Genomic DNA, 135,244 nt, shown 5'->3' on the forward strand with positions numbered 1-135,244 from the left:
TATTCAACAATAGTTCGGGTAGCAAATATCCATCCTCTAAACCATTTTTTTTATGTTTGGGGTTGCGGCCGCCATTCCTTGCTACTACGTGGATCCACCTTGTTCCAAGGTCCCACCAATTTACGATGGCAAGTATGGGTTTTTTTTTTTTTTTTTTTAATAAAGCGGTTCTAAATTAAAATTTCTTTCAGTCATTTAAAATTTTCGATGAACAAATATATTATCTAAGCATTAAATTCTACGACAAAGCCAAATACTACATACGCAGTTTTATTCAAAAACAAAATTTGGTAAGGCCAAATACTCCAATCTCCTTTGATATAAACATGGCAGCAACGAAATGAGAGACGATCGATCATTCAAAGGCCCACTGGTTCTCCTTTCGAATCTCTGCTTCTTCTTCGGGTGTGAAGTCGTTTTTAATGTTGAATGTCTCTCTGATTTCCTCTGGTGTCTTTCCTTTTATCATATCGGCAACTGTTTGACAGGTCAAGTCCAACAAATCCTTGATGTTCAGATAATTAGCGGCCTGATATAACACAATTAACAGCTTGTTAGGATAAACTGTATTTTATTGGTTAAAAAGACGTCACATACTATAAATTATAAAACGGTCTCACACAAAAATTAAGTCAGCAAATCACGTGGGCAATCCACAAAAGGAAAAGAGATGAAAAGGTGAGCTACCAAGATGAGATAAAAAAGGGTAGTTTGGTCAACTTTGACAAAATCCTCATCCCACATCTTAAGCTCATCATCACCAACAGAAGCAGCAGCAGTTGTAGTAATTGTTGCATCTGCGGTTTTCGCAGCGGCGGCATTGACATGTTTCCTACAATACTCGATAACTTTAGACAAGATTTTAGCATTAACATTAGGAAGAGGAATTGCGTTGTCGGCACAATCATCTTCAATCATATGTTTTATTGTTTGAGATTCCAACGCCACAATCTCGTCCACCTCGAAATCCTCGCCGTCTGATGATTTCAACAAGATCTTCTTTGATGTTGTTGTTTCCGCCATTGTTGTTGTTCTTCTTGCTTTTTTATTTCTCTTTGTTTTTTGAGAGTTTTTTTTAAAACGGAAAATTCACGTGGTACTCTCGAACTTTGTCATTCTGCACGTGGTGCCCAACTTTTTAAGTTTGTGTACATAATACCCTCCATGTTTAATTTTCATGTACAACATGCTCTTTTTGTCGCTATAAAAAAACTTAATTGCGCATAACTCCTAGACCGGAATTCAGAATCGGACAATTTTTTTTTCCTAAAATGATTATCTCTTCATAATCTACGATTTGAGAAAAAAAAATGCCGCCTGACTTTTTATAGGGTTTTTTTTCTAAACGAAAATCTCAAATCAACCATATTTTCGATCTTAAATTTCCGAATGACGATTTTCGTTTTATCAATCTATAGATCGTGAAGAGATAATCAATTTGAAAAAAAAAATTAGTCAATTCCGATTTCTGGTTTATGATTTATGCTCAATTGAAAATTTTAATAACGATAAAAAGGGTACGTTGTGCTTCAAAATCAAATCTGAAGGATAGCATGTGCACAAACTTAAAAAGTTGGGTACTACGTGCAAAATGTTAAAGTTTGAGGGTACCACGTGAATTTTCCGTTTTTTTTTTGTGATGGAAGATAAGTGTGGGGTGAGGTGGGTTTATATAGTATGAAGGAATTCTAAAAGGTTTAGGATTATGGAAATTTTAACTTTAATTGGTTTTTATTTTTTAATTAACTAGTATTGGTGCCCGGCTTCGCCCGGGCTACCTTTAATTACCATTAATTTTTTTTTCATTAAATAAAATTACTCAAAGTTGGATAATTTATAAATTTATCATTAATATATTTTTTTATGACATATTATAGAATTACAATTAAATAAATTTTGAGACAAATTCACTACTCACGCTTTAAATATTTTGCTCTTATTAGTGAAACAATAGTAATAAAATTTCACTACTTGCCCATAATCATTGCTACTTTTACTACTCCCGCCGTAATTATTGTTACTGTCACTACTGCCGCATTAATGTTGATAATTTCGCTTTTCCCGCCGTAATTATTGTTACTTTAACTATTACCGCATTAATATTGATTATTTCACTACTCCCGTCGTTGTTTCTACCACTTTACTAATCTCGCTAATAATATTGTTACTTTTACTATTTAAATGAGTGATTACTATCATATAACTATGTCAATGATACTACAATTATTTTCTTTACTCACGAAATACTTTTACTACTTATGCATGCAATTTTAAGAGAATTATATATTTATATAAATATATTACATATATGCATTAAATCAAATCGAAAGAATTAGCAATATTATATACTATGGAATCTAACTTGAATTCTTTATAACCTACTTATATTATATTTTAGTATGTTAAATAATTAACATCTCTATACATCTAATAAACTATAAAGTTTAATAAAATTGCATAGATTTTAAATTTAATATATAATTTTATGATGATAATAACTAATACCATAAGTGTGCATGTTTATACCACTTAATTATTTTATTTTAAGGAAATTGACCATATTCTAGTCTTCTATAAATATTTAGGAAAATTACCAATCATCTTCTTTCTTTTATTCTCTTTGAAATTGACCATCTTAATTAATTATTTTATTTTAAGAAAATTGACCATCTTAATTAATTAATTAATTAATTAATTATTTTATTTTAAGGATATTAACCATGTTTTAGTCTCTTACAAATATTTAGGGAAATTATCAAGCTTCTATATAATTTAATTTTAACCCAAACTATATAATATTTGCGTTGATATCTCTTAATCGGGTCCATCACACGGTGCTAGTGATTTAAAACTATATAGTATAATTAATTTGTATAACTTTATTTAATTACATTGAAGTCCCTTGGTTTCTGAAATTAATATATAGTATTGATTGATTAATAATTAATAATTAACAAAGATCTAATGGAAGAAGGAGACTTGGAAAGTTTACCAAAAGAGTTAAATCTTATTTATTTTTATTATATAAGGCATCATTAAAACCTAAAATGACCCTAAATTTAAAGTCAAAATTTGTCACAGCCAAAAATTCAACTATGAACGTTATCGAATGTCCCGTAACTTCATTCAATAGAAAGGCAGAAGACAAAATTTTGTTTAGCAAAGATTATGTAGAAGGGAAGAAGTCGTCTATGAGAATGGATTTTGACGTTGAACACCATGTTCAAACAGATTATCGTCTAGGAGCAATTTCATCTATCAACCATGTCCTCGATTCAGAAGATATTATGAGAAGTCATATATTTGAAAGTTGGACTGTAATGATAAGAAGAACGTGGCAGAGGTATGCAAAGCTTGGGCTAAGTGGTTTCTTATCGGAATAGATGAACCTAAATTCAAAAGAGATTACAAAAGTTCGTTGCAAAAAGAAGTAGACAATGGAGTCGTGAAAATCAAAAGAGGGCCTAATGAGGTTAAGACACATTGCCAATGTCGGTGGATAATCAATCAAACATCAAAAAATGTTTTTCATCTTAATCAGAAGCTTGTTATGACAGTTTTACATTTTTTAAGCAAAAGTTCGTCTTAATAGATGATAAGTTCAAACACCTTATATCTTTAGCGATTAGTCGTCATAACTTACGAATTAGATAAACCATGTCTTATTTGTTAAAAGCGCGGTTGAGGGGGTCATTTACTACTTTAGTGTTATCCACTTTCAATTAAATTGATTGTTTTAAGTATTGGGCTCAAATAAATTTCGTTATTATTCTTTCTTGATGATTTTTTTTTTTTTTTTTGGGTAACGAGGGAATCCGCAGCCGCTACCTCCGGTGCGCATTGGGTAAACCCGCGGGTGTACGTGATAGCCTGCAAACCACGTATACCAGATTACCAGGTAAACCACCCAAGGGTGACAGGCTCGAAGTCTATTAGGCATGGGCTCAGGCCAGAATGTTCCACAAGATTTTGCTCTTGGGGATTTCACCTAAGTTTCACCTAAGTTTTAATCACTAAACTTCATGTTTGTAATCTAGAAACTATAATTGCAAACTTATTATAGTGAGTAAGAAAAGTGGCCTTATTTATATTTTATGTACCACTTTTGATGATATATGTATATTTATGATACATTGTAATTAGTAACGATGTCTATAATGTTGGTACCTATTTTTTTCCTATCTTGTGGTTTCACGCTAATTTGAAGGTGCTTGGTTGAAACGTTCCGAATGTGGAATGGATTCTCTATTCTAGTGCTTGGTCAATCCATTCTAGTGTACATTTTGGTTGGAGGTTTTGAAAAACAGTTACCCATTTGATTGATTCTATTTGCCTTGCAATTCCGTGAATCTCATACTTATTAAAATCCTTAAATTTTCAACTTCATTCCACCTCGTTATTAATATATCCATTCTAAGGTCCAACCAATTTACGATGAGAAGTATGAGGTTCTTTTGTTTTTGTTTTCTTTTTTTTTTTTTGATAAAGTGATATTAAATTAAAATTATATTCGAGCCAGTATGTTACAAGCTAGGGGGAACGAGGCAGGGATTAGGAGTAGATCTTCAATTGAAGTATAGAAGTATGTGTGAAATTCTATGTTTTGTGAATGTGATGAATTTTTTTTTTTTTTTAAAAAAATCAACCTTGGAAAAAAGCCTCCCTATCCTCCTTCTCGCTAAAAAAAACCCTATATCCTCCCCCTTTGCTGCCGCCGTTCTCCTCCTTCCTCCCACCGCCACCCATCAACCCCCTACCATGTCGCCGGGGATGGGGTCTCTCAAGACCTTTCTCCGGCGACCCGTCTCCTCTCTTCCGATTAACCCTCCTCCTCTTTCTTACCCACACCCGGTTCTGGATCGTACGAGTCTGCCCGTTCCTCTCGGTCTGCGTGGTGTATGTGGGTTGTTCGGGTCTTATCGGACGAGTTTGTTGAGGTGGTGTGGCAGGGTGGTTCTTGGATCTGGCGGTGTTGTGGGTTGGTAGGGAGGCGGTGGTTCCCGTTTTTTTCCTGTGTTCCGTTTTGTTTCCTTTATGTTTTTGTTTAATTTCCGCTTTCGTTTTTGTTTCGTCTCTCTTTCTGAGGGCTTTGTCCCCGTCTATCGGTGGTGTCCTTCTCTCAGTTTGAGAGCTTTCGTTTTCTGGTTCGTTTGCAGTTTTCTAATAAGTCAGCAGAAGATCAGCGTTGTTATAGATCGTTATATGGTTTTACATATTTTGTCCGATTCATGTCTACAATCAATCACGTCAGAAGAAATGGATACTCGTCAAGGAAGATTTGGAGATCCTCTTATGGATAAAAGCCTTTTGCGGCGAATCAATGATAGAGACTCTGCTGCAGTGTTTCATTCTTTGAACAAGAATTTATTTCCTATGGTTGTAATCGATTTGTATCCGATTGAGCTTGACATATGTTGTAGATGTCGTATGACTTTTTATTAATGATAATGATCTTTTCTAAAAATGATTAAGATTCTGAGAATCTCTTCACTATATCCGTTAATTTACCCTTACTAATCACCTTCCGTCTTCAACTTCCCCATGCTATATGTCTAAAACCTTGGTCATGGCATATTATAGGCTCATGGGTTCATCGACTACGTGAACATAACCTCCAACACTTTGAGTTTACAACACATTATAGTTGTTCACCATATGATGGTTATCGAGTGGACATACCAATTGTTTTTCGATTTAATTCGTTGTTATCGCTTGACTTGAACTTGTGTATGGACGGTTTTTGTTGGAGTATTCCTAATTCAATTGATCTTCCTAATTTGAAGAAACTTAGTCTAATTTTGGTCGATTATACAAATTTAGGAATGCTAATACGTTCTTGCCCGTCATTTAGAGATTTGAAATTAGGCATCCATAAGCATCGGGAGGTTAACAAGGATTCGATATCAATCTCGAGTAAGAAATTAAAGCGATTAAATGTATATCTACATGGTGTAGAGAATAGAAGAAGATATGAAAAGCTTGATATATTAACAGAGCAATGAAAACGGTATTTATACAACCCTAAGTCTAGTATATGGAAATACAAAGATATGAAATAACAGCGACAAAGGAAACCGAATAATACGAGATAATTACAACCTTGGAGCACAAGACAATATATACAATAATATCTAAAATATCTAACTATCCTTAATACGCCCCCGCAAGTTGGAGGAGCCGGAGGAGAGGCCAAGCTTGTGAATTAGAAACTCAAAACGTGGTCGATGAAGAGGTTTAGTGAGGACATCCGCAAGTTGATCTTGACCACTAATGTGTTGAACCCGAAGCTGCTGATCACGAACTTGTTCACGGACAAAATGGAATGCCAATGCCAAATGCTTCATCCGGGAATGAAACACAGGATTTGCCGAGTAATGTGTTGCCCCAAGATTATCACAAAAAACAACAGGAGGATTTGAAAAGGTAAAACCGAGCTCGAAAATAAGAGAACGAAGCCACATGAGCTCGGACGTAACATCAGCCACTGCTCGAAATTTTGCCTCAGTGGAGGACTTAGCCAATGCGTGTTGCTTACGGGAAGCCCAGGAAATAGGATTACGACCAAGATATACAATATAGCCAGTAGTAGAAATAAAGTCGTCCTTATCGCTAGCTAAATCTGCATCACAAAATGCATGGAGACTCGAAGGTGTATTAGCATAAAGTTGAAGACCAAGAGAAGGATTCCCTTTAAGATAACGTAAGAGACGTTTCAGTGCAGTCCAGCGACACTCTTGAGGATCCTGCAGAAATTGGGCTAGACGGTTAACGGTAAAGGCAATGTCGGGACGGGTCATGGAGAGGTATTGAAGAGAGCCCAGTATGGCACGATAATCCGACGGGTTAGGGATATAATGGCCTATAGTTTTAGTAAGGGGAGGATAAGTAGCAAGAGGAGTGGGGGCAGGTTTGCAGTCGAGAAGGTTGTGACGAGTAAGCAGGTCGGTGATATATTTGGTTTGAGATAGGTGAAGGCCTAGATGATTTGGTGTAACCTCAATGCCTAGGAAATACGACGGAGTACCAAGATCTTTCAAGGAAAAACGGTTGCTAAGTTGTGCTACAAATTGCGTAATGGAGATGAGGGAGGAACCGGTGACAATAATGTCATCCACGTAAACTAGTAGAAATATTGTAACGGAGGAGACGGAATAGATGAATATAGAAGGATCGGCAATGGAGTTTTTGAACCCGTAAGATAGGAGAAAGGTGCGGAGTTCATTATACCATGCTCGAGTGCCTTGTTTAAGACCATAAATGGCCTTAGACAATTTGCACACATGATTGGGAAGAGAGGGGTCAACAAAGCCCAGGGGTTGAGCCATGTAAACCGTGTCAGAGAGGGTGCCTTGGAGGAAAGCGTTGTTGACATCAAGATGACGGAGAGGCCAACATCGACTAATAGCAATAGAGAGGATAAGACGGACTGTTGAGGGTTTGACAACGGGGATGAAGGTCTCGGAAAAATCAAGGCCAGGTCGTTGGTGAAATCCTTTAGCAACTAACCTAACTTTATACTTATCAATGGAATTATCCGGATTATATTTGATTCGGAAAACCCACTTGCAACCAATAATATTGTAAGAAGGGAGAGGAGGAACAAGAGTCCAGGTGGTATTTTTGGTTAAGGCAGAGTACTCGGCTTCCATCGCAGCTCGCCAATTTGTGTCAACAAGGGCTTGCTTTATGGTCGAAGGAAGACATGAGGGAGAGGAGACAGTGAGGGAGTGAGCATATTTGGGATTTGGCTTGACTATATTCTTAGACAAACGAGTGCCATGCGGGTGGACATGAGGGGGAGAAGGTAGATGGGGTGGAGGAGTAGGAGTGGTAGCAACGGTGCTTGGTTCAGTTGTTGGTGTGGAGGGAGTATGTGGTGAACTGGGAGTAGGGGAGACAGTGATAGGGGAGGTTTGTGGTGACCCTGGAGGGGAGGGAGGGGGAGGTGGTTTGAGCTGCGGAATAGTGAGAGTACACCATTGAGAAATGCCAGGGGGACTGTCAGGGGAGAATGAAGGGCAAAGTTTCGGAAACGGAAACTCGGTTTCGACAAATTTTACATGACGGGAGGTGTATATTTTCTTTGTAGTGGGATCATAACAGTGGTAAGCGCTTTGCAACGATGAATATCCAAGAAAGACACAAGCTATAGAGCGAGGTGCTAATTTGTGTGGTGTATACGGTCTGAGCCAGGGGTAGCAGTGTAACACCCCCATATCCAGAGGAGCCTTAACTAGGCCTTCCTTAGCATATAAGGGCATTACCATCTCGGTTGCCCGAGGACAATAATAATCAAATGTCGATAAAAGAACTATTATGTTATATTACAACTGATTTAAAACCAACTGATGATACAAACGATACAACTCAAACACTACTCGCTATAACTATCAAATCTCGTGAAGACTCATCCCTGCCCAGACTCCAGCTATCAACGACATCAACATCTGCCAAGACAGACTGCTCACCATAAGGGACCACGGCAGAAACACAAAACAAGAAGACAACCACACAAGGTCAGTACTGAGATGAAACACAACAAAGCCAACAACAACTAACAACTCAATGTAACACAATCAGCCACACACAAGCACACCCACACCGATCAATCTCCGTCACCGACTGTCCACTGGACCAGCCCTGCCAGTGGGGGACCGCAGCCGTACCCACCAAATCCCCGCTCATCATACCGAGCGATAACCCTGTCCCATTAATGTGCACATCCCCTTCCGTGGCGGGTTCCACGAAGGGCGAAACTAGGGCGTGAAGCCACTCCCACAAGTGACTCCACTCAGCCGAGAACGCATCTCGAGAACCATAGACAAACAATCACAATATCAACAATGTGTAATTACAACTGCAATACAACCACAACAACCGACTCACTAGACCATCTACAGAAACTGAGTAGGCGAACCTACCTTTAAGCAACTGCAACCAATCCCTACCAACATATGACATATTCAGCAACCAAGAAAAGCCTATAAGCACAACACAATCACCTATTACTATCAAGCAAACCCTAACTGTAAAGACAAAGGTACAGATGATGATGATAACATACCTATAAAGAGAAACTCGGTAAAAGATCGCTACCCGACTCAAGCTATGCTCTCCTAAGGCACAAGGACCTTCAAAGGGCTTCCATGGAGGTTTTATGGTGAAGGGAAGGGAAATGGGCGACTAGAGGATAGAAGGAATGAGGCGGAAATGATTTGCGGATTTAACAAAACGCGATTAAAAATCCTCGCTGAAAACTCGATACTCGATCGAGTACCACACACACTCGATCGAGTAACCCCCTACTCGATCGAGTAACCACGCTACTCGATCGAGTAGCCTCTACTCTATCGAGTACCGCTCATAACTCGTAACCCAAGACGGCTTTGGCATGCACTTCTAAGAACTATTCCCGCTCCCAAGGTCAGTCAACGCTGGTCAAAGGGTCCCCATCCAACTCACGCCCCATACCCTCCAAGCTAGGCTACCGTCAGCCAAAGTTCTCAACCACTTCAGGTCGAGATAGTAGTCACGGTCCATAGTAGGCACTGGGGTAGCCAGAGGCACATACTCCGGAGAAGCCTCAAAGGAGGTTAGCTTTTCAGCTAACCGAGTGGCGATAGCGCCACAACTCAAGTATTGGGAAGAGGCGGTGGCCATCAAGTCAAGGGCAGCACAGACGATGGAAGGAGCATTAAAGACCACTTTCCTGGCCCGCTCCGGGTTCAAGTTAGACATCAGAAGTAACACCTCATGGTTGTTCAGCTTACTAATATCCAGTCGATCATAAAGGAGGTTCGACAGGGAACGAAGAAAGATCCTCAACGTGACATGCTGAACATCATTAATCAGCATGTTACTTGAGGTGGGAGCTGGTTTTGCGGTCAGACAAGGCATTAGGCGGCAGACACCGCACTCAGCAGGGATATCAGTGATGGAGTCCTTGGGAGGCTTGCCCAACCCAAGGTGAGAAGCAAATTGGTCCATAGAAAGCAAGAAACTAGTGTTCATCAACCGAAACTCAACGGTTTGGGCAGCTGGGTCATAGATAAAGGAGCTCATAAACTCCAAGGTGAGAAAAGGGTAGGAGTGTTTCCTCAGCCTATACAACCCCGTAAAACCCAAAGTCTCGAATATGTGACGGACATCCGTCTCTATCCCCAACTCCTCCAAAAGTGTAGTATCTATACACCTCGTCGGCCTCATTTTGCGTTTTTGCAAAACTACAAAACGCTCTCTCTGTTTGAAGTCTACAAACACAAAGAAGGGTACTCGGAATCGGGTACCACGGGTCCACTCCCTTCCCCCATCTCAGGTTGTGTAACCCTCCCCCGTCTACTCTGACGGGTCCCTACATTCGGTCTCGGCATCTGTTTCAGCATATAATTTTAAACAAACTTGTATAAACATATAAAGCATATACTTCACGTAACTTGGATTTTATATACTCAGCTAAGTACTCCAACTCATTAACCAGTTCGACATGTGAAGCACATAATTCATGTCATTAACTTTGAATACTCAGCTAGGTACACACATTCACCAACAGTTTCCCCAATTTGATGTATAAACTCGGTTTTTGACTAGCTACTCATAAACCATAGTTGTAAAGAAGAAATTATCATGGTGAATACACATACTCAACATCTTCTAACATCCTAGCATGATTCTAAGGTTACTCCATACACACTCCTAATAACATGTGAGGCATTCGTACTAACTCATGGAAAAGCATCTTAGGATATATTATCAACATCTTCAATATTAGAAACAAATAACTCAGTTAAACTTGTCAGACGGTCTCTACAGCTGAAATTATTTTGACATATTCTTCATGAATTAACACCACTAATATCATATTAAAGCTCAACCTTTACTTAAACAGTCATATACAACACCAAATTCCAAATATAAATCACGAATTTCCATTTGAGGCACTTTTAAGACGGAGTTTAAAGGTAACTTTCTAGGTGAAAATCATCAAAATCCATCCTTCAACATGATATAAACAATGTATAATACTCAATTCCATCATCTAATCAATGTAAAACAATCAAAAATCAATTTCAATTTTTGTAACCCTAGAAATTTCGACTTCAGTATTGGCAATTTCTAGCCTATTTTACAGCAATTAATCACCAACATTCATACAAGGGAAGCATGTGAATCATATTACAACAATTGAAAGCAATAATCTATCCATATGAATCGAAAATTTCAGATTGTATCACTATTCTAACCCATTCAAATCAATAAATCATGTAAATTAGGAAGAAAAGCATACTTTGATTATGTAGCAAAGTAAAGAAACGAAATCAAACAAAGAAATCAACCCCAAGAATCACAACCAACACAAAATGAGGAAATCTTTTGAGAGGAATTAGGCTTAGGTTTCGAAATATGGAAGAAGAATGAGAGGAAATAGGAAGAATAGGGGTTTTAAGAAACCCGTAAGATTCACTGTACAGTAACCTACTCGATCGAGTGTCTAGGGTACTCGATCGAGTACCACCCTACTCGGTCGAGTAGGAGCCATTTCATCGAGTGTCTGCAGAAATTTTCCCACAACCCGACGTCATAGCTTCCTAACTAGATCGAGTAAGATCTACTCGGTCTAGTAAGCACTCGCACTCGGTCAAGTATGGTTAAGTACTCGGTCATAAGTACGAAGTAAATCGAAGATTTCTGCAAAAACAACATCGCGTGTCGATTCCAAACTAAGTTCGGAATTCGGCACTAATTATCAAGCTCATTCCCGCATTACTCTTATTACTAAAGCATACCATATCGTCAAACAAATAAGGTTTATTCCACCTTACGCTACACAAATTACCCAACTCGGTTTACCTTCTACCGAATCATTCATAAACATAATCACGTCATCATATTACACTCAAACTTACTTTACACATTACTACCGAACTCGTGTTCACTTCAACTTGCAGCATATAATTAACATTAATTCATTCTTTCATATATTATATAAATGCATACTCTTCATAACCAATGAATCTATCATGTTTCAAATTCAATCATAAGCAAATCATCTTACACAAATCGATTGTCACGCAGCGGAAAAATTTCAACCAATAAACAAGGCATATACGCATTACTATATGCTATGTTTCGTATTATAACTCAACAATTCCGTCACTACCATCATTGTAATTACGGTGGAGTTTACAAACTCGTGTATGACTACCGTTATCATAAACTGATAGCAAACACCAACATGTTCATTCTCTTATTATAGCATTCACTTTCACATTTCCACGCACTAACACCACCTTTACTCACTAATTCCACCAACGATTATCATGCACGACCCAAATACAGCCATCACATCCTCATTAACTCTAACAAAGACTCAACTACAAGTAGCTCCGACAAAATTAGCATACACATTACACATACACACACGGACTCCACATTCCCGTACCATGTGACTGGCTTAAGTATCATGGGGCCAAGATTTTGAAATGAGGGCGCCTACTCACCCAAAACCTAGCATCAGTGGGGCTCCCATTACACATATACCAGGTTCATTTTATTAGACTCACTACGTTCATTAAGTTCATTTGTTACAGGTTCCAAAATCGTCGCTCTGATACCACTTTGTAACACCCCCATATCCAGAGGAGCCTTAACTAGGCCTTCCTTAGCATATAAGGGCATTACCATCTCGATTGCCCGAGGACAGTAATAATCAAATGTCGATAAAAGAACTATTATGTTATATTACAACTGATTTAAAACCAGCTGATGATACAAACGATACAACTCAAAGACTACTCGCTATAACTATCAAATCTCGTGAAGACTCATCCCTGCCCGGACTCCAGCTATCAACGACATCAACACCTGCTAAGACAGACTGCTCACCATAAGAGATCACGGCAGACACACAAAACAAGAAGACAACCACACAAGGTCAGTACTGAGATGAAACACAACAAAGCCAACAACAACTAACAACTCAATGTAACACAATCAGCCACACACAAGCACACCCACACCGATCAATCTCCGTCACCGACTGTCCACTGGACCAGCCCTGCCAGTGGGGGACCGCAACCGTACCCACCAAATCTCCGCTCATCATACCGAGCGATAACCCTGTCCCATTAATGTGCACATCCCCTTCCGTGGCGGGTTCCACGAAGGGCGAAACTAGGGCGTGAAGCCACTCCCGCAAGTGACTCCACTCAGCCGAGAACGCATCTCGAGAACCATAGACAAACAATCACAATATCAACAATGTGTAATTACAGCCGCAATACAACCACAACAACCGACTCACTAGACCATCTACAGAAACTGAGTAGGCGAACCTACCTTTAAGCAACTGCAACCAATCCCTGCCAACATATGACATATCCAGCAACCAAGCAATGCCTATAAGCACAACGTAATCACCTATTAGTATCAAACAAACCCTAACTGTAAAGACAAAGGTACGGATGATGATGATGACATACCTATAAAGAGAAACTCGGCAAAAGATCGCTACCCGATTCAAGCTACGCTTTCCTAAGGCACAAGGACCTTCAAAGGGCTTCCATGGAGGTTTTATGGTGAAGGGAAGGGAAAGGGGCGACTAGAGGATAGAAGGAATAAGGCGGAAATGATTTGCGGATTTAAGAAAACGCGATTAAAAACCCTCGCTGAAAACTCGATACTCGATCGAGTACCACACACTCGATCGAGTAACCCCCTACTCGATCGAGTAACCACGCTACTCGATTGAGTAGCCTCTACTCTATCGAGTACCGCTCATAACTCGTAACCCAAGACGGCTTTGGCACGCACTTCTAAGAACTATTCCCGCTCCCAAGGTCAGTCAACGCTGGTCAAAGGGTCCCTAAAAGGGCGGGTATTACAAGCAGAGACACCCAAAACTTCGGAGTTTCATGTAATTTGGCTGAGTGCGAAATAGCTGAAAAAATGGAGAAGTATTGTTGAGTGTAGGTGTAGGCATTCTATTGATGAGATACACAGCAGTAGAAAAGGCGGATGGCCAAAAATGTGTAGGTAATTGGCCGTGTGTGAGGAGAGCTAAACCCGTCTCAACTATGTGACAATGACGCCTTTCGGCGTAACCGTTGTGTTCAGGGGTATGAGGCGGAGAGGTAAGATGAGAAATACCTTCATTTGTGATGGACGGAGTAAGTTTGATATACTCCCCACCATTGTCAGAGAAGAGCTGCAAACTAGGTTTATTGAAAAAAAATTCAACTAATGCGCGAAACCGATTAAAAACAGAGGAGGTGTCGGATTTGCATTTCAGTGGATATAGCCAAGTATATTTGGTATAATGGTCCACAAAAATGACATAATATTTGTATCCATCGTAAGACAAAATAGGCGATGTCCAGACATCGGAAAACACGAGTTCAAGTGGTGAATTTGTATTGAAACTAGAAATAGAAAAGGGGGCACTACTACAAATACAGGCTATAACAACGGCTACAAACCGTTGTTATATAAAATAGCGGACGTTATTAAAGCGTCCGTTGTAAAAGGTTTTAACAACGGTTGGTTTTCTTAAGCAATCTGTTGTTAAAACTATTAACAACGGTTTTAAGTATCAAAACCCGTTGTGGAAAGTGTGACTCAATTTTGGTGGGAAAGTTATAACAACGGTTAATTTACAAAGAACCGTCGTTATAACTAAAGACAACGGGTTGTTTCTACATAACCGTTGTTGTTTGTTTTTACAAAATAAAAAAAAATTAAATTAAATATTACTAGATGCATGCATAATTACGGGGCCCATTATAATTCTGATGCATGCATTATTCTTGTCATCCCCTGTCTTTGTGCATATGAATGGACAATATATGGAATGAGAAGGGTTTACATAAGATTTGAAGCAGGGAGATATGATAATTATGGCACAACTTCCTAAACATGCATATATTATATTAATTTAAACAACTCAAAGGACACATTGCTTAGTATAAATACATACATTATCTCAACCACCATTCCATTATCTCACTATCTTCAAACCCTAACTGCTAAAACAATCTCCAACCCCTAATTAATCTTTCAAACAACTCCAAAGTTCATCAACAAAATGAACGATTACATCCTTAAAACTCTAACTATGACCGAGAACAACAACAGCTTCATCCGCCGGTTGCTCCACATCGAGGACAGTTTTAGGAGCTATCTTGTGGATGCTCAAGCCGCACTCAAGGACGCCAAAAGAAATGGCTTGACAGAGGAAGCGGCAGGTTGTTGCGGCTATATGACGATATAGCAAGCTGGCACGAACGAAACCTCCAAATAGCTAAGGAGGAGAGGAGGGATATCATAGAAAAGAATAAGACTCTCTATGAAAATATAAGAATTGCATTTTTAGAAATGTAATTCTTTTTATAATTTATGTATATATATATATATATATATATATATATATATATTAATGAATTATTAATTAAGTTTATCATGCATTCCTCTCTATCATCTTGCTTCTTCTTTGTTTTATTTTATTTAATTTGTTTTACGAGCTAATTAAGCGAATAATAACATAATAATGATCGATAAAAACCCATTATATATACATGCAAATGAAATAATTAAAAAAAGAAAACAATGACGATGAAAGACGATGAAACCAACAGTGTCAGCGAGATTTACCTGATAATTAGAGAAAGTAAGAGACGATGAAACCAACAGTGACGGCAAGATGATAAAGCGACGATGAGAAAGAGAGAAAGAGACGATGAGAAAGTGTGTTTGCTGTGTTTGTGTTTGTGTTTGTGTTTGTATGTGTTTGTGTTTGTGTTAGGTTATGTATGTGTTTTGTGGCTGTAGCTGATCTGTGTTTGTGTGGTTTATAGTATTGAAAGTATTGACAACGGTTGTTAAACAACAACCGTTGTTAAAAAAGTTTTAACAACGGTTGTAAATCAACAACCGTTGTCAAATAAGTTTTAACAACGGGTTTAAAAATACCCGTTGTGATTACTTTTCACTAACTTTGCGCCAATTTTGCGCCAAATTATTAACAACGGTTGTGCAAATTTGACCCGTTGTTAAAACTTATAACAACGGTTATATAACCATACCCGTTGTAATTAAGTTTAGTAAAAATCGCGCCATACATTCTACAACGTCTATTGTGATTTTCGTGCATAAACGTTGTTAAAGAGGCGTTGTAGTTGCCTGGATTTGTAGTAGTGGGAGCTTGTGGCTCTTATTAATATGGCACGCACTACAATGAGTTTCGGAAACAGAATTAACTAGGTTTGGTGCCCGGCTTCGCACGGGCTACCTCTATTTACCGTTAAATTTTATTTTCAATGAAATAAACTATATTGGAGTTGTCTAACTCACACGTTTACTATTAGTAATATATTTTTCTAAGGCGTTTTTTTGTAATTATGATGAAATGTAAAATTTATTTTCAAATTATGAGACACGTTCACTACCCCACTATTAATATTATCGGCTAGTCTTGCTATAGACGAATATATCCGTTTATAGCTAAAGACGGGTCAAATAGCTTGAAAGTGGTGATATTTTTGGCCCCAATCACCCCACTTTGTTGTTTGTCCTATTAGAAATGTGGTATTGTATTTGACCCGTTTTTAGTTATAGACGGATATGCCGTCTATAATGAGATTAAAACATTTTTTGTTAATATCATTACGTTCACTACTCCCGTGGTTACTATTGTTTCTTTTACTAATTCCTCTATTTTTTTTATTAATTTCATTATTCCCGTTAATTTTATCCAGCTTATATTTAAATAAATAAAATATTTTCTTGAGTCGATTGGTTATTTAATTGTTCATACTTTTTCTCATTGTTACCACCGTTACTTTCACTACATTCGTTGTTACATTCACTACTCCCGCTGTCATTATTATAACTGTCATTACTCCCACATTAATACCGTTTAATTTTATTAATCTCGTTACTGCTACTATTACTTTTACTACATTTAATTTAATTTATAGTTCTATGATGATACTAATTAATTCCATAAGTGGGACATGTTAATTTTAAAGAAAATCACTATATTATTGTGTTTTCTAAATTTAATTACTTTAGTTTTATGTAGTTTCCATAAATATTCTTCATCAACACATCTTTATATTATACTTTTAACTAAAACTTATAATATTTACATTGAGGTCCCTTTATCAGGTCCATCACACGGTGCTAGTGATTTAAAACTATATGGTATAATTAATTTGTATAACTTTCTTTAATTACATGGAAATCCCTTGGTTTCTGGAATTAATATATAGTATTGATGGATAAAGATGTTAAATTGCTGATGACGCTGAGAATGCGGGACGACGGATGACCAAGCCTATGATGCCATGTTGAGGAAGACACGATGCTAAGATGAGTGGAGGGATAGATAGGACGCCACACATAGACACCATTGCTACTGTGACCTTGAAGGAGAACGGAACCCGTCTTCACATCCTTAACAAGAAATGAAGTAGGTAAGAAAACAACATAAGCATTGTTATCAAGACAGAGTTTAGAGATAGAAATTATGTCACGAAAAATAGACGGAACATGAAGGACATCATTAAATTTAAGAATAGTAGAAGAAGAAGGAATAGAAAAAGAACCAATATTGGAAATCGGAAGACTAGAACCATCGCCTATGATAAGATCATCAACTACGTCGTATGGTGAGTGAAGTGCAAGGGTGTTAAAGTCACTGGTTATGTGGTGAGTTGCGCCACTGTCCAAGAGAAAAGAGCGCGGTGGTTGAGTGGTGGATGATGAAGCAGTGTGGGCTTGAGGGGTAGTATGTCGTTGGTTGTTACGATAAGCAGTGGATGGAAATTGGAAGTTTGGGAATTTGTTTTTGAAGTCTCGGCATGTGGTGAGATAATGGCCCGGCACCTGGCATTACTGACAGCGTCCTTTGAACGGAGCTGGAGTACGATCAGAGGACGGGGAAGAGGAGGCAACAGTGGTGTGGGAGGGTAGGGGTAACAGGCCAGCAGAGGTATTGTTTCTTTGGGTGTTGCGAGAGTAGTTATTGTTGTTTCGTGGTTGAGCATAGTGAACAGAGGCTGGGAGAGGGGAGGCAGGTGTGGAAGTTTTGTGGGTAATTTCAAAGTTGAGCAATTTTTCATGTAGAGCTTCGAACGAGATAAGAGTGTCACGGGCTTCAACTGCATCAATTACGGACTTATAGATATCCTTATCAAGACCACTCAGCACTTTAGCAATTATATCCTCATCGCCCATGGGTTTCCCCATGTGCGAAAGCTCATCAGTGGTGGATTTGATTGCTTGCATATACTCGCTGATTGATTGAGACGATTTTGTGATAGATTTCAGACGCTCCTTGATATGGAGAATATGACCTCGCGAGGGATTCGCAAAGGTGTTGGCTAGAATCGTCCAAACCTCACGAGATGTTTTGGCACGCAGAATTAAAGGGGACACAGATGTGTCAAGAGTACCAACAAGTGCACCGCGAATAAGTTTCTCTTGACTGACCCAAGTGGAGTATGCGGGATTGGTGGTTGATTTATTGTCAGAGGTGACAGTAGGTGCAGGAGCAGGGTGATCTCCATTGAGATATTTGAATAAATCGAACCCATCAAGGGTGTTTTCGATCTGATATTCCCAAGTTCGTTAAGTGAGAGGAGTAAGTTTGGTGCAATTGGAGAGGTTGAGGATGATGAAGGAAGATTTTGGGTCATTTGGGTTAGCTAAAGTTGAACTGCCGTTAGGCATGACGGGCAGAAAAGGAGAATTATTGTGAGAGGATCGAATTGCTCGATGATACCATGTAGAGAATAGAAGAAGATATGAAAAGCTTGATATATTAACAGAGTAATGAAAACGGTATTTATACAACCCTAAGTCTAGTATATGGAAATACAAAGATATGAAATAACAGCGACAAAGGAAACCGAATAATACGAGATAATTACAACCTTGGAGCACAAGACAATATATACAATAATATCTAAAATATCTAACTATCCTTAATACATGGGTCGTCTATCCTTGAACTTGTAATTGATGCTCCGAAATTGGAGGACTTGAACTTTTCTTCTGATTGCTTATTTTTTGATGAAATAATGTTCGATTCAATCAACCATGTCAAGTCGCTTGCTCTCGTTCGTCCTTCACCATTGCTCGACAATTATCCAACAGCAACTACTAAGACGACCATCTTCCCTAATATGACTCGTCTTAAATTGGCTTTGGGTCCTTTTAAGAGAATTGAAGATTTGAGTTCAATGCTACATTGTCCCAATCTCGAGGAACTCGTATTGGATGTTACTCAATTTCAATAGATGGTTATTACTCAAAAGCCTAAAGTTATTACCCATCTCGAACATTTGAAGCGATTGGAGTTGCAAATGAAGACGGTTCGACTTGACCAAGACTTGTTGGAGCTAGCAGCATATATACTGAGAAGTGTGCCTGCTTTGGAGAAGCTAATTCTGAATGCTAAGTGGTCTTATTATTCAACTAAATCTTTCGCGGAAGATCAGTTTTGTCGATCTTTATTCAAGTGTCCAAGGAGATCGCCACGCTGCCAAATCGAATTTTTGGGAGCATATGGGTCTCAAGTTTGAAAGTTAGGATTTAATAATTCAGGTAGCTAATTTTTCTCATGTTGTTTTATAATTATGTTAAGGTGTATTTAAGAAAATTTGAGTAGCAAAAGTCGAAAATCTTAACCATTTTTAGGAAGTTGAAGATAGCGAGTACTACTACCCTTTGCTACTAGTAGGTAGGTTCCCCCCGCTTCCAATAATATACTCCGTGTGTGATACTTCGCATCTAGTAGGTTCCCCGCTTACAGGTTTCCGACATTGGTGGTATGATTCTGATTGTAAACAAGCTGTGGATGATATAAACTTGGAAAATTTGGTTATTTGATTTGAAATAAATATTTGTTAGGGTTTGTGTGCACATTGTCATCGTTTAAGTTAAAGAGTCCTGGCATAGGAACATGCTACTATGTCAATACTCACTAACTTATGATTTTCCGATTAGCAAATATTGCGAAAACATTACTAGTACATGAAACTTATTATAAAAATATATTTCCCCTTTATTTCCATCATTAACTTATAATTTTCCGATTAACAAATATATTACCTAGGCATTAAGTTCTACAGCAAAGCCAAAAACTACATATGTCGCTAAACGAGAGACAATCATTCAAAGGCCCATTGGTTCTCCCTTCGAACCTCTTCTTCTTCTTCGGGGGTGAAGTCGTTGATAATGTTGAATGTCTTTCTGATTTCCTCTGGTGTCTTCACTTTGATCATGTCGGCCACTGTTTGACAGGTCAACTCCAGCAAACCCTTGATGTTCAGATAATTAGCAGCCTGAGATAACATCATTCACAACATATATTGGTTAAAAACCCGTCTCACCCTATAAAACGGTCTCACACAAAAAAATTCACAAAACGAAAAAGATGAAAACTTGAACATACCAAGATTAGATCAAAAAGGGTACTTTGATCAACTTTAACAAATTCTTCATCCCACTTCTTAAGCTCATCGTCACCAACAGCGGTAGTACTAATACTAGTAGTTGTTGTATCAGTGTTCTTTGCAGCGGCGGCATCGACATGTTTCTTACAATACTCGATAACCTTAGACAAGATTTTAGCAGTAACATTAGGAAGAGGAATTGCATTGTCAGCACATTCATCTTCAATCATATGTTTTATTGTTTGAGATTCCAATGCCACAATCTCGTCCACTTCGAAATCCTCACCGTCTGATGATTTCAACATGATCTTCTTTGATGTTGTTGTTTCCGCCATTGTTGTTCTTCTTGCTTCTTTTTTATTTCTCTTTGTTTTCTGAGAGAGTTTTTTTTGTGATGGAAGAAAAGTAAAGTGTGAGGTGAGGTGGGTTTATATAGTATATGAAGGAATTCTAAAAGGTTTAGGATTATGGAAATTTTAACTTTAATTGGTTTTTATTTTTTAATTAATTAATATTAACAAAGATCTAATGGAAGTAGAAGACTTGGAAAGTTTACCAAAAAAGTTAAACCTTATTTATACTTCTTTTTATATATATAGGGCATCATTAAAATCTAAAACGACCTTAAATTTGAAGTCAAATTTTGTCACAACCAAAAATTCAACTATGAGTGATATGGAATGTCCCGTAACTTCATTCAATAGAAAGGCAGAAGACAAAATTTTGTTTAGTAAAGGTTATGTAGAAGAGAAGAAGTCGTCCATGAGAATGGATTTTAAAGTTGAACACCATGTTCAAACAGATAATCGTCTAGGAGCAATTTCATCTATCAACCATGTCCTCGACTCAGAAGATATTATGAGAAGTCATATATTTGAAAGGTTGGATTGTAATGATAAGAAGAACGTGGCAGAGGTATGTAAAGCTTGGGCTAAGTGGTTTCTTATCGGAACAGATGGACCTAAATTCAAAAGAGATTACAAAAGTTCGTTGCAAAAAGAAGTAGACTATGGAGTGGTCAAGGTCAAAAGAGGTGCTAATGAGGTTAAGATATATTGCCGATGTCGGAAGATGATCGATCAAACATAAAAAAAATGTTTTTCATCTTACTCAAAAGCTCGCTATGACACTTTCAGATTTTATAAGCAAAAGTTCGTCTTAATAGATGATAAGCTCAAACGCCTTATATCTATTTTTTAACTTTATATTTTATGTACCACGCACTTTTGACCTTATTTATATCATGTCTTGATTGATTCTATTTCCCTTACAACCCCGTGAATCTCATACCTATCAAAATCCCTAAGTTTCCAACTTGATTCTACCTCGTTATTAATATATCCATTTTAAGGTCCAACTAATTTACGATGAGAAGTATGCGGTTCTTTTGTTTTTTTTTTTTTTTTTTTTTTTTTTTTGGGAGTTGCTAAATCCCGCACACAATTTTACTTAATCCCGCACATTTTTCCGTCTTATTCCAAGTTTACCCCTCCCATTTCTCATCCTCACCAAGAGAAAAATCAAAAACCAAAAAAATAAGAAAACACCCAATGTCTGCGTCCTCCCAAGTCCCAATCAACCAATTCACTTAATCTTGCTGCAATAAAAGAATAATAAAAGAATTGAACACATAATTGTATGAAATTGATAACTAGATTTAGTTAGTTAGTTGTACTAATATTGTGACAAAACCACCCTCTGAACAATCCAACTTTAATTGTAATTAACATCATCCAAACCCTAATTGCAAATATTCTCTTTTCAATTGAAAAAACATCAATTAAATCGATTTAAAAAGACGATATTAATATAATTGTTGAGAAAAAGGAGAAATTACATGGGATAATTGTAAATTTTAATGCATAATCATCAAATTGATTAGGTTTTAATAGAGAGAAAGGAGGGAGAACTCTTTTCAATTCTTTTTTTAGACGAAGGGTAGTTATGGCATATTAGGGAAAAAGTGTGTAGGATATAGTAAACTAGCGTGCGGGATTTAGCAAATACGTTTTTTTTTTGATAAAGTGATACTAAATTAAAATCATATTCAAGCTAGTACGTTTCAAGCTAGGGGGAACGGGGCAGGGATTAGGAGTATAGAAGTATGAGGTTCTAACTTCATAGCTTTGTAATAGCATACCCCATTCTAATCAATTTCACAACTTTGAACCAAACAACCCCTTAGGGCCCTCAGAGTAAGTGCAATGGAAGAACTTTATATAAAGTTCTTCCTTTGCCACATCATAGTTTGTTAATTAGTATCCCGTTTTAAAAATTTTATTTTTTAATTTACGATAACTTTGTTATTTAATCCCCTTATACTAAAAGAATAAGAGTTTCTTAAAATTTTCCCGCCTAAATGACTTGCTATAAATATGCTTCATCATAAATTACATCATATCTACAATTGAGGCAACTAGTCTGTGCAATAAATAATTTTATTCCGTTTAAAAAGGGTAATATTTTTTCAATTTGTATGAACATACTGAAACGATTTTTTGTTACATAAATAAAATTACACTAAATTTAGGTACGATGTGATAGAAATATTTCATTATTATTATCTTTTGAAACTAAACATGATGGCCACAAACATTTTTTTAGCAAATACGTTCTAATTAATTCTATTATTCTGTTATTTGAAACAAACGTATTACAAGTTGAGAGTATTCATAGATTATTTTTTTTTTTTTACTTCTAAAAGGAAAAACTTACGAATAATATACGTTTTCTTACCATTTAATTTAATATCTATCTCTGGTTCATACTATGTGAACATTTAAACTTTGTTTACTTTTTTAATTTAACATATACATAAATATATTTATTACAACACATATCCTTCCATTTATCAGCTTTTCATAAACACTCCTGCTCGAGCTACTCGTCTAACTATGGTTTTTTGAAGAAGTTCTTCATTTGAAAAGAAAAACCAACACCCGATCTATGATGTAAAATATATTTTTTTATTCTTTATCTAATTGTATTTTCAATGTCATTCTTTCACGTTTATATTACGCCTTTAGTGAACATAATGATACAATAACAATATTTTTTAAAATAAAGTTAATTTTATGCGGAGTATAAGTATTGAACCCTCCTTTTTTCTACCTCTTAATTATATATTTCTTAATTAAATTTCAAATGGAGTTGTTATAGTGGTAAATTTTTTAAATTCTCCTAATATCTCTATCTTAAAGTAAATTTCATAACTAAATTTCAAATGGAGTTATTACAGTGGTAAAATCGTTAAATTCTTAAATATATCTATCTAAAAAACCGCGCATTTATGCGGGATCTATACTAGTAGTCATACAATAAATTATTTTAAGACTGTCTTACAAGACAATATGTCGCAATAAAATTTGGTATTTTTTTGCTAATGAATACACAGTGATAATGTGTATCATGGTCATTATTCAAAGAAATTTGCCAAACTTGATATATATTAGAAATAAAATAAGCTTATCTCAAAAACTTTACCTATTCTACTATGAAATGTCTCGGTTTTGTGTTGTCAAACAGTGATAATGTATGTGTATCACTACAAGGTTTTATATACGCCCTACACGTCAGTCATTTGTTTAACTATTTTATTTTGAAATGTTTTAGTTAATTGTTTACCTTTCTATTTTAGGAGTGTTTTTATAGGCAATTTGATATCCACACGCAATTTTTCCACGTATCATCTAATAATTTATCTCCTCTTTCTTAGTCTTTGTGCCAAAACCAAAAATAACGATGCGATCAAGACGGAGAGAATAATAACTGTTTTACTCCATACAACGAACAACTGAAGTGACATAGTTATAATTATATTTCCAATGAACAATTATATTAAATTCTATGGCGAAGCCAAAAACTACATATGTCGCTCGCTTATTTGAAAAACAAAATTTGGTAAGCAACTGTCGTTGATATCAAGCACTAATTAATCTCCGATCATATAAACATGGCAGCAACGAAACAAGAGACGATCATTTATTCAAAGGCCCACTGGTTCTCCTTTCGAATCTCTTCTTCTTCTTCGGGTGTGAAGTCGTTTTTAATGTTGAATGTCTTTCTGATTTCCTCTGGTGTCTTCCCTTTTATCATGTCCGCTACTGTTTGGCAGGTCAAGTCTAGCAAGTCCTTGATGTTCAGATAATTAGCTGCCTGAAATAACACAATTAACAACTTGTTAGGATAAAAACCCGTCACATGCTATAAGACGGTCTCACACAACAATTAAGTCAGCAAAATCTACGAAACCAAAAGAGATGAAAAGGTGAACATACCAAGATTAGATCAAAAAGGGTACTTTGGTCAACTTTGACAAAATCTTCATCCCACTTCTTAAGCTCATCATCACCACCAGCAACACCAGCTGTAGTAGTAGTAGTAGTTGTTGTATCAGCAGTTTTTGAAGCGGGGGCATCGACATGTTTCTTACAATACTCAATTACCTTAGACAAGATTTTAGCAGTAACATTAGGAAGAGGAATTGCGTTGTCAGCACAATCATCTTCAATCATATGTTTTATTGTTTGCGATTCCAATGCGACAATCTCGTCTACTTCGAAATCCTCGCCGTCTGATGATTTCAACATGATCTTCTTTGATGTTGTTTCCGCCATTGTTGTTGACTTGTTGTTCTTGCTTTGTTTTTTTTTTTTTTTTTTTTCCTCTTTGTTTGTTGAGAGAGTAATTTGCGATGGAAGAAAAGTGTGAGGCGAGGTGGGTTTTTATAGCGGAAGGAATTCTAAAAAGTTTCGGATTTTTTGTTTGTTTTTCTTCGACGGAGTTTAGGAATTAGTTTGGGGGTTCTTCTAATTAACGAACTAGGAGAGACTTGGAAAGTGTACCAAAAGAGTTTAGGAATTAGTTTGGTATGTAAACCGGATTTTTAATTCGGGTTTTGAGAATAAGTGAATCTTATATTGGATAAAACTAGACCTGGTAAACAGGTCGGGTCGTGTCGTGTTCGTGTTCGTGTTCGTGTCAATATTAAACGGGTCATCACTAACCCAACCCTAACCCAACCCAATTACCTAAACGGGTCATTTGTCTCAACCCTAACCCGACCTATTTAATTTTTCTATAACCCAACCCGACCTGTTTAACCCATTTATATTTAAGCAGGTCATTTTAACCCACTTAACCAGTTTAACCCAATAAACTAATACAATAAACCACGTGGCTAGATGAAGCGTGAGGACAGAAGCTTGCTAAGGGCGTGTATTTCTGACATTAATTTCTTTGCTAGTTTAGTTTTTTCTCTAGTTGTGTTTGGTCTCATGTGAAACGAGGGGGTAATACGGTCGCCCATAACTTGGCTAGATTGTGCTCGTCGGTTGGCGATTGTATGTACACTGAAAACGTTCCGGATGCTATTTTGGCATTAGCGGAGATTGATCTAATATAAGTAGCCCTCGTTTTTCCCTCAAAAATAAACCACGTTTTATAACCCTATTATCCCAAAAAAGATAAATGAAAATGTTAATTTTAAGTTGTTTTGTTGAATTATTGACTCAAATCAAATATATTATGACAATTTTAAATAAATGGGTTATTCGTGTCGGGTTCGTGTCAAAAGACATCAACCTTAACCCGACCCATTTAAGTTTCGTGTCGTTTCAACCCAATTACTTAAATGGGTCACTACGTCTTGACCCTAACCCGCTAACTTCGTGTCCGGTTCGTGTCGTGTTTTCAGGTCTTGTCAGTGATTGCCGCCTCTAGGTAAAACTAACCTAAACTAACCTAATTTCAGTAAAGATAAGTAGTTTGATCAAAATTATTGAAGGAAAAACAAAGCTTAATACTCACTCATACGAATTTCCGACTTTGCCCCCTATAATTTCAAACTCGAAACCTACGGTAATTTAAGGAAAAAAAAACAAAGAAGATAACCAATTGGTAATATAATAAGCCTCGTCGTTCTAATGTATTTATCTGCTCGTAGACATAACAAACAAGTCAAATTAGTTAACATGAATTAAGTCACTACAAGTGCACTAATATTTATGATTTTATCGTTTTAAAAGTCACCTGAAGCCCTTCAATAAATATGTATCTATCATTGCAAGTCTAATTCGGGTCGTTTGGCACTAAAATATTCATAAACTTGATTATGCCAAAATCAATTAGGCATTTCAAGATCGAGTTAATATTGACTCTAATGAAACCCGATCAAATTGATCACATCAATTTTCAAACTCTATTAGAGTTTTTTTTTCTTCAATTCCCATGTTACAAGATTAAATTAAACATCTAAATTTTCCCATTTAATTAGAACATCTTAGAATTGGGCTTAATTTTTGTAGTTTATTCTATACAGTAAATATGTTGAGCTATAAATGGGCCTATTCTTTTAAATTTAAATTTTATAAAATATGAAAGTCCATAATCTAATCCAAATAGGTATGTATAGTGGTGCTCATCAGCCATCACTGGACCGAGACGGGCTGAAAGTCAACGGCTCAGGGACCGAAATGGGCCAAAGCATGCAGCTTCTTCCAGCCCGAGCTCATCCCACTGAGTAACGCGCCAGGGCGAGCCTGGTCCGATTGGGCCTCCTTCACTTTTTAAGTGTTGGGACCGCCCGAACCAAGGAAATTGAGGCACCCTAGCCCGACCTGAGGGGAGGAGCGGGCTGTCACCGGCTACATTGAAACTAGTTCTATTTGTAGATCCTACATTGAAACTAGTTATGTATACTTTACATGGTATAAGCTCCAATCACATTTAAAACACAAATTATTGTTATTTCAGTGTTTGAAATTAAAGCGTATTTTCAATCCGTCAATTTAAATAACAATAAAAATAAGAAGGGTTTTTTTTTTTTTTTTTTTTTTTTTTTTTTTTTTTTAAATGTGGCGCAAAGCCAGTACAATTTAAGGGAATAAAGATTCAATCCCATAACCTATTATCGATATACTCGGTCTTTACTCTTTCCCGGACTACCAACTTTTCGATAACAAGATTTATCGCTTTCAAAACTCCCGTTAAAAAATCCGATTTAAGAAATAAACAACCGTCCACTATTTTGGTAAACTTTCTAAGTTTCCTAATACCATTAGGTTTTTGTTAAAGAAAATCAAAAACCCAATCCGATTAAAATTAAATTAAATTTCCTAATTCCTAAACTTCCTCGAAGAAAAACAAACAAACAACTCCGGAACCTTCTAGAATCTCTTCCACTATATAAACCCTCCTCACCTCACGCTTTTCTCCCATCACAAAAAAATCTCTCCCAAAAAAAAGAGAAAAAAACAAAGAAAATCAAGAAGAACAACAATGGCGGAAACAACAACAACATCAAGGAAGATCACGTTGAAATCATCAGACGGCGAAGATTTCGTGGTGGACGAGATTGTGGCATTGGAATCTCAAACAATAAAACATATGATTGAAGATGAATGTGCTGACAACGCAATCCCTCTTCCTAATGTTACTGCTAAAACTCTGTCTAAGGTAATTGAGTATTGTAAGAAACATGTCGATGCCGCCGCTGCGAAAACCGCTGATACAGCAACAACTAGTACGGCTGGGGTTGCTGCTGGTGATGATGAACTTAAGAAGTGGGATGAAGAATTTATGAAAGTTGACCAAAATACCCTTTTTGATATCTGCTTGGTATGTTCACCTTCTTATTTTTGTGCGAGACGGTCTTATTCTATAATTTGAAGTTTATGATGTGTTGTTCTTCGCTTGATTATAGTAAAGTTTGGATTTTTTGGTGTTTAGGGATTGCCCATGTGATTTATTGGCTTAATTGTTGGGTGAGACGGTCTTATAGTGTGAGACGGGTTTTTAATCAATAAAAAGATCGTTTCATACAGTACGACACCGTCTTATTACGTCAATTGAAGTTTATGGTGTGTTGTTCTTTGCTTGATTATAGTAAAGTTTTGATCTTTTAATGATGTAACACGGTTTTATTTTGTAATTTGAAGATTATGGTGGGTTGTTGTTTGCTTGATTATAGTAAAGTTTGGATTTTCTTGTGTTGATCCTTGCTGGATATGCTGTAATTGTGTTTAATTGTTCATCAATTTTGGGGATTTGGAGTGTAATTATATTAATCGCACATGTTTAGGTTAATTATCTTTGTTGTTGAATATGAAATTCTTGGTGGATAAAAAATTGTCGAAAGAATTCCGTTTTAAGATGTCGATTTGTACGAGATTGTTGTCTCAACAGACCATTTCATTCAAGTCTGGACTGTGTAGAGGTTAAACTGTGAATCTGTGACATTGTTTTACTCAATGTTTCTGTATTCGGATTATTGACCATTTCATTCAAGTCTGGACTTGTGTTGATCCTTGCTGGATATGCGCTACTTGTTGAATTGACAACAGCTATAAGATGAGGAATACATTAGTATTCGGATTATTGATCACCCGTCTCATGTAATTTGATTTCTGTATTCGGATTATTGACCATCTCATTCCAGTCCAGAGTTTTCTGTGGAGACAGGAAAGGTTCAACTGTGCTGTTGTTTTCTGTATGTAATTTGTACGGTTTAATTGAGTATTCGGACTGCTGATAAACCGTCTCCTGTAAGATTGATAAGTGTTAATCCTAATGTTGTGAATGGTGATATCTCAGGCTGCAAATTATCTGAACATCAAGGATTTGCTGGACTTGACCTGCCAAACAGTGGCCGACATGATCAAAAACATGATGCCAGAGGAAGTCAGGAAGGTATTCAACATTACAAACGACTTCACCCCGGAAGAAGAAGCGGAGATTCGAAAGGAGCACCAGTGGGCCTTTGAAATTTGAATGATGGTCTCTTGTTTATGTCATCGGAGATTAGTTGTTGATATCGGAAAGTAGATGATCTCTTGGAACCCTACTAGTTTTTGCCTAATTAGATATTATGAATTATGAATGTCATTTCGCTTTTGGAACAATGTTATCAATTGTGATTGTGTTCATTTGGCCTTTGCCTCTTTAACAATTACTCTCATGTCTCAATCAATTGTTGTCCTTAGAGTTCTGCACGTTTGTCAGATTGTTCATCCTTGTAAAGTATACAATCGTCTAACAAAGGATGAGCCGAGATATACATAATTTCATAATAGAAAGAACATATAATAAGAGAGAAAATCTCAACTAATCAACTTCCAACATCAACAACAAAATTTAGAATGAAAATTCAAGAAATCATGTTTTCAGAATTTCACATCCTTAATCTACATGATTATTGATTACCATCCGGTTACTATTTGCCGAGTCTCTCCTTCACAACCTTTATAAATCCCGATTTCATCAACAACCCATACATATTCCTGATCTCACATAAACCCCATTGCATTCACTTGAAAAACCGTCAAACTTTTACCTCTCCTTGAAATAAAAATGACAAATATACAAAGCCGTCATCACAAAGTTCACTCTAAAAGTCCAATTGAACTCTTCACCTGATTGTAAGACGTGGGTACCTAGATCGTCTTCCTTGGATTGGCAACGTACTATGACCGGATCAGTTACCGTGTGACTAATGAGACAAACGGTATATTTCTTGAGGTTATATTGTGACATTGTCGGCTCAAACATGGCATTGAGTAACGTTGTAACCAATTGATTTTGTTTGGCATAAGTCAAATTTGAAACTTTTGTTTATTTGGTTATGAAATTACTTGATCTTGCTATATAAACCGTACCCTATATAAATTATAAATATACACACGATTTGGGGAAAACTAGAAAATGTATGATTACCGAAAGGGAATGAAAACGATATGTGTGCATTGAATATGATAATTGTGTACAAGTAAGTTGAATTGGCTTGAGATATTGATAACTATTGAAGCGTGAAACAGAGACGTAAAACAGAGGAGAAGAGATTGTAATTGTGTTGTTTTGCTCATTGATAATCTGCCAAATTTATAGAGCATATCGCTGAGAATCCGTAACAAATTGATTTGTTACCAAAACTAATCCTTATCCTTACTTCTTAAAAAGAGCCAATTTCAGTGAACTGTAGCAATGAATAGTGGCTAAGCAATATCCTCCTACACCGTTGGATTCCTCCTTAAGATCTCGTCCCTCAATGTCTCCTTTACTCACAACCACACTATGAACTTTCCTTTCAGTCATTCCACTCCATTCATTCTCATCCGTCTCTCTATCTTCACTCTTCACAAATCTCTCAACAAAGATCAGTATCTCACATTCTCTCAAAGGTATTTAATTTTGTTGTTTATTATTTCAATCTGATCTCTCATTTCATTGTTATTATTATTATTGTTACTCATTCTCATCCGTCTCTCGATTTTCACCCTTCACAAATCTCAGCATCTCACATCCTCCCAAAGGTATTTAATTTTGTTGTTTGTTATTTCGATCTGATCTCTGATTTCATTATTATTATTATTATTGTTACGTTCTGCTCAAAATACTTAACAATTTTTTTGTACGCCCATAGATTTAACCTCGACAATGGCTTTCGCGGATCGGGATTTTGTGTTTCGAACTGGCTTGGTTTTGCTCAGGTAATTTTCTAGGCGTACAATGCTGAGCTGATTTTTTGCAATTGATAGGATTATGGGATTGGAAATGTGTCTATTTGAGTTTGATTTTATGGGGGAATGTAAATTGGTGTCTTCAATGTCGTCCGGGTTAATTTTTTTTTTTTTGCATAGTGTTGCAAAATTGTAACTTGGATTGTGATACGGTATTGTGTTTTATTTGGTTGAAGGGGTATCATTCTGTGGTGTTACCTGACACTTGATTGATCTAACTTCGACACTGGCTTTCGCGGATCGGGATTTTGTGTTTCACTCTGGCTTGGTTTTGCTCAGGTAATTTTCTAGGCCTACAATGTTGAGCAGATTTTCGCAATTGATAGGGTTATTAGATTGTAAATGTGTCTATTTGAGTTTGACTTTATATGGGAATGTAAATTGGTGTCTGAAAGTCGTCTGGGTGAATTTTTTTTTGCACAGTGTTGCGAAATTGTAGCTTAGATTGTGATGGGGTATTGTGTTTTATTTGGTTGAAGGGGTATCATATTTTGGTGTTTAGAAATTGCTTTTCATCAACAAATTCCTTTTCTTATTGTTTATTATTTTTTTTGCAGAATTTTGAGATGGTTATTTTGTGGGGCTGGCGTTTTGGGCATGACCTTGGAACTCGAGATTCGTTAAGTTCTCCTCAAAGGTTAGCGATTTAGCGGCCAAGTATTGCTTTGGTTTATGTGGATGTTGTCATTTTGACAGTTCTGAATATCTCGTTGTTTTGATGTTCATTGTGGTTTAAATTAGTGTTATGGTTACATATTTGCAGATTCTCGTTTCGGGTTTGGCATTTCGGATGCTGACTTGCTTTAAAGATGTTCGGACATTTGTAAGCTTGTTACTTAGTTACGCCCTTTAGCTCCGCTGTTGTGTTCTGTGTTGGTATATTCAATTATAAATTGTTCCGTACATCTATCAATCCCTCCGGGGTGTTGGTAGAAGTGTTTGTATTAAAGATTTGTTTTGATTTGCATTTTAATTTAAGTGTGTTTTTATGATTTTAGATTTTGAAAGATGTGGCTGTTTTTTTAGTGGGGTTAAAGGTATCACCGAAAGGACATTGATTTGGAGTGGTGCGTTAGATTTAGTTGATTCTGGTTATGCTTAGATTCTTGTAGCAGCACAGTCACTGTCTTCATCTGTTGTTCGATGGTCTTCCTAATTTGTTATTGGTTTCTACAGGTACTCATGGTGTCCAAAGTTTAAGCGCCTGCTAACTTGTGGCAGCTTCAAACCCTTAGCTGTTTATGTTGGGATGTCACTGTATGTGATCCTTTAGTTTGTTTGGGATCCTTTTCTTTGCTCGCCTATTACTTTTGCCTTTACTTACTCTGTGTACGTTTACATCTGGTTACTATTACAGTACCACCGCGTTTTAAGCTGACCCGTTTTGTATTTGTCGCTCTGCTAGGCTTGCTGGCTTGCCAATCGTGTTGGCTGTTACAAAACCCAGCTACCGTTTATGTTCACTTCTTACTCTTCTCTTACGGTTTTATTGGATACTATATGTCTCTAAGCTTCCTCAAATTCCGTTTACAGCTAATTGCAGCTCCAACCCGCTTGCATGCCTGGTGGTCACATGCTGCTCAAGCCACGTCACTAGGACTAGCGTATGTCTTGGGTATACCGTGACTCAGTCACAGTGCTAAATACTCTTTATTGTGCGGTACCATAAACATTGTTACCTTAATTTTATTGCGTTATATTAAGACGGGTTAACCTTGTTGTGATTGCAGTTCTCGTGTAATACGGTGCTAGGAGTACAAGGTGATGCCAGCCCTCACTCAGGCTTCCTCTGGCAATTTCTGGTGTGTGTGGTGGGGCACAGCCATGGGGAGTGTTTCGGGATTTGTGTGTGATGTACTTTACGACTCGGTAGTTGTTCACTCAGGTACCGTCTGGTAGACATCTGTCTTCTTTACTCCTCTTTGTTATTCGGTAATTCATTTTAAATGTCTTGAATTTCACTCAGTTTTTTTTTTGTGCGAAGTGATGCAAAATTGCTGGTTGGATTGTGATGCTAGCCCTGTAATACTACGGATTTTATAGGCCGGTACTCGACCGAGTATGGCCTACTCGGTCGAGTAGTGTGTGTTGTGTAGTCTGTTTGGCTACTGCCGAGGAACACTCGGCCGAGTATACTGAATACTCGACCGAGTAGAGGATACTCGGCCGAGTATACTCTATACTCGACTGAGTATCCGGTCTGGCGAGTAATATTTCAGCGGTTTATTTCGGGGAGTAATTAGGGCATAATATATTTTCGTTTATCAGTTTCTAAACACCATTTACAAAACCTAAACATCGTACGACGCTCTAATCACTCTGAATCCCTCCTCTATGTGTGTGTGGACAATCGTAGCAATCGCATTCAATCCTTTATTCTTTCGTCGGTAAGTCTTTATCCCCATGTTTGTTGGTGATTATTTCTAGGGTTTGTCTTTAATCATGAATTGGGGGAAATGGGTTTTGCAATTTGTAATTGTGTTATGTGATTATTGTTTAGGCGAAGACTTCGTAGAGGAGCCGTTCTAATTGCTTGATTCTCTTCACTGCTGTTGTTGCTAAGGTAGGGTTTCCTACTCAGTTACTGTTAATTGAATTAAGATGTGATTGTATTGTGTTTTACTGTTCTCTGCTGATCATAGGAGTGTTGGTGTGATGGTGGTGGGTGTGATGGTGTTATGATGTTTGTGGTGGAGTCACTTGCGGGAGTGGCTTCACGCCCTAGTTCGCCCTCCGTGGAACCCGTCACGGGAGGGGATGTGCACATTAAGGGACAGGGTTATCCCTCGTTGATGAGCGGAATTTTGGTGGGGATTGGCTGCGGTCCCCCAATGGCGGCGTGGACTACCTATTGCGATGGGTAGTCTGGCAGGGCTACACACTTCGGTGTGTAGTCGGTTACTATGTGAGATCGGGAGACCGGGGATGGAGGTGATTAGCTGGTTACTTTATGCACTTGTCTTATTTTGATTGAGCAGTACTGACCTCGTTGTTGTTTTGTAAAATCTGTGGTGATCCATTCGGGGATGGTGAGCAGATTGTGACAGGTGATGCATTTGGTGAGCTTGGGGGCGTTCATGACAAAGTCGTCACACTGGATTAGTATCACCATCGCGAGTCTTAGTTTCTGTTTTGTTGTCATTAGCATTTGGATATTCAATTATTGGATTTTGGAAACATTGTAATCTTTTTATACTTACCGTACTTTAATATATGTGTTTGGGACAGTTGCTTTTGATATGTACTTACCTCGGGCAACCGAGATGGTAACAGTCTTTCATGCTAGGGTAGTCCTGGTAAGGTACCTTGGTATGAGGGGGTGTCACAAAGTGGTATCAGAGCCGACGATTCCGGTACCTAAAACAAATGAACCCAATGAACTTTGGGAGTCTAAATAAAATGAACCCGGGGAGAGTTGTTTGGAGCTACCACAAGGACTCGGTAGACGTCCCGGAGTCGCATTATGGCCCTCACGAACTCAAGCCGGTCACAGGGGGGATGTGTTGTGTGTTTGTTTAATATATGTGTGTGGTGTGTTGAAATCGAATGCTTGGAACATGTAGGAGGTGTAATGTGTGAAAGTTGAGAAGGACCATGAGAATTGGTAGAAAGGCGTGATGGAATTGTTATGTGAAATCATTGAAAACGGTTTTGGCATGAAAATGATTGGCATGTTACGTGTTTACTTTGTGGTTTTCAGATTCATGACGTAATGTGTTTTATTTTGGGTAGAAAGCATGATAGGATGTATTCTTTACTGTTTGTAGCTCGTTTTGGCATGACTCGGCCGAGCAGGGCGGGTACTCGACCGAGTAGGGGGTACTCGGCCGAGTAACCAGGCACTCGACCGAGTAACCAGGCACTCGACCGAGTGTTGTTTGACAGTGAGTAGCAATGGCTACTGGATGTGTTTACTCGACCGCGTACTTAGGTGTACTCGACCGAGTAGGGCATACTCGACCGAGTATGGATTATACTCGACCGAGTATGTTTCTTTTGAATTTGACGTTGGCTACTGGAGTCGACTACTCGACCGAGTGTCAGTGATACTCGACCGAGTAGTCCTTACTTGACCGAGTATTGCTATATACTCGGTCGAGTGCTTCTTTGGCGGAGGGTGAACTACATTTTGAGCCGTAGGCTTTTGTGCTTACGTTTCTTTACTTCTTATCAGCTCAAAATGCCGCCAAAAAGAACTGCCGCACAATCTCAAGCTTCTGATATGACTATAGATGAGATTGCTCGTATGATCGAACAACAGGAGGCTCTTCTTGAGGCTCTCAAGAACGTGGGAAAGGGGGCGGAGAAACCAATGGATGCTACCCAACTTAGCATCATCATCGCCCGCTTTAACCCACCTACCTATGAGGGCGTTGGGGAACCTAAGTTGCTCGAGAACTGGCATCGTGAGATGGAAAGTCTCATGGAAGTTGTTAAGTGTCCACAAGATATGATAGTTGAGCAGGTAGTGTACTACCTGAGGGGCGAAGCCGCTGTTTGGTGGCAGAATGTCAAAGAGGACGCCAGAGCTTACTACTAGGCTGAGGGCCTAGGGGCTATACCATGGTCGGGACTGAAGAGTGCTATGAGGGAGCAATTTGTGCCGGAGCATATCCGTCACAATTTGAGATCTGAGTTCGATTCCTTCACTATGACCGATGACATGACCGTCACTGAGTACTATCACCGGTTCCTTGAGTTGTCTCGTTATGTGGAGGACATGCAGCTTGGGCATAGGGGTTTGGCTCTTCGCTTTGAGAGGGGTTTATCAGCTAAGATCACGAACCGTTTACCAGCTGGAGTCATCACTGATCTTAAGGATGCATATCTTAGGGCTGGTCAAGCTGAGAGAATGGTAGATCTCGCAAGGGAAGCTACAGAAAGAACTGCCGCTGAAAAGAGAAAAGCTGATAGTGGGAACAACAACCAGTCGGGTAACAAGAAGGGCAACTTTAATCATGCCAAGGCTTTTTCTGGTGGGGCTGGTTTCTCTGGAGGATCCCGAGGATGGGGTAGAGGCGGTGGTCGGAGTGTGAGTGACAACTCCAACTTGTCATGCTATAATTATGGTGTCATAGGCCACAAGAGACGAGACTGCACGAGTGCCAAGACTGAAGTAGGCTCGGGAACTTTTCAGGGGAACTTCTCACAGGGTCCGAGTCAGAGCTTTGCTAGTAACCGACAGGGTGGATCATGGGGTAACCGTGGTGGACACAGCAACAATGGCAGTTTTAACCGCAACAGTGGAGGCTCATATCAGCGCCCGAACAACAGTGTCACCCAGGATTCGGCAGCCAAGCCGAGTACTTCTAATGCTTCGGTTCAAGGGGGAGGCCAGAAAAGCAGTGGGAAGCTCTCATGATGGATAAGCAAGAAGCGCATAATGATGCACATGTAGTTAGCGGTACCTTTCTTGTTCATAATATACCGTCTTTAGTTCTGTTTGACTCAGGGACAACACACTCTTTTGTGTCTAGGAGACATGCTATGTCTATGGGCTTGGGGGAGTTTGAGCTGGTAAAGGATGATGTGTTTATACCTTCTTGGGAGTCAGTGTCATGTGTTAAGTTGTACAAAGGAGTGTCTATGTTGGTTGGAGGGGTAGATTTTCCGGTAGACCTGCTAGAGTTTCCTATGGATGGGTTTGGGGTAATTGTCGGGATGGATTGATTGGGTAAGTATGATGCTAAGATAGATTGTCGGTAAAAGAAAGTGTCTTTAAAGGGTCCCAAGGGTATAAGGGTGTCTTATAAGGGGTTTGTTGTGAGACCTAAGTGTAAGTTCATAGCGGTTATGACCTTAAAGTCATGCTTGAGGAAGGAGTGTCCCTTGATTCTTTGTCAAGTGAGAGATCGCCGAGTAGAGCCGCAGACAGCTGCTGATATACCTGTGGTGGGAGAGTTTGATGATGTTTTTCCTGAAGAGATACCTGAGTTGCCACCAAAGAGAGATGTTGACTTCAACCGGGAACAGGTCCTATATCTAAAGCACCCTATCGTATGGCACCTAAGAAACTAGCTGAGTTGAAGAAACAGTTACATGAGCTATTAGACAAGGGGTATATCCGGCCAAGTGTGTCGTCGTGGGGAGCTCCAATTTTGTTTGTGAAGAAGAAAGATGGGAGCATGAGGCTATGTATCGACTACAGGGAGCTTAACCGTGTCACAGTGAAAAACAAGTATCCTTTGCCTAGGATTGATGACTTGTTTGATCAGTTGAGTGGAGCAGGAGTGTTCTCTAAGATCGATTTGATGTCAGGTTATCACCAATTGAGGATAGCTGATGAGGATATCCCAAAGACAACTTTCCGGCCCCGTTATGGCCACTATGAGTATGTGATAATGCCTTTTGGTTTGACCAATGCACCAGCAGCTTTTATGGATCTGATGAATCGGATCTTCAGTCCGTTTTTGGATAAGTTCGTGGTTGTCTTCATTGATGACATCTTAGTCTACTCTAAGACTAAGGAAGAACATGAGGAGCACCTAAGGATAGTTTTGCAGACTCTGAGAGAGAACCAGCTTTATGCCAAACTATCTAAGTGCGAGTTCTGGTTAGAGGAAGTGGCTTTTCTGGGTCATGTGATATCTAAGAAGGGAGTATCCGTAGATCCAAGCAAGATTGAGGCTGTGACCAAATAGGAATCACCAAAGAGTCTTGCTGAGGTTCGAAGTTTCTTGGGCCTTGCTGGCTACTACAGGAGGTTCGTGAAAGACTTTTCCACTATAGCACGACCTATGACTGCTTTGATAAGGAAAGAGACTAGATTTGTTTGGGATGAGAGTTGTGAGACGGCGTTCCAGACCTTAAAGGAGCGTTTGACCACAACTCCTATTCTAGCTTTGCCAGAGGGATGTGAGAACTTTGAAGTATATACCGATGCTTCAAAGAATGGTCTAGGTTGTGTTTTGATGCGGGAAGGGAAAGTTATAGCTTATGCTTCGAGGCAGCTGAAGCCATATAAGGAGAACTACCCTACTCATGATCTAGAACTGGGTGCAGTTGTTTTTGCTCTTAATATTTGGAGGCACTACCTTTACGGGGCAACCTTTAAGGTGTTTTCAGATCATAAGAGTCTGAAGTATATCTACACTCATAAGGAGCTTAATATGCGACAGAGACGATGGATGGAGCTGATTGGGGACTACGACATGGAGATCATTTATCACGAGGGTAAGGCTAATGTCGTTGCAGATGCTCTGAGTAGGAAGAGCGTTCATTCGCTATGTACAGCTATGTCTTTGCTGAAGATGAGGGATGAGATATCCAATATGGGGATCTTTATGATAAGGAAAGGGGATGCCATCGGGGATTTGACGATCGAGCCGGATTTGTATAAGAACATCAAGAGTAAGCAAGAGCTTGATCCTAAGATCCAAGAGTGGAAGTCTAGAGTGGAGAGTGGCACAGTTTCCAGGTTTTCTATCCATACAGACGAGAGTGTTCGTTTTGATGGGAGATGGTGTGTTCCTGATGATGCAGATTTGAGGAGAGTGATCCTGACAGAGGCTCATTGCACTCCTTATTCGGTTCACCCAGGTGGTGATAAGCTGTATAAAGACCTTAAGAAGACTTTCTAGTGGCTAAACATGAAGAGGGATGTAGCTGAGTTCGTGGCTAGGTGTTTGACCTGTCAAAGGGTCAAGGGTGAGCAACGGAGACCACAAGGTAAGATTCAATCCTTGGAGGTACCTGGGTGGAAGTGGGAGTCGATCTCTATGGACTTTGTTGTGCGGTTACCTAGGTCACAGCAAGGTAATAATATGATATGGGTGATTATTGATCGGTTAACAAAGTCAGCTCATTTTGTTCCTATGAAGGATACCTGGTCCAAGATGCAGTTGGCCTTGGGTTATAGGAGACATGTGGTTCGGTTACATGGTATACCTAAGGATATAGTGTCTGATCGTGATGCGAGGTTTATATCCAAGTTTTGGCAAGAACTGCAGGATTTGATGGGTACTACCTTGAAGATGAGCACCGCTTTTGATCCTGCAACAGATGGTCAGACTGAGAGGACTATCAAGACCCTGGAGGACATTTTGAGAGCATGTACCATGGAGTTTGAGGGAAGCTGGGAGGACAGGCTTGATCTGACCGAGTTTTCGTACAACAGCAGCTACCATACTAGTATCGGGATGGCACCTTTCGAAGCTTTGTATGGTCGGAAGTGCCGAAGTCCAGTTTGTTGGGACGACAGTTTAGAGGCAGTGGTTTTAGGACCACAACTGGTACAGAATATGGTTGAGCAGGTTCGGTTAATTCGTCAAAAGATGAAAACAGCTCAAGATCGTCAGAAGAGTTATGCCGACTTGTATCGCAGAGACATAGAGTTCGCAGTAGGTGACAAGGTCCTTTTGAAAGTGTCACCTGATACGTGCATTTTATATAGTTCTTTTTGGCCTTTTTATGCACGTATTTCTATGCTATTATCGTAGTTTATGCTACGAAATGCCCCGAATATGCTACTTTGGTGTGTTTTGCTCTATTTGCAGGAATAGACCAGAAAGTAGTGAAATCAAGCGTTTTATCGTCCGTTTTGCATGCATTTGGAGGAAGAGTGAATTTGGAGCGGAAATATAGCTGTCTCGGGATGCGTGAAGCTATTTCGGGAGCTAAAAGGACAAGTCAAAGCTGGAAACTAACGAACAAGTAGCTGCTGAAGTCATTTTCTACTCGATCGAACACTTTATAGGTCGATCGAGTGGTTTTGGATCAAGTTTTAGTTCGATCGAGTGCTTTATATGGTCGATCGAATAGTTGCTTATTATGGTTTACTCGATCGAGTGACACTTTTAGTCGATCGAGTAGTTTGAGCTAGGATTTGCTCGATCGAGTGGTTTTAAATCACTCGATCGAGTGGATTCTCTTACGGGCTTGGGCTTTTTGTTTTATTTCAGCATTAGGTTTAATAAACTCGTCTCCTCTATAAATAGGATGACGATAGAACAGTTTGAGATATCTTTTTATCACCAAATACTTGGGGCTTCTCCTCTTGGATTTTACCATACACTATCGGACGCTGTTTTTCCCTGTTTCTTTCTTCTCTTATTTCCGGATCATTATTTCTGTAATTTATTCTTTCCCTTTACTCTTATTTAATGGCTATTTCCTCTTTATCTCTCCCTTTTGTTCTTGCTCTTTTATTCATGTCTAGCTAATTTCTCTTGCTAGGATTAGGTGATTCGATGGACTGATGTTAATTGCTGATTAGGTTTATAGATTTGTCGTTGTTGTTTTAGCCTTTGTTGTTAATCGCTGCTATAACTGTATCCTGCTAGTTGATTCGAAGCAATTAGCCTTTTCATTTTGGTAAGCCTTGACCTGGACCGAAAGGTTGGAAGGGGTGAGACCTGCAATGAACAATAGGATGCTTTAGTGAGGGCAAAAGTTAAACTAATAGCATTTTAGGGCGAATTGAGACCGAAAGGAGATATTCGTTGCCCCTTAGACCGACACATCGACTGATATGTGACCTTAACTGCGATTGACTGACATTCATTGATGACCCGAAATCCTAGTCCTCTTTCTCTTATTAATTTCTCTTGTCTTTATCCCTCTTGCCTTAATCTTATTAGTTTAGTTAAAATATTTCAAAACCCCCAATTGTGACATTAGACAGACCGAAGTAGACAAGTGAATAGTGACCGCCTCCCTGTGGAGATCGACCCTACTTACCGCTGACTTCTGTTAGTAGTAATTAGGTATTTGTTTTTGGTATAGAAACGACCGTATCAAATTTTGGCGCCGTTGCCGGGGAGGCAACTATTTATTTATTTGTTTAATTCTGTCTGTTTTAGCCTCAGGGGATTTTTCCCTTGAGGCCGTTCTAATCTTTTTCCTTAGTGCTGTTTTGATAGGCCCTACAGGTCCTACCTAGACAGTTCTAGGTGAAAGATCGTCAAAGGGAAGGCTTGAGTACCTTTGACCCGTCACCTATGTCCCATTATATGGCGCAGCAGGTGACTTACTGCGGGAGATGTGGTGCTGCCGAGCACAATGCAGCCTTTTGCATGGCAGAAAATGACGCGGTTTGCGAGTTCAGGCTTTGGGGACGAGCTAGCCATTCCTCTGTAGTTGTGTCTGTAACACCCCCTCATACCAAGGTGCCTTACCAGGACCACCCTACCATGAAAGTGTGTTACCATCTCGGCTGCCCGAGGTTAGTACATACCAAAAGCGTCTGAACTGAGCACATTTATTAAAGTACTGTAAAGGATAAAGTTTACAACATCCCAAATCCAAATACTAGTTTACAAAATACAACTCCAAAGTTTAACTATAAAAGAAATCCAATCTAAGACTCAGACGGTGATGCTATGACTGATGATGACGGTACTCCCAAGACAGTCCCCAAGCTCACACTGCAATACCTGTCAATCCTACTCACCATCCCCGCATGGATCACCGCAGATTCCACAAACAACACGGGGTCATCATTATTCAAACATTAAGACAAACAAACAGAGAAATCCACTGATCATCGCCAATTCCCAATCCTCCATTCTCACACAGTAACCGACTACACACTGAAGTGTGTAGCCCTGTCAGATTACCTATCGCAACAGGTAATCCTCGCCGCCAGTGGGTGACCGCAACCGATCCCACCTAGTCCAGCTCCTCAACGAGCGACAACAATCCCTGTCCCTTAATGTGCACATCCCCTCCCGTGGCGGGTTCCACGGAGGGCGAACTAGGGTGCGAAGCCACTCCCGCAAGTGACTCCACCACAATCAATCACATGATATCACAGCCATCTCAACACTCTCACACCAACATCGTCACAATAATCTCCACACTCCGATGATCAACAGATAACAATAATCACAACAAACATGTCTTACAAGAACAGTAAACTGAGTAGGAAACCCTACCTTAGAAATCAACAGTGGAAAAGAACTTGCACACTCAGAAAGGCTCCTCTACGAAGTCTTCTCCTATAACATAATCACATTACACAATTACACATTGCACAACCCCCATAATCCCAAATTCCGTAATTATACAGTAACCCCAACGAATACAAATAACGTAGAATAAAACTTACCAACAGTAGAATGAGGATTTGTGCGCAAGGACTCCAAAGGTTTCACAAACAACAAGGCTATGGGATGATTAGGGAGAGATTAGGGAGAGATTAGGGTTAATGTAGAAATGATGAAGTTGAAATGATGTTTTGAAAACTGACGCGCGATATAAAATAATTTTAAACACTCTCTAATCAAACCGTCAAAATAATACTCGCCAGACCGAATACTCGGTCGAGTAAAGTTATACTCGGTCGAGTATCCTCTACTCGGTCGAGTATTCACTATACTCGGCCGAGTATTCATCGGCAGAACCAAAACAACTCACAACAGCAGCACTACTCGGCCGAGTAAGCTCTACTCGGTCGAGTAGTCACCAAAGAAAATCCGTAGTGTTACAATCTTCCCCCCTTAAAAAGAACTTCGTCCCGAAGTTCACACTCTACTATAAAACAAAGCACTACACTACGCCACAAGACTATACTAACCACATATATCAACACCAAGGAACTATACAAGTCACCACAAAATCATTACCCCGACTCAAAGCAAAACAACAAACAAAACAAAACACGACCGCGACCATCTCCTACCCCCCTAAAAAGACAACGGTTACGTCCCCGTAACCAAACATACCTGATAAAAAAGGTTAGGAAAACGTTCTCACATAGCTTCCTCGGGTTCCCATGTGGCTTCCTCCACATTATGATTAGACCAAAGGACCTTGAGTAAGACCGTCTCACCATTCCGGGTCTTAAGAACCTTGCGATCAAGAATCTCCTTAGGAATCTCGGCGTAGGACAAGGACTCATCAAGCTCGATGTTCTCCACTTCAAGGATATGCGATGGGTTGCTCACATACTTCCGAAGTTGGGATACATGAAAGACATTGTGCACTCTATCCAAAGCTGGTGGTAAAGCTAACCTGTAGGCCACCTCGCCAACACGGTCAAAAATCTCATAAGGACCTATAAACTTTTGGCTTAGCTTACCCTTTTTCCCAAACCTCATAACACCTCGCATAGGTGACACTTTTAAAAGAACCTTGTCACCTACCATAAACTCAATGTCCTTGCGGTGCAAGTCAGCGTAGCTCTTCTGACGATCTTGAGCTGCTCTCATCTTTTGCCGAATTGACTTGATCTGCTCAACCATATCTTGAACCAGCTGTGGCCCTAAAACCACCGTCTCAGAACTATCATCCCAACAAACTGGACTTCGGCATTTCCGGCCATACAAAGCTTCAAAAGGTGCCATCCCAATGCTTATATGATAACTGTTATTGTATGAAAACTCGATCAGATCAAGTCTGTCTTCCCAACTGCCCCCAAAGTCCATAACACATGCCCTCAGCATGTCTTCTAAGGTCTTGATGGTCCGCTCTGTCTGACCATCGGTTGCCGGATGAAAGGCTGTACTCATCTTTAAAGTCGTACCCATCAACTCTTGCAGCTCTTGCCAAAACTTGGATATGAACCTCGCATCACGATCAGAAACGATATCTTTAGGTATACCATGTAACCGAACCACATGCCTCCTGTAACCCAATGCCAGCTGCCTCTTAGACCAAGTATCTTTCATGGGAACGAAATGGGCTGACTTGGTTAACCGATCAACAATCACCCAAATCATGTTGTTACCTTGTTGTGACTTGGGTAACCCCACAATGAAGTCCATGGAGATCGACTCCCACTTCCACTCCGGTACATCCAAAGACTGGATCTTACCTTGTGGTCTCCTTTGTTCACCCTTGACCTTTTGACATGTCAAACATCTGGCTACAAACTCAGCTACATCTCTCTTCATGTTTGGCCACCAAAAAGTCTTCTTAAGGTCTTTATAAAGCTTGTCACCACCTGGGTGAACTGAATAGGGAGTGCAATGAGCCTCCGTCAAGATCACTCTCCGCAACTCTGCATCCTCAGGAACACACCATCTCCCATCAAAACGGACACTCCCATCTAGATGGATAGAAAACCTGGGAACCGTTCCACTCTCTACCCTTGACTTCCACTCCTGAATCTTAGGATCAAGCTCCTGCTTACTCTTGATGTTCGCATACAACTCTGGCTCGATCGTCAAATCCCCGATGGTATCCCCCTCTCGAATCATAAAGATCCCCAAACTAGACTTCTCATCCCTCAACTTCAGCAAGGACATAGCTGTACATAGCGAATGAACGCTCTTCCTACTCAGTGCATCTGCAACAACATTAGCCTTACCCTCGTGATAGATGATCTCCATATCATAATCCCCAATCAGCTCCATCCACCGTCTCTGTCGCATGTTAAGCTCCTTCTGAGTGTAGATGTACTTTAGACTCTTATGATTAGAGAACACCTTAAAAGTTGCTCCATAAAGTGAGTGTCTCCAAATCTTAAGAGCGAACACAACTGCACCCAGCTCCAGATCATGAGTAGGGTAGTTCTCCTCATATTGCTTCAGCTGCCTCGAACCATAGGCTATGACTTTCCCTCCCTGCATCAAAACACAACCAAGACCATTCTTTGAAGCGTCTGTATATACCTCAAAGTTCTCACAACCCTCTGGCAAGGCTAGGATAGGAGCTGTGGTCAAGCGTTCCTTTAAGGTCTGAAACGCCGTCTCACAACTCTCATCCCAAACAAATCTGACTTCCTTCCTCATCAAGGATGTCATAGGCCGCGCTATGGTAGAGAAATCTTTCACAAATCTCCTGTAGTAGCCAGCAAGGCCTAAGAAACTCCGAATCTCAGCAACATTCTTCGGCGATTCCCACTTGGTAACGGCCTCAATCTTACTAGGATCCACAGATACCCCCTTCTTAGATATAACATGGCCCAGAAAAGCCACTTCCTCTAACCAGAACTCACACTTGGATAGCTTGGCATAAAGCTGATTATCTCTCAAAGTCTGCAGAACTATCCTCAAGTGCTCCTCATGCTCTTCCTTAGTCTTAGAATAGACTAAGATATCGTCGATGAAAACAACCACAAACCTATCCAAAAACGGTGTAAAGATCCGATTCATCAAATCCATAAAAGCTGCTGGCGCATTGGTCAACCCAAAAGGCATCACCACGTACTCGTAATGACCATATCGAGATCGGAACATTGTCTTAGGAATATCCTCATCTCGCTATCCTCGGTGGTGGTATCCCGACCTCAGATCAATCTTGGAAAACACACCTGCTCCACTTAGCTGATCAAACAAGTCATCAATCCTCGGCAACGGGTACTTGTTCTTCACTGTGACACGATTGAGCTCTCTATAATCAATGCACAGTCGCATACTCCCATCTTTCTTCTTTACAAAAAGAACTGGAGCTCCCCATGGTGACACACTAGGCCTGATGTAACCCTTGCCTAGCAACTCATGTATCTGCTTTTTCAACTCTGCCAACTCTTTAGGTGCCATACGGTATGGTGCTTTAGATATAGGACCCGTTCCCGGCTTAAGCTCCACGCTGAAATCAACATCCCTCTTGAGAGGTAAACTCGGTATCTCTTCAGAAAAAACATCTTCGAACTCTCTCACCACAGATATCTCAGAAGCTGTCGGTGGCTCTACTCGGTGATCTCTCACATGACAAAGAATCAAGGGACACTTCTTCCTCAAACATGACTTTAAAGTCATCACAGCTATGAACCTACACTTAGGCTTTACCACAAACCCTCTATAGGACACCCTAACACCCTTGGGACCCTTTAAGGACACCCTCTTTTGCCGACAATCTATCCTGGCATCATACTTACCCAGCCAATCCATCCCGACAATCACCTCGAACCCATCCATAGGAAACTCTAACAGATCTACTGGTAAATCTACCCCTCCAACTACCATGGATACCCCCTTATACAGCTTGAGACACGACACAGACTCCCCTGAAGGTATGAATACATCATCTTTTACAACCTCAAACTTCCCCAAACCCATAGTCACAGCATGACTCTTAGACACAAAAGAATGTGTAGCCCCGGAATCAAACAAAACAAAGGACGGTACATTATGAACAAGAAAGGTACCGGTAACTACATGAGCATCATCCTGTGCTTCCTGCTTGTCCATCATGAAGAGCTTTCCACTGTTTTTCTGTCCTCCACCCTGAACTGAAGCATTGGAGGTACTTGGCTTGGCTGCCGAATCCTGAGTGATGCTATTGTTCTGGCGCTGATAAGATCCACCACCACCGCGGTTGTAACCACCCTGGTTACCTTGTCCACCTCTGTTGCCCCATGAACCTCCCGGTCGGTTACTAGCAAAACTCTGAGTCGGCCCCTGAGAAAAATTCCCTGACCGAGCTCCTGAACCATTGCCGGGCTTGTAGCTCGTGCATTCCCGTCTTTTGTGGCCTATCCTACCACAGTTGAAGCATGTAAGATTAGAGTTGTCACTCACACTCCGACCCCCATTCTTTCCCCAGCCACGAGATCCTCCCGAAAAACCAGCTCCCCCAGAAAAAGCTTTAGCATGACTAAAGTTCCCTTTCTTGTTGGCCGACTGGCTGTTGTTTCCACCATCAGCCTTCCTCTTTTCAAAAAGTTAGTCCTCTCATCGATCTCTCTTGAGAGATCTACCATTCTCTCAGCTTGACCCGCTCTCAGGTACACTTCTTTGAGGTCAGTAGCAACCCCAGTTGGCATACGACTCACTATCTTAGCAGATAAACCCCTCTCAAAACGGAGAGCCAAACCTCTCTGTCCTAGCTGCATGTCTTCAACATAATGAGATAGCTCCAAAAACCGATGATAGTAGTCAGTGACCGTCATCTCCTCGGTTATGGTGAAGGAATCAAAGTCGGATCTCATCTTGTGTCGGATATGCTCCGGCACAAACTGCTCTCTCATAGCACTCTTCAACCCAGACCAAGGAATAGCTCCTTCCGCCTGGTAATAAGCTCTAGCATCTTCCTTGACATTTTGCCACCAAACGGCAGCCTCACCTCTTAGGTAGTACACTACCTGCTCAACAATCATGTCCTCGGGGCAATTAACCATTTCCATAAGAGCTTTAATCTCACGGTGCCACTTCTCGAGTAGCTTTGGTTCACCTACCCCGTCATATGTGGGAGGGTTGAAGCGAGCAATAATGATGCTGAGCTGAGTTGCATCCATCGACTTCTCGTTCCCCTTTCCCACATTTTTGAGAGCTTCAAGGAGAGCCTCTTGTTGCTCAATCATACGAGCAACCTCATCAAGAGTCATCTGAACTGACAAGAAACACGGAAACGTAAACACAAACGCCTACAACTCAAAACGTAGTAACCTCCGCCAAAAGAACACTCGGCCGAGTATATAAACATACTCGGTCGAGTAACGACTACTCGGTCGAGTATCCTAGATACTCGGTCGAGTATTTCGACTCCAGAAGCAAACTTCAAAAACTCAAAAACAACACTCGGTCGAGTAAAACAACACTCGGCCGAGTAGCCACTACTCGGTCGAGTATACCTATTACTCGGTCGAGCTGTCACATACAGTAGCTACTGGTAATCACTGCCAAACAATACTCGGCCGAGTGCTCCCTACTCGGTCGAGTACCTGCCCTGCTCGGCCGAGTCACAGAATAGACGGGTATACAGTATAAAGTTCTCTATCATGCTCACTATTCCCGCAACGAACACATAACATCAAGGACTTTAATGCCACGTTAAAATCACATCAGCATACGATTCAAAAATCATGAACTTTAATGCCACGTTATAATCATATAAGCATACAAATCATGCATACGCTAACTCCAACAAGACAAACATTCACACACCCGTCACATCCTCCATTTTTCTATCACCACATTTACAACTCTCAACACACACCTTCAACTATCGCTATTACCAACATGCATCTTCACATACATATGCATACAAAACCTAACTCTCATCAAACTTCCCCATGTTACCGGCTCGAGTTAGTGAGGGCCAATTTGCGACTCCGGGACGTCTCCCGAGTCTTTGCGGTAGCTCCAAACAACTCTCCCCGGGTTCATTTTATTTAGACTCCATAGGTTCATTAAATCATTTGTTTAGGTGCCGGAATCTTCGGCTCTGATACCACTTTGTAACACCCCCTCATACCAAGGTGCCTTACCAGGACCAGTCTACCATGAAAGTGTGTTACCATCTCGGTTGCCCGAGGTTAGTACATACCAAAAGCGTCTGAACTGAGCACATTTATTAAAGTACTGTAAAGGATAAAGTTTACAACATCCCAAATCCAAATACTAGTTTACAAAATACAACTCCAAAGTTTAACTATAAAAGAAATCCAATCTAAGACTCAGACGGTGATGCTATGACTGATGATGACGGTACTCCCAAGACAGTCCCCAAGCTCACATTAGCAATACCTATCAAGCCTGCTCACCATCCCCGCATGGATCACCGCAGATTCCACAAACAACACGGGGTCAGTATTACTCAAACATTAAGACAAACAAACAGAGAAATCCACTGATCATCGCCAATTCCCAATCCTCCATTCTCACACAGTAACCGACTACACACTGAAGTGTGTAGCCCTGCCAGATTACCCATCGCAACAGGTAATCCTCACCGCCAGTGGGTGACCGCAGCCGATCCCACCTAGTCCAGCTCCTCAACGAGCGACAACAATCCCTGTCCCTTAATGTGCACATCCCCTCCCGTGGCGGGTTCCACAGAGGGCGAACTAGGGTGCGAAGCCACTCCCGCAAGTGACTCCACCACAATTAATCACATGATATCACAGCCATCTCAACACTCTCACACCAACATTGTCACAACAATCTCCACACTCCGATGATCAACAGATAACAATAATCACAACAAACATGTCTTACAAGAACAGTAAACTGAGTAGGAAACCCTACCTTAGAAATCAACAGTGGAAAAGAACTTGCACACTTAGAAAGGCTCCTTTACGAAGTCTTCTCCTATAACATAATCACATTACACAATTACACATTGCACAACCCCCATAATCCCAAATTCCGTAATTATACAGTAACCCCAATGAATACAAATAACGTAGAATAAAACTTACCAACAGTAGAATGAGGATTTGTGCGCAAGGACTCCAAAGGTTTCACAAACAACAAGGCTATGGGATGATTAGGGAGTGATTAGGGAGAGATTAGGGTTAATGTAGAAATGATGAAGTTGAAATGATGTTTTGAAAACTGACGCGCGATATAAAATAATTTTAAACACTCCCTAATCAAACAGTTAAAATAATACTTGCCAGACCGAATACTCGGTCGAGTAAAGTTATACTCGGTCGAGTATCCTCTACTCGGTCGAGTATTCACTATACTCGGCCGAGTATTCATCGGCAGAACCAAAACAACTCACAACAGCAGCACTACTCGGCCGAGTAGGCTCTACTCGGTCGAGTAGTCACCAAAGAAAATACGTAGTGTTACAGTGTCGCCGCATCTACCCTATCAGCGAGGCTATCAAGAGCCTCCGTTTGTCTGGCCACCGCAACAACAAGATCCTCCTGATATATGGAAAGAAGAGATTGCGGAGCTGAAATCTTTGTTGGAGACACTTGCATCCAAAAGGCAAGAGTGTGATAGATGTATGGAAGCTCAACTCATTGAGTCGGAGTCCAAATTGCTCGATTAGCGGTGAGTCGGATAGTAGGCAACCGAAGAGGTATACTTTGCCGAGAGCGGTTTTTCCCGTGAAGAAACCGTGTTGCCCAATGCTGAGGATGATTTTTATGACTCGGATTACGAAGTTCTATCATATTTCAATGCCTTACACGAGGATTTCAGCACTGTACAGGAAGAATCACTCGATCGAGTGACTTATATTAGTCGATCGAGTGAATTTCCAGAAAAACCGTTCGATCGAGTAGTTCAAAGCACTCGATCGAGTGAAAATCAGGAAGAAAGTTCTCGATCGAATGACAATTCTACTCGATCGAGTAGTCTGGCCAGCGAGAGCATTGATTCGTCATATGGGTTTGTTTTAGATGACGATTTAGATGATAATGGATACGGTGAATCTCCCCTATTCAAAGCCGAGTTGGATGCACTTGAGGCTGCGATTTACGGGGTGAAATCCACTGAGGAGGGTGACGAGGAAGCAGTTGAGTCAGTAATTGCTCCTAGCACGGAAGAGGTAATAAATTTCTTTATCTATGATTCCATCGTTGAGAGCAACCAACCCGAGGTAGTAAACGATAATTCTTTTATTGTTTGTTTGAACAGTACAATGCCTCATTTTACTCATGCTTCGTATTTCAATAATATACCCTCTCCCAGATGGTTAATTAATTTAACTGTCTTTCACCGTACTTGTCATCTTGAAATTGGTAATCTGAAACGGGGCCCTAATTTATCGTCAATTGCTCCGGCGCTCCTTTATTATGTGGATAAATTTAGGATCTCTCATAGGAAATTTGTTAGACTTAAATAGTTGAACATTTTTATTTCCTATATTTTTATTCCACTGTGGTGCTACTTACATTTTTGTGTAGCACATGCGCAGCTGTTTGATCGGTTGCTGCGCGCTTTGAGCTGTTTTATCCAAGCTAATTAAGAGAGGCTCGAAGAAAAAGAAGGTCGAGCTGGGACCTGTCTGAAACTAGAACTACCCGGGAGGCAACCCGGATATTTATCTTTAATTGTTTTGCATTTTATTTCAGTTTTAGTTGTAATAAATGGTCTTCGTACCATAGACTATTCAGTTATGCTTGTTTTGTTAGTTTTGCCGGCTGATTTTATTGCGTCTTTGCAGGAACTACTAAGGATCACTCGATCGAGTACTTTTTGTACTCGATCGAGAGCTTTTTCTGCTGTTTTACTCGATCGAGCACTCTTAATCTACTCGATCGAGTGCCTGCAAGGAGAGAACAACTCGATCGACCACTATTCTTCCCGATCGAGTGCTTTTGGACGCCCTTGACTTGGATTAGCTTCTTGTGATGATATTTGAGCTATTTAGCGACCTCCCACGTTGCTGGTTGGTTTGGGGAGGTCCCTTATTCACGTATCTTGTAAGCTTTCCGTATTTACTCTCTCTCCTCTTTTAGTTTGCATTTCCTTTCCATGTTTTGGTACAATGAGGGCATTGTACAGTTTGGTTTGGGGAGGTTATGCATCCATATCTGTGTCTGCATATTGTTTTTATTGCATTTCTGTTATCATGTTTAATTTATGTATGCATTGTCTGTTATTTTTATAAAATTTGAAAATCTCATAAAAATTAAAAAAATTGATAAAATTTCAAAAATTTCATGTTTATTTTAGCATATAGGTTGAGTCGGAACGGTCGATTTCAATGATGAAATTGCACTGCATTTGTCTTTTTGCTTAAGCCTTGCATTGAACTATATATTCTTTTAGTTTTGTCTTTTGCATGTCTACGAGTTAATGTTTAAATTTAGATGAACGAATAGACTTGACCTGAAATTTTGGCAACCTTCTTATAATTTCTAAGGAATTAGAGCCTTATAAACTGGTGTCATTTGTGACCAGTTTCATATAGGATTGTGAGTAGTTACTCCTTGCATATCATGTATCATTAATTTGCATGTATATGAAATTCAATTGCTTTTTGCCTGCATACATTCGGGTTAGTGGTTGGTGTCACATGCAGGGAGGTGCTTACAATTTCCCTTTCTTTCATTTTTACCCATTTAACTCCATATTAGCCAAATTTGCCTGCTGACCCTTAACTACATCCCAAATTTAGCCTGCCTTGTCAAGCTAGTTTAGTGTATGTTTTGCGGTATATATTTCATTGTGCCAATTTTGGCTCGCATTCTGTTGATTCGGAGTTGGTAATTTATGAAGAAAAGGAGGTTGATGAAAAAAAAAACGTGAAAAAGAAAAAAATGAAAAGAAAAGAAGAAACCGAAAAAAAAAGAAATAAAAAAAAACAAGATTTCGAAAAAAGAGTTTGTATTGTTGACGGTTTCGCTCCTATGCTTTATTTACATTCATTTGAGGAGTATTTTCAGTTCAGTTTGGTGAGTTTTGTGCCAAATGAAGGGCATATGTGCATTATTCTATAATTGAGTTGGAATCAGATGTTGTCACATGGTTCTGTTTAGGTACTAGCTTGATCACCTATACCTCCACATTCCCATAAATGTTTTGCCTTTTCTTACCCATTGCCTCACTTTACCATATTTTTGTAAGCCCTCCGTGCTGTGTGACAGGACCTTGTTTGGTTGGAATGTGTGTACGGTAGCTAGAATTGTCTATCATATTAGTTGCATGCATGTCTATGTGGGTCGTAGTCTAGGTGAGCGACTATTTTTCTTTCTCTCTTACATATATACGTTCACCCTTTGCTTCATGAGAGAAGAGTGACCCGTGAGAGTCCATTATTAAAGGTCTTGCAAGGTCGACGGTTCAGCTTTATTATAAACATCTTACAACTCATTTGCATTTGACTGTTTGCTATAAGTGTTAGTTTGCTTGCATTAAATTGGTTTAAGTGGGCATTTGAAGCTAGCTCTGAGTTATCTTTTCCGTTCCATTAGTTTGCATTTAGTTTACTCGAGGATGAGTAAAGGTTTGGTTTGGGGAGATTTGATACGTGCATTTTATATAGTCCTTTTTGGCCTTTTTATGCACGTATTTCTATGCTATTATCGTAGTTTATGCTACGAAATGCCCCGAATATGCTACTTTGGTGTGTTTTGCTCTATTTGCAGGAATGGACCAGAAAGTAGTGAAATCAAGCGTTTTATCGTCCGTTTTGCATGCATTTGGAGGAAGAGTGAATTTGGAGTGGAAATATAGCTGTCTCGGGATGCGTGAAGCTGTTTCGGGAGCTAAAAGGACAAGTCAAAGCTGGAAACTAACGAACAAGTAGCTGCTGAAGTCATTTTATACTCGATCGAACACTTTATAGGTCGATCGAGTGGTTTTGGATCAAGTTTTAGTTCGATCGAGTGCTTTATATGGTCAATCGAATAGTTGCTTATTATGGTTTACTCGATCGAGTGACACTTTTAGTCGATCGAGTAGTTTGAGCTAGGATTTGCTCGATCGAGTGGTTCTAAATCACTCGATCGAGTGGATTCTCTTACGGGCTTGGGCTTTTTGTTTTATTTCAGCATTAGGTTTAATAAACTCGTCTCCTCTATAAATAGGATGACGATAGAACAGTTTGAGATATCTTTTTATTAAGTAACGATTCTCGGTGATTTTGAGAACTCATTAGTTAGCGTGGTGAAAATCTTGTTTGCACCTTGGGCAATGAAGCGTCTTTGCAAATTGGTTTCCATTGCAAAAATGAGTACGTTCTTTATCGCACCCGCTTCCATGACGAAGTCACTATAAGCAAGTGACTCGTTAGCTCTTGCATTGGGCCCTGGGTTTAGCAGTATTGGCTCAGTCAAGTACTTGAGCTTACCGTCAGCAATGGCAGCATTCCATAATGATGCCTCCCAGTCCGCAAAGTTGGACCCGTCATTCTTCAGTCGTGTGGACTGATTCATGTGGTCCATGAAAGTTTTGAGCCAGGACTCGCGTGCAAGTGTGGCACTTGGCATAGGGATATCATTATTTCCAGCCATTTGTTGTAAGCAGTATTATCAATATAAAACGAATTCTACACTGCGAAAAGAAGAAGAAAAACATAATAAGCATACTCATCGTTGTTGAACCATATAGGATATATGTTTATGTTTTGATGATGTCAAGAGTACTTTATATTCTATATACTCGTTGCGCGTAATTGTTTGTTTAGTCTTTTAGATTGGACTTACTAATCGCAAGCATTAAGGAATTGTGATGGAAGTATGATGCGTTTATATTATGATCAAGCCCTCAATTAAGGATCAAGGTATTGCAAGATAGTGGAAGAACAATTCAAGATTCATTCAAGTATTATGTGAAGATGAAGATCGTCTAAAGATTAATCAAGCTTGGATGATGACGTAGCCTATACTCAAAGATCTCCTTGAAGATTAGAATAGTATAGGTGATTATCTCGTAATGGTAATCAAGAATGAGTTTCTTTAATTAGTAAAGTTATAGCTTTGCAGCTATAACATTACTAGTAAAAGATCTCAATGTTATAGCTCTTCTACTATAACATTGAAATGCTGAGTTTTATACACGACTTTTAAATGTTTCGAAAAATTGTTTTATAATTGTTTAAAGTTTATTTTAAACGTTTTAATGAAAGTATTTATTTAATAAAGTCCGGTTTAGTGAGGAGTCCGGTTTTATTGTAAACGTTAATTGGTAGTTATGATGGATCAACTTATGAGTTGGACTTTACTACTAATTAGGGTTTCTATATGGCCTCTCTTTGAAACCTAAATTCTAATTATATGCCAAGATTAGGGTTTGCACGATTCACGAGCTTATAGGCCGTGATATCTCGTGTTGCCTAGTAGATATTAGGTAAAGATTTTATTCTATAATAATATCTTTACATATCTTATATATCTTGCTTAATATATTTGTTTTAGGAAATCTTATCATAATCTTAGAATTTATGTAAAGATAATATTTGGAAATATTATATTCTATCTTTTAGAATATTCTTTATTATCTTTTAGGGCTTTTAGGAAAGAGATAATAAGAAGATATTATTTGTAATTATATCTTATTATTTCGGCTATTAGGGTTTGTGCAAAAACCGTGTAGCCTACTTCTTCCTTGCCTATAAATACTTTGCTATTTACAACATCTAAAATAGAGACCTTAAGCATAAAAATTGTTTTCATATTTACAAAGCAAAACCGTATGTTTTAAGAGAAAAACCGTTTTGTTATTTCGAAAGGTCGTGTGTCATAAAACTCGCATACTTGTTCTTCATTTATCGTTATAAGATAATAGTGCTTAGTTGATTTCTTAACTTGTTCATTAACGTGAACCTTTGTTAGAATCATTAGTGCTTTCTTATTAGCGTAAGTTAGTCACTCGAGTATTTAACGGTACTCATTGAGTTACAACTAGAGTTAGTTGTACGAGTTGGGTTAGTAAATTTGTAATCCGTAGAAAGGTACTAAATTTATTAATCGAGAATAGTGGACGTAGGTTTCGACTTGTGAAACTGAACCACTTCAAAAATCCGTGTGTCTCTTTTTGTTTCGTTCTTTTGTTTATTTCGCTTATCATCATTAGTTGATTAGTTAAAGTTTAACCAATAAACTTTAAATAATCAATTACATACGCACAATCGAAAAAGCTTTAAAAAGTTTTAAATCCTCAATTCACCGCCCCCCCTCTTGAGTATTTTGGATCAATAGACTCTTCAATTGGTATGAGAGCCTCGTGCTCTTGATTGCCTAACCGCAAAGAGGCTGATCTATCTTGTTTTCATTTATCTTATCGTTTTATATTCCGCTGCCTATCACGTGATAAATGGATTCCAAATATCTCAAGTGTCCCGTCTTTGATGGGAAGAATTATGGATTGTGGAAAAAACATGATGACTCACTATGTGAAAGGACACGATTGGGAGTGCTGGAGGATTATTCAAAACGGACCACACAAAATGCTTGTGGCATCCGAGGAAGGCACTACCTATGAAAATAAAGAAGAGGACTATATCGAGGCCGACTACAAGAAAGCCGAAAAGAACTCCAAAGCAATAAGTCTTCTGCAAAACGGAATGACTTCCACTGAGTTTGATCGGTTCTCCTCATGTTCCACGGCCAAGGAGATATGGGACGGGCTCGAATTAGCTTATGAAGGTACTTCCATTGTTAGGAAGCACCGAATTGATTTGCTTATGCAAAAATATGAGCTATTCATCATGGAGCCCAATGAGTCCTTAGATAGCATGTCTGCAAGGTTTTCAAGCATCATAAATGAACTGAAGAACCTAGGTAAGAAATTCTGTACTGAGGACATTGCTAGAAAGGTTCTTAGGAGCCTGACTAAGAAGTGGCGTGCTAAGGTCACTGCAATGGAGGAATCACGAGATCTTGAAACCCTTTCCTATCAAGAACTCATTGGTGCTCTCATGGCCCATGAAATTACTCTTAACAAAGACGACGCTGAACCAAGTCGCAATAAGAGTTTGGCCTTAAAGAGCGAAGAAGAGGACTCTGACCTAGAGGATGAAACTGTCTTGTTTGCACGACGTTTTAAAAATAATATTTTTCGAAATAAACAAACAAAATCATCCTATAACAACAATAACAACAAGTCATTCAACAAAAAGGTTAATGATTCAAAGTCGTCTTTCGCAAATAGAGGTTGCTTCAAGTGTGGAGAATCTGGTCATATGATCAAAGATTGTCCAACATGGGAGAAGATAAAAGACAAGACGAAACGTGAGAAGACAAAGAGAGAATTCAAGCAATTTATGATGGCTTCGTGTTGGGGAGACCTTGACTCAGAAGATGACTAGGAATCTGAAGACGACGAAGTAGCAAACCTTTGTCTCAGCAGTGTTAGTCTTGACCTAATCTCCGACAGCGACGATGAAAGCACAAATTCTCACTCAAACTATTGCTTTCTTGGAGAATCAGACGAAGACGACGATGAAGAGGTAAGTTACCTTGAGCTTAAAAAACGTGTTAGGAAACTGTCTAAAAGTGCTTTAATTGAATTCTTTGAACAATCTCTTGATAAGTGTCACGAACAGGATTTGGAATTGAAAGATCTAAAGGAACAGATTCTCGAAATCGCAGAAGAGAATCATACTCTCAAGACTAAAGCTAAGAAGTTGAAATCTAAAGTTATAGCTGAGAAAGCTACAACATTAGATTCTACTATGGCTGAAAAGAAGGAATTAAAGTCCAAAGTTATAGCTAATGAAGCTATAACTTCCGACCTAAAGCTTAACATCATGCACCTTCAAGCCAAAGTTATAGCTAATGAAGCTATAACTTTAGAACTTAGAAAAGTCAAAGAACTTTTGGAAACTAAGGTCACATCTAATGAAGAAGTAATCTTAGATCAAAAGAAAGAGATATATTCTCTTTCAAAAAAATTGAAAGAATCCAAGACCGATATGATCAATGTTAAGAAACACCACACCGATGTTGTGTTTATTCTTAACAAACGATTCCAAGACTTTCGTGACAACTTTAAAAAGGACAATGATATAGATCACACGAAATGTCAAGAGGAAATTAAAACCCTAAAAGACCTACTTCTACACGCTAGAAAGGTCCATGACAAGTGGGAAGGTAGCACAAAAGTCCTAAACTTCCTAACCGAACATCTGATAATAACATGAAGATGGGGTTAGGACATGAGTGCTACAGCCGTAGAGATCACTCTAAATGCAAATCAATACCTTTGGATTTTGATTTTAGAAAAAGGAAGTATGCTGATCTTCCTGAATATTTGATTTGCAATTACTATGGTCATAGGGTCATATCCAAATCAACTGTGTCAAAAAGGCTCATGATTTACGAAAAAATGCTGAACATACCAAAATTGTTGACACAGTTGTCAAGGATAAGGAAACCCCCACTAACGAACCTAACGAAGAAAGGAACAATAAATTTCGTTGGTTCTATGACATGGCCTTTGACTACTCTAAGAAACCTAGCACTTCACAAAACCCTTGTAGATCTCAACCCAGTAAACCAATTAACAAGGGAAATAATCAAGAACGACCTAGAGAAATTCCTCGACCTAGAGAAATACCAAAACCTAGAGAAAACCCTAACCCTAGAACTCCTCCTAAGCCAAACAAACCTAAAGTTAGAAAAACGGTCATTAGACGTGTTTGGGTTCGAAAGGATTTAGTATTTAGAGTAACTAATCATAAGGGACCCAACTTAGCTTGGGTACCTAAAAACTGTATCTAATCCTTTATGCAGGAAGAGGTGAAAGAAAACAATCAATGGTATCTTGACAGTGGATGTTCAAGACACATGACCGGAGATAAGAATCTATTTCTTTCACTCAAACCCTTCAACGGAGGATAAGTGACGTTCGGGGACAAAAAAAAAGGGAAAGGTTATCGGAGTTGGCAAAATCGGAATTTCTAAGTCTCACACAATAAGTGATGTTTATCTTGTGGATGGTCTAAAACACAACTTGCTAAGCATATCTCAACTATGCGACAAAGGTAACAAGGTAGTTTTTCATACTGATAGTTGTCGCATTTTGATTGAAGGAACTAGCAATGTTATTCTTGAAGGCCACAGAAAAAGGGACGTTTATATGGTGGATTTAAATGTTGTGCCTACTAACTCTTTTTCGTGCATGAAAGTTACACTTGATGATCCTTGTTTATGACATAAACGTTTTGGTCACATTAGCTCACTAACCTTGAATAAACTCAAGAAGTAGGACTTGGTGGAAGGGTTACCTAAGATCAAGTTCGACCAAGAAAAGATGTGTGACACGTGTGCAAGGTGTAAACAAGTAAGATCATCGTTCAAGCCAAAAAGAGTAGTAAGCACAAATCAAGCCTTGGAACTAGTACATATGGATTTATGTGGACCTATGAAGGTAAGGAGTAGAGGAGGATCCAGGTACGTCTTTGTTCTTGTAGATGACTACTCAAGGATGAGGAAGAAGACTTGGATGAACCCGAGTTTTGTCTTTCAAGAGACGACCCCCCGGAATTGGAATTAGAGGATAACGAAATTGAGGGCATAAGCGATGAACTTGATCGTTCCTCAAAAGATAAAAAGGAGAAAAACAAAGTTATGAGTGATGATACTATAACATTAACTCAAGACAAGAACTCCCAAACCAATGTTATAGATGATTTTATTATAACATTGAATCCAAATCAAGGTGTAGAGTCCGAGGTTATAATCGGCTCAAATACAACACCCGGATTGGATTCAGAGGGAACTTCCTTTAATTCCGAACCGAATGAAGTCGGGACAAGTTCAAATAACGATGAAGAACCAAGTACTTCAACAAAATGGAAATACAAGAGCTCACACCCCATGGACAATATTCTTGGGAATATTAAGAAGGGTGTTCAAACAAGACGCTCCTTAAACAACTTCTGCTCTTTCTACTCTTTCCTATCCATGATCGAACCAAAGAACATCAATGAAGCTCTTGCTGAATCAGACTGGATTATAGCTATGCAAGAAGAGCTACAACAGTTCGAAAGAAACAAGGTTTGACATTTAGTTCCTAGACCGAAAGATCGTTCAGTCATTGGAACTAGGTGGGTCTTCAGGAACAAATTAGATGATGTCGGAGTCATTGTCAGAAACAAAGCAAGATTGGTGGTCCAAGGGTATAATCAACAAGAAGGAATAGACTATGACGAGACTTTCGCACCTGTTGCTCGTCTTGAAGCTATTAGACTTCTGATAGCATTCGCCGCACACAAGGGAATGAAACTCTTCCAGATGGATGTCAAGACAACATTCTTGAATGGTTATTTACAAGAGGAAGTCTTCCTAGAACAACCCCCTGGTTTTAAGAATATCAAATTTGAGGATCACGTGTTCAAATTGGATAAAGCCCTATACGGATTAAAGCAAGCACCTAGGGCTTGGTATGATCGATTATCTAAGTTTCTACTTGACAGCGGATTCAATAGAGGATCCGTCGCCAAAACCCTATTTCTAAAAACTAAGGGTTCTGACCTTTTGGTTGTTCAAATATACGTCGATGATATTATCTTTGGATCTACCAACCGAAGCCTATGCAAATATTTTTCTGAGTTGATGACCTCCGAATTCGAGATGAGTATGATGGGAGAATTAAAATTCTTCTTAGGACTGCAAATACAACAAACTGATGAAGGCATTAAAATCCATCAACAGAAATACATCAAGGAGTTGATTCGGAAATTCGGAATGGAAAATTCACATGCTATGCCTACTCCAATGGTCGAGAACAAGATATTGACATTGAATGAAAACGGTAAATCAGTTGATGAAACTACTTACCGTGGGATGATTGGGTCACTGTTATATTTGACCGCAAGTAGACCCGATATTATGTTTAGCGTATGTGTTTGTGCGAGATATCAATCATCTCCCACTACAATAAATAGCTTTCATTCCTACGGATATTTTCCTACGGATGAAAAAGTTGGTCGGTAATTTAATATTCCGACGGCTACTTCCTACCACCATCTAAAGTAGTCGGCCTGTCCGACAGAAATCACACATGACCGACGGATTTCTGTAAACTTTAATGGAGGGAAAACGTGAAAAAGTTGGCGCAATCTTCATCCGACCAGGTCCGACGGATTTATTCGTCGGAAGGTAAAAGATCCTACAGAAGTGTGGAGGTTCGTACGGTAAACGTGCGCGCAATGGTTCCAGTTGAATCACTGTTCCGACGAATAGCCGTAGGAAGTAACAGTTTCCGTAGGCCTCTAAATTCAATCAAAAAGGCCTCATAATATAGCCACTTATAAACATAATATACCTATTCTGCACAAAAACTTCTCGACTACCAAATACATCACTACGCTCGCCGTCGCTTACCACAACACTCGCGGTCTCCCACCATGCACACCGCTGAACACCACCCCTTGCCTGCCATACTTCGTCCTCCTCATAACTTAGGTAAGAAATTCAAACCCTAACCATTCGATCTTTTGTTAATTTATTGATAATTTTAATTTGAAATTAATTTGTTTATATGATTGTGTGATGTGTTTGTTGCGTGGTTCCTTATTGTTGATTAACTAGGACTTGTTGTATGTTTTGTGAATTTCGTTTTGTCATCTTTATCCTTGCACTTCTGATTTCTCATCTATCGTCCCCGTTATTCAATTCTTCTTTGATTTGTTGTATAAAGATTGTGCAATAATGTTTTTAGTGTATACGAGTATTTATGATGTACTTAGTTTGTCACTACAAACATGGCTCTAAATAAGTTTAGAACCACCAATAATTGTGAAGCAAGCATAAGCAAGGCTGTAAGTTCTGCCTGAAGGCAACTAAAATAGGGAGGATTTGCAGGAAGTCAAATAAAAATATTCGGGATATTCTACATGGTACCCCTCAACTTTTCGACTTTCTATGTGGTACCCCTACATTTTTTAAAACATACCTGGTACCCCTAATTGTTGTCATTATCACTAAGTGCACCCCTAAACTTTATTTTCCGTCAATTAAACTCAGTTTTAGGCGTTAAGTGATGACTTGAGCGCGTAACCAAGCTTGTCATTTATTATCCCATGACATATGGACTCTATTAGGCTCAATATCCATCACGATCCTAATATTTATTGATATATAGGGGCTAAAAAAATTTTGACGGAAAATTTATTGATCCCATGCCAAATTATCACGTCCAAAGATGGATATTGAGCCTAATAGAGCCCTTATGTCATGGGATGATAAATGACAAGCTTGGTTACGCGTCCAAGCAATCACTTAACGCCTAAAACAGAGTTTAATTGACGGAAAATAAAGTTTAGGGGTACACTTAGTGATAATGACAACAATTAGGGGTACCTTGTATGTTTTAAAAAGTGTAGGGGTACCACGTAGAAAGTCAAAAAGTTGAGGGGTACCATGTAGAATATCCCAAAATATTATGTAGTAAAGCTGTTAGTGTCATTGTTGATGAATGATTATATATCTGTAATATATAAGTTGTACAATATGCATGTGCGTCCACCTGCATCTCTGCATATCCAAAGCTAATTCACAAAACACACTTTCCTTTCTTCTTTCACTCTTCACAATTAACAATGAAATATTTTAGACATCATTATTCGTCGTAAGTTTAAGACGAGTTCAGTATCATACTATTTGTGTATATAAGACAAATATATTGTTTTTCCTTATACATTCTTACGAAGTATATATACAAGTGGTTTGTACTTAACCGTCTTAACGTTAAGATGGATATATAATGCCATCTTAAGGGAGACTTATTGACAATAAATTAACAAAGAAATACCAAAACAAAAAACATTCTCAATATAAAATTTCTAGCTTCTTTAAACAATCAATTATACTTTATTGTGTTGGATTTTTCATACTCCCTCCAAGTTTGATCAATCTTCCCTATTTCTCTTTTGAGCTTATTTTCTTATCTTCCCCTTTCCTTTTTTGGTTATCTTTTATTCATTCTTTATTCATCCTCTCTCCTAAAAAGTCAACAATTTCCCCTACTTTATCCTACTTTATTCATTTTTTATTCATTATTCATTTTTTTATTATTTTCTCTCTCAACAACTTATACTACTTTATCCATTTTTTATTATTTTCCTTATTTTTGGTGCAAAAAGCAAAGGGGAGGATTGATCAAACTTGGAGGGAGTATTTTATTATCCCCTGCAAGTTTCACATAAGTATTTTATCCACCTGCAAGTTGTACATGCTGCCCTGTTCTTATTTTGTGCTTTGTTGGGCATAATTTGGAAAATTGGCATAATTCATCAACCTGCAAGTTTATAAGCTAGTTTAAGAAGATAACAGGCCCGAGGACAACGAGGTGTCTACTCCACTATTAGTAAAGGGAAAGAAAAAAGTTTACAAAGATAGCAACTCCGAGGACTCGAGATGGGGAAATCATTTTTGACCACATGTATGTGTGATAAGTATGTTTATACGGTTAGTTCTAACATGATTATGACCACCTGTATGCGAGTCTAAAATCGTATGCTGTAGTTACAATGTCTTTTGATCAAGCTTGCACAACAGTGACTCCAAGATAAGATTGGATACCTGAGGGGCTTAAAGAAATTAGTAATTATATTAATCTGGTAGTGGTTAGAGGGGAATCCATCCTAATCGTACAATAACATTAGTCTCAAACTGTCAACCTGTTTGAAACTTGCACAAAGTTCAGTCTGATATTTGAAAGTAATTTTCTCACAGCAACTTGTTTATACACCTCAATAAACTTGCTTAGTAGGTATTCCCTGAAAGGTTGTGAATGGTGTTAAATTTATACCCTTATTATTACATAGCTTGAAGACTATAACATAAGATGCTTCTTTGTCCTTAATGAAATTATCTTAGTTCCTTTTGGTCTCTCATATGCTCCTAAGTCTTGGTGCTTCATTTCTTTACACATGCGATGATCAATTTTGACTGACCATTAATTTTGTGATAGACAAGATTAGTGACTAAACAATCCAAAACACGGTTGTTCCTTTTGTTCTACTCGTACAGTAAGTAATTGTGTCTTAAAATGCAAGTCATTTTATAGCATGGGTTCTATTTCTAGTATTGAGCTAGCGGAGCAAATGGTAAGCTAATCAAATCTATGACTTTTATGTTATTTTCAAAATATGAATCAAATAGAACACTTACATATTTTTTATAATAATAATTTACGAATTTAATTTAAAAGATTAGAGCAGATGAGAAGGAAAAATACCAACGGCTTTTGATTTATTCATCAAGTCTATACCCACAACGGTGTGTACTCACTGATGAGAAGTCTAAACTTCAAAGAAATAAAGGTGAGAGTAATATACTAGCATCAAACTTTAATTTATTATTGTTTTAACATAATTAGTTTACATATTTTAGTTCTTTTCGTGTTTGTATTTTTTCTTTTGTAGAAAAAGCTTGAATCTCGCAAGGCAGAACCTATAGAAAAAGGAGAGGATTTTGATAAAGATAAAATTTTCGTTGAATTCTGGGTGGCTTTAATAAGGGGCGTTTTATAGCATCGGGAATGGTGCTGATATTTATATCAAGAGGCCGTCTACTATCGTTATCGTTACTATTATGTTGGTAATGTGATACTTAGTAGGGTGCGGGTGAAGAATGCTATGCGTAAAGAAGAAAATCAGAAGTCAATGGAGGAGACTGAAGCACGATTTAAAGAGACGGATGAAACAACCATGAAGATCCAAGAAAAATTGCACACTCTTGATGCCACATGCACCTAGTTCACTCATTTTCGCCCAAATCCCCATGAATATGGAAGCAGTGGAGTAGAAATATCATTTGGGAGGGTTTAGAAGACTTTATGTTTATTTTAAAGGATATTTTGATGGATATATCATGGTTTGTAGTTGATGAACTTATAAGTTCGTAACATAATACTTCACATTATTTTCGTTTATGGAAAACTTGAAATTTAATTTTATATTACAGTTTTGTGTGAAATTGTGACCTCTCGTTTTGCGGTTCAGTGATGATGAGTGAGCGCTTATTATTTTATTCATGGAATTTGGGCAATTGAGCATGCTTGAAAATGGATTGATTATGCCTAATTTCATATATGTTCCTACGGAATTATCAAAATTTCCTACGGACATTCGTAGGTGCAAAAGTACAACACTGAGCGACTGACAATAATACGTTCCTACAAAATTTCAGTAGGAAGTTTAACTTTTCCGACGGAATTCAGTAGGAATGTTTTGTTTGTCAAATAATCCGTGAGATTTTAAAATCCGTAGGAAGGTCTGTAGGGAATAAATTTACCGACAAAAAGCCGTCGGGCTGACCCTTTTTTCCGACGAGAATTTCCAACGAATCTCTTCCCACGGAAAATCCGTAGGAAATTGAAAATTCCTACGGTTTATAGGTGTTTTCCTACGGAACTGGTCCGTAGGAAATAGCCTTGTTTCTTGTAGTGTCCCAAAGAATCGCATATGACGGCCATAAAACGAATTTTACGCTACTTAATTGGAACGGCCAACTTATACCTATGGTATCCAATGGAGTGCAATTTTGATCTAGTCGGTTATTCTGATGCCGACTACGCAGGATGTTCTCTAGACAGAAAAAGTACGTCGGGTGTCGCCACATTTGTCGGACCGTGTATTATTACGTGGGGTTCGAAGAAACAAAATTCGGTTGCTCTCTCAACTGCTGAAGCCGAATATATTGCCGCAGGACTGGTATGTACTCAACTTTTATGGCTTAAGCAACAATTACGTGATTATGGTGTTGACGTAGGATGTATTCCTATTTTATGTGATAATACTAGTGCGATAATTATTTCTAAAAATCCCGCACAACATTCACGTACCAAACATATTGAAATAAGACACCATTTTATACGAGACCATGTTGAGAAGGGGAATATAAAACTTGAATTTTGTAGTACTGAAAAACAATGGGCATACATTTTGACAAAATCTTTAGCTAGAGAACGATTTGAGACTTTACGGTTGGAAATTGGTTTAATCAGTGGTACCTAAGCTTCTATATTTGTTCAATCCTTTTATGACTGACTAGTTAAGTTAAGATTGTATGACTGTGTCCGTATATTGCGTTGCATGAATAAATTCGTTTATAGAAATATTTTTATCATAAGATTCTATTTGCTATTTAGAATTTAATTATTATACAAACTTATTCCTCATCACAATAAACAAAACACACCATATTTTTATCTTTCCAAATCTTATAAAATCTTCCAAATAAGCTTCCATATTCACGGCTCACACTTCCTACATAAAATCAATTTCCTAATTCTTGTCTTATCACCATAAATTCCTATACTTATCACAATACCTATTCCTAATTAAAGACACTTACCATAATTGACCTCCACTTGTTAACCCTAAACCTACACCTATATCTACCCTTGCGTGTTAACCGTCCACCCAAACCCCACTTGCATAACTTTTCTTTCTCTCTTATTTTTACCATCATCACAATTCATCTCCTTTACTCAAACCATCACCATCACCCCCTTTTCAACAATCACCATCATCATGAATACATCTCATGCAAAAAATACTAGATCCTCAACCCGTCACCACCAAAACCGTCCCTTTCCTAACCAAACATCACCTTTACCACCACATAATCTTCATTCCATGAATTGTCCTTCACCACAACCCAAACCAAACTCGCCCCTGTTTCGTAGTCGGGACGAATCGGTGTCCGAAGGCAAAAGACGCCGTCTTTTCAAGGGTAAAAATAAAGTAGTTGTTGATGATAGTGAAGCTGTGGAGGAACCCAAGGTGATAGTTCGGAATGGTGTTGCTCGTACTTTTCTTAGGGATGCTTCTAAAGCCGTGACCAAGGAAGGGTTAAATCGTGTTCGGCTTACTCATGATGAAAGCATCTTAGTTAATCGAGTTTTGAGGTATTCCATTCATGGTGGTAGGTACTATCCAAAATCTTGGTTGGTTAGTGTTCCCGCCCTTGCTTTCTTTGTTAATTTTCTTGATTTTCAAGGGTGGAGTCACATTAGTCAGTTTACGGGTCCTATTTACCCAGTTGAGGTGGTACAATTCTTTGCTAGTGTCTCAATCAAGAAAGGTGTCTTGCATGCGGTTGTTAATGACGTTGATGTTACCGTCTCTGTTTCGGATTTTTGCTCTGCTTTTTCGGTTCCCGATGAAGGAATCGAATTAAATCCGAGTCTTGAATGGTCTAATGTTGTGAGTGAAAAGGAGTTGTTAGTGAAGAAGTATTTTGAGGAGATGACGGAGGGAGTTAATATCGTGGTTCGTCCTCTCTCGGCAAAAATCAAGTTTCTCTTGAACTTTTTGTGGAACACAGTGGTGCCGAGGAGGGGAGGCCGTGATAAGGTGTCGAGTTATAAAGCTATAATGGTTTATTCTTGGTTGGAAAGTCAGAAGGTGAATTTGGGTAGTGTTGTCTTGCACCGTATAATTCAGACGCGTCTTACGGTAACTAAGGAGAAATTGAGCACCACAGTCGATTTGCCGTATGGTATGTGGATATCTCGTTTGTTGGAAATAAAACGAGTTGTAGGGCCTGACAGTTACTGTGTTAGTGCTCGGGATTGTATGTGTGACAAGTTAATCAAGCTAATGGGTCTTGTTGTTGATGGACCCGAGTTGCTTCTTGCAAAGGATGTTGAGAAAGCCCCGGTGGATTCGGGTTTAGGAGCTGTCGAGTCAAAGTTGAAGGGGTTTATGAGTGGTTTAATGGAGAAATTCGAGGAGCATTCGACTAATTTGGCTACGGTGTTGTCACGGGTTGGACCATCTCGGTCTTTAGACTCGGGCTTGGATGCTAGTCGGGTGTACTCTTGGATGGAGGAAGTGGACAAGAGGTTAGCGGGTTTTGAGAGGGAGCTGAAGGCAATACGTGGGGAATTGTTCCCACACGGTGATTGTCTCACTTTCCTTACAAGTCAGGGTGGTGCTTTGGTGATGCACGGGAAAGCGATGGCGGGTGATCAAGCTCTCACGTTGGAGGCCACAAAGGCTCTTTCTTTGAAAGTGCTTAATTTTGAAAGGAGCATTGGTACTCCAGCTGGTTCGGAGCTCGTTTGACCGTCTGGATGCTTTGGAACACCGCACTAGACCCGACTACGTGAACCCGTGTAAGACCCGCAACATTTGATTTCCTCTCGTGCTATCCATTCTAGCCTTGCCTTAATTAGCTTTTCTTTTTATTTTTCTTAATGGTGTGTTAAACAAACTTCTTATTCGGCTCATTTTGGCAATGCACTTGAGGTTATGGCCCAAGTGTTCTATTAGACATGTGTTCATTCGGCCCACTTTGGCTTTGACATGTTTAATTCTTAGTTTGTATGCTAATTATGTTTTGGATGCTTCTAGTCTCGCGTGTTACTATTATTTCTTATGGTGTTTTTATCTCTTGTCTCGTCTTATATTATTCTAGTCATTTTTGATTTGTTCTTAGCTTTTCGATGATGTCAAGAGGGGGAAAGAACGTCTATAGTAAGCATCTACCTAAGCTTGCTCCTTGTCAAGACCAATTGTCTCTTAAAGTCCTTAAAGCTTTGGTATTGAATATGATTGTTTGATCTTGCGTTGATCTTTATCTATAAAGATAACGGTATTATATTGAGGGGGAACTACATACTTAGTCACAATTTTAGGAGACTTGCCATCATCAAAAAGGGGGAATTTGTTGAACCATATAGGATATATGTTTATGTTTTGATGATGTCAAGAGTACTTTATATTCTATATACTCGTTGCGCGTAATTGTTTGTTTAGTCTTTTAGATTGGACTTACTAATCGCAAGCATTAAGGAATTGTGATGGAAGTATGATGCATTTATATTATGATCAAGCCCTCAATTAAGGATCAAGGAATTGCAAGATAGTGGAAGAACAATTCAAGATTCATTCAAGTATTATGTGAAGATGAAGATCGTCTAAAGATTAATCAAGCTTGGATGATGACGTAGCCTATACTCAAAGATCTCCTTGAAGATTAGAATAGTATAGGTGATTATCTCGTAATGGTAATCAAGAATGAGTTTCTTTAATTAGTAAAGTTATAGCTTTGCAGCTATAACATTACTAGTAAAAGATCTCAATGTTATAGCTCTTCTACTATAACATTGAAATGCTGAGTTTTTATACACGACTTTTAAATGTTTCGAAAAATTGTTTTATAATTGTTTAATGTTTATTTTAAACGTTTTAATGAAAGTATTTATTTAATAAAGTCCGGTTTAGTGAGGAGTCCGGTTTTATTGTAAACGTTAATTGATAGTTATGATGGATCAACTTATGAGTTGGACTTTACTACTAATTAGGGTTTCTATATGGCCTCTCTTTGAAACCTAAATTCTAATTATATGCCAAGATTAGGGTTTGCACGATTCACGAGCTTATAGGCCGTGATATCTCATGTTGCCTAGTAGATATTAGGTAAAGATTTTATTCTATAATAATATCTTTACATATCTTATATATCTTGCTTAATATATTTGTTTATGATAAAAGATATTCTTGTTTTAGGAAATCTTATCATAATCTTAGAATTTATAGTAAAGATAATATTTGGAAAGATTATATTCTATCTTTTACAATATTCTTTATTATCTTTTAGGGCTTTTAGGAAAGAGATAATAAGAAGATATAATTTGTAATTATATCTTATTATTTTGGCTATTAGGGTTTGTGCAAAAACCGTGTAGCCTACTGTAACACCCCCATACTCCAAGTGCCTTATCAGGACCACTCAGGTATAAGGATGCCACCATCTCGGTTACCCGAGGCATGATATTCATAAGACAATAACGAAACAACTTTAAAAGTAAATAAAGTTTAAATTGATTACATAGCAATTCCAAACTGATAAAAAGAAATACAAGATTCTCGGACATTTCTCATGCTAAAACTATCAAAGCTATAAAACATCGTCGACACGGCGGAAGACTTCTAAGCGCCACGTGATGACTCACCCTGACTAACCCATACGCGTCATATCATACCGCTCAATAATCGCTCACCACCCCGAATGGATCACCACAGTTTTTAAAACATTTAAACGGGTCGTCGACTAATCACGCAACTCAATATATCAACAATAAGATAAACAGACAACTTAACCGTCACACACACACACAATCACACCAATTCAACAATCTCAATCACCGACCGTCCCTTTGGACCCGACCCCGCGAGTGGGGGACCGCAGCCGTTCCCACCTAAGCCCCGCTCATCATACCGAGCGATAACCCTGTCCATTAATGTGCACATCCCCTTCCGTGGCGGGTTCCACGAAGGGCGAAACTAGGGCGTGAAGCCACTCCCGCAAGTGACTCCACTCAACCGAGAACGCATCTCGAGAACCATAGACAAACAATCACAATCACAATCACAGCCGTCACAATACAATTACTATATCAAACAATCAATCTCAACACATCAACAATCATCCCATTATGGGACTAATGCTGAGTAGGAAATCCCCCGGAAAGCACAACTATCAGACGGTCTCTACAGCTGTATCAAAAAGCTTCTTCTACAAAACCTCCTCCTATCATACAACATACAAACGCTACCAAATCACAAACTACTCAAAACCCCCAAATCCCATATTAGGGTTTAACCAACTTTAAAGAAAGACAATAAAAAGGGTACATAGGTCTTACCCTCGACGCAAGGATCTCAACGGTATAACAAACGATGAAAACCGACCTTCCAAACTCCGGGATTTGCTAACAATGCGATTAAGATGATGAACGTACTTGCTTTCTCTCTTTGACAGTAAATTAGGTTTTGAAAAAGTGTTTAGAATGATAACGGAAAAAGGTTATATACCTTAATCGCATAACTAACAAAACCCGAGAAAAACTCCCCGTAAACCGGCTACTCGATAGAGTATCTAAGGTACTCGATCGAGTACCCCCCTTACTCGATCGAGTATCCTAGTTACTCGATCGAGTACCCAACAGTCGAAACTATTTTAAACGCAACTTACCCTTACTCGACAGAGTAAGGCCTACTCGATAGAGTACCCAAAGACTCATAAATACGGAGTATTACAGTCTTCCCTCCTTAAAAAGAACTTCGTCCCCGAAGTTTAACCCATACTCAAAAACAAACATACTAACTCGATCAAGACACAACAACGTGACTAAGAACTCAAAACAAAACTCCAACCCAAACATGAACTCGTAACACCAACTCCACTAACTATTCCTACCTCCACAACATGGCTCACGATATCGTATCGACTCCATTATATCTCTCTCAACACTAACTCCATACACTACCAACTAGCTCCGTAATACATCATCCAGAGCCAATCCAATATCAAAATACCCCTAACATCAAACGGAATGTTACATTCTACCACCCTTAAAAGGAACTTCGTCCTCGAAGTTTACTCATAAACATCATCATGCCACTATCAAAACTCTCGAACTCCTAAACATCACACTACTACAAGCACGGCCATGGCCTTTTAACAACATCAACCACAAAACAAATCCCTCCTTTACGCTATGCTAATAATCTACTTCCAATTATTTTACAACATGCACAACCATGAAACTCACTTTTATCGCATCCTACTCCTCTTAAGACAAATGTTACGTCCTCGTAACTCACTAATACTAAATCCTTAGTTAAATCATCTCATCATCCTCATCACCACCACATGTCAAAGATAACCGCCTATAACCTCATTTTTATAACCGTTCCTATTTCCAAGGCTTTCTTACTTAAACAGTTCTCATACTTCAATTCACTCTGCACTCCATCAAACTAATACCACAAAACCCTTAGCATAACCAATACTCCAACTCTTCCACATTACCGCAACATGACTGTAGATACCTCGTTTCTGCACCTCCCGCAAACCACCCGGTGATGATTGGGCCGCATGTTTGGTACGCGGAACGATTTGTGATAATCCGTAAGTTTATCGTCAAGTGATTGCTCAAATATTAATGTCTACCTCTTAATTGTCATCTACGTGCTGATGCGGTCGTTTTGGCAGTAATTAGAGTACATTTGGAGTCCGGGTCAAAAACCGTCTTCATTTTCTATAAACCGTCAAATTCCGAGTCAAAGCAATGGGCTTGTCTACCTAAGGTTAGGATGTCATAAAATGTTGAGATTATATCTCATTTTAAGTCTCATGTCACTTCATTAGGCTAAACTTAAAGTTTACATTACAAAATGTGCATTTCATTTAGTTAAAATGACAACCCGACCTTTAAGCCCGTTTTACAAGTTCATAACGACTTTTTTTGGGCCAGCCCTATTTCACAGAAAGTTCTAGATCTCTTTCTTAGGTTTCCAACACCACCAAAATCACCTTAATCCGAGTCTTGTAGAGAAAGTTATGCCTAAAATACGACAGGCTGTCGAACGCGTTTTCTACACGCAGAGGAACCTACCCGGGAAAGGACGCAGCAAGTGTTGCGCCACTTCCAAGGGACGCAGCACCTGCTGCGCCTTTTCCCAGGGCTTTCTTTTTGTCCAAGTTTCCGTGTTTCAACCTAAGTCGGTTATTTCCGGATCTTTCCTTCCGTATCCTAGTCTTACCATAATTCCATCGTGTGATTAGTATAAATAGGAGCCTTCGTTCCTCATATTTCTCACGCGAGTGTCCGCCCTTCTCTTCTCCCTTTGCATTCTAGACTTTTGTTCTTACTTTTTGGCGCCTACGTGCTTGAACTTTCGACCACGTAAGCTCGGATCCTTCCGAGTACCAGCCTCGTTTTGCATGACCGACCAATTTGACCAACTCCACTACACCATAATCAATTAATCGATTCAATTTACTTTTAAATCCTTTTTCAAGGGCACTTTCGTATTGGCATTATAGTTCGAGTCGAGCATCACTAATCGATATCTTAGTTCATCTCGTTTCGTCAAACATGTAAGTCTGAGGGTGTAAATCCTTCTTTTATTATTGTTATTTACTTATTGTATAATTATTGTAAGGTTTATTTCGAAAATACCTCTTAAAACCGATTTCTAAAACCGTGCTTTAAAACCCTTTTTACGGATTTCCAGAAGACAAACCGTCGAGAAAGGACGCAGCAACTGTTGCGCCTCTTCGAAGGAGCGTAGAACCTGCTGCGCCTCTTCGTGAGGCTGCCGCAGTTCCTGCTTCCTTTCTTCTTCCTTCGTCCTCTGTAATTCGTTAAGTATTTGTTTTGTTTCGTTTGTTCTTTAATTCTCTAATAGCATATATAATTACACATGTATATTATTTATCATTCATTAACATATAATTCGTCATTAAATCCGACTTAAATCCCTTATAACCAATATTTGCGGGTTTTCGTCATCAAATCAAATTCGGGTTTTAGAGGTTCGATTCTCACATATTGAATCTCTGGAATTCGTCGTTGATATATTTTTCATCTGTTTACCATCACTAATCCGTCATTAATTCATCATATTTAACCTAATTAATTAGTTTAGTTTGTAATCATTAATATCATTCTTTCATGTAATTAATCCGTTTGCATCCGTCTCATCCATGTTTATCGCTTTTATGACCATTAATCACATGTAAATAACGTGATAATCACTTCCATCCGAGTCGAATATCATAACCAATCCTTAAAATCACCAATTTATGTTAACGATTTGCGAGGTTTCTCGCTTCACGGCCAGAACTCACCCTTGGAACAGACGAGATCTGCGCGCCTCTTCCAAAGGGCGCGGTCCTGCTGCGCCTGTTCCAGGATGAGTTCTGTCTCTGAACTCCGTTGTTGCTTGACCTAGTTTAATTAGCTTACGTATAATTGACTATTATTCGTATTATCACCTACTGATCGGTTCGTAATTCTTTCTTTTACTCTTTTTCTCAAATTTTCCGTTTTAAAGGTATTTTCGACATAAATTGCCTAATCCGTTGTAATTATTGTAATATTCATTATTGTAATTTATAATTATTGTATTTCTTTTATTGCTTGTATGTTTTCACATGTATTTGAGCATTAAATTCTACTTCGACCCAATTGATTGTTAAACTATGTGTCAACCGACTTAGTTAAATCTTCACATGCTAGGATTAAAACTTGGATGTTGCATTGCATGCATATAATCGACGATATATCGAGTATAGACGATTTTCCCTAATCATTAGTAGATGCCGCTATCGAGGCGGGCGGGATTAGGTGTTCGATCAAAAGAGCTTCCTAATACATACCCTCACCCCTTACTCCAGATCTCTGTGAACATCCGTGTTCATTGGCATCCACGAGAGTCATTCTAGACATAGAATGCTAAGGGTAACGATTGCTTAGTGTTCATGTCATTACTTTGTGTCTTGACATGACACGAGGTATTCGAACGGTTCCAATTTCCCATAAAAATTGGTGGCGACTCCACAAATGCAAACGCTTGTTTCCCAAGCGCCCCCGTGGGCCCCCATTGTCACAGTTTGGCGACTTCCGCTGGGGATAATACACTTACGTGTAGCCAAAAGGGTGAAACTTGAACAAGGTTAGGGAATAGTTTGTACAAGACAATTGTCGGTTTTCATAACTCGGTCTTCCTAGATCATTTCATTCGGCCTTCCTAGGCCCGACCCAACCCATTCGACCAATCGTCCCGTCTAAACGGTCCTAATTCTTATTTGGGCCTAAGGATGGATAGCGATTGACGTCATCCATACCATGATGCTTACTCTTGTTTGTATCAAGGACTTTCACTACTTGAGGAAATGGACTAGGAATCGGCCTTACTGTTGTTTGGTACGAGCCTCTCCATAGACTTCGGGTTTGATCGTTCGGTATGGCAACCCACCCTTTAAACCAAAACCCTTTTAAATGCACTCAGCATACCGTTATAATGCCTGTATATATGTTTGTATAAATACGTGATCACCATTTTGTAAACGAAACCATGACGAAATTTTGTAAAATAAAATCCTTTTCAAAATGTAAACATCTTCAAAATAGCGCAAAATAAGTGTAAACTCTGTCCACATGTCGAGTCAAACTTCAGGCCTAAAACCCATTTCAAAACTAAATATAAAACAACAACAACAAAAAAAAAGAAAAAAAAAAACAAAAAGGTCCGAAAAAAAAAGGAAAAAAAATGTTTTAATCAAGATATTTCTAAACCGTGTAAATGTAAATGTGTAAATTCAATTGGGCTAAGTTAAAGTCAAAATTCAAACCGACTATGTCCTTGTCGAAACTCTGTCAAATCATAAACTCGTCTTCCTTTACATTTTGGGTCTTTTCAAATTCAAGTCAAGTCCTAAGGCGTCACGCCGTCATTTTGGACTCCCTACCCTAATTCAGTTAGGATCTAATCATTTTCGACACATCGAGTCACACGTTTCGAGGCTCAACACACGAGTCTCAATGGGCCTCGTATTTGAGTCTAAACTACAACAGTCTTCTTAACACCTATAAGCAAACCTCGAGTCCAGAATCAACATGTGTCGTCAATTCCGTCAATAAAGTTAATCATATTAGGGTCACTCCGTCAAAGTTAACACTCGAGTCTAAAGGTCAAGGTCAAGCACCGTGAATTTAAACACGAGAAGTCATTCACGACATTTCCTAGATTCACAAGTCAAGAGTCTAGTCATCTCGTCTCGTCATGTATCCTCTGTTTGTTGCCTTAGTATGCGTGATCCCATGTCAAATCAAGTTGTAATGCGTATCATTTTCTTCTCGGTAGGAATTCTGCAGTTTCCAATGAAAGTGTTCAAGAACGTTTATCTGTCGAAGTCGAGGGACTAAGTGCTGTAATCATTAAGCTTCAAGCCACCATCGAAGACTTGAGCGCTCGTGTCATTAATATGGAAAACAAGATAGATATGATGAAACCTTTACCATCTTCTCATACCCCAAGGCCAGGGCATATCTTCAACACAACTAACCCATCTAAGAAGGCTAATGAAGACAAGGGAGTTAACCTCTTGGAAACTCCACCCAGAAGGCCGGGACGAGCTCATAGGGAATTCCATGACCTCGGAACCACATATGAAGTAGCTCTACAAAGGCTGGTTTCCCAAAGAAAACTTCATCCAATTGGTCCAACCCCAGACCCTGAAAAGATATTCTCTAGATGGAAGGGCAAGTCATATTGTCAGTACCATCAAGGTAGGGGACACGATACGGAGGAATGCTTTTGTCTAAAGCATATTATTCAGGATATGATCGAGGATGGCAAGCTTCCTGTGCCATCTTCCGCCAAGAAATCCAAGAAGACCGACCCTCTTGGGTCCAACATCATTAAACATGACCATGAAGACTCATTCCTAGACTGTTCTCACCTCCTCGCTCCTCATGATAGCGAAGAGATCAACGTGCTTGAAGACGACAATATCCAAAATGGAATGCTCATGCTTTCCAGGACCTTCGGCAATAAATTTTCCAAAATAGAGGGAGCTATTGATAGTCTAAACTCTCGACTTTCCAAGATGGAGAAACAGTTTGCTGAAATGGGTAAAAAGCTTGATGCCCAACCTCTTAAGATGAAAAGTGTCCAGACAAACCCTCAATTTGACAGTCTTAAGGAGAAAGTAACTAGTGAACGATCTATTCCTAACAACCCTCCAAGGTCATTTACAAAGGCTACCGAAAAGAAGGGCACGCCTCCTAGGAAATTTACCAACATTGGTATTACATACACCGATGCCTTTCAGAGACTCATGGAGCAACGAATGTTGAAGCCTATAGGACCTACGCCTGACCCAGAGAAGAAATCCAAATTCTGGGATGAGAATGCCTACTGCAAATACCATAGAGGCAAAGGGCATGATACAGAGAAATGTTACAAATTAAAAAACGTCATTCAGGATATGATCGAAAGCGGGAGGTTGTCCCTCTCAATCTTTAACCCACAAGGTAGCTTAGGCGATCCTCATGGATATGCCACTTATCAAGAAACTCTTCTTGACTGTTATCCTTCCAATGTTCCCAATGATGAGGACGAGGTGCTCAAATGGGTGAATGCTTAAAGTCAGATGCCGAAGCCAATTGCTGGAAGAGTAAACGTTCAAGCGTGGGCCGATGATTACGAGTCTAGATCTGAAATCGAGTCAAAGTCCGAGTCCGAGTCCGAGTCTTAGGCTTTCTATCCCATAATTTTGTCATAGTGTCTTTCTTCGTGTCCATTTCCGTTTCTAGTGACAACCTGGGGGCTGTCCCACGAGTCACATGTCTTTTCGAGTCTATGTTAAATACATTCATTACTCATTTCAATAAAAATACACTTTTCATCCATATATTCTATCCTATATTATCTTTTATCCATCTCCTATGACAACAAGAATTGGTTTGAGACATTTTTTAAAATGACAATTTACAACACATGTCAGTCAATGTGAGTGCACTTATATGATGTTCCGTTCAAAGTTGTAGAGGACCTGAAACTCCGTGTTCTTTTCTTACCTATTCCATGTCTGGCAATAGAAACCACAATATACCCCAGTTTAGGACGAGCCTATCTCAAGAGATTCTAGGACGAATCCAGACCGTCTCCCTCGTTGACAATCCATGACGGAAGGCAAGCCCATTTCCCACAATAAACAACCCATGTTACTAAAGACCAACCCTATTTCACACCAAAGGCTCTAGTCTAACCCAAATCCATGGTAGCAATCAAATCCAAGATGACACGAGCCGTGATCAAAGACAAAGGCTCAATCAAGAGAAATAAACCAAGATCAATATCCGACACAAAAGAGTCAAAAGAAGAAGGCTCAATCAAGGAAGCCATGTCAAGCCAAAATTATCTTCAAAAACCCGAATCAAGAATCTAAGCAAAATCCTAGATATATTCCGGACCAAGAATCTTAATCTGAATCAAGAACAAGCCTGAAATCAAGTGCTATACGGAATACTGCTGAAGTCTATATAGAATCAAGTTACAGTATAGAATCAAGGCACCAATCAAGATGGTCAGCTAGCAACCCACTTAGCCTTTCACACATCACACACCCTAAGTCCTTCTCGAGACCGTTATGGGGAGATAGTTAGGAATTTTGAGAATCCTCTCAAGCTCGTCAAGTATACCCATCCTTTAGGGCCAAGACATGGAAACTTGAACTCACGTCATTTAACCCACCTTTATGTGCTCAGGCTACATCAAGCCAAGAGACTCCATTTCCAAGCCACATTACAAGCCATAATCCCATCAAGCCTTAACTCCACAAAATCAAGCTCCGGAGATTTGCTCATCAAAGCCTCTTATTACCGAGCTCTACATTCCAAATATCCAATCCAGTTTCACCTTGACCCATACACGGAGTCTTCAATACTTTGCTAGCTAGAATGGGACATACCCAATTCATCCTTAGGGCCCACTTTTAGGTGTGCTGACACAACAAGGAAATTTTTACAAAACAAATTATACCTCTTTGATCTATGATTAGAGGGAGTTATCTCAAATCGATTCTTCGAGTCACCAAAGGAATATTACCCTTGTGACCTATGCACTTTAAGGCCCTGACAACATAGCATAGGCACACACTTGAACTACGAGCATGGTTTGATTTCACCTCTTCAGGTGGATACGTAGGCAGTCCTTTCTTACACAAGAAGGATACAACCACAACACCCAAACAAAATTAACCAAACCTCAGAACTACGATCTGGTTTGATTTCACTTCATGTGAATACGTAGGCAGTCCCCAAGGACACAACCATCTCAACTTTCAACCTCTATTTCAACTTTCCAGACTCAATTAACATCCCTTCCTCAACCAACACCTCTATACTGGGAGCTCCTTATTGTCGCCCAACCTCTTTTTACCAAAAGTCCAGAGTCATCTTCTCATCCTGGGGGCTTCTCTTCCAAGATGTCACCCTTCCTTTATTCCTCTAAGTCTAGCTTTTACTCAGTCCAGACAATGACAAAGATCTTCGATCGATTCTCCAAGTCATCGTGCCTCAAGAGGGGTCTCTTTTACAGCAAACGGTGGTGAAAGATGCCCAAGTAGACAGCTGATCTATGGCTCATGCCTTGCTTTTATATGTCCCCATCTTTCTTGCAATTCTTGTACCTTTGGAACCGATATGCGATGTCACCCATATTTGGCTAGGGGTTGCGCATACTTAAACAAAGTCTGCCAAAGTCATCCCTGTGTCGCGTCAAACCTAAGTCTATATTTCGCGTCGTGTCCTAGTAGGTCTGTGTCATGTCAAGAACTATTTCTAAAGCCCATTGAATATGCATAACGCATTACAAACGACAAATTTCTTTGAACAAGTTTTAAACAGAAACAACTTTTGCAAAACCTATGTGTTTCCTCATTCGAGGTCCATGTGATAATCGCTTACGTGCATATATTAGATTGCATTCTTGTGTGGCTACTAACCATGTAGGTAAGTATTAGATGCAGTACTTTACCAAGACCTTGCTTGTCACAACGAGCGAGTATTTCCCGACAAGTGTTTCGACACGCCTTCATATTATTTCCCCAAGCGAGAGTAAGCGGATGGACTTTCCCTCTCAATACATGGAGATCAACATTGACCTAACGTTCTTCTGAAGTTTGTTTGAAGACTACCCAAGCAGATTTCTCCTCAGCAGTTCCCGCCTGTGTCCTGCTACTAGCAATATTTCTCGAAGACTACCCAAGCATTTTTCTCCTCAGTAGTTCCCGCCTGTGTCCTGCTACTAGCAATATTTCTTGAAGACTACCCAAGCAGTTTTCTCCTCAGCAGTTCCCACCTGTGTCCTGCTACTCACAATATTCCTTGTTTCCTTATAGAGTTCGGCAAAGGTGTCGTTCTCCAGAAGTTCCCAGGCCTCCTTCCTTAGGTTCGTAAACCCAAAGTTAGGATTCTTACCCCTAGATTCTTAGATCCCAAAATGGCTTCTTTTAGGTTCATAAACTTTTAAGCTCCCGCACCAACGTCCTTAGGTTCATAAACCCATAAATCCTTTTGGAGTTCTCATACCTCAGAAAGCTTAAACGCACGCGTTTAAAACAAGAATTAGTAACCCAGTAGTTTCTAAACTTAACCCTAGGATCCCAAATCCTCTTAGGTTCACAAGCCTTTAAGTTCTCATACAAGCCTTTCATATACCCAGGTTCATACACCCAACTCTTTAGGTAACCCTTTTCAGGATAAACCCTTCAGATCTTTCAGAAACTTACCTTAATCTTTCAGACAACCCTTTAGATAACCTTTCAGGATAATCCTTCCTTCAGCCTTATCCCTTCAGATAACCTTCCTATATTTAGATAACCTTCAGTAACCTTCAAATAACCCCTTTTCAGTTAAGTCCCCTTTCAGCCTTCCCTTTAGAGAGAATTATCCTTCAGCCTTCCCTTTAAAGAGAACTATCCCTTCAGTCCTTCCCTTTAGAGAGATATCCTTTGAGTTAGCCTTGAAGTATTAAGAAGTTTCTTCATAATCCCCTGTGACCCTTAATGCCTTGGACACCAAGTTATCTTTGAGACCAAAGAGTTTTTGCCGAAGCGTCTTGATTCCGTTTCACCAGGGGTATCTCAGGTATGGTCTCTTCTTATGGCTGGCGAGCTTTCTTACGTAGTCTAATGGACTTTAAACGACCCTCCCCGATAGTCGACAGACTCTAAAATGTTCCCGACGACAGGTCCTTGGTTCAAACCCCTTGAACCGCCTCGCGTCGCCATAGTCGTCAGGTTGTAATCTTCGATTGACATAATGGCTATACTTTGACTTTCGCCTTGTCCAAGCCTCAGTCAAAGTGGGGGCTCTGTAGAGACCTCGTTTCTGCACCTCTCGCAAACCACCCGGTGATGATTGGGCCGCATGTTTGGTACGCGGAACGATTTGTGACAATTCGTAAGTTTATCGTCAAGTGATTGCTCAAATATTAATGTCTACCTCTTAATTGTCATCTACGTGCTGATATGGTCGTTTTGGCAGTAATTAGAGTACATTTGGAGTCCGGGTCAAAAACCGTCTTCATTTTCTATAAACCGTCAAATTCCGAGTCAAAGCAATGGGCTTGTCTACCTAAGGTTAGGATGTCATAAAATGTTGAGATTATATCTCATTTTAAGTCTCATGTCACTTCATTAGGCTAAACTTAAAGTTTACATTACAAAATGTGCATTTCATTTAGTTAAAATGACAACCCGACCTTTAAGCCCGTTTTACAAGTTCATAACAACTTTTTTGGGTCAGGCCTATTTCACAGAAAGTTCTAGATCTCTTTCTTAGGTTTCCAACGCCACCGAAATCACCTTAATCCGAGTCTTGTAGAGAAAGTTATGCCTAAAATACGACAGGCTGTCAAACGCGTTTTCTACGCGCAGAGGAACCTACCCGGGAAAGGACGCAGCAAGTGCTGCGCCTCTTCCAAGGGATGCAGCACCTGCTGCGCCTTTTCCCAGGGCTTTATTTTTGTCCAAATTTCCGTGTTTTAACCTAAGTCGGTTATTTCCGGATCTTTCCTTCCGTATCCTAGTCTTACCATAATTTCGTCGTGTGATTAGTATAAATAGGAGCCTTCGTTCCTCATATTTCTCACGCGAGTGTCCGCCCTTCTCTTCTCCCTTTGCATTCTAGACTTTTGTTCTTACTTTTTGGCGCCTACGTGCTTGAACTTTCGACCACGTAAGCTCGGATCCTTCCGAGTACCAGCCTCGTTTTGCATGACCGACCAATTTGACCAACTCCACTACACCATAATCAATTAATCAATTCAATTTACTTTTAAATCCTTTTTCAAGGGCACTTTCGTATTTGCATTATAGTTCGAGTCGAGCATCACTAATCGATATCTTAGTTCATCTCGTTTCGTCAAACATGTAAGTCTGAGGGTGTAAATCCTTCTTTTATTATTGTTATTTACTTATTGTATAATTATTGTAAGGTTTATTTCTAAAATACCTCTTAAAACCAATTTCTAAAACCGTGCTTTAAAACCCTTTTTACGGATTTCCAGAAGACAAACCGTCGAGAAAGGACGCAAAGAATCGCTGCGCCTCTTGAAGGAGCGCGAGACTGGGCCTTGTGCCTCTTCGTGAGGCCGCTGCATTCTCGCTTCCTTTCTTCTTCCTTAAATCTCTCGTAATTCGTTAAGTATTTGTTTTGTTTCGTTTGTTCTTTAATTCTCTAATAGCATATATAATTTCACATGTATATTATTTATCATTCATTAACATATAATTCGTCATTAAATCCGACTTAAATCCCTTATAACCAATATTTGCGGGTTTTCGTCATCAAATCAAATTCGGGTTTTAGAGGTTCGATTCTCCCATATTGAATCTCTGGAATTCGTCGTTGATATATTTTTCATCTGTTTACCATCATTAATACGTCATTAATTCATCATATTTAACCTAATTAATTAGTTTAGTTTGTAATCATTAATATCATTCTTTCATGTAATTAATCCGTTTGCATCCGTCTCATCCATGTTTATCGCTTTTATGACCATTAATCACATGTAAATAACCTGATAATCACTTCCATCCGAGTCGAATATCATAACCAATCCTTAAAATCACCAATTTATGTTAACGATTTGCAGTTTCGGCTTCACAGCCAGAACTCACCCTTGGAACAGACGCAGCATTTGCTGCGCCTCTTCCAAAGGGCGCGGTCCTGCTGCGCCTGTTCCAGGATGAGTTCTGTCTCTGAACTCCGTTGTTGCTTGACCTAGTTTAATTAGCTTACGTATAATTGACTATTATTCGTATTATCACCTACTGATCGGTTCGTAATTCTTTCTTTTATTCTTTTTCTCAAATTTTCCGTTTTAAAGGTATTTTCGACATAAATCGCCTAATCCGTTGTAATTATTGTAATATTCATTATTGTAATTTATAATTATTGTATTTCTTTTATTGCTTGTATGTTTTCACATGTAATTGAGCATTAAATTCTACTTCGACCCAATTGATTGTTAAACTATGTGTCAACCGACTTTGTTAAATCTTCACATGCTAGGATTAAAACTTGGATGTTGCATTGCATGCATATAATCGACGATATATCGAGTATAGACGATTTTCCCTAATCATTAGTAGAGGCCGCTATCGAGGCGGGCGGGAATAGGTGTTCGATCAAAAGAGCTTCCTAATACGTACCCTCACCCCTTACTCCAGATCTCTGTGAACATTCGTGTTCATTGGCATCCACGAGAGTCATTCTAGACATAGAATGCTAAGGGTAACGATTGCTTAGTGTTCATGTCATTACTTTGTGTCTTGACATGACACGAGGTATTCGAACGGTTCAAATTTCCCATAAAAATTGGTTGCGACTCCACAAATGCAAACGCTTGTTTCCCAAGCGCCCCCGTGGGCCCCCATTGTCCACAATGACATACCTCTCTATATAGACTATATAAAACTTCTATCGCCAAAATCATAACTCACGATCCACACGTGTTACGTACACTAACACAAGATCCTCAAGTTCTTTTCTTTCCTCACTGCAAAACTCATACATGACTTAACAAGACACTAAATCCAAACACCCTTCCCTCACTGGCCCAACGAAAGATTAAAACCACTGCACTTTCGAGATCATTACCACACATGTTCTACGAATCACTTGCCATGACTATGTGCACCGATGTCTCATCTACAACAAGGTCAAATGTTCTGTACAACCTCTTACAACTGTGCCCTATCAACAGAAAATCACTATACCATCACAACAGCAAAACATACACAACTTTCTCCCATATCATACTCTACCCTCACACCCAAGTTGAAACTGGTAAGAAACATCAACAAAAAAAACAACAGTCTACATGTTCAACCAAAACTCACATAGAACAACAACAAACAAAACAACAATCTATGTATAACTGGTATGCACTTTCGAAAACTCATATCATAATCATCCCGCCTACTCCACCACAACCGGTGACGGCATCACAACACCGTCACCAACAACCGCACCGCAGTGCGAAAATACCCGCATCACAACACGAAGTACCGTGCCCGGATCACCACCCGAGGCACCACAACCGCACCGATAGACATCACAACTTACTCAAACCCATAAACACTGACTCAGCATAACTTCTCAGACAAGAAAAACTTACTCAAATCCACTTTATTAAATCACACCGCAACATATTATATGGATAAACAGATAAGCACCTCATGAACATCATCTCTACCATTTCACGGAATACGCATGTGTTATCAATACACATAAAATTATAACTAGCCATGCCAAATCAATCAAATTATTACCTTTTTAGCCTCATTCCATCAGATTGTCGTACCCTACATATATCACAAACATTCATATAACATCTTTATAACTATCACACCATACCGCTTCTCGTGAGGTCAGAACCTCACACAAACATTTATACACATCATAGACCCATAATCACATCCAACTAGTCAATCCTGATCACGTAGGTTACCACTCGATAAAGGTTACCTGTCGCCCGAGCTTAACTCATATGCCCCTCATAACATATTTTCCCATTCGCATAACCATCACCTCATGCCATACCATTAATATTCAACCACTAGCGCTCGCCTCATATAACCACATCTTATACTCCCTTACAACCATACATATCAATCCGGCCTTTGTAAAATCAACCTCTCTAGGACTGCTGTCTTTCTTATCCATCATCACCCTTAACCACTAGTGACAACACTACAATACCACCACTGCTCGTATATCAAACCTCTTACACTCATATCAAAACAACACGGGTTTTCTCCTATCTTTGGTTAACATCCCCAAATAAAGAACATCAAACCCATCAACAAAATTACCTTAACATTATTCCCAATACTATCTTAATTGTATCGTCATCTAACTTTCCACCAAAAATCTCATATCGTGTAAATACTCCACCAACTATTACTCCCTTAATTCCTCGAAACTCATTATTAATCACGTTGTCCTGAAGCTCCCATATAACCATTAACTAACATCCTCATGATAATATCACACATTTCGATGATTCTTTACCTTTATATCACATAACTCTGGTGAAAATTTTCCTTAGCTTACTTTTTACTCTTCTTTTCTCTTCACATTCAACAATACCATTTAATAGCTCAACTCCTTATTACTTCTATCTAATTCTTTAGTGCTCTGGTTACCTTCTCATTCCGCCAAAGCTCAAATCCCATTATTTCATGTCGATATCATCTCACTCTTTCTTACCATGGATCTTCTCTTATTATGCTATCGCTCACACTTGTCACTAACCTATCCATAAAATCAACGTTTACTGTTTAAACAACTTCATTTCATGTCGTTAAATGCCCAAAGAAATCACACGTAGTTTCACCTCTTAATAAACCAAATCTCCCAAACTCACTCACTGTCTACAAATCCACCTCGCAACATGTCTCCATAAAGTTCACTATATACCACTCTTCTCAACCCCTTTAAAACGAACTTTCACTACATATATTCTTGACCTACACGACTCCTAACCATCTCACTCCATAATTCTTTATACATCTCAAGTTGCCACTATCCAAACCTTCTTTTCAATCTTTTCATTCTCACGTTCCTTAGACCCACATCATCCCTTACCCACTTTCACTTAATTTTACATCACTCAATTTCGCGAATAAATCACTCACCACGTCTCACCAAAACTTGCACCATGCCTCAATCAGCTCATCAATATTCTTTTTCTTTTTCCACTTCTCAGCATAACCACATATAGCTCATTTCCTCCCACCAAACTCATACTCACCATACGGTGCCACTCACCACCCCATAAGATTGGGTAACTTACGTATCAAGACCAACTTACATGTAAAACAATGCATAAAGAAGTAAAATAACAACTTTGAATTAAACATAATATGCAACGAATGTCAAAAGATAAGCATATGACCCAAAACAGGGGTCACTAGATCGAGTACCGGCCACTCGATCGAGTAAGGGACTTACTCGATCGAGTAGGTGAAGATCAGAAGCACGTAAAACAAGTCACCAGGGCTACTCGATCGAGTAACTAACGTACTCGATCGAGTTCCCACTTACTCGATCGAGTACCAAGGCTACTCGATCGAGTACCCCAATTCTCAGCACTGACCAGTTTTCGTAAAACAGTCATAACTCACTCATTACTTGGTCGTTTTGGGCGTGTGACCTATCGTTAGAATCGTAAAAGGACAAGCTATCACCTACAATTGGAATCACATCAAAATGATTTATGCATCTCAAGTTATAACAGTTTAAAGACAACCTCTTTATAATCGAAAAAAACACAACTACTTGATTTTACTTCCAAACAACTTAAACAACAACCAAGCAAACAAAACTAGTCCAAAACTCATAAAACCAGTATTCATAATCATATGTTACTATTTTCAAAAGCCAAGCAACAACATTAATCATGCACATAGATTATTTAACTTGTAAATCACGATTTACCACATGCTTTTATTTTATAACTTTACGTACACAATAACATAATATACAACATAAAATCCCCTATTCACATGTTACAAACATTGCCATATTATTAAAATCCATTACCCACATAAACATGTTCCACACATGAATTTCATATTTTTATGCAATTACTTACTTAATCTCTTCCAACCAATTCATTCATTACAGCTACACACTTCTTACCACATATACACATGAACAATAGTGGACAAGTACATAAACTTATCATGCAACCTTATGCAAACCAAATATACGTATACGACACAACATTCCTATGCACATGTTATTATTATGCCACATTATGAATCATCCATCCTGCAACATCATCATTCATCATCATTCATCACATATTATCACATATGAACTACTTCCTTTTTCTACCACATCATTCATCATTCTCATATACTTTTCCTACAATTCCAAAACAACATTGTAAACCAACTATCATGCTTTCAATCAATAGCTTACGAAATCACATCATCACCATCTTTTCTACACATTCCCCATTCTCCACATACATACATCCACCGATTCATGCCACACATCACCATATAGGTACACAATTCACAAGATAAACACATAGCGATCCCGACTCATATCCCATGGTGACCGGTTCAAAATTGTAGGGCGGGTTCGCGACTTTAGGACGTCTCCCAAGCCTTTGCATTAGCTCCTACAACCTTTACTCCGGGTTCATTTTAATTGACTCCCTATATTCATTAAATTCATTGGTTACAGGTTTCAGGATCGTCGCTCTGATACCATTTGTAACACCCCCACACTCCAAGTGCCTTACCAGGACCACTCCGGTATAAGGATGCCACCATCTCGGTTACCCGAGGCATGATATTCATAAGACAATAACGAAACAACTTTAAAAGTAAATAAAGTTTAAAGTGATTACATAGCAATTCCAAACTGATAAAAAGAAATACAAGATTCTCAGACGGTCTACTGCTAAAACTATCAAAGCTATAAAACATCGTCTGACACAGCGGAAGACTTCTAAGCGCCACGTGATGACTCACCCTGACTATCCCATACGCGTCATATCATACCGCTCAATAATCGCTCACCACCCCGAATGGATTACCACGATTTTTAAAACATTTAAACGGGGTCGTACTAATCACACACTCAATATATCAACAATAAGATAAATGATGACTTAACCGTCACACACACACACAATCACACCAATCCCAACAATCTCAATCACCGACCGTCCACCTTTGGACCACCGCCGCGCTGGGGACCGCAGCCGTTCCCACCTAAGCCCCGCTCATCATACCGAGCGATAACCCTGTCCATTAATGTGCACATCCCCTTCCATGGCGGGTTCCACGAAGGGCGAAACTAGGGCGTGAAGCCACTCCCGCAAGTGACTCCACTTAGCCGAGAACGCATCTCGAGAACCATAGACAAACAATCACAATCACAATCACAGCCGTCACAATACAATTACTATATCAAACAATCAATCTCAACACATCAACAATCATCCCATTATGGGACTAATACTGAGTAGGAAATCCTACCTGGAAAGCACAACTATCAGACGGTCTCTACAGCTGTATCAAAAAGCTTCTTCTACAAAACCTCCTCCTATCATACAACATACAAACGCTACCAAATCACAAACTACTCAAAAACCCCCAAATCCCATATTAGGGTTTAACCAACTTAAAGGAAAGACAATAAAAAGGGTACATAGGTCTTACCCTCGACGCAAGGATCTCAACGGTATAACAAACGATGAAAACCGACCTTCCAAACTCTGGGATTTGCTAACAATGCGATTAAGATAATGAACGTACTTGCTTTCTCTCTTTGACAGTAAATTAGGTTTTGAAAAAGTGTTTAGAATGATGACGGAAAAAGGTTATATACCTTAATCGCATAATTAACAAAACCCGAGAAAAACTCCCCGTAAACCGGCTACTCGATCGAGTATCTAAGGTACTCGATCGAGTACCCCCCTTACTCGATCGAGTATCCTAGTTACTCGATCGAGTACCCAACAGGTCAGAAACTATTTTAAAACGCAACTTACCCTTACTCGACAGAGTAAGGCCTACTCGATAGAGTACCCAAAGACTCATAAATATGGAGTATTACAGTACTTCTTCCTTGCCTATAAATACTTTGCTATTTACAACATCTAAAATAGAGACCTTAAGCATAAAAATTGTTTTCATATTTACAAAGCAAAACCGTGTGTTTTAAGAGAAAAACCGTTTTGTTATTTCGAAAGGTCGTGTGTCATAAAACCCGCATACTTGTTATTCATTTATCGTTATAAGATAATAGTGCTTAGTTGATTTATTAACTTGTTCATTAACGTGAACCTTTGTTAGAATCATTAGTGCTTTCTTATTAGCGTAAGTTAGTCACTCGAGTATTTAACGGTATTCATTGAGTTACAGCTAGAGCTAGTTGTACGAGTTGGGTTAGTAAATTTGTAATCCGTATAAAGGTACTAAATTTATTAATCGAGAATAGTGGACGTAGGTTTCGACTTGTGAAACTGAACAACTTCAAAAATCCGCGTGTCTCTTTTTGTTTCGTTCTTTCGTTTATTTCGCTTATCATCATTAGTTGATTAGTTAAAGTTTAACCAATAAACTTTAAATAATCAATTACATACGCACAATCGAAAAAGCTTTAAAAAGTTTTAAATCCTCAATTCACCCCCCCCCCCTCTTGAGTATTTTGGATCAATAGACTCTTAAATCGTTATGATTTAACTCTAATGCAAAACTGTTATAATGCGAAGACTCAAACATTTATACAATTGACCTCCCTCAAGAATTATATAAATGATCCCAAGACTCAATTATCTGTAAATTGATAAGCCAACTTCTTTGCTAATTCTACTTTTAGAATTCTTGGTTGATAAATTTCTGTAAATTCTATCTTTAGTCCATCATAATCTCGAGAAACTCTTCGGATTATAATGTTGAGGTAAAATAAGTCAACACAAACTACTTACCCAACGTAGAAGGGGTCATATGGAGAGTAAGGTCCTATATGCCTACCGACGAAGAAGGGATTCACAATTGTTTGGCCTATAAAGACTAGTCTCAATTTTAGTTTTAGAGGAAGATCCCATCAACTTTATTTTAATACATTTTAAGTGAACTAATATCTAGCATGCGAGAATGAATAAACTAAGATGATGGCTTATAATAGTGTGACATCTTTATGTCCATGATAACTAACATTCAAACTATATGAGTTAATTTTCATGCATATAAGTAGGTGGTTTGGTTTAGGCGGAATATGATGCACTAACTATCATGCGATGAAAAGCAACAAGAATGGAAAAACGTAAAACAAAAATAAAGTCCTAGTGTGGCCTATCTACCAAAATGAACATAAATACAACTTTGGAATCCTTCCTAGGACCCGAGAAGCTTGTCTTGATGTTCCATCTTGGTCCATGTAGCGGGAGTGAGCAATCCAATCTCCATCTTTAGTCTTCTCAAAATTACAATTAAAAATTACAAAATTACATTCTAATTTCAAAAACATAATACTAAAGAAAACCAAAGGAGATTCGAGATCTCAAAATTACATCAAGATTATATTTCCATCATTACGAAAACATAATCAACTAAGGCCACACTAGGTAATACAAAATTACAACCGATTGCAAAAATACGTAAATAAACCATTCAACAATTCATACAACTAAATAAAATGCATCAACAATAAATTAATCATTCAAGACATAATTCCTTAATTATGTAGAGGAATTTATCCAAACCACCTATTTTAAAATGATCAAAATTATGTGACAATTCCTCAATTACTCACAATAATTCCAATCTTAATACACATTAACTTGTAATATGAATTAATCTAACATTATTTTAAACCACTTTAAAATAATTGGGTATCTAAAATTTGTGAACTTTTTCACAACAAACAATCATACATTATAGATTTAATGTATAATAATTATTGGCCAAAACACAAAAAAAAAATAATTTTTTTTTATAGCTCTCGGCATTCTGCCCTAAAATCGAAAAACAGTTTTTTTTTCTTTTTCACGAAAATAACCCCTTTTATGTGAACAATTTGTTTAATGTTGCTACTATAACAAGATTGGCATAATCATCAATGTTTAATTTAAACATAGATCCAAACTAGATGATTCAATTTAACCTCTTAAAATGAATATCTAAATTATGATTAAATCGATTATCTGAATATTTGATTCATCACAATTGATTTGAACATTATTAAATTAATGAATCATGATTCTTAAACAACAATTTAACACCATGTATGCCAAAACTATATAGCAAAACAAATGAACATCATCAATCAAAACAATTTCCATTTACATTTCAATTTAATTCTTATTAAATCAAAACATCTACAAATTTATCATATTATCATCTAAAAATATTAAAACAACAATACCAATAAATCAAAATGGAAACAAGACATCAAAATAAATAAAAAAACTCTCGGCAAAAAAAAATGATACGGCCGAAATTTTTTTTAAAATTTTTTGTTTTTGTTTTAATCCATTTATGAAAATCATATAAAATAATTTCGTGGCCTATGCTCTGATACCACTTATAGGAAATATCGGTATATTTCATCAAGAAAATTCGGATCATAACGAAATTATGAAATATGAAATTACGAGTCATAAACGAAATTGCATAAACAAAAGAATAAAGATTAGAATTAACCTCTGGTCCTAGCAATTTGGCCTAAGAACAAATATCGATATCGATATTCTCCTAATCGTTGCACCCAAGATGCTCCGAGAAATGCCTTTTTCTTGCTAGAAAGAGAACCCTAATTCCTAATAATTTTTAGGGTTTTGAGTGATGAGAGTATTAGGTCAAAAACAAGTGAGAAAAAGATCCTCCTCTTTCTCCTTTTAACCATGCAAAAAGAGAGAAAAGAGGGGAAGATTTTTTTTTCTTATTTTTCTCCTCTTTTTCGTGTAACAACCAAAACAATTAAGGAGAAAATCTTCTTATTTTAGGTTGTTATCATATTGTATAAAATGTGTATATATATCAATTGTCATTAATGTCGTCACGTATTAATAAGTCCACACACAACAGTTTGTAGTCGATTTATTTATACCGGTCTGTCATCATGTATTAAGACAATTTCGTTTAATATATACATTAACTATAAATATCGCATATTTATAATTTGCTAATTAAATATAACCGTTTATGTTTAATTACGAATTAACATCTTAATTCGTTTAAGATAACATTATATACATTAATTAAATAACAGTTTATATTCAATTTACGAATTAACAATTAATTCGTCTCAGCTGATATTATTTAATTGTATTAAATAATCGACTCATCATCACATTGACTAACCTTTTAGTCATATAAGGCATCAATGTGATTATATTTTCATATAATCACATCTCTCAAATACATCCTTTAGGTGTGACTTTTAGGGACCAGTTGATCACCGCCATCAGTATGATAATAACGTCAAACTTCTAGCAAGCCAACCGTTATTAGTAAACGTTAATCAACTGATAAAATACTAAGTATACCCTGTGAACCTATAAGAGATTTATACACGTTATCACACTAACTATGGAGGACACTAGCTCCAACACACAACACCTTTAGCAATAAAGTCTCCCCATTCCTAGTCTTGCGAACTTTGCGATCTAGAATCTCCTTTGGCACTTCAAGATAAGACAAGGATTCATCCAACTCAATGTCCTCAACCTCTAGCACATGATAATGGTCGCTCGCGTACCTCCGAAGTTGAGACATATGAAACACATTGTGCACTCGATCCAACGCTGGTGGCAAGGCTACTTGATAAGCAACCTCGCCAACACGATCCAAAATCTCATAAGGGCCAATGAATTTCTGACTTAGCTTTCCTTTCTTACCAAATTGCATCACCCCATGCATAGGTGACACCTTCAAAAGAACCTTATCCCCAACTTGGAACTCAATGTCCTGACGATGCAAATCCGCATAACTCTTTTGTCGATCCTGGGCCGCTTTCATCTTTTGTCGAATCAACCTCACTTGCTAAACCATGTCTTATCCCATCTGTGGTCCTAAAACCACTGCCTCTATGCTATCACCCCAATAAATTGGAATCCTACACCTCCTCCCATACAACGCCTCAAATGGAGCCATCCTAATACTTATATGGTAGCAGTTATTGTAAGAAAACTCAATCAGACCCAATCTATCTTCCCAACTACCACCAAATTCCATCACACAAGCCCTTAACATGTCCTCCAAAGTCTTAATTGTTCTCTCCGTTTGCCCATCTATCGTAGGATGGAATGCGGTACTCATCTTCAATGTAGTCCCCATCAATTCCTGCAACTCTTGCCAAAACTGAGAAATGAATCTCGCATCTCGTTTTGACACAATATCCTTTGGCACCCCATGTAATCTCACCGCATTCTTCTTGTAGCCATTCGCCAGCTGCACCTTACTCCACATATCTTTCATGGGAATAAAACGAGTTGACTTGGTCAATCGATCAATGATTATCCAAATCATATTATTACCTTGCTGAGTTCTCGGTAATCCCACAATGAAATCCATTGTGATAGATTCCCACTTCCACTTAGGTACCTCAAGAGACTGAATCTTACCTTGCGGTCTTTGCTGCTCCCCTTTGACTCTCTGGCAAGTCAAACATCGAGCCACAAATTCAGCTATCTCCCTCTTCATCCCAGACTATTAAAACATCTGATTAAGATCCTTATAAAGCTTGTCACCACCAGGATCCACTGAATACGGAGTACAATGAGCCTCCGCCATGATTATCTTCCTCAGCTCCTCATCCTTAGGTACACACCATCTCCCATCAAACCGAACACTCCCATTAGAATGAATAGAGAACCGAGAGACTCTCCCCTTCTCCACTCCAACCCTCCACTCCTGAATCTTAGGATCAAGAGCATGTTTCCTCCGAATATCATCATAAAGCTATGGTTTAACTATCAAATCTCCCATAGCATCCCTCTTCTGGATCACATGTATCCCCATCTTGTTCACTTTATCTTTCAACCTAGCTCATCAATGACATAGCTATGCATTGGGAATGCATACTCTTCCTACTCAATGCATCTTCCACAACATTCGCCTTCCCTTTATGGTAGATAATATCCATGTCATAGTCATCAATGAGCTCCATCTATCTCGTCTGTCGCATATTCAACTCCTTCTGAGTATAGATGTACTTCAAACTCTTGTGATTAGAAAACACCTTAAAGATCGCCACATATAGATAGTGTCTCCAAATCTTTAGAGCAAAAACCACTGCACTAGTTCCAAGTCATGAGTAGGATAGTTCTCCTCATACGGTTTTAGCTGCCTCAAAGCATAAGCGATAACTTTCCCATTCTGCATCAAAACACAATTTAACCCATTCTTTGAAGCATCGGTATAAACCTCAAAGTTCTTACTCCCCTCAGGTAAAGCCAAGACTGGAGCTGTAGTCAAACGCTCCTTTAATGTTTGGAACGTCGTTATACAACTCTCATCCCAACGAAATCCGGTCTCTTTCCTCATCAAGGCTGTCATAGGTCTGGCGATCTTAGAAAAGTCTTTCACAAACCTCCTGTAGTAGCCAGCTAAACCCAAGAAACTCCGGATATTAGCAACATTCTTCGGCGCTTCCCAATTTGTCACTGCCTCAATCTTGCTAGGATCCACCGACATACCCTCTTTCGAGATCACATGGCCCAGAAAAGCTACCCTCTCCAACCAGAACTCACACTTAGATAACTTGGCATACAACTGATTATCTCGTAAGGTCTATAGTACTAACCTTAGGTGCTTATCGTGCTCCTCCTTAGTCTTGGAATAGACTAAGATGTCGTCTATAAACACCACCACGAACTGATCTAAGTACTGGCTGAAAACCCGGTTCATCAGATCGATAAATACCGTTGGTGCATTTGTCAACCCAAACGGCATCACCACATATTCATAGTGACCATACCCCGATCGAAAAGTTGTCTTTGGTATGTCTTCATCCCGAATCATCAACTGATGGTACCCCGACCTTAGATCAATCCTCGAAAAGACACCAACTTCAGTCAACTGGTCAAAAAGATCATCTATCCTTGGTAAAAGATACTTATTCTTCAATGTAACATGGTTCAACTCCCTGTAGTCGATGCATAACCTCATACTCCTGTCTTTCTTTTTCACAAACAAAACTGGTGCACCGCAAGGGGATATACTAGGTCGAATGTACCCCTTGCCCTAGTAACTCATCCAACTGCTTCTTTAACTCCTCCAACTCTTTAGGCCCCATCCGGTATGGTGCTTTAGATATCGGTCCAGTCCTCGGTTTGAGTTCAACACTGAAGTAGATGTCCCTCTTAGGAGGTAAGTGTTGCGTGCCTATTTCTTATATTTATTCTATTCATTTGCACGCATTTCTATGCTATTTTGAGTAGCGTAAGCTACTATTCTCCCATGAATTTTCTCCTTTGTGTTATTTTGTAGTTATTACAAATTTGGACCCGAATGAGTATAAACAAGCCAAAACCCGTCCCTGGAGTCGCATTTTGGATACTAGTGAAGTTAAGCTCGGAAGAAATCACGTTGGAATGCGTGAAGACATGAGGGAGCATGCTAGAGTGAGGATTAGACGCTGCTGTTTCCCCATAAAAGTCGATCGACAGCTTCTGATGGTCGATCGACTGGTTTGCTCAGAGGAAAAGTCGATCGGTAGCTTTATTTGGTCGATCGACTGTTTTCTATATCAGGCCGTGTTGATTTAATTGTTAATTCGGCCCATTAGTTATTTAATTAATAAATCTTAGCTATCTTTATATAAAGACAAACTCAGAACAATTTTAGGTCATCTTTTCTTTTGCCAAAAACTCTCTTGCACGTTACTTTGTTTTGGGAATTTCGGATTGAAAAACTTGTAACCTTGCTTCATTTATTTTCCGGTAATCAATTAATCTTAGTTCTTCATTTGTTTCTTTTACTTTATATTCGTTCTTTCTCCTTTATCATTGCAGACATACATTTAATTATTATTTACTTTGTTTCATCATGTTTAGTTTAATTTCTATTATTATTGCTGAGTTTATCAATACAGTTATGCGTAGGTAATTTCTTTATGCTGGGATTTAGGGGATCCATGGTTATGTGACGGTATTTAATTAGGATATTAGATATGGTGTAACTATCGTGTTAATTTGTATTGTTAATCGTAGCAGTTATATTTATTTAATTAGTTGAATGCAGGTGACTAGTTATTTAATCTGGTAAACTCCGACCTGGATCGAGAGATTGGAGAGAGTGAGACCTTCTACGAACAATAGAATACCCTAATAAGAGCAAAAGCATATTAGAAGCATTCTAGGGCGAATAACGGACCAAGAGGACCTTTTCATTACCCTTCAGACAGTAATTATGCTTATCTATGACCCTTACTTTTGACCGTTGTTAGACCATGGTGAACCGACAATCCTAGCTATCTCCCCTTATATTTTTAGACTCGTTTTCTACTCTTTATTTCTCTGCTTTTCACTACTTTAGTATAGCAAACAAACCAATCAAACCACCCCAGATTTGTTACTTGGACAGACTTATAATTAGCAGATAGAACACATTTATCTCCTTGTGGATTCGATCCCGACTACCTCTACTGCATTAGGTTAGGCCGATTGGTTTATTTTAATAGGTGTGCGATTTAGCCTATCAAATTTTGGCGTCGTTGAAGGGGAGGCAACAATTTTTTGTTTGCTTATTTTAGTTGTTCTCGTCTCAAGGAACATTAGTTCCTTGAGACCGTTCTCATTCCTTTCTTTAGTGTTTTGTTTATGCCCAGGTCTCACAGGTCCGAGCTCGTACCATTCGACTCTGAACCAGAAAAGACTTTCCGAGCCAGCCGAAATTTTTGGAAGGAAGTCCGTCAAGCACAAGACTTGAGTATGCTTGACGTCGCATACACCAGTTTTATTGCAGAAAATTAGTCTTTTGAAGAAGACACTTCAGTTTCTGCCACTACTACAATCATGCCGACTTTAGCAAGTCACTCAGAACCCACCCTTGAGTCCATTCCTAAAGGATTCAAGCTCCCTATGACAAACAATGGAACTTTCGAGATTAGACCATCTTACATTAACCTGGTAGAGAGAAATTTGTTTGGAGGGAAAGCTACAGAAGACCCTGCTACACATATGGAGAGATTTGTTACATACTTTTGCTCCATACCCTTGACTGCTGGGATGACCCAGGACCAAGTAAAACAGGCGCTCTTCCCATTTTCTCTACGAGACGGTGCTGCAGAGTGGATGCGTGATGATACGTGCATTTTATATAGTCTTTTTAGGCCTTTTTATGCACGTATTTCTATGCTATTATCGTAGTTTTATGCTACGAAATGCCCCGAATATGCTACTTTGGTTTGTTTTGTCTTATTTGCAGGAATGAACCAGAAAGTAGTGAAAACGAGCCTTTTATCATCCGTTTTGCATGCATTTGGAGGAAGAGTGAATTTGGAACGGAAATATAGCTGTCTTGGGATGCGTGAAGCTGTTTCGGGAGCTAAAAGGACAAGTCAAAGCTGAAAACTAACGAACAAGTAGCTGCTGGAGTTATATTTCACTCGATCGAGTACATTACTGGTCCATCGAGTGGTTTTAGATCAAATAATAAGTCGATCGAGTACTTTATATGGTCGATCGAACAGTTGCATATTTAGGTTTACTCGATCGAGTGGTTATTTCATTCGATCGAATGGTTTGAGCTCGGATTTGCTCGATCGAGTGGTTCTAAATCACTCGATCGAGTGGTTTCTCTTATGGGCTTGGGCTTTTTAGTTTTATTCCGTCATTAGGTCAAATAAATCCTATTTTCTTATAAATAGGAGAGTAGGACGTCATTTGTAATTCCTTCCGGACGACATACACTACTTTTCTGCTACTTTTCTCCTGTTACTTTCTTTCCGGATTTTTCTACTGTAACTCTTCCTTTCCCTTTTCTCTTTAATTTAATTAATCAATGTTTGTTGTTCTTTCTTTCTTTATTCTTGTTCTTTATTTATTCATGTCTAACTAAATCTCTCTGCTAGGATTAGGTGATTCAATGGACTAATGTTAATTGCTAATTTGGCTTATAGGTTGTCGTTGTTGTTTTAGTCTATGTTGTTAATCACTGCCATAATTGTATCCTGCTAGTTGATTCGAAGCAATTAGCCTTTTAACTTTGGTAAGCCTTGACCTGGACCGAAAGGTTGGAAGGGGTGAGACCCGCAGTGAACAATAAGATGCTTTAGTGAGGGCGAAAGTTAAGTTAATAGCATTTTAGGGCGAATTGAGACCGAAAGGAGATATTTGTTGCCTCTTAGACCGACACATCGACTAATTTGTGACCTTAGCTGCAATTGACTGACATTCATTGATGACCCGACAATCCTAGTTCTCTCTCTTTATTGTTATTCCCTTTATTTTTATCTCTCAATTTCTCTTGTCTCCTCTCTTAGTTTAGAAATCGTACTCAAACCCCTGTTACTCTTAGACTAACTTAAAAGAGATAAATCTCATTTTTGCCTCCCTGTGGAGATCGACCCGACTTCCCTAGCTATATTAGTTAGAGCCAGTTGGTTATTTTTGATAGGTATACGACAGACGTATCAAATTTTGGCGTCGTTGCCGGGGAGGCAGCGTAGTTTTATCTGTTTTTATTTAGTCTATTTCTTGTCTCAAGGAACCTCGGTTCCTTGAGACCGTTCTCATGTCTTTCGTTCTTGACTTTCCGCAGAGAGCGAACAAAAGTTTTGGTTCTTATATAGACAGGTGGGAGGAGTGGCTCGAACCAAGACGAGGAATGCTTTCGGGACTCCAAATATGCCAGTCTATCATCCGGGGAATTAATGCCCCTACGCGAGCATACCTCGAGGCTAATGGTAAGTGGGATTTCGAAGGAATCCCCGTAAAAGAGGTATTAGAATTTTTTGAATGGTTTGCTACTGAAACTCTTAAACCCAATTTCTCTCTTCATGTTGGCTCAGATAAGGGGGTGGGTGAGACCTTAGAAACCGTTTTAGGAAATACTGACGGAAAAATAGAGGAGACCATTAGTGTGGTTTATAATCCCTTTTATAAGGATAATTTAGAACCCCTCTATGATTCTTGCACAGATAGTGAGGACGACTGGGAAGGTCTCTTTGAGAACTTCTCTACTGACGAGTCCGGCCCTAAGGAGAGTGAGGAGAAAATTTTTGACAGTCTTGAGGTTAAATGGGATAGTTATGACGATATTATGGATGAACCTATTGTTGAGGACCCAATTGACCCAATTGACTTTACTGTCCCTTGCATTTGGGATGAATACCCACCTTCTCCTTTAGAAGACTAGATTCCTCTACCTCACAATATAAACCCGTCAGTGCATCTGGATTATACTCGCATTATTTTTGAGTCAAATGCTCATGAGCTCTCTTATTTTCCACTCGCGGTTAATTTAAGCTTCTATATTCCGCCCTTAGCTGGAGGGAGGAATAATTTTGTGGATGTTTTTAGGAGCTGTCATAGGAAATTTGTTAGACTTAAATGCTATTTCATTTTAATTTCCTATGCTATTGCTATTTTATGGTGCTACTTACATTTTTGTGTAGCACATGCGCAGCTGTTTGATCGGTTGCTGCGCGCTTTGAGCTGTTTTGACCAGGCTAATTAGAGCAGCTGGATGAAAAAAGAAGGTCGAGTGGGGACTGTCTCGAAACTAGCGCTACCGGGAGGCAACCCGGAGATTTATTTTTAGTTGTTTTTCAAACATGGCATTTTATTTCAGTTGTGTGTAATAATTGGTCTTCGTACCATAGACTATATCAGTATGCTTGCTTTGTTAGTTTTGCGGGCTGTTTTTATTGCGTCTTTTGCAGGAATATACTAAGGATCACTCGATCGAGCACTTTTTGTACTCGATCGAGAGCTTTTGCTGCTGAAATCACTCGATCGAGTACTTATATTCTACTCAATCGAGTACCTGCAAAAAAAAAAAAAAAAAAAGTACTCGATCGACCACTATTCCTCTCAATCAAGCTGTTTTGGACGCCCATTGCTTGGATTAGCTTCTTGTGACGATGTTTCGGAGCTATTAGTGACCTCCCACGTTGCTGGCTGGTTTGGGGAGGTCCCTTATTCGTGCAATCCTGTAAGCTTTCCGCATTTACTCTCTTTCTCTTTTAGTTTGCATTTCCTTTCCATGTTTTGGTACAATGGGGGCATTGTACGGTTTGGTTTGGGGAGGTTATGCATCCATATCTGTGTCTGCATCTTGTTTTTATTGCATTTATGTTGTCACGTTTAATTTCTGTATGCATTGTTGTTTATTTTTAATTAAAATTCAAAAATCTCATAAAAATTAGAAAAATTCATAAAATTTTAAAAAAATTCACGTTTATTTTAGCATATAGGTTGAGTCGGAACGATTGATTTCGATGATGAAATTGCACTATAATTTGTCTTTTTGCTTAAGCCTTGCATTTAAACTATTTATTCTTTTAGCTTTGTCTTTTGCATAATCTACGAGTTAATGTTAAAATTTAGCTGAACGAATAGACTTGACCTGAAATTTTGGCAACCTACTTATAATTTCTAAGGAATTAGAGCCGTATAAACTGGTGTCATTTATGACCGGTTTCATGTAGGATTGTGAGTAGTTACTCCTTGCATATCATGTATCATTAATTTGCACGTATATGAAATTCAATTGCTTTTTGTCTGCATACATTCGGGTTAGTGGTTGGTGTCACATGCAGGGAGGTGCTTACATTTCCTCTTTCTTTCAGTTTTACCCATTTAACTCCACATTAGCCAAATTTGCCTGTTGACCCTTAACTACATTCCAAATTTAGCCTGCCTTGTCAAGCTAGTTTAGTGTATGTTTCTGCGGTATATATTTCATTGTGCCAAGTTTGGCTTGTATCTGTTGATTCGGAGTTGGTAATTTATGAACAAAAGGAGGATGATGAAAAAAGAAATGAAAAATGAGAAAAAAAAAACGAATTCGAAAAAAAAAGAAAAAAATTTTGAAGAAAAGAAACCGAAAAAGTATGAAAAAAATTGAAAAAAAAAAGGGGGTTTGTATTGTTGACGGTTTCGTTCCTATGCTTTACTTATATCATTTGAGGAGTAAGTTCAGTTCGGTTTGGTGAGTTTTGTGTCAAATGAAGGGCACTATGCTTAATTCTATAATTGAGTTGGAAATGGATGTTGTTACATGGTTTTGTTTAGGTACTAGCTTGATCACCTATACCTCCACATTCCCATAACATGTTTTGCCTTTTCTTACCCATTGCCTCACTTTACCATATTTTTGTAAGCCCTCGGCTGTGCAGGACCTTGTTTGGTTGGAATGTATGTACGGTAGTTAGAATTGTCTATCATATCAGTTGCATGCATGTTTATGTGGGTCGTAGTCTAGGTGAGCGACTATTTCTCTTTCTCTCTTACATATATATGCTTACCCTTTGCTTCATGAGGGAAGAGTGACCCGTGAGAGTCCATTATTAAAGGTTTTGCAAGGTCGACGGTTCAGCTTTGTTATAAACATCCTATAACTCATTTGCATTTGACTATTTTGCTATAAGTGTTAGTTTGCTTGCATTAAATTGGTTTAAGTGGGAATTTGTAGCTAGCTCTGAGTTATCTTTTCCGTTTCCTTAGTTTGCATTTAGTTTACTCGAGGACGAGTAAAGGTTTGGTTTGGGGAGATTTGATACGTGCATTTTATATAGTCTTTTTAGGCCTTTTTATGCACGTATTTCTATGCTATTATCGTAGTTTTATGCTACAAAATGCCCCGAATATGCTACTTTGATTTGTTTTGTCTTATTTGCAGGAATGAACCAGAAAGTAGTGAAAACGAGCCTTTTATCGTCCGTTTTGCATGCATTTGGAGGAAGAGTGAATTTGGAGCGGAAATATAGCTGTCTTGGGATACGTGAAGCTGTTTCGGGAGCTAAAAGGACAAGTCAAAGGAAATTATCAGACAAATGAGAAAAACATAAAGGATCAACCTTTATCAACAAGAGCACATAAATCGACATATAAGATGGAATTTCGACATTTTGTTGAGTAACCTATCACTGTTACCTTTTTGCCCTTAAATGAACACGATTCCGTCGCAAACTGCTCTGGGTTTTCCAATCTTGCATCTACACACGCAAAACGAGAAAACTTAGTGAAGCCCGAACCCTAAGGAGGGACGACGGTCAGGAAAATTGGGGAAAGCCGAGACCTTTCTTACCTAGAAAGATGGAGGGTGGAAAGAGGGAGAGAATGGTATAAAAATTATCGAATTTGGTTGAGCGATGGGGGAGAAATCGGGGTTTGAAACTCGGAAGGAAGAATGGTGATTTGTTGTTGATTGTTGTTGTTGTTGATGGATTGAAAAGAATTGGGAAAAAATGGAAGGGGGAAAGTGACGGGGGTGGGGACAAGGTACAACACCAATAATAATAATAATAATAATAATAATAATAATAATAATAATAATAATAATAATAATAATAATAATAATAATAATAATAATAATAATAATAATAATAATAATATTAATAATAATAATAATAATAATAATAATAATAATAATAGAATTATTAAAAAGTAGAGTGTAAGAGAGTGTGTTGTCGGAATCGGGTTGGTTCGAATTGAAATAGCTTTATAAGAGAAATGCGACGATCTTTGCTAGAAGGAAATGTGACGGCCTAAGCTAGTCGGAATAATGTCTCGAGTCTATATTAACTTGAGACAGAAACTAATATTATCACTATCACTATTATTACTGTCCGACTAAAATACGTATTTTTATATAAATGAGCTTTTATATATTACTTTAATAAAAATCGTATTTGAAATAAAAATTAATTAAATTGAATAATTCGAAAAGATAAAGTAAAGTGATCAAACAGCTTAATAAATCTTAAAATGTCAACATAGGAAATTCACGGGTGTTACAAGATACGTGTGAAACAATTGATAAAAACTTGCAGGAAACAATTATGAAAGAGAAAAATTGATGGAGGCAAGTGTTACTTAGAATATAGCCGTGAAATGTCTTGCTACTCATAACTTGGCATTTAGAGGATCTAATGAAAAATTATATCAAGGTGACAATGGTAATTTCTTAGGATTAATTGAAATGATTGCTTAATTTGATGTGGTAATGCAAGATCATCTTAGAAGGATTCAAAATCATGACATTCATCATCATTATCTTGGAAATAAATTCAAAATGAATTGATCTCTCTTTTGGTTTTATAATGTTAAAAGTTCAATAATCAAAACTATCAAAGAGACAAAATATTTCTCTATTATTCTTGATTGTACTCCTGACATTGCTCATCAAGAACAAATGACTTTGATAATACGATGCGTGAATATTTCAAGTGAAAAAATAAAAATTAAAAAGTACTTTTTAGAATTTTTGGAGGTGACTGATACAACGGGATTGGGACTTTTTATTGAATTGCAAAAGGTTTTAAAGTCTCTTGATCTTAATATTGAAGATGTAAGAGGTCAAGGTTATGATAATGGCTCCAATATGAAAGGGAAGCATCAAGGTGTACGAAAACGTTTACTTGAAGTGAACCCGAGTGCATTATATATGTCTTGTGCTTGTCATAGCTTGAATCTTGCTCTTTGCGATATGGTACATTCTTGTACTAGAGCTGTTTCATTTTTTGGTATTGTTCAACGTATATATGCATTGTTTTCTGGTTCCTCAAAAAGATGGAAGATTTTGCGTGATAATGTTCCTGACTTTACTTTAAAATTTTTATCTAATACTCGTTGGGAGAGTCGAATTAAAAGTGTTAAAGCCATTAGATTTCAAGCACCTGAGTTAAGATTGGCGTTGTCACTTTTATATGAATCTCGTGATAGTGATGCAAAATCAAAGAGTGAAGCTGAGAGTTTGTATAATGCACTTGGGGGCTTTGATTTTTTGCTTGGTATGATTATTTGGTATGAAATTTTATTTTTCATAAATAAGGTGAGTAAGAAATTGCAATCTAAGTCCATGTGTATTGACACCACAATGGTACATGTTGAAGGTATAATGTCATATTTTGAGAAGTTTAGAGTTGATGGCTTTCTTTCTTGTATGAATATTGCTAAAACTATTGCACTTGATATGGATGTAGAGCCTACTCTTCCGACAGGACGTCGCATTATTAGAAAAAGACATTTTGATGAGACTAATGAAGAAGATGAACAAAACCAATCGCCTGAAGAAGTATTTAGACTTGAACAAAACCAATCCGCGCAATTTTGTATGTCACACAATGATAAGTGATTTAAAGTATAATAAATTGTTATTTTTCTTTTATTTTACCAACTAAACCCTTCAAAACTACTATCTAAAGAAAAAAAAACGTGTCGTCCAAATGTCAATTAGTTTAACTAATAAAATCACAAGTTGAACAAATAATAATGACCTCTAATCAATTTATGTTAGCATTAAAATTGTCCAAAAGTTCTCTTTCCACAATAAAGGTTAAAACGTCCTCACACATTATATATTTAGCTTATTATTTTAGAATCCGTGCAACGCACGGGCAACACACTAGTAAATAATAAAACGTGAAGAACAAATCTACAAATTAATCGGACTTTGTTAAGAACGGTATTCGGGTTAATTCTTGTGTATCTTTATTCAATAATGACATCACCTTATATAGGCGTACAAAGCTAGTATCCTTCTCAAACAAGGACGGAATAAAAGAGTTACAATTCGACAAGTATACGATTTCTATTATTGATAGAAGTTTGACTCAACTTCGATCTAATCCGTCTCGACTTGAGTTTTATGCCATCTCGACTTCTATTCCGTCACAGACTTCGTATAAAGTATGACAAATAAAGAAGAACTTTATACCTAAAATTAAAAGTAGTAGTATGTATCAAACTTGAATTTGGAGTAGTAAAAACAAGTTCAAACCTTATTACTAGGCTCGCCGGAGGGTTTTCATCAATTATTTTTCGGCTCTAAAAAAAAAGAAACGGTCAATTTTAAGTAAACATGCCTTTTCTAGAGATTTTTAGTTGTAGTATGTATCAAACTTGAATTTGGAGTGCCTTGAAATTAAGGACGACAATGAGGCATTGAAGGGCTGAAGTGGCTTGAGTCGACTCTTGAGTCGAGTAACTCTAACATGGACACCGATTTCACACACCTAGGCATCTTAAATTGGTTAAAAGTCGCCCCATTTGATATTGCAAAATCCATCATCTTTTCAAATGTCCCGTTACTTAACACTCGGATCTCAAGTGGACCTATGCAATTGCTTTTTCGGCCCGCCTTGTAGTAAAATCCTAGAGACTCCTCCATTGCCAAACAACATTCCTCCAGGATGTTTGCGCCAAGGCCGGTCCCATTTGCTGGAGTTTTGGTTATGAGCTCTAGGTAGATAACATAGTGTCCTGGAATGGTCTCTGTGCATGAATTGCTCGTGTAGTCGAGGATTATTGTGTTAAACGGTTGGAGTACATTGGATGCCTTTTGAATTGCCATATGTAAATCAGATTCAGTTGTTTTGTCGACGTCAATGCTAAGTACCACATCCCTTCTCCTTATGAACTTAAATTGAGGTGTTGAATTGTAAAACCCTGTTAGGCGAATCACATCTCCCATTCGGTACCTTGAATTCATTAACAATTGACTAATGAATGTCAACATTGATATATAAAATCTACTTTGAAACGACTACTGAAATTTGGACAGACCGAACTCTATCTACCGAAAGTTATAAATTAAATAGTCATGAATGAAATATATAGAATGATTCACAAAATCGTACCTATATAAACCGGTATAGGTTGTGATCACAAGCTCATACTCTTGCCCCACCTCGACATTTGCCATATCCACGGGTTCCGGTTGTGAGCCCGAAACATCATCTTCGGACGTAAGAGGTAAGAACTCGTAATAGGCCATATTTGGCATTAAGGTGTAAGAAATGTTATACGGGCCACACATCGGGTCCAAATTATAACCGAAATCACATTAGAAGAAACATAAAGTAGAGTTACTAATGGTAATCCTCCACTATAATAGTTTAGCATCGGTATATATTGAGTCATGGAACCCGTTAGAATAGCCTCTATGTACTTTGCATTAGGCCAAATCGTTTGCAAAATCCCTTCCCAATTTTCTCCAATGCACGCACTTTCAATAAACTTGGCCAACTCTGGTTGTGGGTGTTGCATGAAGGTCTCAATCATGCGGGTACGTAGAGACAGGTCGGTTATTTTTGGGTTGAGGTTCGGATGAGATGTCATGACATAGATCGGAGTAATGACCCTTTAGAAATTGAATGGCCCATATGAGATTTGAACCGAAGACGACTTTGACAGATGTCACATCATGACGTTGGTAAAACCCACATAGTAATTGAGTATAAATAGATTGAAAATGATCGGGACAATGGATGGCCTCAATAGGACTCGTATTGATATTGTAAGGATATGGATTATCATTGTAAAATTGAGGATTTTTTAATATGGCGTTTGTACCAGGCCGAGCTACTAGACCACCTGGTGTTATAGTTTCATCTCTTGTTAGTAACAAGCCTAACATCTTTCCTTTATCGGGCTTTTCCCCTTCAATACACCTACAGATATAGAAACAATTAAGAAGCTCAAATATGAAACCGTTCTACAATGTAAATCATAATTCAGAGACTTGTAATTCTGATAATAACAAGTCTAACAAAATTGAATATAAACCTCTAATCTTAAATCGTTTCTTAATGCCGTCTTAATTTGAGACGGTGTTAAATAAGAATTTACGTAAAAATATTTATAAGAATAAGAAACTGACTTTGTTAGAAAAGGGTAAACGGCATTGCGCAACCTAATTCGCCTTTGCATATCATCATTTGTTATTGGTATCATCTTGCTTTGTCCACTTGATGTTCCTGTGCTGCATGCATGCACGCACGTACGTAAACCAAAATCATCGTCGATCATCACACTCATAATTATAAGAAAGTTTCCTTTAATAAAATAGATAGATACTTTACCTTTTTCAATATCCTTCATGTATTCAGCATCAATAATTTGTTGGAAAACTTAAAGAAACAAATTCTAATTGAAATTTTATGACGGAACATAATTGTTGAAAAGTTACATTTCTTTTTATAGAGGTGAACTGATATAATAAGACCGTCTCATAAAAATAATCACTATTAGATGAAATATTTGTGTTATAGCAAACGTTGTACATTATTGTACAAAGACTCGATCCTCAATTCTTTAACCAAAAATTGTCAATTCTTTAACCAAAAATTCTTTACCATTAGATGAAATATATTACTACACATATTTCATAACTTATACACCTCTATTGTTATTGTTTTACACGAGACCATCTGACTTTCACCAAATTTAGGACACACGTTCACTTTGATCCCAATAAAAAAGACCCTGATGCCCTTAACATGAAAAGTAATGGTTGGTGGAAGTTATTTTAGTGAGATTATTTATGTAAAATATGACTTGATTTTACAATTCACACTTGTGTAAAACGGTTTTAAAAAGGAATTGTTGAATAAAAAAACAATTAAGAATAGTAAAAATGAAACATTTATTTACCTAAGCACTAACTCAACGATGGGTTGAGCACATAATAATGGAGAAAAATCACCATTATATATGCGTAAGATATCCGACTTTATATCCTCATACGTGATTACCGGCACATTGGTCTTGAACGTGTCTCGGTCGATATGTCCATGCGGCATACCATGTCGTTTCAAGTACTTTGTCTCGGCGTTTTGGCTTAAGATCTCTGCCAAAACCTTGGTTTGAATCTCGTTACACTTACTAGTCAATTCCTCTATATATTGGACAGATGCTTCGTAAGCGCCAGCTTGAACCTCAGCTCCACTCTTCTCCGCTACCACCACCACGGCCTCATCCATTGTATTTACTATACTTGGTTAGATGAAGGTTATACTTATGATGTTTGAGGCATAAGAGGAGAATGACCCTCTATTTATAGGCTAAGAAGGGCGGATTTGTAAAGGCCAAGGACAATGGCAGAATGCCACCGATAGGGTCGTGCCAAGAATTTTAAAGGTCTTAAACGAAAACTAATTCGGAGGCCTAATTACTATAACTACTTAGTCCTTATTTTTCCAGCTTTTTGGGCTACAAAGTCAAATATTAAGGTTCTAAACTTCACTTAATAGTCCAACAATATGAGTTTATATCTATTTAGTTTGATTAATCCATTTCAGTATAATCTCGTTTTTTTTTTTCATTTTAAATTTGGATTCATATATCTTATTGGACTTCTTAATAATAAATTCTAAAATTTTACCCTAGTAGAAAGCAAAAAAGGAACAAGTATGTAATAAGAAACAAATATTAAGATTTGAAGGAAGAAAAAAGAACGGTGAAATGATATAACCTGAAAATATTTAAATATCATTGAGAAAATGAGAGTTCCTAATAATAAACAAAAAGATTAAGGATTGCTCAATTTTTTCCGATTGATTCACCAAAAAGTGGGCCCCTATTGAAAATAATTTTTTAATTAATTGATTCACACAATTAATTGATACACACAATTTCTGAATAAAATCTTCATACACAATTGATTTACAGAAGGTGGGACCGACTAAATGAAATATTTCAATCCAATGCTTATTTAATAAAACATTCACACTGCCAATCTTCAAAAAAAAAAAATCTGAAAAAATAAAAATAAAAAAAAATATATTAATGTAAAATACGAAAAGAATATACAAGATAAACTCTTAAAGATAACATACTGATATGTTAAAAAGATTAAGCATCTCCCTAAAATATTTTACAATAATATCTTATATGTTTCATATTTTAAAATAGAAACAAAAACAAAAAAACAAGGATTATATACAACAAAATCAAAATAAAAAAGATAACATACTGATATGTTAAAAAGATTAAGCATCTCCCTAAAATATTTTACAATATTGGTATTGGTACTGGTATTGGTGTAAGAGATATTTGTTTTTGTTTTTGTCAGGAAAAGATTAGGATATTCACTATATAGGTATTGGTATTTGTTTGTTATTAGTAAAAATAGTATTTTTAAAGACTGTAAATGTATTTATTTATATTTTTATTATAAATAAAAAGTGATAATTATTTTTAAAATTTGTATATCATCTTTTTTGATGTTTGTTATATTTTGTTTTGCCTTTTTTTTGTTAGATAAATACGTTTTCATTACATTTTACACTTAACTTAATTTTACTATTAATATAATAAAATACTACTTCATCTGTTTACAGTTGCTTTATTTTGTGAGGGAAAAAGAAAGAAAGTGTAAACTATTAACTAGGACGGAGGAGTAGCATTTAATGAGATAACATTAATTTAATGTCTTATAATTATAGTCATCTTTCGTTTATTACCTCTTATAACATCAAACTAAAAGTACAATTAGTTTATTAAAATGTCTTCAATTGGAGATGTATTTATATAAATAGATAACCTTAAAAATATCATGCTTTAACACAGGATTTTCACTAGTTATAATTAATTGTATAAATTTCACAGGTATTTTGGTATTCATCAATTCTAAAAATAGAGAGAGATGTTGGGGTTAAAGTAGAAAAGAGATTGTGTTAAAGTAGGTTAAAGTGGTCATTGATAAACATCAAATATATATATGTGAGGTAAGGTCATGTAAAGTGGTCTTGAATATAAAAGTATTATTTATATTAGTGACCTAGATTAACGGTGGTTATTGATGAACATAGTCTTAAAACAGTGGACCGTTAAATCATTCCGAGACAAAATCCGAACCCTCGATAAGTACTGGAAATATGGGAGAGAGCCTACTACTGGAGAGGAACTTCCTCCTATCATCATACCAATTTTATTGGCTTTCATTAATTATCAGCCACCATCTTCAGTTCTTCATTATTATCAATCTCCATAATAATCAGCCACCATCTCTATAACAACTTCTAAAATAATTCATTGTTTTTCCTTTATTTTTATTAACTTCAATATTTCCGTTTCAATCTCTGATAGTCTTTGGAGTAGTTCGACAATAGCCACCAAACAAAGAGGCCCCTGCTCCTAGCAATTACTGAATTGAGAAGCAAAATCTTCACCGGATACTCCATTAATGTACATAAGTTACAAGAAATTTGGCCTTGCTTGCCTTTGTAATTGAAAATTGACCACCAGTTTCGCGTGAGCCTGTAATCCCCTATAAAATCTAGTGCAAAACAGTGGCGGAAACACTGTCGAATGGGATTAAATACACAATGATAAAACTAAATAACCAAATTGGGATTAAAATAAATATAATTCACTGGAAACATTCACAAAAAGGTAGTCGATACAATTGCCACTTTTGCTAAAAAGGGCTAAAAATTAAAACCTCCAAAACAGGGTTCTACAATCCAAAAGAAACGAAAATAAAAAAGTAGGATCAACTACTCGCTAGCTCACTCCTCGAATCCCAGCAAAACAAATACCTGTCATGTTATATACATAACAGCCACAATCAGTGGGGAGTAACTCAAGTGTTCTCCCAGCCACATTTCATCAAGTTAAAGACAAGCAAATGCTAAAACCACAATTACTTGAAATATGAAACCTCAATACATTATAAAATATTAAAAACATAAATAAGCATTTGAACAATGGAAAACCAGCTTAGTGTCTTAGTCTAGATTTTCACTCGGACTATGCTAAAGTACCGCGGTTCCAAAACCATAACAGGGCGGCGTCTTACTCCGCATTGCGAGGCCTTAGTCTAAGTGTATGTACATAACTCCCGGGGTGCAACACTTCCAGACGACCACCGATGACAATCATCAGTTCTATAGCTAATGGCAAAACTAAGCATATCCTAAGTTTATTATTCTAAACCTTACACCTAACTATTCCATAAGTATTCAAAACCACTTCAAAAGTGTTCATTATTCAAATCCTTTAAAAGGAAACCTTCCAAGAAGGCAACTTCTAAAAATAGTAACTTTCTATAAATACAATCTTTCTTAGAGTAAATATCTGCTCAAAATAGAAATCTTATGAAAATAGTAATGTATGATGTTATAAATAATGTCATTCAAGAAGTTAGAAAATATAAGTTATTATCTTATTACAAACTTGGGTAAACCCATTTTAAATACTAATCCATTATTTAAAATGATAAAATAATTTTAGTCAAATACTTCTTATAAAACAGGCTCTCAACACATTATGGAATCATATGAAAAATTACCATAATACCCTTCTCCATAAATTAACTTGAAACCCATTATTTACTCGGTTTAAGCAAAACAGTGTTTATTTTTATAAAATAGATTTTAACTTCGATACTCATGAATTTAAAGTGAGTACTTTTTATAACATCTCGGACCAGCATGTAAAATTTTGTAAAAATATATGCTCATTTGATATATGAACCGAATTAAAAACCAGATTATCGTAAAAACCGCAAAACATCATTTCAATTATTAAAAAACGTTTCTGACCAAAATGATTCCCAACAAAATTTGTAAAATACTGTAATTAAGTAAAAACACTAAAAATAATTTTCCCAACAACTAAAAATCGTAAATACTATTTATTAAAATTGTATTCCAAAAATAACCAGAACTGTATTTTATTTATTAAAATTATGATTCCACCCAAAATAAATTTTATCAAAATTTATATCATTCCATAATGCATTATCAGAGCTAATAAAATAGGTTTCATGAATTAGAAAAATTAAAAATGAATTAATAACTAATAAACACCAAAATAGCTGAAACATTGTATAAATCATAATAATTACTAATAAGACTAAAAGATCGAAACTTTTATGATCCTACGTCTTAAAATTTATCATAGGACTAGAAAAAATTATAAATACGAAATTATACAATGATTAGTAATTTAAAACCCTAGAAATCGATATATTGGGATTATAACAACAACAACATTAGATCTAATAAAAACAATACTAAATATGATAAATTCATAAATAAAATATATTTTGATATATAATTAAATATCAGAAACTTTTATGCCATGAGAACAAAAATTAGAAATATATAAATTTAATATCATAATTGATTAAAACAATGATAATAATAAAAAACAAACAACTACTCAAAAATAACTAATCAAATGTCGAGTCAAGCCCTTAAGAGTTATCTCTTATTCGCGTTCCAAGTCGATGAAATACTCTTCCTCGTACGGATCTTGACGATAGCTTCCAAAAAAAATATTCATATATGATTAAATCATATACTAATTAAATAAAAACCAAAACTAAATATATGACAACAAATAAGGGTAATAATTACCCTTAAAATAGGATGAATGGATGATGAAGGAAGATCGATCTTAATAAAGAAGCAAGAAGGCAGGCACGTACGTAGAATTTGGAAATAAAGAAGCAGGAAGGTAGACATGTACGTAAAATTATCACGTATGAAATTCAACGATGAATCTCACGGCACTCTGTGAGAAAAGTAGGTAGGTTTGTTTTCTTATTTTTGTAGATAATAAATGACCTAATAATGTTGATCAAATAAAGATGGTTTAAGAGAAACTAAATGAGTAAAAAGGGGAAACAAATATCGCATAAGAGCCTCAACAAAACTGGTCAAAGGGGATTGTTAGACAAAGTCCTCCTCAAAAACAATTGGTAGAAAATTAATAAAGGAGGAAGGAAGATAAAAGGATTAAAATAAATGAATAAAATAAGATCAATAAATATCTTATCTAATGCTCATATACTCAGCTCAACAAGTAAGATCGAGCTAAAAATGATATTAACATTTGATCATAAAACGCCATTATATAAATAGTCGATCCAAAAGAAATCGAACTATAATTCGATTTAAAACGGAAATTAATTAACGATTTAAACAAAAAAAATGATAAATATAAGTATTAAAATTTAAATCTCATAAATACAAATTAAAATGAATGAGATTAGAAAATTGCGGGTGTTACAACCTCATCCACTAAGAAAAAGTTTCGTCTCCGAAACTTGAAAGTAGAAAGATAAGATTTGAAGAACAAAGACTTGTCAAACATTTCAGCTGAAAAATATATTTGAAAAGTCTTTGTTGAGATCAAAACAATCTTTAAACCAATTTTCGAAATTGAACAATTATAAATTACTTGTCTCTTCCCATGGAAAGAGAGAATACCTGTCGCGAATAAGAATTCTTTAATCCAAGATAAGAACAAGTTAACATTTGAAAAATAAAATCTCAAACCAAACATTAGCAAGTACCGAACCGGTCATTAGACGTCTTTAATGACAAGTCCTAGCAACCAACCAATGTCTAAATCCAAAACAAGATGTTTAAACTTTACTTAAACCATAAGACAAATCAAATTTATGAATACAATACAATACAATATTTGAAAGTTTTTCAAAGCATCATCTACTTTATTTAAAGCAATTTCGAAATATTTACAAATAAATTTTGAGGCATTCCGAACCCAAAACCTGTTACAAAATATTAATCTCATTAATTTAACATATTCATATATTTGAGAAATTATTTAGTCATAAAATAAATACAAATCTTATGCATGCAAACTTAAATTAAAAGAGAAGAAATCATCAACCCTTACTATGATAATTTCGGTTTTATGGGCACCAACAAGATCTCCTTTTTGTTAGTTCTTGAGCTTTCCAATAATGGATGAACAAGATTCAAGTTTAGAATCTCTCCCAAAAGCATATACCCAAGGAAAACTCATAATAACTAATATTATTTTGTACTAGAAATAATACAAGTCTTACATAAAATTGACACAAAACAAATTTGTATTTCTCTTGAAAATTTCGGTCAAGAGGAATGATTTGTGAGGTTTATTTTTCTCTAAGATTCTTCACAAGATGGAGATATGAAATTTTCTTACACTAGAAAATTATATGTGTGGTAAATGAATGAATAATTGAGAAAATCTCTATTGTGCACACATAAGAAAACCGGTTGGGGGGGGGGGGGGGGGTCAATTTTGGGGAGCCAATGCATGGTCTTGTTCTTCTCAAGGCAAGACTAGGCATGCATGGCTAGAGGTAGTCTTTTTATCATTATGTTTTCCACTAAGATAAAAACACAATATATAAACCTTAATCCCCTAAATTTCGGTACATTTGAGATAAAATGGGAGGTCCATTTTATTTTGTCATTTGTCAATTGTGACATATGTGACATGTTACTTGACATGTGAATTTGTAATGTATATAATGTATTTTTAACATATTAAAAATCAACATACTCATAAAATATGTCATATACAAAATCGACTAGTAATTCATAATTACTTGTACCAAAACGGTTTATCAAATTATAAATTACAACGTCTTGTATTTATAATAAATTATTCATTCAATTTCAATTTCAATTGTTTCGTAAACAATAATTTAATCTAAGTAACAAGACAATTTGATTACTTAGACCGTATCTAATTTAATCGAATTACAATAAGACACGTTAACTATACTCACAAAATCATCCGTCAATTTTAACCAATTTAATTAAGTCGTATCGGCATACGATTAATTAAATAATCAATTAAGAGTATTTACCTATAGGTATGACCTAAGGGGATCAACTGATCACCACCGTCGCACGACAATAATGTCAAACTCTAGACAGCCAATCATTACCGATATGTGTGGACCAGTTGACTGTAAAATATTACATCCCACATGTATTCTTAAAATGAGATTTAAACATGTGATCATCATGATCGACAATTGTGATCGCATTATTGTCGGAGGACACATATTCCAACAATCTCCCACTTGTCCTCGACAAATGTGCGTCACCAATTCTCTTGTCCTATTACTATCTCCCACTCAATGCAAGGTGTCTTTCAGGTCGTACTTGCAAGTGATCATATCGAGAGTGGTTTCCTCGATCTGGAGAATAAATGATTGACCGGAGTTATCTACCATAGATACCTTCCGAGCGTGGCCACGCATTTCCAGTTCATTAATCCTCGAGTGGCCCTGAGATATTGTTTTAAACCTGACAAGAGGGTGGACAATTCCTATTGCACTTATTCCCTTCGATTAGCCACAGCCATCATAACCCAAAATATGCCCATTTGACCCCATTTACGAAGGTCGTAGTAACACAAATCAAAGTTAATCAAACTCGTGCCACCTTAGGCGAACAGTCTTTAGTCAAAAGAATCGACTCATTAGAATACTATAGTAGCTCTCGCCACCACCAGGCTATATAAATTTGCAAGAACTCTATAAGCGGTCATAAGGCCCGACAAAGTGTTCCTAACGATCGCCTATGTGATCGACTAGTCATCTCATATGACTCTATGGCACTTGAACTTGCCATCAATCGCATCACACTCTAGTCACTTCGAGACGTCACCTCATATAAGTGACTATGGGCGAATACCATGTTAATCCGGGTTCACTTTAACGGGGTTCCATATTGTCTTTACAACCCGTTTGGATGTAACAAAGTATAAAAGGAGTTTTCATATTTAAAAACTCGAACGATAAATGTGATTATCATATGAGTAGTCAATACTTGATTACTACTTCATATTCTATAATCCAGTTTGATCTTTAATGTAGTTGTCCATCTCAATTCAATTGAAATGACATGACTCATCATGTTAAGCCTATGAGAAGGCTTTGGTTAGTAGGTTTTATCAACTTCTTGTACCTTACTCAAACTTACTACATACTCGTTTTCCTTTATAATGTATACATTTGCATTACAAAACTTTCTGAGTACGTGTCGAGATCCAATCAAGACATAGGCCCTCTAGCCTTAGAATAGCTCCCACTGTTTTCACAGTGTGCCGGACTCATCCTTCTTGCACATCTCATGATTGCAAGTGTACTCAATTTCCGTTGTAAATATTTCTCAATGTTCTTTATTGCCTAGAACGATTCTAGAAAATCTATTTCTTAAATAACATAGCCACAATTGTATCTTAACCATCCTAATGTGTTTTGATTATGGTTTTTTGGAAACCATGCGCAATCTCAATTGTCAATTGTCATTTGTGTAACACCATTACACAGAATTGCATCAAAACACTTAACTTTACACCCTTAATGCTTCCACAAGCACATAAAGATAATCTATATGGCTAGTTGGTAACTATTACTTAAATTCGATTTTAAAACAATTCATCATACTCAAAGCATATGAAGTGTTATACATCATTACTTATTTAATTGATCCGACAGCGGAAGCAAATGGAATCAATCAAATATGTTCAACTTGATTGAACTAGTCATGAATCTTATCAACATAAGACTTCTTATTTGACGCTAATATCATGTAGATTTATCTTCATAAATCCGGATATTAAACTTGTATTATAATACTCCAAAAGTCTTAAATCATTCCAAATGATCAATATGTCATCCACATATGTGACTAATTAAAATTACCGTAACTCCCACTAAACTTTATGAATAAACACAACTTCTCGACCTATCGAGAAAAGCTTTATAACATGATCAAAATATTGATTCCAACTCGTTGATGTCCTACTTAAGACCCTCTCTTAAGTTTCACATTATCTTAGGATGGCAAGAATCTACAAAACTCAAGACATGTATTGAATACATTCCTTCTAATTGAAGAAGTGGGTTTTAGATTCACTTGCTATATGTATATCATTATAATGAAACACAATCCCTAAGAAGATCCAAATAGACTTAAGCATTTCAACTAGTGCAAAACCCTTTGCCACCAATCAAGCTTTGATATCTAACAATTCACTTGGAATTTATTTCGGATTTTCATGGCACTAAGCCTTGTATTGAGTTGTGACTTAAACACTCTCATGTAAGTCATATGTTCATTACTTTCCAGAAGTAATCATCTTGAATCAAACAATTTATTTGTAAGTTGCAAGCTCTTTACTTTCTAAAAGTAACACTAATTCATCGTCTTTAACAAGTGATGACTTTAACCTCCTAGGTTTTGAAGAAACGTCTTACACAAAATGTCTCATGTAGCCAAGAAAGACCAGTTTCTCGCGACATAACATTCTTTTGTGGCTCTTGAATAATTTCTCCCACTCTGTCTTCTAGAAATAAACTTGTTTTCTAGGAAGACAGCTTCACGAGCCACAAACCTGTTGTACTCGTGATTATAGTAAGGAAAAACGAGCACTTGCTTCTTTTGAAAACTTAAAAGCATGGTACTCTACCATTTCATATCTCATATGAATCGTTTAGATTTAGTGGAAAAATAACTGACAAAATGATAAAATCCCCAAAAGGATCAAGTAACTCAAAGTAACTTGATTGAAGTCCAAACCATATCGAATAACGTTTGATTTCTTTATCCAACCACACATTATCCCATAATGCGTGCTAAGAGAGATTAATTTGTGATACTATATCACATTTCCTTTGGCTTATATCAAAGTCTTCACTTTGATAATCCCATCACGACTAAATCGTGATTCCTGGAACTCTTTGAACTTCTTCAAAGATTTCTCTATTTACCTTATTAAGTGAACACATTAGTGTCAACCTAAATCGTTAGTAAAAGAAAATGATCAACCTATTTTGGATCAATGATTTACAACCTCGATCTCCTTTTCAACCAAAAGGCACGAGACATCATGCTTTGCAAACAAGATACACATAGACCATAAGATTAACAATCTAATGGTTTCAAGAGTACTCAATAACTCTTTGCGTTCATCATTCCAGAATCTAAGGTTCAATCTTGGGTTACCAATTTGAGTCTTGCATCATCTACATGATATATCATTCTAGTTTGGTTTAGAATATAATCACTTTGATAATGGGCTAGCCATACATCAAATCGTGGTGTATAGGGTCACAAAAGTGAAACCTCTTTTGTATCTTAACAAGTTTATATTCTTATTTAGAGTTTATGCACTTAATAGTCATAATTAAGTACAATTATAAACCAAAAACTAGATTGATTACACAATGACTCTATCTCTCAACATCATTTTTGCTAGTCGTCATATTCTAATCATCCTATGTATCAAGTACAATGATGAAAACCACCACCGGTTTCTAATATTGACGAAGTAGTACTAGCAAAATTTATGTCAATCAAATAAACATTTAAAGAAGAAGGTCCCATTAGATGTCCCACAACTAACTTGTTGATTCTTCAATAATTTGGGGTAGTTTCCTTTCGATCGTCCAACAATTAAGACAATGGAAACTATATCGGCCGGGATTGATAGGTTTAGTATCGTTATTCTCAATACCTTTACTTTTAACATTACCTTGTATCAATTCCATTCTAATTTTACTTCTTTAAAACCTTATCCTTTTCTTAACGGTTTAAGAGAATGCTCCCACTCAATTAAATGAATCTTTACTTTAGAGAAGCAAAGTTGAATCTTATGAAGACTACTCTTCAATTCAATCGTTTTAGTCTTAAAACTTTCATTGAAGTGGTTGCGGTATTTTGGTCAATTTTGATTTCCAACAAATTTAGTTACCAAAATGATTTAACGTTTCAAAGTACTTAACTCAATTAAGCATATGAGAAAAAATTCATTGTAAGTAGATATGTTAGTTAAGAATCAAAAACCCTTTTGATCACGAATAACTTTTATCTATACTCTTCACAAGAGATCCTTACAATGGATAATATGAGGTTTTTAGAAGAAAATTCAAGTTTTGTCTTTAGTTACGATGTTTTAATGGAGATTTGAAACAAAATCGAAATGATATCATATATGAATTGTGGTAAAGAAATAGAACAATATGATAACGGAATAGTGGAAAACATAACATTTATCGTTTTATTAATACTTGTAAATAATAAGTAAAGCATTTATATAGTGACCTCTACCCAACTATGATAAATAATTCCAAGATCCAAATTCATATTAACTTAGGGCACGGTGTGCCGAAATATCCTTTATTAACATAACTCGGTGGATTAGCTCTTTAATCGATTCTACTTTTAGAACTCTTGGTCGATAAAATTACATTAATATTTATCTCTAGCCAGAAACACATCCGGAAATCGTCGTGAATACTTTCGTTGAGTTCAACCCAAATTTCGAATAAATGTGTCCATGATCCAAATTCATATTAACTTAGGGCACGGTGTGCCGAAATAGCCTTTATTAACATAAATTCGGTGGATATACATTTATCACCCACTTCCCCTACGTAACAAGGTTTGTACCCCGGTGTGGCCGAGTGCACTCCCTCATGAAATAGGTTTTCATGGTTTCTACGTTTTGGTAAGGCTAAGTCTCAATTGTTTATTTTAGCGAGAGGTCATGTCAATTTATTATCTATCACGTTTTAAGTGAACTAAAGCGGTGAACTACGATAATTGTAATTGACACGGTCGATAAACTCGATAAAATGATGATGCATGTTTTAGTTATGGCGATTTAGCGATGCATGCGACATATAAATAAAATGCAAAGCATAAATTAAATCCTAGTATGGCCTTCCTAAAAATAGTAAATCTAATAAACTATTACAAATTCGGAAACCAACTCCAATGGTCCCTTGAACTTCGGTTTTGGCACGCATCTCGTGGTAACACCGTCTTAATGGATCGCCTTCTTGAGTGGCACCGTCTTCAAGGATCTCCGGAATAAATAAATTACATAACAAATTACATAATTTCCTATTATACATTTGTAATTAAAATAAAATAAATATATTAAATTAAAAAACGGTGATACGAGATCACAAAAATTACAACTAAATCGATATTCCCATACATTTCGGGTAATATCAATTAAAAACTAAGGCCATACTAAGTAAAATTACATAATTCAAAAATTACATAAAATAAAATTATGACAATCATAAATAAAATGCAGCATTATAATATGTATGAACATGCCCAATTTTATGCTAAATCGCCTTTAAAGAGCCAATATCGTATATTAATCGGGTTTTACGGATTTGCGTGATTCAACCTTTTAAAATCACAATAATTACATAAAATCATATTTATGTACTAGTTAATTACCCTAACCATCTTAGGATTCAAAATTAGTCTCCACTAACATATTGACAATAATTAACTTATATTTCTTAATATTGTTCATAAAAGGACTTAAAAATACAATATAATGCCATAAACTTCAAATAAATCATAAAAATTTCAAATAAATTCAAAATTTAAAATTTTAAACTCATGAACATTCCGGAAAAATACCATGACACTCATAATGTTCAAAAACTTAGGTTAAAAATTTCGAAATTTATTGAGAAAAATAATGTTGCGGTTTATCGGATTTATTAATTATAACCATAAAAATATGAGAAAAAAATATTTTTATCAACTTTTCAATTTTAGATCTGAAATATGAGATAAAATGCAACATGTGACGTTTTTCCTTAGTCATGAAGTATGTTTTAGCAATTTACACTAATTAAAGTCACTATTTATGTGATTTTTCATCAAAAATTCAAAAATCATGCATAAAGACTTCATTATAGCCAATTATTTTACACACATTTTGTAAAATCACATGTGACAACATACTAAATTTATATGACCAGATTCGAAATATAACTCATATTAACCTATTTTCTCATTTAAATTCGATTTTATCATTAAAAATCCATATTTAGAGCATAAAACCTCATGAAATTATGAAAAATTACAGGTAATCTATAGGTAATATATGTAAAAACATATCCAAAAACCACTGGAAAAAACGAAGTTTAGCTAATTTTAGTCCAAAAATGACATTTTTTATCATAAAATAACATTTTAATGCCATTATTATAAAAAATGAACAATAAAAATCCATAAATTAACCAAAATATCCTAAATACATTTTAGGATTAGAAACTTTAACATGCATAATTAATTTCGTTATATATCATAATAAACACAAATTTATAAGTTTTGTTTGTTAATCGTATAACTCGGAAAAACTATAACCGATTTGCATGCAAACAACCTAAGGCTCATGATACCGCTTGTTAGAAAATATTAATCTCATTAATTTAACATATTCATATATGTGAGAAATTATTTAGTCATAAAATAAATACAAATCTTATGCATGCAAACTTAAATTAAAAGAGAAGAAATCATCAACCCTTACTATGATAATTTCGGTTTTATGGGCACCAACAAGATCTCCTTTTTGTTAGTTCTTGAGCTTTCCAATAATGGATGAACAAGATTCAAGTTTAGAATCTCTCCCAAAAGCATATACCCAAGGAAAACTCATAATAACTAATATTATTTTGTACTAGAAATAATACAAGTCTTACATAAAATTGACACAAAACAAATTTGTATTTCTCTTGAAAATTTCGGTCAAGAGGAATGATTTGTGAGGTTTATTTTTCTCTAAGATTCTTCACAAGATGGAGATATGAAATTTTCTTACACTAGAAAATTATATGTGTGGTAAATGAATGAATAATTGAGAAAATCTCTATTGTGCACACATAAGAAAACCGGTTGGGGGGGGGGGGGGGTCAATTTTGGGGAGCCAATGCATGGTCTTGTTCTTCTCAAGGCAAGACTAGGCATGCATGGCTAGAGGTAGTCTTTTTATCATTATGTTTTCCACTAAGATAAAAACACAATATATAAACCTTAATCCCCCAAATTTCGGTACATTTGAGATAAAATGGGAGGTCCATTTTATTTTGTCATTTGTCAATTGTGACATATGTGACATGTTACTTGACATGTGAATTTGTAATGTATATAATGTATTTTTAACATATTAAAAATCAACATACTCATAAAATATGTCATATACAAAATCGACTAGTAATTCATAATTACTTGTACCAAAACGGTTTATCAAATTATAAATTACAACGTCTTGTATTTATAATAAATTATTCATTCAATTTCAATTTCAATTGTTTCGTAAACAATAATTTAATCTAAGTAACAAGACAATTTGATTACTTAGACCGTATCTAATTTAATCGAATTACAATAAGACACGTTAACTATACTCACAAAATCATCCGTCAATTTTAACCAATTTAATTAAGTCGTATCGGCATACGATTAATTAAATAATCAATTAAGAGTATTTTCCTATAGGTATGACCTAAGGGGATCAACTGATCACCACCGTCGCACGACAATAATGTCAAACTCTAGACAGCCAATCATTACCGATATGTGTGGACCAGTTGACTGTAAAATATTACATCCCACATGTATTCTTAAAATGAGATTTAAACATGTGATCATCATGATCGACAATTGTGATCGCATTATTGTCGGAGGACACATATTCCAACAATCTCTCACTTGTCCTCGACAAATGTGCGTCACCAATTCTCTTGTCCTATTACTATCTCCCACTCAATGCAAGGTGTCTTTCAGGTCGTACTTGCAAGTGATCATATCGAGAGTGGTTTCCTCGATCTGGAGAATAAATGATTGACCGGAGTTATCTACCATAGATACCTTCCGAGCGTGGCCACGCATTTCCAGTTCATTAATCCTCGAGTGGCCCTGAGATATTGTTTTAAACCTGACAAGAGGGTGGACAATTCCTATTGCACTTATTCCCTTCGATAAGCCACAGCCATCATAACCCAAAATATGTCCATTTGACCCCATTTACGAAGGTCGTAGTAACACAAATCAAAGTTAATCTGAAACTGTGCCACCTTAGGCGAACAGTCTTTAGTCAAAAGAATCGACTCATTAGAATACTATAGTAGCTCTCGCCACGACCAGGCTATATAAATTTGCCAGAACTCTATAAGCGGTCATAAGGCCCGACAAGGTGTTCCTAACAGTCTGCCTATGTGATCGACTAGTCATCTCATATGACTCTATGGCACTTGAACTTGCCATCAATCGCATCACACTCTAGTCACTTCGAGACGTCACCTCATATAAGTGACTATGGGCGAATACCATGTTAATCCGGGTTCACTTTAACGGGGTTCTATATTGTCTTTACAACCCGTTTGGATGTAACAAAGTATAAAAGGAGTTTTCAGATTTAAAAACTCGAACGATAAATGTGATTATCATATGAGTAGTCAATACTTGATTACTACTTCATATTCTATAATCCAGTTTGATCTTTAATGTAGTTGTCCATCTCAATTCAATTGAAATGACATGACTCATCATGTTAAGCCTATGAGAAGGCTTTGGTTAGTAGGTTTTATCAACTTCTTGTACCTTACTCAAACTTACTACATACTCGTTTTCCTTTATAATGTATACATTTGCATTACAAAACTTTCTGAGTACGTGTCGAGATCCAATCAAGACATAGGCCCTCTAGCCTTAGAATAGCTCCCACTGTTTTCACAGTGTGCCGGACTCATCCTTCTTGCACATCTCATGATTGCAAGTGTACTCAATTTCCGTTGTAAATATTTCTCAATGTTCTTTATTGCCTAGAACGATTCTAGAAAATCTATTTCTTAAATAACATAGCCACAATGGTATCTTAACCATCCTAATGTGTTTTGATTATGGTTTTTTTGGAAACCATGCGCAATCTCAATTGTCAATTGTCATTTGTGTAACACCCTTACACAGAATTGCATCGTCTACTTTATTTAAAGCAATTTCGAAATATTTACAAACAAATTTTGAGGCATTCCGAAACCAAAACCAAGTTTAAATACTAAGCAAGAGTAAAACTAAAATAAAGTTTAAGTTGTGAAATCATAATCCACAATGTTAAAATTTCCAAGATAACCAAAATTTTACAGAAAGCAAAACTTTTCTTTAAAAAGAAAATATTCGAGAAAAAGTTAACGATAAGTCAAAACCAAAAGTATTCAGACTTAAGCAAGGGTCGAGGAAATTGATAATAACTGGAGTAATCCGATGCTCGAGAGAAAAGGGAAGGAGATTCAAGAGCTATACAAAGCTCTCTCAAGGATAGAAAAAGAGGTCAATCATCTTGAGATTCTCGGTACAACTCCTCTATAAAACTCTAACTTTCCTATTTCCATCGAAACCAACACCAAGCTTGTTAACACCAGGCAACTAAGTTGTCAACCTCAGAGTTGCCTAACTTCCTAGTTTATATCCTTCAATTTCATCGATTGATACAACTCCCATCCACAACATTACATAATTGTTCAACCTCTCAAAACATCATGGTAAGTGATACCGTCGTCGGGTACCAAAAATAAATACCTAGATACTACTAACAGAAGTCAGCGGTAAGTAGGATCGATCTCCACAGGGAGGCGGTCACTATCTACTTGTCAACTCGGTCTGTCTAAGGTCACAATTGGGGGTTTTTATATTTGATTTTCTAAACTACCGGAACTCAAAGGGTAAGAGAAATAAAGTAAGAGCAGTAAAGAAAGAAAATGATAGATGTGATCAGATAAAAGAGAGTATGTCAGGATTTCGGTTCACCATGGCAGTTTATCGACTCAGTTGCAAATAGCCTAGACAATCTACTGTGAGAAGGATACAGAAAAGGTCCTTCCGGTCCACTTTCTATCCTTGATTTCCTCTAACTTAACTTCCGTCCTCATTAGGGTAGTCTAATGTTCATAGCAGGTCTGTTCATTCCAATCTTCCGATCTAGGAACGAAATTAACCAGATTAATGTAATTTAGAAGCATGCATTCAACTAAATTGGTGTACAGTTATATTACTATGGGGACATATTCTCACATATAAATTATCTAGCCTATTCGCTACATCGTCACAATCCTACCATGGATTTCTGAATCCTAACATAAGAGAATTTAGCAATTCATATTACTAATGGCGTCAACAATGATAGTAATGAATGTACTAATGAAAGGCATGATGAAATAACAATAATAATGCATAAACTAAATTAGGGCAGAAAGTAATAAGGAGAGAAAGCAAGAAATTAACGCAACAAATAACAAGATTAAGATTAAGAGAAAAAGATGTGATTACAATCTCAAGCAATCCGGCGTAAAGATCGTTCCATTAAGCAAAGTAAAGATTAAAGGGAAGAGAAAAAGAGTTTATAGTAGAAAGTATGAGACAAGAGAAGTATTAAAAAGGTAAAAAAAAAAGTCCATTAACCTAATTATGACTCCCTTATATAGGAAAGTGAAAATTAACAAAACTAAACCTATCACGGGATAAAAATCCCGAGTATAATAGCTAAATACTCGATCGAGGACTTTTATATCAATCGATCGAGCAAATCCAAGCTACAACCTCTCGAGCGAGTACTTTAGGTACTAGATCGAACACTTATCAAAAAGGCCCCATTCGATCGAGTAGAAAAAGGAGTCGATCGATCACAATTGTACTCGATCGAGTACTTTCCAGCGCATAATTCCTGCTTCACGCACTGAACTTCAAACGGCTGCCATTTATTCGTTATTTCGAAAAACAGGGCGTTTCTAGTGGCGATGGAAAGCTAAGAGGATAATATTTCATCTCCAGTTGGAATTAACTGAAAATAATTTATAGAACTCGAGATATGGCACTTCAAAATAGGCACAAGTAATTTGAAGTTCTTTCTTTGCTCGCCTAGCTAACTTACTTCTTTGCGAATCTCAAAATAGTAGTCTTAAGGCTCCGACTCAACTCATATCCTAAATTCATGCATAAGGACATGTTTTAGACTTGATTATGCTCTTTTCCAGTTCATACCTGTAAATAATACAAGAGAACCAAAGTAGACAAATCGGGGGACATTTATAGCTAAACACTACACAAAATGCATAGAAATGCGTGCAAATAAAGTAAAAAATACCTATATAAAATGCACGCATTAGTAAGAATCCAAGTCGTTCAAAATCCAATGTTACTAACCAAAGTTCCACAAGTTATGAAAACACAACTAATCCAATTAACTCATAAGGCTCTTAAAACTGTTCAAAACACATCAGGCTTGCACTCGAGAAGAATTCTAAACTCAGAATAATAGTCAAAATAAGACATATCACACTCAAAGATTCTACTCTTTTGAGATCTCAAACAAAGAAACAAGGTTACTAAATCCATAAGACCCCTCAAGTTATGGAACATCAAAATAAAAACCACCATCTAACAACACCATTCCATCAAAGACTTATAGAAGCCCCACCAAAATTCCAATCATAACATCGCAACACTAGGTGGTTATCAACTCAACTAAGCCACAATCTCGATGGTCTAAGGTCCTCAAATAAATATTTCCTTTAAGGTAATTCGAACCAAATTATTCCTCGAAGTGTTCCATATACTATGGTTAAGACATCAAAGCACAAAAGGTATCCAATCCTCAACTTCAAGATCTTACATTCCTCAAATAAACACAATCAACCCACAATACGATTGTGCAATAACATTCTTATTCACAAGGTTACCACTAATGAACCCAAATAAAGTTAAGTGATTTATATAAATAGATAACCATAAAAATATCGTGCTTTAACACAGTATTTTCACTAGTTATAGTTAATTGTATAAATTTCACAGGTATTTTGGTATTCATCAATTCTAAAAATAGAGAGAGATGTTGGGGTAGAAGTAGAAAAGAGATTGTGTTAAAGTAGGTTAAAGTGGTCATTGATAAACATCAAATATATATGTGAGGTAAGGTCATGTAAAGTGGTCTTGAATATAAAAGTATTATTTATATTGGTGACCTAGATTAAGGGTGGTTATTGATGAACATAGCCTTAAAACAGCGGGCCGTTAAATCATTGCGAGACAAAATCCGAACCCTTGATAAGTACTAGAAGTACAGGAGAGAGCCTACTACTGGAGAGGAACTTCCCCCTATCATCATACCAATTTTATTGGCTTTCATTGATTATCAGCCACCATCTTTAGTTCTTCATTATTATCAATCTCCATAATAATCAGTCACCATCTCTATAACAACTTCTAAAATAATTCATTGTTTTTCCTTTCTTTTTATTAACTTTAATATTTCCTTTCCAATCTCTGATAATCTTTGGAGTTGTTCGACAATAGCCACCAAACAAAGAGGCTCCTGCTTTCTAGCAATTACTGAATTGAGAAGCAAAATCTTCATCGGATACTCCATTAATGTACATAAGTTACAAGAAATTTGTCCTTGCTTGCCTTTGCAATTGAAAATTGACCACCAGTTTCGCGTGAGCCTGAATGTAACGATGTGTTACGAAGGCGAGACTTTGTGTGCTCGCAAACTCCGAATTATTATTGAGAAATAAGGTTAAACAAGAAGAAGAATACAATATGATTTTTGTGATGTCTTGTTCTCACATTTTACGTTTCTTTTATACTATAAAACTATCCATAATTAATTTATTCTATTCCAATCTTCATGGCTGAGATTTGGCTCGTCAAATAATTCTTGGCTTGATATGCTCTTTGTTACTGATTCATTGCTCCCTTAATTCATGCTAATCAAATATTTGGTTAATCGATCGACGACTACCATGATGACTGACAACCCTTGGGACAATGGTAAACAGGTAATGAAGTCCATCGTAAGGTGATCCCATACTTTGGTTAGAATGGGCAGTGGTTGTAATGGTCCGACGGGCGGTTGTGTGAAGTATTTTGTCGTCTGACACACTGAGCAGCTGGAGACAAATTGTTCCACGTCTTTGTACATCCCTACCCAATAAAATATGGCTGCGAGTCGAGCAAGGGTCCGTTTAATTCCAGTATGTCCAGACATTGGTGTCGAATGATGTTCATGAATAAGTGTAGCTTTCAAGTTTGAGTGCGTACTAATATAGTAGCGCCCTCGATAGTAAAGAATACCGTCCTTAATGGATAAATGAGCTGGTAGTGTACCTTCAAGTGCCTGCTTGTGAAGTTGAATCAAGTTAGGTTGGCTTGAATTGTCCCCTCGTATCTTATCCAGTAAGGTGAGGATAGGCTGAGAAAAAGACATGAACATGGCAGTAGCTTGTTCTGGCTCATCATCTGCACCTTCACGTCGGGATAGAGCGTCCGCAACTTGGTTCGTACTCCCAGTTTTGTACTCAATCACAAAATGGTACCTCAATAATTTTCGAACGTACTGTTGTTGCTCTGGGGTTTGTATAACCTGATGTAATAGTTCCTTAAGACTCTTTTGGTCCGTTCGGATGGTGAACGTCTTGCCCAGGAGATATTATCTCCATTTACATACTGCCTCAACGATCCCATATAGTTCTCGATTGTATGTTGATGCTGCCATCATTCGAGAACTTAATTTCTTGCTAAAAAAAGCAATAGGCCTTCCTTCTTGTATCAGCACCGCGCCAATCCCTACCAATGAGGCATCGGTTTCCACCACGAATTGTTTCTCGAAATCGGGGAGTCTTAATACTGGAGCTGTGGTCATTGATAATTTTAGTTTTTCAAATGCAGCACTTGTCACATTTGTCCACTTAAATGAATCTTTCTTCAATAAATCTGTTAGAGGAGCAGCAATGCTAGCATAATGGAAGATAAAACGGCGATAATACCCAGTTAAACCGAGAAAATCACGTAATTGCTTGGCATTTTTTGGTTTCGGCCAGTCCCGCATGGCCTGAATCTTCTCTTGGTCCGCGTGCACACCTCCCTCAATAATAATGTGCCCTAAATAGTCAACTGAATTTTTACAGAAGTGGCACTTGCTGAGTTTGACGTAGAACACATGGTGTTCTAATGTTTCTAGGACTATTTTGAGGTGTTGGGCGTGTTCAGTAAGGGTGGGGCTATAAATAAGTATGTCATCGAAAAAGACAATTACGAATTTGCGGAGGTAAGAGGTGAATATTCGATTCATTGTAGCTTGGAATGTGGATGGCGTGTTCGTTAAACCGAAAGGCATGACTAGAAATTCATAATGACCTTCATGGGTACGAAAAGCAGTTTTGTAAATATCATTGTGGTGCATCCGTATCTGATGGTAACCAGCCCGCAAGTCCAACTTAGAGAAATAACGAGTTGATCCCAGCTCATCGAAAAATTCATCAGCAGTGGGTATGGGAAAATTGTCTCGAACTGTAGCTTCATTTAGCGCTTTATAATCCACACAGAATCGGTGAGTCCCATCCTTTTTCTTAACTAACAGAACTGGTGAAGAAAATGGACTTTGGATGGGACGGATGATTCCCTGCTCAAGCTTTTCTTGTACCAAGTTATCTATTTCTTCCTTTTGATAATGTGGGTACTGATATGGTCGGACTTTAACTGGTTTGGTTCCTGAAATAAGGGGAATTCGATGGTCGAAGAGACGGTGTAGTGGCTGACCTATAGGTGGCTTGAAAACATGCTCTTTAGTGTGCAAAATGTCCAAAATTTCTAGTGGTAAATCAGGTAGAAATGAGTCTGATACTTGTGGTTCAGCATTATCAACAGAAAGGTGAAATAACTCTACACAGCTACTAATCTCATCAGATGTGAATAGAGCTTGCAAGTGATTAAAGGTTATTTTTTTTGGATGCTCAAGGTGATTCCCTTTCAGGTGAATGATTTTACCCTCCCATTGAAATTCCATGGACAATTTTGCATAATCATGAGTTACCTTTCCGAGGTGCTGTAACCACTGAACACCCAACACAACATCCGGACCTTGAATAGGAAGTATGTACAAATCCACCAAGAATTGATGCCCTTGTAACGTCAAAACTGTTTGTTTTCAGCCTGTATTACATGTTAATGCATCTCCATTGCCAATGTAAACCCGAAAAGGGTTTATATGTGTCACTGGCAATTTTAATTTTTCGGCCAATGAGGGCTTGATAAAATTATGAGTACTACCTCCATCAATTAACACCAAGACATTTGTTCTCATAATATCACCATATAAGCGGAGAGAGCGTGGATTACCCGGTCCCGACATGGAATTAAGGCTTGAAATATCTCCTGTTAATGCTACGCCACCCTCTGTAAAGTGCTCTTCTGAATACTCCTCATCATCACCAGTCCCGAATAACAACAAAAACCGACTTTGACAACGGTGACCATTGGTATATTTTTGGTCACAGTTAAAACACAACCCTTTGTCTAATTTTTCTTGTCTTTCAGCTGGAGTCAGACGTTTAATTAGGAGATTAATAGGGCTGGATTTGGGTTGTAAGGTCCCTGGAATGATTGATTTGGTGGATAAGTGTGGACTATGTATAGGTACTAATTAAGTGGAACTTTTATTTGCTAAATTGGTCTGACATTCAGGAGTTTTTTTTTGTGGATACTACGAATATCATGTAGCTCAACGTATTTAGCTTCAACTTCTCTAGCTAAAGCAAAGGCAGCAGATAACGAGGATGGTTTTAGCATTCGTACCTCCCGTTGGGAAGCGGGTTTCAATCCCGAAATGAAAAGAGACACAAGCACGGGTTCCGGTACATTTTGTACCTTATTGAGCAATATCTCATACTCGGCTTGGTATGCCAAAAGTTGGTGTGAATTACGTCGTTTTGTGTGGGTGGTGGTAATTGATTTAAAATCGGGGTATTGAATCGAGAACGGGTGCTGTGAAAGCCAGGAGGTGGTGTTGCGGTGTTCTGATTTTCTATGAGTTGGGTTAAGTGTTGAATGCTTTTTTGGAGAGCTTGGGTGTTTTGAAAGGTGAAGATGGTGTGTTGGTCTAGGCGTTGTTGTAAGTTGTTAACGGCAGATTCCCACGGCTGCTTCTCAACAGTGGGGGATTCAATGGGTTGGTCAGATTGGGATTGATGGCTGGCCATGACAACGAGAGAACCGAGAGCACCAGTTGTTACGAAGGCGAGACTTCGAGTGCTCGCAAACTCCAAATTATTATTGAGAAATAAGGTTAAACAAGAAGAAGAATACAATATGATTTTTTTGATGTCTTGTTCTCACATTTTACGGTTCTTTTATACTATAAAACTATCCATAATTAATTTATTCTATTCCAATCTTCATGGCTGATATTTGGCTCGTCAAATAATTTTTGGCTTGATATGCTCTTTGTTACTGATTCATTGCTCCCTTAATTCATGCTAATCCAATATTCTCTTATTATTGATAAACTTGTTTCCTTGATTTTTGCTAATCATACTCAAATTCATCCTTCTTTGTTGACTTGCGGATTCTGGATGAGCGTCTCGGATTTGGCATATTTTTGGGCCTAACATGATGCTGGAATCTTATTAAATTCAGACCGATTTTATAAATTAAGAACGATTAGATACCGAACTTTAAGACCTAGATTTATTATGGGTGAATCTGTATGTGAACCAAAAATCGAGTTTATTATTGAAGAACAAACCCTTAATTAAACCTTATAACTTCAAACCCTAAAATAGAAAAGTAATTGAAGAGCAACCCAGAAATTATAATAACGCTAATTGTCCAAATACACCCATCGAAACGCTAACAAATTGGAGATTATGCTTAACGCTAATTATAATAATTTGCAATATAGGGCCAATATTATAGATTATTGTGGGTTAAAGTGTAGTATGGATTAATATGAGTAAGGGAGGCATAATTTGGATATAATTTTTTGTTTGTTTAAAAATTAGGCTAGGATTAAAACTATACAGATATGAGAATTTTTTAAAACTTTTTCATTAAAAAAAGCTAGTTTTTAATGAAAATAAAATAGAGCACCAAAATGTATTATATTTGATGTCATTTCGTAGAGCATAAAATATATGAAGATTGGTATAGTTTTTATTTTATTTTTTTTTATTTGCAAATTTTTAGTTATGTTCACTTATATTTTTTGTTCATTTTTTATTTAAAAAGCAATATATATATATATATATATATATATATATATATATATATATATATATATAGTTCCAAACTTCTAATAAGCGAAGGACACATGGAAAAGGTGGAGAGGGTGGATAGAAGGTGGAGCGGGTTTGCAGAGGACCTAAAAATATCACAAATAGGATTATACATCCAGTTGTATATGAGTATTGCACAACCAAGCTAAAACAAATCGAGCTTATGTGTATTTTTTTCTGAGCTTATTCAAAATTATATTTTTATTGTGTAAATGGATGAAATCAGATACTGTCTAATAAAACTCATATTCTTTAAAATGGAATTCAAATTCTTTATTACAAAACTCAGATTCTACACCGTACAACTTGAACAACTAGTTTTATAATCCATGAATTGTAAAACCATAAAACATTTCCCTGGGTTTCATTTTGTAATAATTTTTGTTTATTTCACCCAAAACCTAGACCTTTCCCTCCACCAGCGTTAAAGTATCTTATATCTTATATTTTTTTAAATTGGGTTGAAACGTTTTTGATGCGCCACGCAGCATATTCAACCTTAATTACCATCATTAATTACAGTTAAACATTAAATACGGACATAATAAATCTTGCATAAATCTCAGCTAAGTATTAATTATAGTTGTAGATACCCGTATCCGTCGATATTGGAATTTACAGAAATCCCGACTCTTTCCTATCCTGAAGTAGTGCGCAGAAGACTTATTGGAAGGTTATTGTATCTGAATCTCACTAGGCCTCTCTTATGTTGTTCAGCATTTAAGTCAGTTTCTGAGCTGTCCCAAAGATCCACACATGCAGGTAGCTCTACATGTAGTCAGGTACCTCCATGGTACTACTGATGCAGCTGTTTTTTATCCTGTAGATACATGTTTGCATCTCAGAGCTTTCTGTGATGCAGACTGGGGTGACTTGTGCATTTAGTTGCAAATCTGTCACTGGTCACTGTGTTTTCTTGAGGAATTCCCTTATTTCATGAAAAGCAAAAAAATAAAAAACAGTCTCAAAAAGTTCAGCAGCGTCAGAGTCTGAATATCAAGTTATGTCTTATACAACTTCTGAAGTTGTTTGGATATATGCTATGTTACATGATTTTCAAGTTTCTGTTCCCTTACCAATACAACTACATTGTGATAACAGGGCAACCATACACATAGCAGCTAACCCTGTATTTCAAGAACGTACAAAGCATATAAATGTTGCTTGCCATCACATTAGAGAAACGATAGATGATGGTTTAATAGTACAGTTCATGTGAAGTCTCATTCGCAGTTGGCTGATATCATGATTAAGCCATTAGGACAACAGTAGCATGAGTTTCTTTCTGCCAAGTTGGGCTTGCTACTACATCCTTCCAGTGGAAACTCCAACTTGAGGAGGGCTGTGAGTCAGGTGCATGTGCAGTAACCAGGCAACAGCAGCAGCATCATGAGCATAGGATTCCCTCATCTGCAGCAATTGATCAACGAGTCATCATCAGCTCCTGCATTCACAAACCTCCCTAGATATTTTTATTGCAGCTTCTAGAATCTGTAAGAGAGTTTGTTAGGATTGTGTAACTGCTTTGACTTTTGTAACAGTGTAATACTCCACTGAACCGAAGACGTTATTCGGGTGGGGTACTCTCTTGAAGAGGTCCATTGATTGGTTTAAAATCTGACTAGTGCTTAAAGGGATTGAAAGTACTACTCATATCAACAAAGTGCACTTTCTTTTCTGGTTATCCATTCAAAAGAACTCCATAGTTAAGCGTGCTTGACTGAGAGTAGTCTTAGGATGGGTGACCTCCTGGGAAGGTTTACGGGATGTGCATGAGTGAGGACAAAATGCGTTGGAAAGGACCCGTGTTGATTTGTGGGCCATGTACACAGCCTGGCGAGCTACCGTGAGTGACCGTTCCCGACCTTAGGTTTGGGTCGGGGTGTTACATCAGAATTACCATAGCTGACTAAGAGTAGTTAGTTAGCTTCAATACTTGTATATATACACTACAATATTGTATACCTTAATGGCATGTTTGGCAACTTAAAATTGGAATTGAATTCCGTAATTGAGACATTTCAAGTGTTTGGAAACCTCTAGAATTTGGAATTGGAATTGAACTCAATTCCTTACCAATTCCAACCTAGTTCAAATTTGAGTCTCTCAAATTCCCACCATATAGTAGTCTGATAAAATTATAGAGGGGAGAATATTTCATAAGACAATTGTATTATTGATAATGATGGTGTCTTACATGAAATATGGTGAGCTATTTATAATAGCTCACATCTTTATTAAACCCTAACCCTAATATGGCCAACCCTAATGGTAGCCGGGCCTATTATAGGCCCAATATTCTAATACTCTCCCGCAATCGTAAAGGCAGTACGTAGTACGAACTTTACGATTGGAGAAATACAAGATAATCATAATTAAAAAAAAAACATTTATCTCCCCATCTTGATCTTCGTTCAAGAAATTTCTCATCAATCTTCTTCCTCTTCACAAGTTGGTTGGTAAGGGTGCATATAGGACTCGCCAGACAAATTTATGGTGTGTATGGGACTCGCCAGACAAATGTCTTACGTAACTCGCCAGTTTTTTTCATTGCGTAACTCGCCAGTAAATTTTTCTTTTTCTTGCGTAACTCGCCAGTAAATTTAATACCACCTTGATTGAAGAAATATGGTTCCTGAGATCTGACAATGAATTGAAGAATAGAGGAAATTGCATTTTTTTTATCTGCCGAAAGAAAAAAAGGATAGCAAAAGAGGAGAGAACTTGAACGTCGTAGAGTTTTCTTGTGAAAAGTTTAGAAAATAAAAGTAAAAGTGACAAAGACTGTCGATCAAAACTTTAAATACCTCTCCACGTTTACTATCAAACCCGACCGAAAAGTCCGTAAAACCCGAGCTACTCGATCGAGTAACTAACGTACTCGATCGAGTATCCCCTACTCAATCGAGTTGCCCCCACTCGATCGAGTACATTCAAAACAGAATGTACTCCAGAATCTGAAAACGACTTACTCGATAGAGTACCCAACAACTCATATATCCGAGGTATTATAGTCTTGCTTCCTTAAAACTGAACTTCGTCCCCGAAGTTCAAACCCATACTGAAAACAAAACTCACTATACCCAACTATAACGCAACGATACAACTACAACTCAAAACAAAACTTAAAACACAACCCAACAACCCAAACATACACTAAACTTGACCAAAACTAACCAAAAATTGTACCAAAAGCTTATGCGATCATCTCCTACCCCCCTTAAAGAAACATGATTATGTCCCCGTAACCACACATACCTGATAAAAAAAGAAACGAATAGCGCTCCTTCATAGCTTCTTCCGCCTCCCAAGTTGTTTCCTCAACGTTGTAATTGGACCATAACACCTTTAGCAATAAAGTCTCCCCATTCCTAGTCTTGCGAACTTTGCGATCTAGAATCTCCTTTGGCACTTCAAGATAAGACAAGGATTCATCCAACTCAATGTCCTCAACCTCTAGCACATGAGAAGGGTCGCTCGCGTACCTCCGGAGTTGAGACACATGAAACACATTGTGCACTCGATCCAAAGCTGGTGGCAAGGCTACTTGATAAGCAACCTCGCCAACACGATCCAAAATCTCATAAGGGCCAATGAATTTCTGACTTAGCTTCCCTTTCTTACCAAATTGCATCACCCCACGCATAGGTGACACCTTCAAAAGAACCTTATCCCCAACTTGGAACTCAATGTCCCGACGATGCAAATCCGCATAACTCTTTTGTCGATCCTGGGCTGCCTTCATCTTTTGTCGAATTAACCTCACTTGCTAAACCATGTCTCGTCCCATCTGTGGTCCTAAAACCACTGCCTCTACGCTATCATCCCAATAAATCGGAATCCTACACCTCCTCCCATACAACGCCTCAAATGGAGCCATTCTAATACTCATATGGTAGCAGTTATTGTAAGAAAACTCAATCAGACCCAATCTATCTTCCCAACTACCACCAAATTCCATCACACAAGCCCTTAACATGTCCTCCAAAGTCTTAATTGTTCTCTCCGTTTGCCCATCTATCGCAGGATGGAATGCGGTACTCATCTTCAATGTAGTCCCCATCAATTCCTGCAACTCTTGCCAAAACTGAGAAATGAATCTCGCATCTCGATTTGACACAATATCCTTTGGCACCCCATGTAATCTCACCACATTCTTCTTGTAGCCATTCGCCAGCTGCACCTTACTCCACATATCTTTCATTGGAATAAAACGAGCTGACTTGGTCAATCGATCAATGATCATCCAAATCATATTATTACCTTGCTGAGTTCTCGGTAATCCCAGAATGAAATCCATTATGATAGATTCCCACTTCCACTTAGGTACCTCAAGAGACTGAATCTTACCTTGCGGTCTTTGCTGCTCCCCTTTGAGTCTCTGTCAAGTCAAACATCGAGCCACAAATTCAGTTGTCTCCCTCTTCATCCCAGACCATTAAAACGTCTGATTAAGATCCTTATAAAGCTTGTCACCACCAGGATCCACTGAATACGGAGTACAATGAGCCTCCGCCATGATTATCTTCCTCAGCCCCTCATCCTTAGGTACACACCATCTCCCATCAAACCGAACACTCCCATTCGAATGAATAGAGAACCGAGACACTCTCCCCTTCTCTACTCCAACCCTCCACTCCTGAATCTTAGGATCAAGAGCATGTTTCCTCCGAATATCATCATAAAGTTATGGTTCAACTATCAAATCTCCCATAGCATCCCTCTTCTAGATCACATGTATCCTCATCTTGTTCACTTCATCTTTCAACCTAGCTCATCAATGACATAGCTATGCATTGGGAATGCATACTCTTCCTACTCAATGCATCTTCCACAACATTCGCCTTCCCTTCATGGTAGATAATATCCATGTCATAGTCACCAATGAGCTCCATCTATCTCGTCTATCGCATATTCAACTCTTTCTGGGTATAGATGTACTTCAAACTCTTGTGATTAGAAAACACCTTAAAGATCGCCCCATATAGATAGTGTCTCTAAATCTTCAGAGCAAAAACCACTGCACCTAGTTCCAAGTCATGAGTAGGATAGTTCTCCTCATACGGTTTCAGCTGCCTCAAAGCATAAGCGATAACTTTCCCATTCTGCATCAAAACACAATTTAACCCATTCTTTGAAGCATCGGTATAAACCTCAAAGTTCTTACTCCCCTCAGGTAAAGCCAAGACTGGAGCTGTAGTCAAACGCTCCTTTAATGTTTAGAACGTTGTTATACAACTCTCATCCCAACGAAATCCGATCTCTTTCCTCATCAAAGCTGTCATAGGTCTGGCGATCTTAGAAAAGTCTTTCACAAACCTCCTGTAGTA

General features: G+C 37.6%; 5 protein-coding genes and 1 pseudogene across 5 annotated transcripts; 2 read left to right on the top strand and 4 right to left on the bottom strand.

Moving 5' to 3' along the window:
- Positions 1–355: 355 nt before the first annotated feature.
- LOC141646406 (SKP1-like protein 1A) lies at positions 356–1,041 on the bottom strand. Its single transcript, XM_074454305.1, has 2 exons — positions 688–1,041; positions 356–529 (listed from the first exon to the last, which is right to left on the bottom strand). The coding sequence occupies exons 1-2, from the start codon at positions 1,021–1,023 to the stop codon at positions 356–358; spliced, it is 510 nt and encodes a 169-aa protein (XP_074310406.1). The 5' UTR covers positions 1,024–1,041.
- Positions 1,042–20,083: 19,042 nt separating this feature from the next.
- Positions 20,084–20,837, bottom strand: LOC141646407 (SKP1-like protein 1A). The gene is made up of 2 exons (XM_074454306.1): positions 20,453–20,837; positions 20,084–20,342 (listed from the first exon to the last, which is right to left on the bottom strand). Exons 1-2 carry the CDS (start codon positions 20,786–20,788, stop codon positions 20,169–20,171), a joined length of 510 nt encoding a protein of 169 aa, XP_074310407.1. The 5' UTR covers positions 20,789–20,837; the 3' UTR covers positions 20,084–20,168.
- Positions 20,838–24,243: 3,406 nt separating this feature from the next.
- LOC141646408 (SKP1-like protein 1A) lies at positions 24,244–25,145 on the bottom strand. The gene is made up of 2 exons (XM_074454307.1): positions 24,731–25,145; positions 24,244–24,608 (listed from the first exon to the last, which is right to left on the bottom strand). The coding sequence occupies exons 1-2, from the start codon at positions 25,067–25,069 to the stop codon at positions 24,435–24,437; spliced, it is 513 nt and encodes a 170-aa protein (XP_074310408.1). The 5' UTR covers positions 25,070–25,145; the 3' UTR covers positions 24,244–24,434.
- Positions 25,146–27,523: 2,378 nt separating this feature from the next.
- Positions 27,524–29,417, top strand: LOC141648282 (SKP1-like protein 1A). The gene is made up of 2 exons (XM_074456828.1): positions 27,524–28,070; positions 29,046–29,417. Exons 1-2 carry the CDS (start codon positions 27,732–27,734, stop codon positions 29,220–29,222), a joined length of 516 nt encoding a protein of 171 aa, XP_074312929.1. The 5' UTR covers positions 27,524–27,731; the 3' UTR covers positions 29,223–29,417.
- Positions 29,418–36,760: 7,343 nt separating this feature from the next.
- LOC141649878 (uncharacterized) lies at positions 36,761–102,584 on the top strand. The gene is made up of 2 exons (XM_074458550.1): positions 36,761–36,940; positions 101,766–102,584. The coding sequence occupies exons 1-2, from the start codon at positions 36,761–36,763 to the stop codon at positions 102,582–102,584; spliced, it is 999 nt and encodes a 332-aa protein (XP_074314651.1).
- Positions 102,585–102,920: 336 nt separating this feature from the next.
- LOC141648289 (indole-3-acetic acid-amido synthetase GH3.4-like) lies at positions 102,921–106,266 on the bottom strand (annotated as a pseudogene).
- Between the last annotated feature and the right edge of the window lie 28,978 nt (positions 106,267–135,244).

The sequence above is a fragment of the Silene latifolia genome, chromosome 3 (assembly GCF_048544455.1).
Source record: "Silene latifolia isolate original U9 population chromosome 3, ASM4854445v1, whole genome shotgun sequence".
NCBI classification, from domain to species: domain Eukaryota; kingdom Viridiplantae; phylum Streptophyta; class Magnoliopsida; order Caryophyllales; family Caryophyllaceae; genus Silene; species Silene latifolia.

Bases quoted from the DNA above. Each gene is read 5' to 3' on its own strand.
- LOC141649878 (XM_074458550.1), top strand. From the start codon at position 36,761: ATGACCTTAAAGTCATGCTTGAGGAAGGAGTGTCCCTTGATTCTTTGT. The intron at 36,941-101,765 runs GTCCTATATCTA...GAATTGCAAAAG, and splicing joins TTGACTTCAACCGGGAACAG to GTTTTAAAGTCTCTTGATCT.
- LOC141646406 (XM_074454305.1), bottom strand. From the start codon at position 1,023: ATGGCGGAAACAACAACATCAAAGAAGATCTTGTTGAAATCATCAGAC. The intron at 530-687 runs GTAGCTCACCTT...GTGTTATATCAG, and splicing joins CCCTTTTTTATCTCATCTTG to GCCGCTAATTATCTGAACAT.
- LOC141646407 (XM_074454306.1), bottom strand. From the start codon at position 20,788: ATGGCGGAAACAACAACATCAAAGAAGATCATGTTGAAATCATCAGAC. The intron at 20,343-20,452 runs GTATGTTCAAGT...ATGTTATCTCAG, and splicing joins CCCTTTTTGATCTAATCTTG to GCTGCTAATTATCTGAACAT.
- LOC141646408 (XM_074454307.1), bottom strand. From the start codon at position 25,069: ATGGCGGAAACAACATCAAAGAAGATCATGTTGAAATCATCAGACGGC. The intron at 24,609-24,730 runs GTATGTTCACCT...GTGTTATTTCAG, and splicing joins CCCTTTTTGATCTAATCTTG to GCAGCTAATTATCTGAACAT.
- LOC141648282 (XM_074456828.1), top strand. From the start codon at position 27,732: ATGGCGGAAACAACAACAACATCAAGGAAGATCACGTTGAAATCATCA. The intron at 28,071-29,045 runs GTATGTTCACCT...GTGATATCTCAG, and splicing joins CCCTTTTTGATATCTGCTTG to GCTGCAAATTATCTGAACAT.